We start from the raw sequence: 144,179 nt of genomic DNA on the forward strand, positions 1-144,179 counted from the left end.
CCACTTGGGTATTATAGATAAGCTCACCAGCTTAAATATAAACCCCTATGTCACTAGATGGATTGCAAACTGGCTGAAGGACTGTGGCTGACCAAGTTCGCAGATGACTGCAAACTGGGCACCATAATTGACTCTCCAGCCGACACAAGCATCCTCCAAAAGGGCCTCATAGAAACAGACAACTGGTGCCAGAGCCATGGCCTCAAGCTAAATGCCAAAAAGTGTATAGTCATGCCCTATGGCAAAAACAAAGTGCCCACAAATTACCACATAGGTGGTAATCCATTAAGTACAGAAGAAGTAATTAGGGACCTGGGGACCCAAGTTGATAGCAATCGCTCATTTGACAACCACGTGGCCAAAGTGGTTAGAAAAACATTTTATATAGCCCACCTAATCATGAAGGGATTCACATCTAGATCAGGGGAGGTCATTGTGCCTCTTTACTCATCCCTCATCAGGCCCATAATTGAGTATAATGCCCCTTTTGGGATGTACCTTACCAGACACCTGCAGCAACTGGAAAGACCCCAAAAGTACCTCACCAAGAGGATCAAAGGGCTCAAACAGATGCCATATGCTGCCCGGTTAAAGAAACTCCAGCTCTACTCAGTGGCATACCGCCTGTTCAGAGGCGATCTGTGCCTGACGTATAAAGCCATGTCCAACCCAGAATTAATGGACATGCTGCACCTCAGAAAATCCAAATCCCATCAAGCTACGCTCGAGAGACTTGAACCTCAGCACTGAAATAAATAGGACATGCTGGAGGGACAGATTCATAACCCAGAGGCTCCCTTCACTCTGGAATAAAATCCCAGTCCAGGTTAGGCAGAGTCCCTCATTGACTCTATTCAAGAGGAATCTTGATGAGTGGATGGAAGATCGTAGGTTTACCCCGGGTATCACTTCTGTGTCACTGTTAGACAGAGGCACAGCATACTAACCTCGAAAAAGGGCATAGCAAAATAAATTTAAAATGGGTGGTGAAAGCCAAACACATTCTGGCTAGGCTTATAAATGCCCTAGGGCAGATAGCCTAGTATGAACCTATGAACCTATGAACCTGTAGAGGTATAGGCCAAAGTCACAATGCAACCAGAGTAGGGTGTCTCTTCTTTGAGTGTGAGTCATTACCAGCATTTTCATAAGTCTTCAGCCCATACAGCCTTGGGCATTCCCACTGCATGGAAGGTATTGTTCACATTCTTTGCCTTGGTCTGAGGGTTGCGATTAGAGGTCATCATCCACAGTTACAAGGCATGTCTGGCATCTCCTGCAAAACACAACACTCACATTTATTATATATGGTCCTGTTCCCTACTTCAATGACAATTTTGTAAGTGCATTGTGTAATCCATCGATATGTCCACCTACCAACTAGATCACTTTGTGAGACGTCCCCCTGCAAAAACCACTGGTATCGTTTAGATATGTGCCATATGTGCGAATCATGGGAAAATCTAGCATAACATACAGACATATAATATGTAATGTCCTGGGCCCACCAGGCAGCTGATGGAGAAGAAGGCCTTCCTATTAATATAGCTCTGTCCCCATGGATGAGATGGGCCTTGATGACAATGTATGCTTGAAATCCTGTCTGCCAGATATTCAGTGAAATGAGCTATGCTATAAAAAGGCCACATTGTTGTGGTTCTCTCCTCTACAATCCTGAAGAACCAGGTTTCCTCTTCCACACTCTGCAACATGATGCCAAGCAACTGTGGTTAGATATGTACAGCTAATATATGCAATATGTGCCCCTCTTGTTTACTGAAAGGTCCTGAAAATCCTAAATAAAGCATGTGGCTTTCAATGGTCATTTTGGGTTTTTTTTTTTTGTGTATTTATCTGCAGTCATTTTGGTCTCCCACAGAGTTTGGCAGCATTTTGTATTGGTTATTGGTCTTTTACTCCATCCACTGTCCTTTCACATTTTTCCAAGTCACAAAAGTCCACAAAAAGACTGGAACAATGTGAGCATAATTAAAGCTCTTTGAAAATTCCTTATAGTCACAAAACAGACTATGCACAAACCAAAGAAGAACATATTGCAACACAGTTTTGCTAGGGCAATGTAACAATTATTAAGTTATGCACAACAACTTAAATCTCTACAGTTGATGAAAATTGGTACCATGTTCATAGGAAGGAGATCAGACTCTGGATAATGCTCTGAAGAATACTACAAGCTGCTGAAGAATCAGAATCCAGACAAGGGTTAGAATAACTCTATAGTTATAAACAGCTTGGTGTGGTCTCCCCAAACTAATTAGCAAAAATGTAACTGTGAGAAGCATATTATCCCAATCAGATGAAGTGAAAGGGAGGAAAAGTGCTTTTCAAAGCCTGCAAATATGGTGTTCCAGTCAAACAAAATGCAGTAACAGTAGCATTCTTCAAAGAGTCGAATTTTATTCTTCATAGCCATCAAACTAATGTTGAATGGCAGCAATCATTAGATAGTCAGCCCTCTAACAAAAGCAATGTATTAAGCAGAAACATAAAAAAAAACATAAGTTTGAGCACAAGCAGTAAATGCAGCTGCAAACAATGAACCAAAATGTGTTGGCAGGTGGCTATCCATCACTATTTTCATGATCAAACCATGGGTAACACTGCATTATTCACAAACAAATGTGATATCTTGTATAAACACATAATATCATAGAACAGATCAATAATGCTAACCTCCAGTCAATACCTTCCTTCTCTTGCCATGTTTTACAAAAGTACAAATCCTCAATTAGAGCTACTTTCAAACCAACAAATATAAATAAAATACATGCCACACAGAACCCAAAGCTAGGTAATTTATTAAAAGTACCCCTTCTTTCATTTATAGTAAGCATAAATCTTAAGATAAGATTTAAATCTTAACAAATAATAACAAAAAACAAAGCAATTCATTACTGTTTCTGTGATTTAATCTCTCCTTGCACACATAACTTCATTAGTAAACATAGGCAGTATTTCCTCTTTTGATTGTAAATGTTTCATTTTGACAGCTGAAAAACATCCTTCTAAGTTATCTTCAGGCTCATGCAGAACTGCTGTTCCCGAGGCCCTTTTTTCTAATTTTCTCCCTAGCTGTGACAATGGATCATAGGTAAAATATTAAGTTATTAGTCTGCAGACTATTAAAATGCTTAGCCAATAATCAGAGGTCAGAATCAAGCCATGTATCTTGTGCCTGTGAGGTATAAACCTTAACCATCATGCAAACCCCACCCCTCTTTGGAGGAAGACTTTGGTTGAGATTGTTTGCAGAATGGTGGCATACCTATCATTCCAAATTAGAATTTGCCATGATTAGTGGTCTGCTACCAATGTGAGGAAAACATAAAAAATAGAAGCACAGAGGCTGAGTTGGTAGCATTGCCTCACATCAAGGGGTTCTCCGGTTCAATTCATATCTGGGGTGCTTTCTGTGTGGATTCTGTTTGTCCTGCCTGTGTTTGTGTGGGTTTTCTCCATGTGCTCTGATTTCCTCCAACATTACAAAGACATACTATGGGAAGACTGGGTACACTAAACTGTGTGTGTGTGTGTGTGGAAGAATAACCATGACAGGTTTAGCCACCAGGTAGTGGGAACATTAGCTGTAGATGATTGTCAGTGTTGAGGTAACACCCTGACCCCATGTACAAAAAAGAAAAGGGATTCATGGATGGATGAATGGATGGATGGGTGGATGGATGGATAGATGAACTGATGGATCTTGTTTTGTTGCTGCCTTGTAATATCTCTCAAGGCTGATAAAAAGTCAAAGGTAATATGAAAAGTTTAAAACTGTGACAAAAAATCACAAGAAAAGGTAATGACTGGGATTCAGAAACGTTTTCCATATTGTGGTGAGCAATTGTGCCTAGTGAGTTACCACACTCAGGGCATACTCAGCAAGAACGATGGAGGCTCAGCAGGAGATATGCTCACAAAATCTGCAATGATTGTATAAGCAGATGTTAGTTAATGAGCAGTAAAACAATGAGGGGCTTTGTGGATGCAAATGAAATAAAACAAGATGGTGGAGCAATTCAGAAACATATAAAGAGAACAATGTGGTGATCAAACACCACTGATAATAACTGCAGCAAAATCCTTATGTACATGCAGTAGAATCACAGAAATATGCTAGGGGTTTGCACTGCATTAGTGACTGCGCATAACCAACAAGCTTTTATTACTACTACAAGTCACAGTGGTGCATTTTGTTGCCCTCATAGGCGTCAAACTGCTCTTAACATTTCATGTTATTCACAAGACTGACTTTGAGGACCAGTGATGTGTGCAAGGGAAAGAAAACAGGAGTTGGTTGACGTGTTGGCCTTATCTTCAGGCTGTATTCCCCCTCCACCCCCATGACTTCAAAGTTATTCTACCCTTTTTCTCTCTTTCCCTACCATAGTGGTTAAATTAGGCTGCATATAAACATAACTCCCTCTCCCCATATTGTTAGTTACACTCCTCCTTCCTTGCTAAAAGTCTATCTAGCAGAATATCTTCCTAGTCTAAATTCTCCTAATTTCTGCCTGCTTCCTTTGACTTTTGTATTTTTCTAATTTCTGCCTACTCCTTTTGACTGTAGGACTCACTCATACTTTACTTATCTATCCTCCTGTTCCCACTCAGCCACTGCATCACACCTGAAATCCCTCTAATTATAACTTCTGTTGAGCTCTTTTAATTATTCTATTGGTTACTTACCCCATAAGGCTCCACTGATTGTTTTTGCAGCAGTTCAGCATAGATTTGCTTTGCTCACTCTGTTTGCCCTTCTGGCTCACGCCACTCCCTTACCCTGCCCCCAATTCCCACCCATCCCAATTGCTTCCACATTCATTTATCATTAACTCTTCCCACTCCATCTTTCATCCAAGCAAGCACCATCTCTCCCCATACTCACAAACCCAACTTAAAGTGATTAACTCCATCAATATAATGTCTATCACAAATACATTTCCTTAACTTAATACTGCCCATTGCACTCCATGGCACCCTTACTTACCTTACACAATGCCCTTATACTTCTTACACCCTTCCACTATATTATACCTCTAACTACCAATATACTACATCATCCTCCTTCTCCTCTATTACCCGTGAACACTACCCATCAAACATAACCCTCTTATATAAACACAACGTACTATCCTACCCTCTTCTAACTTACCTAACCCTCCACTCCCTAACAAATACTCTACCTATCTCCTCCCAAACTCCCACTCCACATTAGACTTTATCACATTCATACTAGATCATATCTCCCTCTCTCTTTCTGGTAACATTCATCCCAATCCTGGGCCCACCAACCCCCCTTCCATCTCCTCTCCCCCTCCATCATCTCCTCACACCCCCAAGAGCATTTGCATTACCACAATTTAACGCCCAACGTCTCCGTAATAAAATCCTTAACCTACATACCTGGCTTACCCACAACCATAAAAAGAAAAAGCCAGCACCCAAGGTTCACATGTGCCTTCCAGCAAAAAACGTTATTCCTTGACCAGTGAGGTCAGACCAGCCAGCAGTAGCTGCCATCTTAGAAACTTGGCTGAAACCACACATAAGAGACAATGAAATCCTGCCCCCAAGTAAAATATGATTCATAATGACAGTCCCAACAAAAAAGGAGGTGGTGTAGTCATAATCTATGCTTCCACCTACTCAGTTACCCTATCCAATACTCCAACTCCAAAATTTGCCAACTCTGAATTAACCATCTCTCTCTTAAAATTGAACAAGCACAAGTCCATATGCATAGCTGCTCTTTGCATCACTCCAGGCAATAACATCCCAGTACTAGAAGACATTCTCTTCTGGTTCTCCTCTAACATTAAAAATGAAACCTTCATCCTAGGTGAAGTAAACATTAACTGGGCCACCATTAACTCTCAATTCCCTACCCAAACAATCAACCTCTTTAACTTCACCCAACTAATAAACTCCCCCACTAGGCCAAACAAAGATGGAACCTCCAGCTCTATCATTGAATGGATATTAGTCTCTCATTCAAATCTAATCTCAAATTCAGGAATCCTTTGTGACCATCTACCAGCCTTTGCTGACCAGCACCCCTCCCCCCTTCATAAACAACATCACTACATTCAGACCCAAAACCTGTCCAACTTCAACCCACAAACATTTTCAGACTACCTAAAACTAACTGACTGGACACCTTTAAGAACTCTGGCCCTTGACAACACCATCAACTACTTATTTATTTAGTTAACATTTGTTTACCGGGAAAGTCCCACTTGGAACAAATTCAATTTTCAGTGGTAGCCTGGAGAGAAACACTCCAAATGCAAGTCTTTGTAACATGGGAGAAAACCCACATGAATGCAGGGAGGACACGCAGATTCTGCACAGAAGGCACTCCAGCCAAGGATTGTACCAGAAAACCTTTTGCTATAAGGTGATAACACTACTGCTGCACCACTGTGCCATAATGTAATGAAACTTTTCTGTACCTACTCAATATCCTTGCTCCACTCAAGGCCAAAAGAGTTAAAGCTATAACCTTTCCCCTGGCTATTTAAGGAAACTAAACAGATCATGCGGGTCTTTATTATATTTTTGAAAGTTTCAAACATCAAAAACCACATGGTCGACACCATATCAGCGATGTTTGAAATTTCAAAAATATAATAAAAAAATAAAAATAAAAAAATTATACTTACCTAAATGCTGTAGGGCAAGCCCCTCTGCACCCCCCACACTCCCACTACCTAAACATTCCTACTGCGAGATCACACTGCATTGAAGTAAAGGGAAAATATTTCCTAAGGCAATATTTGTGTTACACGTGTGACATTTTGACCAATCGGGTTTCCTCAGTATGCGTTCGCTGTTTACAATTTTCTATCACGTGATAGGAACCCAATCATGCTCCTAAGAGACAAAAAGTGGAAACAATACCAAAGAAATAAGCAACCTAATACCCTACTAGAATTTAAACAACTCCATAAAAAAACTAATAACCAGAGACCACAAAACATATTACTCTAAGCTTCAATCTGAACATACTAACAACCCTAGAAAATTCTGGAATACTATCTCCTCCTTCCTTCACCCCAGCAGTAAAGACAACTCATGCCCAAACCCTAACTGCTCTGACCAAGAAACAGCCTCTCTATTTAACACCTTCTTTGTGGAATGTAAAGCCAAACTTCCTGCCAGCTTCCCCAGCTCTCCTCCAATATCCCCCCCTCCCCATACCTTCCCCTCTGATCTCAAAACACATACCCCTTCCTTCAGCCTCAAGCCTGTGCCCAGTCACATAATAAAGAAACTCCTCCTCTGACTGAAACCATGCTCCAATGCACCAGATAATTCACTGGCATCCTTCCTCAAGCTATCTGCCAACAGCATAGCCTTCCCTATCTCCAACATAATAAATAGGTCCATCCAAGAATCTTATGTCCCCTCAGTTTGCAAACAAGTATTCATCATCCCACTCCATAAAGGCAGTAAAAACACTGACACCACTATTTCCGTCCATTTGCTATACTTCCCCCACTCTCAAAGGTCCTGGAAAAATGTATTCACTCACAACTGACACCTTAGCTAACACAAAACAACCTACTAACCACCACATAACATGGATTCTGTTCTGGCCACAGTACCATCACTACACTCCTCTCCTTCCTTGAGTCCATTAACCATGCTTGTAACTCCGGCAAAATCATACCTACCTTGTTCCTAAACCTTTCGAAAGCCTTCGATGCCATCTCCCGCCCTATACTCCTATCCTCCCTCAATCTCTCCCACTCCATCATAGCTTGGTTCACCAGCTACCCCTCCAAAAGACAACAAGCTGTTAAATGGAAACATCACACCTCTTCCTTTCTATTCACCCCTACTGGTGTACCCCAAGGATCTGCCTTTGGCTCCTTACTTTTCAATATATTCATCAACAACTTTCACCACTCCATCTCCAATTCTATACTAATCCAGTATGCAGATGATTCAACATTCATCTGCTCAGCTGACACCCCTTCTGACCTTTGGCAGATAATCCAGTCAGCTTTCTCAAATACTGAAATTTGGATGCAAAACAACCACCTAGCCCTTAACGCCAATAAAACCAAATTAATGATTTTTCCCCATCTAAACAATCCCCCATTGATAAAAACTCCTTTGAGATCATAAGCCAGAATAACATCCCCATTGAAATTGTCCCTCACACCAAACTGCTTGGCATCATTATTGACGGACATCTAAAATTCGATATCCATATCCAAACTAACATCAAAAAGCCCCTCCAAAAATTAGGACTCCTATATAGGCATAACTGTTATCTCAATCACTCCACCAGAAAGACCTTGACTCCACATACCTTCTTCCCTCTCTAATGTATGGCACTCCTGTTCATAGGTTCATAGGTTCATACTAGGCTATCTGCCCGAGGGCATTTACAAGCCTAGCCCATAGTTTTGGCTACGCGCCACCCCCCTTTAGGGGGGGGAACTATACCATTATTTTGCTGTGCCTCTGTTGAGCAGTGACACTGAGATTGGTCATTTCTCTTTTTGAACAAGGCCGAGGTCTCTGCCCTCTCACATATACCGATTTTTTTATTATTCCACAGCAGAGTCTGGGTGATGAATCTATCCTCCAGCTGGTTCTCGGGGCTTTTCGGGAGGCTCGAGACCACTAGTGCACATCAGTGTGAAGTCGGCAGTAGAAGTTACTGACTGTCTTTTTTTTTCAGGTTTGGGGTTTCAGGTGGGTGACCTGGATGGATTACCAGGGAGATTGATGTAGAGTGATCAGGTATACTGAGGTATACTACATTTGTGAACATTGTTCTCCCATGTTCGTGATGATATGTTTTCTTCTTCTTATCTCTGTGGATGTAGGAATGTGACTAGTTGTTTTTTGGCATTGTGAGGAACTTTGGAAGCTTTTGGTGTTTGGTGTTTTGAATATAGTGTTCCCAGTCTATATTAGGGTAATTCTAGTCACTAATATGATGGTGTTTGGTGATACATTTATCCCCTCTAGTGTTTTCAGGAAGGCCATGTGAGGTTCCTGAGTTTGTGAGGGTGTTCTTGAATCTTCAGCTCAGCCTTCAAACTAATTTAGAAGCCTGCTACAATAAAATCTGCAAATTCGCCACCAACTCTAAGAACTCATCCCATCACTGCATCTCCCTCAACTCACTGCAAGGGCTTGAGCTTCCCAACTATCTAAACCTCCTTAAACTCACCACCGCCCATAAGCTCATATTTAACCCATCCTCCTGTCCCTCTCTCTCTCTACCTCCTTAACCACCTATATTCTTAACCACTCACATAGGTCAGAAAATCAGAACTTCCTCAAAATATACAAACCTTTATGGCCACCTAGATACTCTCTGCTATCCTGCTCCTTAGCTAAACTATGGAACTTTCTTCCTCCCTCCCTTAGAAATACTCATAACCAGTCTAACTTTAAATCCCTCCTCCATTCTTACCTATCTTCAAAGAGGGAATGCCCTTGCTCCTTCCCCATATAAGACCCTCCTATATCAAATCCCACCTTTTAATTCTGTGCCTCATCCCTGCACTCACATCATCTGTCATCATACTCCTCCTTAACCTCCAAATTTTGTTAATAGTCTATTTCCAACAATTTCTCATCCTCAGTTGTAATTCACTGTTAATGACCCTTAGACTGTTCTGTTGCTAGATCTTTACTACTATTATTGTGGAATGTAAAATTGCAATTGTAATTCACTGTTAATGACTCTTAGGCTATACAGTTGCTACATTTTCTTATTATTGTAGAATGTAGTTTTTTTTACCGTAGAATGCTGTATAAAGCTGTATGACTTTTCTTGCTTTAGATGTATGTGTATATACTAATATGTTTGTCATTGTTACTGGAGCTTTTGTCCTTGGGCCTCCACTGAAAATGAGCTCTTTTTAGGCCCAGTGGACTTCCCTGGTCATCAAACTGAAATAAGTAAATAAATAGTGAGAATCACAAATTACCTTTACCTATGCTAGCAACAGAGACCTACGGAAACTAACTCTGCAGCAACTAACTGATAAGGAAACTAACTCTGCAGAGTGTGTGTGTGTGTGTGTGTGTGTGTGTGTGTGTGTGTGTGTGTGTGTGTGTGTGTGTGTGTGTGCGTGCATGTGAAAATGCCCCCCATTTAATACACCTGGTGGCTAGAGGTACTCAGGCTCAAACCCTGTAGCTTGGGTACAGGGTAAAAAGAGCCTAAAGTCCCTAGCCACCACCACTTGTGAGCTTTGCCCAGGTTTTTTGTGCTAAGAGGTTGAGAGCTATGGTGAGAAGTGAGAAATGAATTCACTAAATGATAGCCATTAAGTTTCAGTCTTTCTATTTTTCAGGAAGCTGCTAATTTGGCATAGTGGTATGTTGCTTTGACTGTAGTACATAGGGTCCTGGGTTTAAGACTTATCAGTGAAATGCATGGTGATAATGCAACATTTTATTCTAGAAACTTAAAATTATACAAGTAATGTTTAAAATGTGTCCCTGGTTTTTGACCCCCCCCCCAAAAAATGAAATTGAAAATAAGTGCAAGAAGCTGTGAAAGGTGCCTGTGGCTTACACTACTGTCATTCTATTTATAGTGTGGGTGTGGAAGTAGACTTTTATGATGGAAATGTTCTGAATTGGACAGTTTTGTCATTATTGGTCCATCATTCTGTTTCATTCCCTACAGTACAGCCTACTGGAAAAATGTTCAAATAATAAATTTAAAATGTGCTCTGTCTAACAAGTGTGTTGTATTATACAAGGAATATAATTTAATAAAGTCAGGAAGGTGTCTCAAAGGAAAGAACACATGTATGTTTCTTGTTTTGTGTGCTGGGGCCAATGATTTGAAAACAGCCCAAAGGTAATCTTTATCCACCACTGGCCAGATGCATTTTCTTTGGATGTGGTGATTATGACAGACCAGGGATGCAACTCTGACCTATCACAAATCTGTCTCATTGTGGCTTGTGTGTTTGGGCTGATAAAGGCAATCTTTCACTGCTTGGAAGTGTCTGGTGGTGCATTGCAGTATGCCCCTGGCATATGTGCTGAATATTTTTTTGTGTGTGTAATGTTACACAAAGTAATGTTTAGGAAGTAGTTGTAGCAGCAAAATCAATTGCAGCATGAGCATCTCTCAGCATACCAGGAAGCAGAAGCTGAACCAGATGACGAGTCGTGAGGAACCGAGTAGCAGAGTATGAGCTTGTTAGATGGAGGCAGGGGCAGTATATCATGGCACTGAAGACGAGGCTCTGGCTGGGACACAGCTCTGGCCAATAGTTAAGCAGAAGCATATATGCTACAGTAAAAGTGATGTATACTAAAGCAATATCAGGCTGTGCTTACCCATGCATCGGTTAGTCACACTATGCATCAGACATAGGCAACACAGGTAACATATTATCATATACAGCTATGGGGGAGAGAGCAGATGTGTGCAATGTTTTCCACAGGAAATGTATGAATGCTGGAAAAGCTGAAGAATTATGACTGCAAAGTGAGTATGAAGTGCAGTTGGAGGAGATTACTGGAAACGTTTTGTGATGAGCAGTGTTATTGGTAGTCTGAGTGTATGAGGCACTGGTGACTGGGGTGTGTGTGTGTGTGTGTGTGTGTGTGTGTGTGTGTGTGTGTGTGTGTGTGTGTGTGTGTATGTGTGTGTGTGTGTGTGTGTACATGTGAATGTGAGTGTGTGTGTGTGTGTGTGTGTGTGTGTGTGTGTGTGTGTGTGTGTGTGTGTGTGTGTGTGTGTGTGTGTGTATGCTTGCATGCACGTATGCTATGACACAGCCTCAGAAGTAGTTGCAGTACTGTCATGCATAGAAAAGGGTCAAGCATCATGTGTGTGTCCCTGGCAATGGGAGCTGAATCTACCAGGAGCTTCCCCGGTTGTATCACAGCCCTAGTTAGAAGTAGACGTGCTGCATGATCATGAGGAATGTCCATTACCAGATGTGCCACTGCCGTAACTGCCACACTCTTGGGAATGCCTCTCCTACCCATAGGCATCTCCACACTGGATGTCATTGTGGATGCGCATGCACTTTGTGATCATGATCTTGGCTGACTTTGGCCATCTATTTTCTCAGTAGTCACCATCTATGCAGTCAGGGATGGATCAGCTACATGGACCATGCCTGTCACATTACATGTATGCCTGGAAAGAGCTGGCTTGTGCCAGTATTTGATCAATTTTGCCAAAAATGTCACACATACAGGTCATGCACTCCCAGAGATCATCTTATTTACCCTGCAGTACTTGTATCATCTTTATAAAGGTTAAAATGGCACCCGCCTATGCTTTCACTAAGACACTTCACATATTTTGGGTTAAACTCATTGACATGGGTAGTTTGGAGGAGGGCAGAAGCTTTGTATTCCACAGGTATGAGGCAACTATTTGGTCAAGCCCCCTGCCCTATGGAGCTTGTGGCAGATATCGATACCTAGGCCATAAGGTCTGATATAGTGCCCTGACTTTAAATGTATCTAATAACCTGTCCTCCCTATATGGTGTGTATATCTTTGGTGTCCTCAGGCACAGAGGCTATACCTATGGTCTGGGCAGGGAAAAAGCCCAGTATAAATCAAACTCATCAACTTTACCTTACTCCCAGTACAAATTTAAGACTACACTAGGTACCAGCAATACTGGACAGTGTACTTTACTTCATGTAGGCACTTATGAATGATGTGTCTCTGACATGCACTTCCATTTCTTTGGATTTCTGAAAAAGAAATCAGAGCACACAACTTTTAGTGAGGTGTGTAGTAATAAAGGGAGCAATAAAAAACAATCATGTTGTAATAGAGGTATAGTAATACCCACCTGAAGAATCTCCAACAGATACTCTTGGGGCATGTTACAGTTCAACTTCAGCGTCTAACATCACACTGTAGGACTGTGAGGAGTCAATTTCCCCTTTCAAAGAGGCTAGAAATATCTCCATCTCCATCAAAGATGGCTCAACCAATTCCCCCTCCCATTGCCTATCTTCCCATGCAAGGCAGACAGCCTGTTTTTCTGCTTCTTGGATAATGTTGTTGGACCTGCATCTGACCTGCTTGTAGGTGTTGTCCTGGCCTTTAGATATATTAAAGTAAACAACAAGATCCTGCCAAGTCCTTTCATGGTAGGACTGTTCAGCAGTCTCCTTCCTAAAGAGCCATTGTTAAAAGAGATGCATGGTGTGTAGCAACACCTCATTCTCTGCATCAGAGAACTTTCCCTTCCTAGTCTTCTCCTTACCAGGCATTGTGTTGTGTGGATACAAATGCACTGTATGAGTAACTCACTATGGACTGCTGTCCACCTAGTCTGTGTACACTATAGCAAATCTTGTATACACTCCATTGGAAGTGTTAATAGTAGACAAATGAGTATACTTTATCACATTCAGACTAAACAGGAACAAAACAACGTTACAAACTGTTTCCTTCAATATACAGCATTGTTTTGACATACTGATTAATTTAATTTATGGTTACCAAGTGAAGGTTTTGCAATTCACTTAGCAGTGTAGTGCTATATTCTAGTAACGTGCTCTAAATAGCCCTATACTGTGTATCACTGTGGTTTTCTATCACTACACCTCCTGCAAAACCTATTTTGATCTTACATTCTTAGACTTTGTTGCCTTCTCTCTACTCTTAAAATTGTCCATGTTCTCTTGCTTAAATTCACTGTGCCCCTTCATCTCTAGGAATAGCTAGCTACCTATCTGTTGACTTTATCGCCTCCATATAATATGTCAGCATGGTAGTGTTTTATTCTTTTTTTTTCTTTCAGAGCCTTTTGGACATTACATCACTCTCTGTTCCTTACGTAGTAGGAACTCTACCACAAAGCACAATAATGCAAATGTTTTCACTGCGATTTTTGCCATTTTGCAATGTAAGCAAATTTAACACGAAGAGCTTTGCTGTGCACTAACTTTAAATAGTCAAATACATACCTGCCCTGTTGCTGGAGAGTGGCTGTAACTTCCCCTCAAGGAGTAGTCCTTGCATTGTGTGGACCACTTACCAAATTGACCACTGTCCTTTCACTTGCCAATTAGATTACACTGTATATCCCAGTTACTTCCTTTCCTGAGCTTCTTAGTGTTTGCTTTCAGTAAATGAAAAAAAAACTTGTTATCCTCCATGCATCCTTTCTAATTGCTTAGCACCAGCTATACAACTGATTGCTTTCTGCACTAAATTGGTTTGAGAGGTACAACCTCCTTTCAGAACTCTCCCCAACAGTAGCTCTAAATCTGTTATTCTTCATTTCAGCTTTTACTTTTCCCAAATAAACTCTCCGTACTTCCTGTCTTAACTGCATACTCATCTTTTATCCTTTCATACCCCTCTATTTCTTCCATTTCAGGAACATATTTCTTCTACAGTTCCTCACACTAGCATCTTCAGCTTGCACACTTTACATCCTTCCAACATCTATTACTCTCACAGTTCCAGCAAAACTCTTATACGTGTCCCGCAAGCAAAATATTTTTGAACCTCATCTCCCAATCACATCCTGTCTGTATAATCACTCATATATCCTACTATTCAGGTACAATTATCCAAAGCCACAACCATTCTTTCACAAATTGGATATTAAATATAAAATCAAGCAAACATGCCTCTCCCCATACAATCATATCTCCATAACTTTAAAGGTAGGCAGACCCAACTCAGCATATTCAAGCACCAGACAGGATATCCCCATCCAATCCCTGGCCTTTATACTGTATATATCATACCAACATATGAAGTATGTATAACAAACTGCTTGAAGTTCATACAAGGATAACACAGCACAATCCAGACATCTCAGTTGTCAGAGAAACCTTGATCTGCCAGGAAGCAACAAATGAAGAAATTTCCACAACATGTTATAGCATTATCAGATTAGACAGAGCACCAACAAAAAGCTGGTGGTGTTGCTATTTTCTACAAAAGCACACCAGATATGTGCCTTCCCCCATTCCCTCCCAGATTTCTGTAACTAAGAAATCCTACTAACCATGCTAAAACTGTATACTCACAAGACAACCGCAATCATGAGTATATCCATACGCCCAAGTAATAATGCTAAAATAGTGCAAGATGTTTTCTGCTAGGCCTTCTCAAAATCCCTCATGAAACTATAACATTGGTTGATGTTAGCATAGCTTGACAAGCCATATAATCGGAAAATCCAGCCAATAATAAACATCTGTACAACTTCAACCAATTTATAAACACAACAGCAAGATATAAGATAGCCACAACTAAACAATCAACCCTCGACTGGATCCTAACATCCTTTCCAAATAAAATATCGTCCCATGGAACCCTGTCAGAGAGCCTAAGTGATCACTTACCAATCTGCACCTTAATGTGCCAACACAGCAGTGCTAGAACACATTGTTACAGCCTGGTAAGAACATTTACTACCTTTCCTGAAGACACTTTTATTATAACACTACATCTCCTTAATTGAGAGTCGGTAAAAACTCGGCCCATAGATGATGGTGCCTCTGAGTTTGATAAAATCTTACTAGGTGTTCCAAACACACAAGCTCTCTCAAAATAAAATTTGTCAAAGTCAACCCTGCCCCATACATATCCTTAGCTACTAAACAACTCATGAAACCAAGAGACAATGTATGGAAGGTCTGGAAAAAATAAAATAGCTCCTACTTTACTAGCGTATAGACAACTAAGAAACCTAACAAAACAACTTATCACCAAAGGTAGAAAAACCTACTACCCAACCAGTCAGAGCATACACACTAGTAACCCAAAACTGTTCTGGGCCTCATTCTGTAAACTGTTAAATCCAGGACAAGCTACACTGCCAATACCAAGCACACTGACACAATGATACTATAGCCAACCGAATCAATATCTACTTTATACTGACAAAACGCTCATTAACCATACATGTGAATATTTAACATCTTGAGGTCCCTACTCATTCCAATAATCTCCTTCAGCATTTCTTCTTCCAACTAGTTCCCATAGATACCGTCAAAAATGCCACAAATATAAAACCTACAGTAACTTGCCCCTGATAATCTTCATGGTGAACATCTTGCAATAGTAGTTGTGGTTACTGCATATCCAGATTATATTCTGGTAAATAAATCCATGTCTGAAAATAAAGTCCCATTGCTATGAAAAAAAAATCATTCATTATCCCATTGCACAAGGGTGGACTCAATACAGAACTTTTAAACAGCAGACCATTTGCCATTTTATCTCCTCTATCAAATATTTTAGAAAAATGCATTAATAAACAACTTACTATCTAATAGATAACCAACTTCTGTCTTCAACCCAACATGGCTTCCGTCCTCCACACAGCACAACCACCGTTTAGCTGAGTTTTGTTAATACCGTTAATACCCTTTAGAAATGCTGGAAGTCTCACCATCTTCCTAGGCTTATCAAAAGCTTTTGATACTGTCTCCCACCAAAAACTCTTATATAAACTCTCATCCTTAGACCTCACTGACTATTCACTGTAATGGCTCCATAGCTATGTCTCAAACAGAGCAAAAGCAGTAAAATGGAAACGTGATTTCTCCGCCTTCCTGCCAGTCACTATTGGTGTTCCACAAAGGATGCCCTATACTTTTCAACATGTTTATCAGTGACCTATACACTGCTACAAAAATGCTACCCTAGTTCAATACACTGATGACTGAACCCTAATCTGCTCTGCCAAATCTTTCTAAGCTCCAAGATCCTATACAACATTCCTTCTTATCAATTGAAACATGGCCAAATAATTCAAAACTACGTATAATCACCAATAAAATGAAATTACTGTTCTCCACCCCAAAATACATCTCTACCAAAGCACCATCCTCTATCATTTCTCCTAACAACATCATGACAGAACAAATAAACCAGATAAAATTATTGAGTGTCATCAAAGGCAACTAGTTGAAATTCAACAGCTATCACCAAACTAGGTACATTAGACAGAGTAAAAACCTAGTTCTCTCGCATGGCCAGAAAACATATAGATACTACTTTCTTACTGACATTTCTCTATGCTGCCCCAATCCTCAATAAACTTCAAGTCTTGCAACTGTACAAACTTGACCAATGTTATAATAAAATATCTATATTTGCAGTAAACTATAACAAAAGAACTCTCCACTGCCTATACCTCAGATAATTAAACTTTTAGAACTACTACATCACCTAGCTCTTTCTCATCTAACTACAATACACAGACTTCTATATGAATCAGAAAATTGCCTACCCCTTATCAGCATAATATAACACTACTCCCAGGCAGAGTTTTACGCCTGAGAGAAAACTTGATAACCATTTGAAATGTCAGGAGCCCCTATATCGAGTCTTGTAATGTGGAGAATGAATGGCCAAAAGATCGGACTTGTATATGTAAGCCTGAGTTGCCTTTTCTCAAAATATTCCCTTTTTCTGAGGTATGGAGATCTCTGAGTTGGTCTATATAAGTTCAAGGACATGGGAGGTCCAGGTGGGCTTGCCCCCTCTGTATAAAAAAAGTTTTAATGAGATGAGTGATTTTTGAGATTCACTCTTCTCCTGTGTTTTCATTTTTTTTTTTTTTAGGGGGGGTGGCTTTTCAGCACTCAGCATTTTGAGTGCCAACATTTCAATAGGCAACCGAAAAATCACTAATCACTATAACCAAATCATCTAATACTGCATGTGACTTTCCATATTCAAATAGAATAGCTAAATTATGGAACCACATGCTACTAGCACTGAAATCCATTCAGAATGGAAACTTATTTAAAACACAGCTAAAACTTCATTTATCATATCAATGGGTCTGGTCCTGTACATCTCCAGGATGAATGCCAATGTTATATTCAGCTTGCTATATCATCCATTCATGTCTCATCACAACCTGTCATCACCAATATCTGAATAGTTTTTCTCATATCTCCCAGCTATACACATTATTTTGTGATACGACACACCCTCCACCTCTAAACTCCTAATATAAACCTTATAAACGCTATGTACATATTTGTCTCTGAACCTGCTTTATACCTCACCTCTTAACTTCAATAATTCACATTTTCTGTCCTACTGTGGTCTTTCCCTCACTTCCATTTCTTTGAATTTCTAAGCACTAATCATGTGATCTATAATGTATCTGAAAACCCACTAATACACTTCAAATGCTAATTGTTCAACATTATTTGTGCAACTTATAAACAAACATATGACATCTAGGTCCAAGGAGTTCATTGTTCCATTGTATTCACCATTCAGCAGCCCTATCATTGAGTACAGTGCCCCCTTTGGTATGTACTTAACCAGGCGCACCCAACAACTGGAATGTCCACAGAGGTTTCTCATTAAGAGAATACAGGGCATAAGTAACATGTCCTATGCAGGCCACTTCAATGTCCTGTCACTGTTTTCCTTCTCCTACAGGCTGTTGAGGGGAAATCTATGGCTGTCATATAAGGCATTGATAGACCCACACTCCGATGGGCCTCCTTCATATCAACAAAGCAAACAGCACCAGAATTACCTGTTTTAAATACTTAAAACTTGTCTGTGATATAAATAGGACCTGCTTTGGAGACATGTATGTATCCTAGAAATTACCTGTTCTCTGTAGTAAACTTCTGATTCATGTGAAGCAGAGTTCCTCCCTACTCCATTTCAAGTGTAACTTGGATAATTATATGGGGAACAGGAAATTCATCCCTAGTTTGGCACCTGTGTCTCTAATGGACGCAGGCAACTTGTAAATGGTTCATCTCCAGGTCCTTGCTTGTAAATGTTTGATCTCCCAAGCTCCTGATTACACTTATCAAGGATACCAAAATTTGTCAGAGATTTGAGATACATGGCTAAGCTTAAAAAGGCCTTAGTGGTTAATAGCCTAACACACACCTATGAACCTATGAATCTACTAATGCATAAGTATCTTTTTTACTGTATTATTTGCCTCTATTTTCATACAAATGTAATCAAATTAAAAATGTATGTGTAATTGTTAACGTATATTATTTAACGTCTCTTTATGTATATCACTGATTTTTTTTAATGTTTGCAATATTTTGAGCTTTTCTTCCCTGGCATCCTCTGAAAAGGGTTTTTTGACTAAACTGAGTCAGACAAACCTAGTAAATAAAAGCAAAATAAATAAAATAAAATACAAAGCTAAGATATTCAGGTAAATTTTCTGGCAGTGGCTTCCCCTCACACCACAATACTTTCATATGTACAATCTGCAGGCCACCCTTCCATATAGGGACATCACAGGGTAATACCTGCTGCAGTTACCTTAAACACAGACACCCATATGCATGTTACCATTTAGGGTGCCACTATAATGGTATAATGTGAATATAGTACTACCATGTTACTGTTTTACTTTGTAATGTGTGTTGTAAAAATAATCTATGCACAGCCATACATGTGGCCATCCTATTACAGCACAGAACTGGCCTACTTCCTTTAAGATCGCCACTTCACAATTGCTATTGTGTGTGCCTTACATTAACCTCAATAGCTCTTATGTACACCCTTCCCTCTGCATCACTGGCTACATTTCCCTTATTATAACATTTAACAGGCACTGCATGTTTTCCCAAAACATGTTTTTTTCTTTTCAGAAATATTCATTTAAATTTAAAGACAAGTTCTACTCAGGAAAATGCTGCAAATATCTGCAGCATGTAGAAATTCAGCTTTCCACAATGTTGATTTTTCTGAGCAAGTAAAATTTATTTTGAATCTGCAGCTATATGGCTTTTTCCATAGTTCCAAAAAGGTCTCTGGAACGCCCGAGGTTGATATCATGCTGATTTGGTCCTATGAGCATGATTATGCAAATGACAGCTCAGTTTACGAATGACTCTGAATCACTCGTACATGTCATGCCATTAATCAGACTCTCATCTCACACTGACAGTTCCACATGGTGTTAGGTATATGCCCAAGCACTTATGAGGTGCATTGCAAATGCTTTGATATGAGAATATTGCAAAGAGGTTCTATACAATTTCCAGTTTCCTCCTGATAGGCATGTGGTTGCCAAAGAGCATTATATATACACTGTACTCTGGCTGCCATATTTCACACATCTAACCCTGTATTGTACAAGTTCAAAAATGGTATGGTCAGTTTTAAACCCTGTGGCCAGATGCACTATTGAGTTGCTCTACAATGAGGGACAATTCTCACAATGGGAAACAGATATGACCATGAGATGTCAGACATTATTCTCTCTTATGAGATCTGGTGAATGACAATACTTCCAGAAGGCACCAGTATCTCCATTAAATACAGTTCCACATACAATGTGTTCAAGTTACAGAAGTTGCACAACCCAAGTTACATATATTTGCATTTGTATAGCTCACTGTTTTTGTCACTGCTGTTTTATCTTGAAATTGTGTTTGAGGTTATATATTTTTATTGTTAGGCAGTAATGTATTTCATTGCATGTTTGTATTTCTGACCACAACACTCTTTGCTGCTATCATTTCTGTTTATTACTATTTATTGGTTTGGTTTCATTTGTTGTTTCACCAATAATTTTCTTTTTTTTTTCTACAGAAGTGTCAGCTGCACCACCTGAGATCCTACTGAAGAACACTATTTCCCAGCCACCAGCACCACCTGCCATATCATCTGTACAGGCTGCTAGGGCCCCTTCTCTTTGGTTATCTGTGGAAGAGGCTGATACAGCCTCTAGCTCAGCCCTTGGTAGGGCTTTACACAACTCAGGACCACTGTGGATACTGCTAGTAGTTTCACAAGGGGTGAGGACAATTTTATCTGCAGCAGCTATTTTTCAGAGGTGATAGGATAGCAGGTGGACCAATGTCTTGATGCCTGCATCAGCCTCCTGGAAGGATTCATTTTGCAGCTTGCAGAGTTGTCTCCCTGCCTACCAATGCCCTCACCATCAAAGTCAGGACAAAGTGGTGAGGCTAGCCAAGGTGGAGTATGATCCAATGACAGGTTTTGACATGTGCAAAGTATTACTGTTGGTTTTACCCATTCTATCCCCCATCCCAATGTTCCCCTTCCATTTGTATCTATCCTATAACTTGTTCAAAGAATAGATGGTACCACTGTACTGAACCTTTTAAGGCTGCTAGTTGCCTTTTGCATCTTGCTGCTTCCAAGTTTGCATTAACATGTTTAGCTGCACTAAGGTGAGTACACACAGCAAGTTCACAAATGTTCTCTTTGCATTCCTTGGCCGAAACTAAAAGGTAAGTAACCACACAACAGTCTCTACTCTTGCCACAAGTGTTTTTTTTTAATCAGCTGATGCATTCACATTGCAATTGCACAATATTAATCCTTAATGATCCACAGGCCACATCTCTTCTGTTAGATAAACAGCAGCCGAAATTGTGCAATTACACCTGCCATGTTTCCTAATCACAAATACTGCACTGATTTTAATTTTAGTGTTTCAAGACAGGTTTAAAGAAAAGTGTACCAAAAGGAAAGGTAATTACAGTAAAGGTATACAACAGCAGTATAGTAAAATAAAAGTATTGATACTGTTCAGTTTTAGATACCCACATATATTAGAGTAAAATATGAGAGTGATATTCCAGAAAATCCTGCATTTATTTAATTTCAGTGCTGCAGTTGTTTCTAAATGCAGACTGGCGAGACAATTCTGCCTTCAACATATCCTCATTTTCTCTCTGCTGGTTGACTATCAATAATGATTGTCTGTTTGCGTATAATTATCATATTGGGCAAATGTAAACATGAAAGACTAACTACAGCAGACAGGATATCATTATTCATATTATACAGTACTTGCTGCATAACAAAAATTCTTCACTTTGGTTTGATAACACCACTCCAGTAGTGCAATAAAAGGCCATTTTTTGCTTGGGCTAAAGGAAAGTCTCTCTGTTGATCAGTGGCAGTGAAAAACATTGAGCAGCCTGCCTGCCCCTGTGGGAGTGGTTACTGACTTAAAACTGTAGTTTCAACACATAACCCACAAAGTCAGTGTGCCAAGCAGCCACAGCCCTTAAGGGTGAATAACACACATGATACTCTTGTTATAGGTGACATTATTGTCAGACACACTGACGTCCCGCTCACCAGGCTGAATAAAGAGAAGGTCACGGTGAGCTGCCTGTCGGGTGCTAGGATCCGACACATAACGCAAGCACTCAGGTCACTCCAAAGCAAATACAAATATGACTCAGTCATTGTACATGCTGGTGTGAATGACCTGAGACGTACCTCCCTGGACTACATGAAAAGAGACATAGAGGAGCTCTCTGATCATGTAGCCCAGGCTGGTATGACCCTGACCTTGAGCAGCATCTTACCCTCACCTAGAATGATGCCACAGTACAAAGACAAAATGATCGATTTTAACAATTGGCTACAATTTTGGTGTCATTCAAAGGGGATCCAGTGTGTGTCAGCCTGGGATGACATGCTCGACAAGCCACGTTGCTTCGCTAGGGACGGCTTGCACCTGTCACCACTGGGCTTTTGGATATTGGCAAAGGCTCTTGCCACCCCCATAGTGCCTTTTTTAGGCAAGGCTCAAAAGTCAAACCCACCCCCATAGACAGCACAAGGAACAAGAAACTAAGGGTAATGCTGCTAAATGCCAGACGTCTTAACCTCAAGATGCACGCACTCGAAGCTCTCCTCAGTATGGAGAACATCGATATCTGTGCAGTGACAGAAACCTGGTTCAAGGCTCCAAAGAGCACCCCAGCACTACAAGGCTACACCTCGTCTCATGCTTTTCGGCCCCAATACCCGGAACAAACCACAAAAGGAGGGGGAGTTTCCATATTTATCAAGGATATCCACACCTCCAGGTTAATGGCATTGCACGAAGTATCGGAGACCATCCATGCGCAACTAACAGTGGGCAAGACTGCTTTTCAGTTTATAGCATCCTACAGATCACCCTCTCAAAGACAGGAATCCCATTTGGCTTTCCTGAAAACATTGGAGAACATGAAGATCTCTCCGAACACCATTATATTGGGTGACTTCAACTACCCAAACATTGACTGGGAGCACTACTCAAGCCCCAGCACCTTAGCCCAAAGATTCCTGGAAATTATAAACTCAAATGCTATGGAACAACTAGACACCACTCCCACAAGAGGGGACAACATACTAGACCTGATCATTACCAACATGGGGACTCTATGCTCCACACCAGAAGTATATCCCTCATTGGTAAGATCAGACCATAAATTAATTTCACTGGATGTCCACATCCCGACCCCACCCCCAGCCCAGAAAACCACAGTGAAAAACTTCTCAAAAGCGAACTTCTCACTTCTCAAAACTGAAGTGGAATCCTTCAAGGCCCCAGGGCCAGTGGAAACTACAGCCCAAACTGCAGAATCCTATATAAATGCATTCTATGGACATCTCCAGGAATGCATGGATCATGCTATCCCAAACAAAACCAAGACCCAATCATCCAAAGGCAGGCGTCCAGTCTGGTGGACCACTGCCATAAATAAACTGTACAACAGAAGGAGGAAGCTACTACATGATAGAGCAAAATCCCTAATAGGGAAGGCATCTCTGATCAGTAATAGCAAAAAATTACGATCCCTCATAAAATCCTCCAAGGCCAGCTTCGAGAGAAAAATTGCACAGGACACCAAAGACAATCATAAGGCTTTTTTCAGTTATGTTAGAAACCTGGGATGCAACTCCCAGACTTGTTCTGAGTTGATTCTAAATGACAAAAAATACACTGAACCCACAGACATCGCCAATATCCTGGCAGACAGGTTCAGTGCAAACTTCTCCACACCCCCCCCCAAAAGAGCAAGTATCTATCCCAGCAGAGGGCTGCCTCCCAAACATCTCTGATGCTCAGGTGAAGGCTGCCCTCTCCAAAGCAAAAAACACTGCTTCCATGGGACCAGATGGCATCCCAGGTTGCATCCTACATGAACTACAAGAGGAACTAATCCCTCAAATAAAACAGCTATACAATCTCAGCCTCACTACAGGATATGTGCCCACAGAATGGCATACAGCAACAGTGGTCCCACTCCACAAAGGTGGAGCCTCTACGGACCCTGGAAACTATTGCCCCATAAGCCTGACTAGCTTAGTCTGCAAGGCTATGGAGAGGATCATCATGGAGCTCATAAACAAAGACATTGGGGACCTACAGACACTAGATCCTACCCAGTTCGGCTTTGTCAAGGGCAGATCCTGCCTTTTGAACCTGGTTGACTTCTTTGAAACAGTCACCAAATCCATAGATGAAGGGAAGGTAGTCCACACAGCCTATCTGAACCTTGCAAAGGCATTTGACACAATACCCCACTCGGGCATCATAGATAAGCTATCCAGCTTAAATATAAACCCCTATGTCACAAGATGGGTCACAAACTGGCTCAAAGACAGAACCCACAGAGTGAGAGTTGCTGGAGCCATGTCAGACTCGAAACCGGTCACAAGCGGCATCCCACAGGGTTCTGTCCTGGGACCACTCTTGTTCGATATATACTTTTCCGAGGTACAGGCAAATGTGGGAGGACTATGGCTCACCAAGTTCGCAGATGACTGCAAACTGGGTGCCATAATCAACTCTCCAGCTGACACAAACATCCTTCAAAAAGGTCTCACAGAGACAGATAACTGGTGCCAGTGCCATGGTTTAAAGCTAAATGCCAAAAAATGTATAGTCATACCCTTTGGCAAAAATAATGTGCCCACAAATTACCACATAGGCGGAAACCCATTAAGTACAGAGAAAGTTATTAGGGACCTGGGGACCCAAGTTGATAGCAATCTCTCCTTTGAAAACCACATTGCCAAAGTGGTTAGAAAGAACTTCTACATAGCCCACCTCATCACGAAGGGTTTCACATCTAGATCAAAAGAGGTAATCGTGCCTTTATTCATCCCTCATCAGGCCCATCATAGAATACAATGCCCCTTTTGGGATGTACCTTACCCGACACCTGCAGCAATTAGAAAGACCCCAAAAGTATCTCACCAAGAGGATCAAGGGTCTCAAACAGATGCCATATGCTGCTCGGTTAAAAAAACTCCAGCTCTACTCAGTTGCATACCGCCTACTTTGAGGCGATCTATGCCTGACATACAAAGCTATGTCAAATCCAGAATTAATGGACATGCTCCACCTCAGTAAATCTAAATCCCTTAGAGCCACATGCTCGAGGGACTTGAACCTCAGCACAGAAATAAATAGAACTTGCTGGAGGGACAGGTTCATAACCCAGAGGCTCCCTTCACTCTGGAATAGAATTCCAGTTCATGTGAGGCAGAGCACCTCACTGAATCTCTTCAAGAAGAATCTCAATAGGTGGATGGGGGATCATAGGTTTGTCCCAGGGATTACTCCCGTGTCACTGTTAGACAGAGACACAGTAAACTAAACCTTAAATAGGGCACAGTATACTCAAATCAAGGGGTGGCGTAAGCCATACAGAATCGGGCTAGGCTTATAATTGCACCAGGGCAGATAGCCTAGTATGAACCTATGAACCTATGAACCTACATCTGAATGCGGTATTATATTTGACTTTACAGGCCACAGATGCATTACTGTAAAATCCACTTAAAACTGTTGTTTAAGTAATACAGAAAATGAGTAAAACAGTACAAGGTATTTATTGGGTCACCTGCTGAACCAAAGAACTCAATATCACTAAAAAGCAAATCAAAATGAGCATAACAGAACACTAAAGCTGTACTGTACAAGCATATGGGTTCCTATCAGAATGACGAAAAATCAAAATCTCGAATGCTCGATGAGCAAAAACGGAGGTAATTGAAATCGATATTGTGAGATCGCGGTATAGTGAAGATCAGAAAATTTGCCCTTTCCTCACTGTAGTGCAGTCTCGGAGTTGGAATATATTTTTAGGGGGTGTGTGGGGGGTGCAGCCCCCACACAATAGCAATTTCGATTACCTGTGTTTTCGCTCATCCGAGTGTTCGAGGATTTTGATTTTTTATCTATGTAATACAGACCCCAAGCATATACCAGCACTATAACACAGGTTATAACAACAAAACAGCACACTGGCATTTTTTTTTTCTTTAGTTACTGGATATGTCTATTCCACTGACAGTACAAGAACTATAGCAATATTTATAAATGTAGTTCTGAAATTGAAGCCACACTATAGTAATGTAGAACAAATTACTGGCTAAGCTCACTTCACTGATTGTAGTTATAGATTTATCCTGATTTAATTAATATTAATTGAATATCGGTGTTCATTTTTATATAATTTATATTGATTTAAAACAGAGTGGTATGTGAAAAACATGCCAGTTTAAGACAATTGGTAAACAAATGTCAAAGCTATCTTAAAATCATACAAAATAGCAGATCAATTTACACAGCTCCAAAGTTCACAGTTATGTTTGAAACATGAACACTGTCATTGTTTGCAGCAGCATAGCTATACAGTGTTAAGAATTTAGGTTAGAGTTCTAAATAAAACTAGATCACTGTGTACTATATATTAAAGCAACTGATTTTCTGAGGTTATAAGTGATTTGGGGTGCAAAATCATATTGCTAGTTTAATTTACTGCTATTGTTGCATAATTACTTTAGTTTCTCATTGCTTGCTCTTTTATATATAATCGCAATTTCCAAAGACAATTTATGGAACAGTAGAGCGAGGTAGTTGTTATCTTTTTAACAATGTTGCTAATGAAAGCTTTCAGACTTCTAAATGTTTCTAAAATGAGTGAATTCATAATTCATTGCATTCTTTTTTGTCACTACCTGTTTATTTTACAACATTCAGGAACTTTGTTCTTCTCCTCACAGTAATGAAGCAGGCAGAACTGGCATTGTCATAGACCTTTGCTTCAGACTTAGCAGAAATCACAATGAATATTTTGTGATGCATATGTGAATTATTTATTCTCATGTACGTTATTTGGTATTAATAGAGGTCAATATAGCTTATTAAAATATAAAATGCTTGAGACTGCCATTAAGTCTAGAAGAATGTTTTCTCTTGGCATCAGTGAGAAGAGAAATGAAGCCATGAAATAATAAAGAAGAAATTGGCTTTTTTAATCTGTCCCTTCCACCTGTGACCCTCCATTAAGTCATAATGGGAAACCTGTCTAATTTACAGAGGCTTCTTAGAAATGTGAATCCTGCCTAAGCCTGTAGATTTATGATGCTGATCAAACTGTTGTCTCTGCTTTTGTTCATTTTGTGTTCTTACTGAATTAAGGAATTTGACCACTCAAGATTAAAGAAAAATAGTTTTGGTTGCTGGAAGAATGCAAATAATATATCATAGTTTAATTCTACCTTTAATGAACTTTCTGCAGGCAAACTTGCAATAGGGCACAAAATTGGTGACATTGTAAGAAAGAGCTGAAGACCCAGATATAATTTATACTCTTATTTCAGCTGTAGCTCCTTTGTCATCCTGAGTCTGAATACTCCTAGTCTGACTAAGCATATGTATACAGTGTTTGTAAAGAACTTTCCTAAAATACTGCCAAACAGATTATTTATTTAAATCACATTTTTCTTTCTGTTAGGCTATTAAGAGTCCATAAGGACATACTTTACCTGGCTCCTTGTATTAAAAAGAAATATATAACTATGGTATGTAAACAACAAAGACCATCACTCTGACATACTTAATAACTGATCTCCACATACTGATGCAGTTTGTTCAGTGAGGGCACTTGGCTTCCCCAAAGAATTGTTAGCCTGAAATAGGTTGTTGAGGAGGAGGCCAACTAAGAAACATTGCAGGTGCAAATGTTAGGAATATAACTACGGTTACAATAATTACATAGGATCATAGGATCATAGGAGGTTACTAGGCTAACAGCCCCAGGGCCCTTACAAATATAGCTAAGTTCAACCTATATTCCTAAGAGTGTCTGGTTCAAGCAGACACTAAAATCAGAACTTATTGCCCCTGTGATACAGATGGAAACCCCAGGGTGAATTTTTGGTTACCCATCCAATCATCCAAATTACACTTAAATAGGGCATATGAGGGGCTATGTTTAACAAGAATAACAATCTGTCTCTCTAGCAAGTTCTGCTGATGTCACATACCAGGTTAAGGTGCTTTAAGTGAGTGACCCATGTTCCATTTGACTTCCGAATGTGCAGCATTTCCATTAAAGCTGGGTCAGAGATTGCTCTATATACAGGGCACAGGTCACCTCTGAGCAGTCTGTGCAGCACAGAGTAAAGTGACAATGATTTCAGTCTGTCCACATAAGACAGATCTTGAAGACCCTGAATTTTCTTTGTAAGGGACCTTTGTGGTCTCTCCAGTTGCTGCAGGTGTTTGGAAGGGAGCATTGTACTCTATTATTGGCCTGTTGAGGTAGGAGTATGGGGGGGTTATAACCTCTTGTTTTCTGGAGACAATGCCCTTACCTATGAGATGAGCAATATATAATGCCCTTCTTACCACTGTGGAGACATTGTGATCGAAGTTAAGGTTTCTGTCGACCTGTGTGCTCAGATCTCTTACCACTGACTGTGTGCTTAGGGTATTGCTATTGATGTAGCAGTTTGCAGGCACATCACCCTTGCTGAAGGGAATGATAATGGAGTTTTTTGCATTAAGTGTGGGAATGATAATGGAGTTTTTTGCATTAAGTGTAAGACCATAACTTTGGCAGCAGTCATTAGTCTGTGTAAGACCTTCTTGAAAGATGTTGGCATCGCTAGGGATTTCAGTGATCACTCCCAGTTTGCAGTCATTAGAAAACATTGTCAGCCACAGTCCTTTAGTTTTAGCCTGTACTTCAGAAAAGTAGATTCTGAACAGTAGAAGCCCTGAAACAATCCCTGTGGAACACCACTGGTTATGGGTGTGCTGGAGGAGGTGGAGTCCCCCTATTTTGACCGCATGAGTTCTAGCAGTGAGCCAGTTTGCAACCCACCTGACAATATATAGGTTATAGTTGGTTGAGTATATTAATGATGCCTGAGTGGGAGATTGTGTCAAAGGCCTTGTCTAAGTCTAGGTAGGCCGTATGCAAAGATTTGCCATCATCTAGGGCTTTGGTGACTGTCTTGTTGGAACCCACCAAGTTTAACAGGCATGATCTCCCCTTGACAAAGCCAAACTGAGAGGGGTCAAGCATTTGGAGATTTCCCATATCTCCATTAATTAGGTCCATGATGATTCATTCCATGGTCTTGCAGATAAGGCTGATTAGGCTAATGGGTCTATAGTTACTGGGGTCCGTGGATGCACCCCTTTGTGCAAAGGGATAATGGTAGCTGTTTTCCATTCCACTGGGATGAAACTAGTGCTTAGGCTGTGATTGAAAAGCATGCCCAATGATGATGTTAATTCCTGTTTTTACCTATGTGGAACACAGCCTGAAATATTGTCTGGTCCCATAGATGCTGTATTTTTGGCTGTGGAGAGGGCATTTAAGACCTGCCTCTCAGAGATACAAGGGGGGCACAGGTGTCTGGGATGCTTTGAGATATATGTGGTGGGGACAGGGGAGTGATGTTTTCACTGAACCTGTCAGCCAGCAGGTTTGTTATATCCACAGGTTCTGTATATGTAGTATCATTGACTATGAGTTCTGCGCAAGTCTGGGCCTTACCTTTGAGGTTACTCTTAGACAGCAATTTCTTTCTCCTATTCTATAGCCTATTAAAGGCAGTTGTCCACCAGGCAGGTTTGTTTTTCCTTGAAGATCTTGCTTTGGTTCTATCAGGTACAGCAGGGTCAATACAATTGTACAGGTAGAAGATAAAGAGCCTGGTCCAAGAACATGGCAGAATGTCTATATAATATGAACCAAAGAAAGAAAACGTGATGATAAAAAACAGCTTTAATAGTTAAAAATGATGAGCGCTTTCGAAATCCAAAGATCACTTCTTCAGATCATACATTTTATCACCTCTTCAAAGAATATATATGTAATACAACAATTAATATCAATTATCTTCAACCAATCAACAAGCTTCCTTAATTAGAACAAATTCAATCTTTAAAAACAAACATAACAAAAACTTAAAATATCTCATATCAGTGTAACCTATCCATTACTATAAAACTAATAAAAATAGCTTAGTTATTTCAGAATGGGAAAGTAACATATTTTAGGAGCATCCAGCTACAGTAAATATATATGTTTATAGCATCGATTTGTGGACAATTTGTTTGTCCTCTGGAGAGGGGACTATTTACAACTACATCAGTTTGTGACCTTCTTAATTACCAGTAGTACTTTTTTGAACTTTACTGTTAAATGCTCCCTTAAGAACTTAGAGTTTTTGGATGTGCTTCTAAATAGAGATGAAAATGAAATGATCTATACTAATATGTATAGGAAGGAATGCTATCGCAACTCCTGCCTGCATCGTACTAGCATGCACCCTCAGCATATTTTTCAAAATATTGTTAAAGGACAAGCATTGTGGATTTCTAGACTCCACAATAGAGAAGAGGACTTTGAAAAGGGTTTGAATTGGTAAGGTCTGATGTTCTAGAGAGAGGGCAAAGAGAGAAAGAGGTGGAGTTGGCCTGTCACTCAGCTAGAAGCTTTAGAAGGTGGCGTGGAAAATCATATTTTTTCCCCTCTCTCCAAGAAACATGTCATATTACAAAATATCTTACTGCATGACCTATACCACTGATAGTAAAGAACTTAAAAATATTATCAGTAATAATTGGCATATTTTAACAACAGATAGGGAGATAGCTAAATTGATAGGACCTAAACCCACTTTTATACATAAAAATAAAAAATCTTTGAAGTGCTGATTATGCTATCCTAGCAGCAGAATTATTAACGAGATGCCCTCTCGTGTGTTTGGAAATAATAAATGCAATGGATGTGCTTTTTGTAAGTTTATTAATGAATTTAATACATTTACCCACCCAGAAAGTGGCAGAGTTTATAGATTTAAAACTTATGCTGACTGCACTATGAAAATTTTCATTTATCTAGCACACTGTGAAACCTGTTATGTGTTTTATGTGGGTAAAACTAATAGGCGCTTGAGAGAGCACATTAGGGATCATTATTATTGTGCTCGAAAAGGACTCTAATATAGTGCCATTGGGAAGCATATTACTGCAAAAAGAGATAGTCAGGTTTAAGTTCATGGTCATAGAAGTGGTTGAAGAAAGTATACAGAAGGGTGATCTGATGAATGAGACAGAACGTAAAGCATTAAGGTGGATTTTTCCTTTAGCGTCACATAGAGGGCTGGGGTTAAATGAATATGTTTCTTTGAAACCAGCCATCAAAGCTAGAAAGTTTAATAGGTAATGTTTGTGCAATCTATATTTTAATGTATAAATTTATTTTTTCTTAGTTTTATAGTAATGGATAGGTTACACTGATATGAGATATTTTAAGCATATATGTTTGTTTTTAAAGATTGAATTCATTCTAATTAAGGAAGCTTGTTGATTGGTTGAAGATAATTGATATTAATTGATGTATTACATATATAGTCTTTGAATAGGTGATGAAATGTATGGACTGAAGTAGCGATCTTTGGATTATGAAAGTGCTCACCATTTTTAACTGCTATTACAGCTGTTTTTATTGTCACATTTTGTTCCTTTGCCTCATATTATATAGACATTCTGTGGTGTTCTTGGACTGGGCTGTTTATCTCATATTGTTTCATTTGTATGGCGCCCTTGTTTATTACCAGTGAATTTTTATTTTTAATTGTGTTCCTTTTCAGATTGCACTGGTGAACATGGCAAAAGGGAGTACAGCAGCAAGTGAGCTGGATTATCATCCTGAACAGCCATCTGAGATAACAATAAATGAACGATTGTCCAAATTTCTAAGGATAGAGGTTAATCCTTTGCTGTCCGATGAGAGGAGTCTTGAAAGTGGTGATCCTGATTATGGAGAGAATGAACATCAGTGTATATGGGAGAAACTAAGAATCTTAGAGAACGATATGTATCGACTGAAAAGACTCCAGTGCCAGAGGCTCGACATGGAAGCATGTTGTGCTTTGAAAATAGTGCCAAGGGTTCTTTGCATTCTCAATATTTCCACCTACAGAACCACCTACCCTGAACTGTTAGCGAAGTGGCATCTGATAAACCTCGAAATGAGCTTTGCGTACATGAAACTCCTCATTAACTTTTTTACACTTATGCAGGAGGACTTATTCAGTAAAATACAGCAACAACAAAGTGACCTTTATAAAGATATAAATTTTAACTTGCTGGAGCTGAATATAAGTGAACTGATAGATCAGATCTACCTGTTTGAATGTAGATTACTACAACAAAAGAGAAGAAAAATCCACAGGGATTTAAATGATTTTAATGATCGCAATGTTTTTATGTGGCCAAAGGAATAGTGGAAAGACTACTTCCGTTGGTCATAACACTCTAGTTAGTGAACCAATGAATGCTACCATGACAACTTACCATAATCAACCAATGGAAGAGGTAGCACCTCCTCCTCTGAGTAGTTAATTGTTATATGGTGCACCTAGAGGGAAAGCTTCATCCATTAAGAAAATATCTGCCCGAGAGGAGAGGGTGGTATCTCAACCAGTGGTGCATAAGAAAGTGATTTCCACGATCAATGAGCAGTTTTTTCTATCCTTCCTCTACCATATCAGATGCACAGAAAGGAATCCAAGGAAAGTACAGCTGAGCATGGCAGAATAACAAAAAGGAAACATTCATTTCAAGAGCAGAATATGCGCACTCTGAAAAAGATATGGAAGCCAACCAACGATGCTTAGTTTGAAACATATCCAGTTATGTACTGACTGAGAGTAAAATAAGCTTGATTAATAAAGGTTTGACTTTTATTCCTGCGCAGCAGGCTGATTTAGCTGATACTTTATTGAACTTAGATTGTTTGTCTGTAATTTAACACTAACAACTATGTCTAAGTTCACTAATAATGTGAGCTTCTTTAGGAAGCCTAGTATCCATATGCTACAGATCCCCCCAGTCTTGGAAGTCTTTGTTAAGGTATGTGAAGACCAGATCTACTAACTTATGAGTAATGCTAATAGGAGGAACTGTTTTAAGAATCTTTGTAGTGATGAAAAGAATGCATTGCTGTCTTTACAGAGTTATGATGACATTGTGATTAGACCGGCCGATAAGGAGAGATCATTGGTGGTTATGGATAGAGCTTTCTATTTTGATTCTATTAATGACATGCTAAAAGATACAACTACTTATAGACTTGTTAGTCTAGAACATATAGAAAAAATGAAAGAGAGCTGCCTAAGCTCTTTAAATTACAGTTTACAGGAAAATGTAATTCTGAACTATTTCAATTTTTTGCTGTTGAGCATCCTTTTATACCAAATTTACACGGTATGCCTAAAATACACAAAAACCCTAAGCATCCTCCATTTAGACCTATTGCAGCAGGAGGAGGATGGCTGACAGAACCAATATCTGTACATGTTGAAAAACAGTTAAGACTAGTTGTAGATAATTATAGAATAGTATTGCGTGACAGTAAACAGTTCCTTAATGACCTGTATAACCATCAAATAGAACAAAAGCCTTTAGGGTATGAATACCAATTAGATGTGACATCTCTGTTTACTGTGATCCCTAATTTAGAAGGAACAGAGTATGTACATAATTTTCTCAGTAGGAATAGTGGATTTACTAGCGAGAAAATTGATCTTATATGTTATTTACTAGAAATAATCTTAGAGTTTAATGTTTTTGTATTTGATGGTACATAGTATTTGAAAACTACTGGCGTAGCTATGAGCACATCTTGTGCAAATAGTTATACCAACTCAGTTATGGAAGAATGGGAAATTAAGCATATTTTAGGAGCATCCAGCTATAGTAAATATATATGTTTCTAACATCGATTTCTGGTGATTTGTTTGTCCTCTGGAGAGGGGACTATTTACAACTACATCAGTTTGTGACCTTCTTAAATAGCAGTAGTTCTTTTTTTAACTTTACTGTTAAATGTTCCTTTGAGAGCTTAGAGTTTTTGGATGTGCTTCTAAATAGAGATGAAAATGAAATGATCTATACTAATATGTATAAGAAGGAATGCTATCACAACTCCTACCTGCATCATACTAGCATGCACCCTCAGCATATTTTTCCAAATATTGTTAAAGGACAAGCATTGAGGATTTCAAGACTCCTCAACAAAGAAAAAGACTTTGAAAAGGGTTTGAATTTGGTAAGGTCTGATTTGCTAGAGAGAGGGTACAGAGAGAAAGAGGTGGAATTGGCCTTTTGCTCAGCTAGTTTTAGAAGGGGCATGGAAAATCATATTTTTCTCCACCTGCCACAATATTAAAAGAAACAACAAGATGTCATAATAACAAAATATCTTACTGCATGACCTATATCACTGATAGTAAAGAACCTAAAAATACTGTCAGTAATAACTGGCATATTTTAACAACAGATTGGGAAATGGCTAAATTGATAGGACCTAAACCCACTTTTATACATATAAATAAAAAATCTTTGAAATGTTGATTATGCTGTCCTAGAAGTAGAAGTATTAACGAGTTGCCATCTCATGGTTTTGGAACTAATAAATGTAATGGATGTGCTTTTTGTAAGTTTATTGATGAATCAAATATGCTTACCCACCCAGAAAGTGGCAGAGTTTATAGTGTTAAAACTTATGCTGACTGCAATATGAAAAATGTAATATATCTAGCACACTGTGAGACCTGTTGTGTGTTTTATGTGGGTAAAACTAATAGGCGATTGAGACAGCACATTAGGGAACATTATTATTGTGCTCGAAAAGGACTCTAATATAGTGCCATTGGGAAGCATATTACTGCAAAAGGAGATAGTCACTGGTTTAAGTTCATGGTCGTAGAAGAGGTTGAAGAAAGAATATGGGAGGGTGATCTGATCAAGTGAGACAGAATGTAAAGAGTTAAGGTCGATGTTTTCTTTAGTGACAACACAGAGGGCTGGGGTTAAATGAACATGTTTCTTTGAAACCAGCCCTCAAAGCTAGAAAGCTTAATAGGTAATGTTTGTGCAATCTATATTTTAATGTACATATTTCTTCTTTAGTTTTATAGTATTGGATAGGTTACACTGATATGAGATATTTTAAGCATTTGTTATGTTTGTTTTTAAAGACTAAATTCATTCTAATTAAGGAAGCTTGTTGATTAGTTGAAGATAATTGACATTACTTGATGTATTACATATATATTCTTTGAATAGGTGATGAAATGTATGGTCTGAAGAAGCTATCATTGGATTGTGAAGGCGCTCATGATTTTTAACTGCTATTAAAGCTGTTTTTTATCATCACGTGTTGTTTCTTTGCTTCATATTATATAGACATTCTGCCGTGTTCTTGGACTGGGCTCTTTATCTCGCATTGTTTCGTTTTCATGGTGCCCTTGTACAAGTTTATTACCAGTGACTTTTTATTTACAATTGCACAGGTGCTCATATAAAGCATTGTGCATAGCTCAGTATTTGAGAAAACTCTACTGAATAGCAAGAACAGATATATTCAGCAGCAGGAAAAAAATTAACTCTTCATAGAAAACATCACACTTTATAAGCAATAAATTTTCAAATGCAATCAGAATTGAATACATATTTGCACATAATATTAGGCAGTGGATAGACTCTCCATGGAACAAGATGCGATAGCTATAGGATGTTAATAAGGACACAAGTTAATATAAACAGACGACACGGAAAATTTGAAAGTGATTCACCACTGTACTGGATCAACTATTTGTATAATCCTCAGCTTTACTTAAGCGTGAGTTATCAAACAAATTGCACTTGTATCTGATTAAAGAATTGCTGGAGACCAGGAAGCCGAATAAGCTGGATACAGTTTATATAAGGTATTTTTACACTGTCAAGATGTGAATTCTTACAGACTGCGTGGCATAGAGCTAGGTGACACCTATTATATTAGGCCTTCTATGACAAGACAATCCTTGCTTTCTTACTCCTACACCCTGTTAAATCATTTAGCTCTTACCTGTATTTACCTAGACAGCTGGTTCCAGGCACTTATTTCTTTGCACGCCCAATATACAGGTGCTAATGATTCTGCATTCTACCATGTCTCCTCCATGAGTGTTGCAGTTTATAGGTGAGATCTACAGTGGCATGTCTTTGGTGGTTTATTCTCCATGTGTCATTCAGTAGCTGCATGGCATGTGTAAGTCTTTTATCTTTTTGTTATTCTACCTTTCTAGAATTCCCGTTTACAGTACTCTTAGTGATGATTTAAGTTATGCAAGATGTAGTGATTTGTCAAGAATACATTCATTATTCTAGAACCCCTGTTACAAACATAAAGACATATACCTTTTTTTTCCTAAAGATTACATAACATTTTATACATTACTTTTTCTTTTTTTTCCTATTAACATATGATAATCACACAAACACATGATGTAAGTTTAAGACATTAATTAAAAATAGTTGTTTCACTGTGCTCATATGACATCACATCAAATTGCTCATTCTTATCAATTAAAATAATTCAAAAACAAAATACTCCCAGGTAACCAACAAAAAAAAAAAAAAATAAATTAGTAAATTATGCCCAGGTAAAAATATAAAAAATACAAATCCTTATAGATTAGTGAATTTAATAAATAAGTGAATTCTCAGAAAAGACCAGCTTTCAAAAAAAAAGCGGCAGTTTTGGGTCAGAACCTAAAGAAGATAAAGGTTTTTAAGCTGCTGTATATGTTCTGTCTAAAAATACTACAATGATAATACCTTAGTCTTTGTGGGTAATTATTTATTAAAAAAAAATATCTTATGATGTCTTTTCTAAATCCTAAAAGCAACAGGTAATGGTGATGATTTCTATATACCTAAATCTAAAGGGTAATGGCAAATAAAAAAAAGATTCATTAAAGGATGTTTCAATATGCATGCAAAAAAATGTAGTAATATCACTTTTAGTTTTACATGTGCAGACTCTGGTCTTAAATGTGAGAAACATCCTTTGAATATTACAGATAAGGCACAAAAGGATGGAACCTTTCTTGATACTAAGTATGTCTAAGTTAGAAATTTTAACAGGTATTTAATAGATATAAAAATCTGGAAACATTATTTTAATAGATATTTAATAAATGACATAAATGTATGTTTTATAATATAATATGAAACAATAATTAATGCTAAAATGACAGTTTCAAAATGCTAAAGCAAAAAATGAAACTGCTTTAAACTAAATTAAGACTATATACTAGTTAACGAACATTGTTAATTCTTTACATTAATTATTTAATATAGTTATAGTGCTGCTTAGTAGATCTTATAGTTACTATTAATGGTTAAATAAATGGAAAAATAGCTTAAGTTTTTCTAAAACTTAAATTACTTAAATAAATAAATAATGGAAATCATTATCCTATTTTTATCCATTGGGTAACTGTCATATCCAAATTTTGTTTTTTGATTTTCTTAATTTTTTAAATGTTTTATTTGTTTTATTGTTGTTTTTTTGTTTTTTGTTTTTTAGGTTTCTTTAGGTGTACAGATCTTCAGATGACTTTTGAACTCAGCCTGACACAGCCTTGACACAGCTGGTGGTGGAAGATCACTCTTTCCTCAGTCATATATACAGTCAAGATTTAGTCATGTAAGGGTATGCATATCTAGTAGTATCACAGCATCACAGACATTGTACCTTCTTTGCATCATCTGATTGCACATGGCAACATGTAGGCACTGATAAAAGTGAGCCCTGGCCCACCAAATGGGAGACAACAACAGAAAGGGAATAGAAAAAATGAACAGAAATAATGAAACACTTAAGAAGAGGATGAGAAGGAATATGTGTGACATGTCATGATGAGTGCAGGAACAAATGACACAGGAGACAGGACATGGACAGGACTGCACAGAAAGGGTGGAAATAGCGGATGCTTGGACAGTGATCAGAACTGAGGTGGATAGTTTAGAAATAGAACTAGTGTTAAAATGTGGAAAGATGTGGAATCAAAATGTTCAATGACTAATCACTACACTGATACAACTGTTAACTGATGGTTTTGACTAATCAGTAACTGATAGGAAGCATGTCACAGAAATAACATCAGTGCTGCTACCTCTTCCTGGATTTATAGTCTTATAGATAGAGTAGATACCTGATAGTAGTATATTTATGCAGTTTAAACTGAAAACATTAAGATTAAGGAAGATCAGAAGAACAGAAGAAAGACAGTCAGATGTCCCATTCATCCTCAAATGTGATTGTGAAGAGATGGAGCGAGCAATGAAAAAATGTTGCTCGCTCATAGAGAGAGACTCCTCAAAGATATCTGTAATGTCATTATCAGATTTTTGTATCCCCTGATTTTGGAAGTTTCACTATATCTGTCTATCTACATATATACATATACACTTAGATCGAGTTTGATTCCATACATTACACGTGATAAAAAGCATTCAAAGACTGAAAAAGTTTATTTGACTGAATAAAGGGCTCAAAATGGAATTTGGTCCCTGCCCCACTAGCGCCCACCCTGAGTGAGAATATTAACGATAGAGAATATTAAAAGGGGTGTGACAGCTCATAATTGTATGTATTCTATAATTATATATAGGTATATCCAATGCATTGATATATATATATATATATATATATATATATATATATATATATATATATATATATATATTATATTAGTAAAAAACTATAATGTGTGGTGGGGGGGGGTACCACACCCTCCCTTTTATTTAATATTCCAGGGTTGCACTTCAGTGGGCAGGGGCAGGGGTTATATTCCATTTTCGCGAGCTTTCAAGTGAGCTTTCAGTGCAGTGAAATGCCTGGTATCATTTTCGACTAAGTGTAATTCGACCAAATGTATGGAATCCATAGATATATAGATATATAGATATAAATATTAACCACAGCATGAATGATTGTACCTCCGAGAGAATTCTCTAAGGTACTGCAACCTTTGACTTTTTCACCATATTTAGATTTTTATCTTGCTATTCCTAAGACATGGTTGATATCCTTGTAATTTCAACAGGAACCTAATAATGAAAGGTAGCAGGAAGACTTGCCTAAACAAACAAAGGTAGCAACTGGCATGATAATGCTGGAATCATCGGAGAAAGCAGAAGCTACAATAACCAAATATTTATGATGCAGAGAATGAGTTAGAAATCAAAAATAATGAAAAGAGAGGGGGGAAAAAGGCCAGAAACCAGACAGATAAGATCAGTAGGAAGAGGTGGAAAAGTATGATGTGTAACTCTGGTAGTAAGCACATAGAATTAAGGCAATGAATTATCGAGCTGCTTCCTGTATCCAGGGTTTGATTCTACTCAGGCTCTTTTGCCTACTGTGCAATTCACTTCAATAGACAGTGATCCCATCCCAGGTCCCACTTGAAAAGAGACAGTTCTTATCAGTCAGCCTACATGGTTAACCAATAGATAAAATAAAAATCTTAGTAGTTCAGTCAGTGTGGTAGGGGAGATGCAGACAATGATGCAATGCAGGAAGACAGACATGATAGTTTTGACAGAAACCTGAGTAAACCATAACATTATTGGCATATGGAGACCCTATTTTAAAGTTTTTATTTTTTTTAGGCAGGACAGAAACAGTTAATAGTCTACGTCAGCAGACCATAAATTATAATATATATGAGGAAACTCAGAGGAGAAAATAGAACAAAGAAAACTCAAAGGCTATGAAATATTACCATCCTATCATTCAGATGCATATTGACTACCACATGCAGGTAAAGGAAAATTAAAGGTCATAGGTGAAGAAAAGCATAGTCATTATTATGAGAGACTTTAAGCTCCCAGAAGCAGACTGCTATAGCCCTGCATCTGAACGAGATAGAAAGAATGAAGCAGTAGTTGTTTTGTCCAAGCAGGATTAATTCATTCATCTACTAAGGAAATGTGCAAGGAAGTGTGAAATACTAGACATTACGCTTAACATTATGAAGGCGTGCAAGTCCAGCCCTGGAGGCAAAAGTGCCCCTGGGTAAGAGTAATTGTGCAAAGCAGGATGACAAGAAACAAACAAAACCAAGGTGTATGACTACACAAGGGCAAATTATGCTAAGCTATGGGAACTTTTTAAAACCAACATAGGAGACGGGAAGCAAGTACTGAGAACAAAGACCCTACAGATAAGTATAAAAAAACGTAAATATAAAAAGGGCATACAAATAGCTCAAGAAATGTCAGTAAGAATAGGATACAGAGAGAAGAGAGGAGTCAATGCAGTCCAACCTGGTGATCGATGAGGCAGCCCATGCAGAGCATAGGGCATTGCATTCACAGGAACACTGGGCTGAATTCATTAAGGTACTGTGATGTGTACAGGTCCATATGCATGTTTTGGTATCCTTCCCTAATTCAGCAACCGTCCTACCACAAAGACATGCAACACCATAAGACTGGGCCTGCGACCATGCTGTATGGTAATGAGGCATTCCCGTGGAAGAAAAGTATGCTAATTAGGTATGCTCTTTCTGTGGAACTGCCTCCAGGAAGACATCTACATGGCCAAGAGATCCAAGAAATCACTCAGCTGTGTCTGTAAGCTACATTTGGTCATTCTACCCAATTTTTGAATATTTATTAGCAGTGGTGACAAGCACAGCCATCCCCATTAAGTCATGGCAGTGAACACAGCAAAAAGGCTGTGTTAAACCCCCTAACATGAATGTGGATTGGGGAACCACAAGACACCAAGGATTAAATTTTAATTGCCATAATAGCGCCAATGGTAGCACAGGATTGGGGGTGGGCAATGCACTTGAAACCAGGTATAACATCACAAGTGAAGTGCCATAGCAGCATCAACATCATAACAGGGAATAGAGAGTCATGGGTGACACCAGCACCTACTAGATACATGCCATAATGCCACTCCAACTATAAGAAGGTTGGGGACAAACACATGAGGTCAGATAGTGTAGGGACAGGTACAGGGACTGTGACGTGTGTTCATGTTTGAGTACTTGTGTGTGAGAAAGTGACTTGGTGGTGCTGATAAGCAATGATCTGCATGGCATATTCACAAATTTGAGTCAAGAAACATGCAAATTAGCCAATGATGAGGTCTTACCTCATCACTGCTAACATGTCTTTAATTGCAAATGATCACATTCTGCCAGAAGGACTTTAAAGAATTCCAGGGAATGATTTTTATATCTTAGAAAAATGAAATTACATTTTCATGAGATGAATTCCAAGAATTATACCCATGATTTTTAAGTACAATTTCTGGTCATTGCTGTGATCCTATTATCTGTTATTTATACAGGTGCAAAATGAAACAGATCTTTGGTACAGGGTGCTTAGTAAGCAAACTAACAGTATTTTAATTAGTGAGGATAAGATGAAATATGAGTTTGAATCCATGGGCTTTTGGGCCTAAAATGCCTAATTCCATGGAAATCCCATATTTTCCAACACTCAGATAATATGAATGAGGAATTCCAGAAACATGAAAATTAGTATCCCTGCTCAGAAGCTAAAAAAGAGAGGACAGAAGAACAAAATACATATGTTGTGTCAGTTAAGCTAAATTAGCTCCTTTGTTAATTGTGGTGTCAAATTTTCATTGCACCTTTGCAGTTCCTGAGTCTCAAATATACTTTTTAAATACACTTTTCCATTATTAGCAGACAATTAAAACAAAGAGAGTATGAAGGCTCTGTCCTGGCTCTCAGAGCTTACTTTGCTTTGCAATCTTAAATGAATGTGTGATCCTGTTGTCTTTTATATATACTAATAATTACTGAACATAGCTATAAGCTGACATAGCTTGGATACATACAGATTGGAATGCACCTGATTAATGCTATAGTATAGAACAAACCTGTTATTTGACTGGCCAGCCATATTGTGATGACTTTACTTTCCACAGTGGAGTAAGGTAGATATTGTTTTTTAACCTGAATTAAAAGGTGAATCTTGTGTACATGTATTTCAGACATAAGGAGTTAGTAGGCTGCACATACACTGGAAACTGCCTGCTTTTGTCCGTTCAGCTGTGCTTTGCTAATCCTGCTGCCATCTTGACCTGGGTGGGCAATATGTTTGAAATCATGCATAACACCAAGTGTACAGCTATTCGTTATACAGGTGCTGATTTACGGTTGCCACCCATCCCGTTGTCAGCGGGACACTCACGGGTTGAGCCTTCTCATCCCATTTCTCACATTCGCAGACAGCAGGACTTTAAAAGTCCTGTTTTCCACTTTTCATGCTCTTGAATTGCCGTTGCCGTGGAAAAGCCAAAAATACTTACAGTTTTTCCATGGCGATGCGGCTACGTCACCAACCCAGACCTGCAGTTACAGGGATTCCCTGTTAGGTCCAGGTGGTGTAATTCAAGCAGCAATTGGCTGCAGGGGTTGGAGGGGGCAGGGATTCACCTTGAAGAGCCCAATAAAGGTCGCAGCTGTAGAGCAGTTTTGTCTTAGTGCTCTACAGCTGCGAAGGAAATACTTAAGGTCTGAAATTTCCAATCCTAGAAGTGAAGCCAGACAGCCAGCAAAGAAGCAAGCCAGCCAGCCAGCAAAGAAGCCAGCCAGCAAGCAAAGAAGCCAACCAGCAAAGAAACCAGTCAGCCAGCCAGCAAAAAAGCCAACCAGCCAGCAAAGAAGCCAGCCAGCCAGCTAGCAAAGAAGCCAGCCAGCCAGCAAAGAAGCCAGCCTGCAAGGGACCCTGCTAGCCAGCCTGCAAGGGAGCCTGCTAGCTAGCCTGCAAGTGAGCCTGCTAGCCAGCCTGCAAGGGAGCCTGCTAGCCAGCAAGGGAGCCTGCTAGCCACCCAGCCCAGCCACTTGAGCAGACAGAGCCAGTCATCCAACTAGCCATTCCAGCAGGAAGGAAGCAAGCTAGCCCAGCAAAAACTGTGATAGTGGTAAGTACATAACATATTATTTTGTGGCTTTAGTTATTTAAAATGGGAATATTATGCTTTACTTAAGTTTTTAATATTTAGAGGTAGATGGGGATGTAGTATGCATTATTTAAATCTGTGCAGTGGTTATTTTGAGATTTTTGAGTAGTAGTTTAAAATGGGAATATATTGTGGTTTATTTAAGTTTTTAATGTTTAGAGGTAGATGGGGTGCAGTACGCAGTATTTTAATCTGTGCAGTGGTTATTTTGAGATTTCTGAGTAGTAGTTTTTAAAGGTATAAAACCTGTATGTATATGTAATTGTTATTGTTCTTGGGGATATGATTTGGAAGCATTACTTTTAAAAGGCTGAACTGTGTGTATAAAAGTTTTGTTTATTTCTGGTGGGGTGCAGTGAAATATAAATTTAGTGTGATGTATTTCTATTGTCGTAGCTTTTTCTGGGTATTTTCTGTTTGCAGATAAAAAATGTTTGAGCATAGTTTGCACTTTTTTGCATGGAAATGTGTGCAATTTAATGCTGTTTTCAGGAAGTTAGGATATACTGTTTGGGTAATTTTTCCTGTTAGTTCTTGCAAGTCAATGTGTATGTGGTACAAGTCTACCTTTTGAGGGTGAATGTTATAGCAATAACCCACAACTGGGTGTGGATAATGCTAAATTTACCCACGGTTGGCGTGGTTTGGTCCCGAGGGCGAAGCCCGAGGGACCAAACAAAGCCAACCGTGGGTAAATTTAGCATTACCCACACCCAGAAGTGGGTTATTGCTATTATACCATGACATTATTTAAGAAAAGAAACTATTACTTTTCTTAAATAATGGCATAGTATAATGCCTGTTTGCTGCCCTTCCGCAGATGTCTGGCATCCGCGGCAGTTCTGATGTAGTGCGCGCCTGCGCAGTGCATCAGAGTTGAGCAAAGCAACGGAGAAAGCAAGATCTCCGTTGCTTTTTTTTAGTGTTTCGCTATGTTAAATGAGTTTAACATGGCGAGACAGTTTTAAAATAAACAATGGAGATGTCCGTTGCTTATTTTAAAACTGTCTCGCTATGTTAAACTCATTTAACATAGTGAAACACTAAAAGCAACGGAGATCTTTCTCCGTTGCTTTAAACACTGCCTCGCTATGTTAAATGGGTTTAACATGGCGAGACAGCTTTAAAATAAGCAACGGAGACCTCCGTTGCTTATTTTAAAGCTGTCTCGCTATGTTAAACCCATTTAACATAGCGAGACAGTGTTTTAAAAAAACGAGTTATACTAATGGAAAAAAGTCCGGGCGACCGGACCTTTTTCCATTAGTATAACTCGATTTACAACGGGCATGCTGGCCAATCAGCGTGCACGTTTTGGGGGGGGTCATGGTATAATAACAGTTAATGTAGTGCATTTATTATTCTAGTAGGTACATATTGCCAACTTGCCAAAGCTGTTTCAAGATTGTTTTCATTTATACTTGTAAATGTGTGCATTTAATTTTTTATGCCTTTTTAATAAGGTTAAAATGTCCTGCTTTGCTTATAATATGAATATGGGTGTGCTGCTTTTACTTGGGCCTGTTTATTGCATCACTGTGCTGGGTAAATTACTGTTAATTGCTATGTTTTGAGGTAAAAGGAGTCCATGGAGTCTGCTGTACATTGTAGTTTATTTTACTTCTCTTGCAAGAAGTATTTTTAAAAGGTAAAATGTTTACGGACTTTTTTCCCTGTTATTTTTTTTTTTTTTTTTGTGGATGCATGCTCAAAAGTTAATGCAGTGTATTTGAGATTGTGCTAAACCATGTCATTGTTACAGGGTAGTTTGCTTTTATAAGTAGCAAAGTTTGTATTTTGTGTTTTAGTGATGTCTTCAATAAACTTACAATGGACTGTTTTCATTATAATCTGATTACGACCAGTGCTGTTGTTGGGCACGTTCATTAATAGATCATTGCACTGTGTAAATTAGTACCATAGATTTTTTTAACTGCTGTGGTCAAAAGTTAAATCAGGTCTATAGTATCCGCTGTGTGTTCTCATTCATTTTAGTGTTTTTTTGTTTCAGTAAAAATGTGCTTAACTTTTTTTCTTGAGGTGTGGTATGTGGAGGGGGGCATGTTTGGTGGTAAAAATAATGCATTTCATTTTCTATGAGCTGTGTTTATGTTAGTTTTCAAAGGCCAAAATGCCCTCTACATTACTTCATTTACTATTTGACCTTTTTCAAACTGTTTGTAATGTTAACTCTTTTTTGCTCCATTCCTCAGTTCTTTCGCATTTTCATTTTTCGAGCCAGTTCTTTTGAGTGCCAATGTTTTTCAAGCCAGTTTTTTCAAGTGCCAGTGTTTTTCAAGCCATTTTTTTTCAAGTGCCATTGTTTTTCAAGCCATTTTTTTCAAGTGCCACTGTTTTTCAAGCCAGTCTTTTCACATGCCAATATTTTTCAAGCCAGTTCCTTCAAGTGCCAATGTTTTTCAAGCCAGTTCTTTCAAGTGCCAATGTTTTTCAAGCCAGTTATTTCGCATGCCAATGTTTTTTGAGCCAGTTCTTTTGCGTGCCAATGTTTTTCGAGCCAGTTCTTTTGCATGCCAATGTTTTTTGAGCCAGTTCTTTTGCGTGCCACTGTTTTTTGAGCCAGTTCTTTCATGTGCCAATGTTTTTTGAGACAGTTCTTTCATGTGCCAATGTTTTTTGCACCAGTTCATTTGTGCTGTGCAGCAGTATGCTACTGCACCCTACAAACACAGTTTTGGTAAATATGTTGTATATCCGGTAAGTACAGATTCAAGCACGAAGAGAGCAGCAGCTTCATCACAGTCAGCCAGCAACAAGAGAATGTGCAAGTGGCAGGATGTTTGGAAAACAGAATTCGACTGGATTGAGAGATGCAGTGATGTCAAAGTGTTTTGCAGGTACTGCAAGAGAGAATTTCTAGTGACCCACGGTGGAAGAAACAATGTTGCACGACATGAGGCAACTGAACAACATAAGCCTGCTATTCTTCAAGCTAAATCCAGTCACCTGATCACAAAGTGGGCAGGGAACGCAAACCTTGAGGGACTAGAACTTAGGATCATTGCAGCAGAAGCCTCTGAGGTGTTCCATGCTGTTAAGCACAATATTTCGTATAACAGCATGGACTGTGCAGTAAAGTTGGCCAGCCAGTTGTACAGTGACTCAGACACTGCAAAGAAACTATCTTGTGGAAGAACAAAGACTGAAGCCATAGTCAAAAATATTTTGGGACCACACTCATTGGAATGCCTCCTGCATGACCTTCAAAAACCAGGCACTTCATTTGCACTTTCATCAGATACTTCCAACAAGGTGAACATAAAATTATTTCCACTTGTTGTGAGGTATTTTTCTAAAAAAAGAAGGGGTGGTGAATGGCCTTTTGGACTTCTATGAAGACCCTGATGAATCTGCACAGGCTATTTCACAGCAAATTTCCAACATTATGGAAAGGTACTCCTTGCCCTGGAACAGCATTTCAGCTTATGGAGCTGATAATGCCAGTGTGAACTATGGGAAGAAATCTGGTGTGTATACCAGATTAAAAGAAAAGTGCCCATCACTCCAGAAGGCTAACTGTGTTGCCCACATCATTCACAATGCAGCCAAAAAAGCTGCAGTACAACGACTGTATGACGTGGAAGTATTTGTAATGAAACTTTTCTGCCACTTCTCAGGTTCTGCTACAAGGACCAGAGACTTGAAAGACTTCTTTGAGTTTTGTGGCATGGAATTTGAGAGTCTGTTAAGATATGTGCCAACAAAATGGCTGTCACTACTTCCAGACATTGAAAGAGCAGTGAAAAATCTCCTAGTGCTCCAGTCCTATTTCTTCTCCCAGGGATAAGAGGAGACCCCCCCCCCCAGCAGATATGGCAGTACTTTTCAGCTAATGAGCATGGTGAGAATGCATTGCCTATGCTGCCCCAGTACTATTTGCACTTTCTCTGTGCTGTTTTTGTTGATTTTAATGAACATATAAGTACATTAAAAAAACAGCACTTACTGCCATGGAAACTTTTTGTGTAATGGCCTCTCTAAAGCAAAAACTGCAAGCAAGAGCTGAAGGTGCTTTCTTTGGAGGGACACTTAGGGCACTTATGATCACATTAGACAGCACTTCTGCTAACAAACTGAAAAGAGACTTCATTGTGTTCTTGGAGACAGCAGTGAAGTACCTGGAACAGTGGTTTGATTATAGGTTCATAGGTTCATACTATACTATCTGCCCTAGGGCATTCATAAGCCTAGCTGGAGTGTGTTTGGCTTTCGCCACCCATTTTAAATTAATTTTGCTATGCCCCTTTTCAAGGTTAGTATACTGTGCCTCTGTCTAACAGTGACACAGAAGTGATACCCGGGGTAAACCTATGATCTCCCATCCACTCATCAAGATTCCTCTTGAAGAGAGTCAATGAGGGACTCTGCCTAACCTGCACTGGGATTTTATTCCAGAGTGAAGGGAGCCTCTGGGTTATGAATCTGTCCCTCCAGCATGTCCTATTTATTTCAGTGCTGAGGTTCAAGTCTCTCGAGGGCGTAGATCTATGGGATTTGGATTTTCTGAGGTGCAGCATGTCCATTAATTCCGGGTTGGACATGGCTTTATACATCAGGCACAGATCGCCTCTGAGCAGGCAGTATGCCACTGAGTAGAGCTGGAGTTTCTTTAACCGGGCAGCATATGGCATCTGTTTGAGCCCTTTGATCCTCTTGGTGAGGTACTTTTGGGGTCTTTCCAGTCGCTGCAGATGTCTGGTAAGGTACATCCCAAAAGGGGCATAGTACTCAATTATGGGCCTGATGAGGGATGAGTAAAGAGGCACGATGACCTCCCCTGATCTAGATGTGAATCCCTTCATGATTAGGTGGGCTATATAAAATGTTTTTCTAACCACTTTGGCCACGTGATTGTCAAATGAGAGACTGATATCAACTTGGGTCCCCAGGTCCCTAATTACTTCTTCTGTACTTAATGGATTACCACCTATGTGATAATTTATGGGCACTTTGTTTTTGCCAAAGGGGATGACTATACACGTTTTGGCATTTAGCTTGAGGCCATGGCTCTGGCACCAGTTGTCTGTTTCTATGAGGCCCTTTTGGAGGATGCTTGTGTCAGCTGGAGAGTCTATTATGGCGCCCAGTTTGCAGTCATCTGCAAACTTGGTCAGCCACAGTCCTTCCATGTTGGTATTTACCTCCGAGAAATATATACCGAACAAGAAAGGTCCCAGGACTGAGCCTTGTGGGATGCCACTTGTAACTGGTTTGGAGTCTGACATGGCTCCAGAAATTCTAACCATGTGGGTTCTGTCCTTGAGCCAGTTTGCAACCCATCTAGTGACATAGGGGTTTATATTTAAGCTGGTGAGCTTATCTATAATGCCCGAGTGGGGTATTGTATCGAAGGCTTTTGCGAGGTTCAGTTAGGCTGTGTGGACCACCTTCCCCTCGTCAATGGCCTTGGTGACTGTTTCAAAGAAATTGAATAGGTTTAAGAGGCAGGATCTGCCCTTAACAAAGCCGAACTGGGTAGGATCCAGTGTCTGTAGGTCCCCAATATCTTTATTTATGAGGTCCATAATGATCCTTTCCATAGCCTTTGCAGACCAAGCTAGTCAGGCTTATGGGGCGATATTTTCCAGGATCTGATGAGGCACCACCTTTGTGGAGAGGGACCACTGTTGCTGTACACCACTCTTTGGGTACATATCCTGTAGTAAGGCTGAGATTGAACAGTAGTTTTATGTTTGGGTTTAGCTCTTCTTGGAGTTCATGTAGGACGCAGCCCGGGACACCATCTGGTCCCATTGATGCTGTGTTTTTTGCTTTGGAGAGGGCGGCTCTTACCTGAGCATCTGAGATGTCAGGGGGGGCAGCACTCTTCTGGGATAGATATTTACCCTTTTGGTGGGGAGGGGGGGAGAAGTTTGCGCTGAACCTGTCAGCTAGGATGTTGGCAATGTCTGTGGGTTCGATGTATTTTTTGTCATTTTGGACTAATTCTGAGCATATCTTGGAATTCCCACCCAGGTTCCTAACATAACTAAAGAAAGCCTTGTGATTATCCTTAGTGTCCTGTGCAACTTTTCTCTCGAAGTTGGCCTTAGATGATTTTATGAGTGCCCGTAGTTTTTTGCTAATACTGATCAGAGATGCCTTCCCTTTTTGGGATTTTGCTCTATCATGTAGTAGCTTCCTCCTTCTATTGTATAGTTTGTTTATGGCTGGGGTCCACCAGACAGGACGTCTGCCTTTGGAGGATTGGGTCTTGGTTTTATTTGGGATTGCATGATCCATGCATTCCTGAAGGTGTTCATAGAATGTGTTTATAAAGGATTCTGTGGTCTATACCGAAAGCAACTACTTGTTTACACTGTCTAAATTATCTTTAAATGAGCCCTTTGCTTTCAGTGACTTACTTAATGTGACTACTGCCCTGAGTCTGCAGGATGTAGATGAAGACTATCTTTTTAGGGACTACTTTGCAATTAGGCCCTTTCTTGAACAGTTATGTAACACAAGCTTGACCCCAGAAAAGAAGTGGCTGAAGCTTTTCAAAGAAGGGCCTGAACTGACTACACTATATCCAGTAATTGATAGGGTTTAATCTATACCGACCTCAAACGCATTTGCAGAAATAGTTTTTTCTTTGGTGAAAGGTAAACGGACAGATGTGCGAAACTGATGTAGTGTGGACTTGTTAAAAGCCGAACTAATGATTACTGTAAATTACCAGATGAAATGTTGTGACTTTTACTCAAATATTGTTTTAAATCAGGCCCTTCTTCAAGCCATAAAATCAAATTCAAAATACATTTAAAAAAAAAAGTGATTTAGTGTACTAGTGTGCAGTATAAAGTACTAGGGTGCAGTTTGTAATTTTGTGTTTTTCTTTGCTTTAGCTTTAATTTGCTAGTGTGCAGTATGTAGTACTAGGGTACAGTATGTAGTTTTGTGTTTTTTTCTTTGCTTAAGCTTTAATTGACAATAAAAAAGTCTTAATTTTATACTTGGCTTGTATGTGGTATGTAGATTTTTTTAAGTTTTCTTTCTGAATAGTCATGGTTGGTTTATGAGTTTTTTTACTTTTTAAATAAACAAGTGTCTGTTTAATGAGTAGTGTCTTTTTTATTCCTTTAAAGTTTATTTACTGTTACAACTGAGTAATGTGTTTTTTTTGCAAAAATAGTTCACTTAATTTAAATGGTTTGGGTTTTCAGTATGCTGTAATGCCACAATGTTGTATCCATAACTGTAATACTGCATCTCCTTTAACACCTCTGTTGATGTCGTGGTGGGGGTGTGGCCAGGGTCATATTGGTCACACCCCCTGTCCTATTGTCCACACCCCCATGTCCCACTTTGGCCTTGTTAAAAGGTGGCAACCCTATGCTGATTTCTGAACCTGAATACACTTCTAAAATTAGATTTTAGCATAAATGTAAAACAAAAAAAAAGAAGGAATTTGTAATGAGTACTCTGCTTTATCTCAAAGACCAATTCACAACAAATTTGTTGAGGCAAATCCATTAGTTTTTTCCCCCTGTTTATACTTCTGCACACATAGAAATTATCATAGGTACAGGATAAATCGCTTTTAATATGTGCTGTATCATACATACAATCTGTTGTTTGAGTGGTCTGCCTTGACAATGACTTATGAAAAAAAATAAGTATCACAGATGCTGGATTTTAAGGTGAATGCTGTCCTACCTTTATTTCTGACAAAGGACATTAATGAGATTGGGTCTGCACTACATGCTGCATTCTGTGTCCAGTTGTTCAGTTGTCTTTTACCTATGTGCATTTGCTGTTACGCTGACAGTGCAACAGTACTTTGTTAAAGCTTTTTTTTTTCAGCATTTTTTGCAGCAGCAGGAAATAGGTTGTCATGAAGGCATGCTCATAGTTCTTTCTGAGACTATTTATCAAGAAGACTTGACTTTAAACTGTAAACCTGGTCTCTTTTCAATAGCAATTGTGATAACCCTTCTTTGTGCCACTTGCACTGTTCCTGAAGCTCTGCCTCTAAATCTTGCTTTTTGTGAATGAATTGGAGCTGGGCACATACCTCTCCTACTCCACCTTCACAACAGGGGTTGGCTGTAATTTGTAGCATCCTTTATATTTCTCAAGTTAACTCCAAATTTCTCCCATCCAACCTCACAACTCTATTACCCAACTCTATTACTGCTTCTTTGTTTACAATTGTCCCAAATCACAACCACACATCACTCAGCTGCTAATCTTCTCAGTTTCCTTAATTTCTTAGGCACTTTACTTCCTTTTGACTTTCTGTCAGAAAGAATACCAGATAATGGCCTTCATGTCAGTGGCAGCAATCACTCAGGTAACTACTGTGATGTCTTACCCTTCTTAATGCCCTCAGTGTTCTTACTGTTTAACCATAGAACCTCTTTGATTATTATGGGTGACTCATACCCCATAACAATTATAAATATGTTATCCCTTCACACACCATAACAATACTAATACGTTTTTATCCATTTAAGTAATTTTCAATTAAATCAGATTTCATATCCATTCAGCTACCATTCTACTTCATCTTAGCTCCTCTCTGTCTATTACAATTTGCTGTTCCACATGAAATGCCTCAGTGGAAACCCCACCTGTATGTGGAAGAATGCATTTAAAAGTAAGAAACCAGACTGCCTGCAGTACCAGGGGAGATACTTGTGATCATGCACATGCACAGTGGTGAGTAGTGTGAGCCATCTCTTAAACTTCATGGGAAATGGTGCATTTTCAAACACAGAGCAATTCCAGTGTAAGGAAATACTTGATAGCAACTTCAATACAACAAAACTTCTTTAATAAAACACAAAGCTTTCAGACATGCATCCTTCCTCAGTGTGAACAAACAGAACTAAACCCTTCCTTCTCATTTTATAATGAAGCTTAATTGCATCACCTGGCACAGCCAGCAGTCAAAATTTTCTCTAAAACTTAAAACATTTTAAACGATGATTAAAAAATACAACTCCCCAAACAGTGAAGGTTTACCATTGTGCTGGTCCCTACTTTGTTGTAAATGGCACATTTTGTCATCTAGTCAAAAATATTGCATTCCCTGGTGGGATAGTTGTCCCCATCCCTGCTCCTCTTCTTGGACATGGTGAATGTAAACCTGGCTGTCATGTCAGCATTCATCTATAAAATTAGCAGATTGTGTGATGCTGGATGACCTCATGCTCTGCAGCTCTAGTATGAAAGAACTCGTACTACTGCAAAAACAGTTCAGTCATAATTTTTATTTTATTTTATTTTATTTTTCATTTTTATTGATCTTTTGTTGACCAGTTTAGTCCTACTAGGCTAATAGCCTCTTTTCAGGGGAGACCCAAGGTGGTATTTATACTACTAGGTAAAATCCGGCAAGGGCATTGGGGAACTTCCCCTATACATCATTGTTGTGAGTGGGAACCATTTTGTAGAAGCACTTTCTGTGTCCATTCTAGGTGTGACACCTGTGCACTGGCCCAGCAATCAAGGACCCTCAATCATCACCACTAACACCAGTGAGGGGCATACACTTTGGGAAGGATAACAAATACACACACAGTAAAGTACAATTTCCCTTAAGAGCACACAGAGATCACAGTCAGTCTGGGGCTGGATTCTCCCTTTCTCTCCAGATCCCCAGTAAGACTCCCCACTGACACAGCTATAGGGTCCAGATCTCAGCCTAGTGGACAAGCTAAAACTTCCAGCACCATCTCTGTCCAACCAGTGCTTCATGTACCTGCACAACTAGCTGACACACACACACACTTTGAGATATGAGTTATATACAAACACACAGACACTCCTGGGGACAGGCACAGGCTCTCCAGCTATGACCCCTTCTCTGCCAGGCAATAAGGTAGAAATTATTGCCACCAACCACTAATATCAGTTGCTAATAAGGCCCTTACTAAAGGGTTTCTAATTATTACTGTGCAATATTATTATCCAAATAGTAATGGTGTCCCAGGGCTAAAGCTATTGGAGTGGCTTGGACACTATCACTATATACATACAATGTACCCTAGAGCTTAAATTATCTCTACATAAAACAGCCACAGTTAAAAGGTTTAAAAATATTTAATAATAAATAATAAGAACACAAGACAATACTTCTTACTACACAGTGCTACTCAAGTGTTCAGACATCACTGTAAATGCTTAAAATAATACAGTAGAATAGTTCTGACATCAATACAGAAAAACAGCTAGACTAGACTTCCTATTATCTAGCTTTATATAAGAGCAAACACAGTTCTAAAATAGACTTACATATAGAGCAAGACAGTGCTGGTGATGTTGGATGTTCTGAAGGCAAATGCAAAATGCCCTGAGTCTCTCTGTCCTTAAATTGATAACACAGTACTACTGACTCATTTCAGATTACATCATTTTCCCTGGTTCCCAGGCTAACAGAAACTCAGAGTTTAGCAGCCCCTTTGATCTTTCACCTGGTCAGGAAGTTACAACAATAAAAGATATTATACATGCAAATTCTGGTGCTGCGGTAGCGTTGTCGCCTCACAGTACGACATTGTCCTGTTCGATTCTCAGCTAGAACGTCTTCTGTGTGGAGACATGTGTGAATGGGCATACCTTCGTTGAAGGTTGTGCATCAGGGCCGACAACTCGGCATGTAAAAATCTACTGCCAATCATTAGCGGACCAGAGTTCCCCTGTGGCGACCCCTAACCGGGAAAAGCCGAAAGACACAACATACATGCAAATTCTAGCAATTTACTGTGGTCTCAAAACAATGGCAAGAATTCCTTCATCCAGACATCTTGGATCTGAGTTTGATATCAAATAATTATACAATGCTTGACTTAGCTTTCCTCCACAAGAGTGCAAAGTGGTTGCATTTTTGAAGTTCAACATTTACCACCATTTTCTTCCATTTAAGAGAACAAGCCCGTAGGTTATATTAATATTTACAAATGACAGAATTATCTCCAAAATTCTATCTGGCTAGGCTGGCAGCCCTCACATATCTTCACACTAGGCACAGAGGCAGCTTGGAGAAACATTGAGGCAGATGGAGAGAGAAGGAGATGATGGAGAAGTGAAAGAAATGAAGGAGAAAGGAAATATCGAGACAGGAGAATGTGTGCAGGATTCTGAAGAAATGTTTCAAAGAAACATGTTTGATGTAGATGAACAAGCAAATGATCAATGTATAACTACAACCCTCCAGTCAGGAGGGATCTGGGATGATTTACTTAAAAGAATGGTAGTGTAGAGTGAGCCAGAAAATAAAGGAGAGGTTTCCTGGGGGATGGGGGTGGCATTATGGAGAAAATATAAAAGTGGATGCAGAGGCAATTCTGAAGAATAGTAGAGAGATGGAAAAAAAGACACATGTAGAGGAAACAAAAGAAGGCAAAAGTGGAGTAGCAGAAATTATGACAGAAGAAAATGAAAAATGGAAGTATGTGGTAAGGATTCAAAGTAAAGAAGACAAAGAAATGAACAGGTATGAAGTGTGGAAAGCTTAACAGCTCTTTTGGGTGTAAAAGCACATGAGGTAAGAACATTTATTCTTATTAACATTATATTTTAGGCTGTTTTTTCAATGGAAGATTTTCCTGAAGAATATGAAAAAAAGAAAAATTGCAAATCATCGAGTCTTTATATGATAAAAGTATTTAACAGGGAAACAGAAAAGATTTATGTACAATTTTGAACAGAAGTTGAAATGGACTTTGAAAGGACATTTGAATGCTTTATGTAAAGAGGAATGGACATTGCCAAAGCTTATGACAAAAGGGATTTATGGACTAGTCCCTGGGATTGTAATATTGTGTTAAAAATAGAAAGAGAAAAAATTATACATATACCAACAATTTCAGCAAAAGGCTCTAAAACTGAGCCGTTAGCCAAGTTTGTATACTTTATGCGTAAAAGTGCTGGAATCACAAACATACATTTTAAATGATTCTTGGCATTTGTTGGAGACCCTGAAATAACTGGATTTTAAAGAGGACATTATTTTTATAACTGTGGCTGTAGCTGATTTGTATTTTGTCACCCCCCCCCCCCATGATATTGTACTAGAGTGTTTTTATTCTTTCCTTTCTGAATTTTCATCTTTATCTGTTCAGGAAGTGTGAGTGATTATGGCATTGCTTAGTTTAACCCTTCATAACTTTATATATTTTGAGGGTGAGTATTATCACCAGATTTCTGGGGTTGCTATGGGTGCAACATGTGGCCCCATATGTGTTAATATTGTGTTGGCTATGGGGGAAAGACACCTATTTTCACTCCCCAATTTTTGTTGTTGACATACAGCTACTACTTTTTTCTTGATGATGTATTAATTTTAAGGAAGGGTAGTGTGAATGAATGGGAACATTTTTGAACAATGGCAGAGTTTGATCTCTTTTTTAAAGTTCACTTATTCTACCAGTAGAGATAATATTAGGCAATCTTTCAGAATTTTTTTTAAAATGAGAAGTGTTGGTCGTAGTTAAAATGGTGTCTGAGAGATGGAATTCCATTTTTGGCAATGTAGTTTGAGTAGAGAGAGTCACCAGCTTTATTGGGGGATTTAATGACATATAAGAGAGATTTGGAGGAGCATTGGAGGTTATTAATGTTATTATTGTAGGGTTGAAGCATGAGACAAAGGACAGGAATTTTAACAGGTTGGTATATGAGTTGATGTGCAAAAGAGAGTTGAGTGTATTTTAGTTGGTGGGGTAATTCAAGCCAGTGCAGTTGCTCTAAGGCAGAGCAGTGATGTGTTCAGTGTGGAGAGTTAGTGGTAAATCTAGAAATTTTATTGTAACAGGTCTCCAGTTTAGTTAGACTTGTCTTACTTAGGTTTGTAAAGATGGGGGATGCATATAGGAGTAAAGAGAGAAGATGTATTCTGCCTATGTCTTGTCTTCTGGTATTTGTAAGGAAAGGCTTAATTCTGTATAGAGAACCTAGTCTAATATGAGTTTCTTTGATGGTCTGTGCAAAGTGAAAATCAAATGTTACGTTATTATCAATAATGACACCTAATATTTTTGTGTGGGATACAGCTGATATTAAGGTATTGTTGGATGAGTGAATTTTGAAAGTGGTACAGGGATCATGTGATTTAGTGGGAAGAGACAGCATCAGTTTGGTTTTAGAAGGATTCAGTATAAGATGAGATTTGGATACCGTGATTCAACAGATAGGAAGGATTACTGAGTAGAGCAGACAAGTTGTTTGAGGGAAGAAGCAGCACATATTAGACTTGAATCATCTGCATATTGGACTATAGATGCTAAGGGGGTTGAAGACTGAAGTTGATTAGTAAATATACTGAAAAGGAGGGGACCAAGGATAGAACCTTGTGGAACACCAAGGATGACAAGTAACAGTGAAGAGAGTTCATGTTGCCATTTGACAGCATGCTGACATCTGGATAGGTAACTATGAAACCAGGCTAGAGCAGAGGAGCTGAGATTTAGAAATGCTAGTTTGTCAAGGAGATTTTGGTGAGGAACAGTGTCGAAAGCTTTAGAGAGATCTAAGAAGACAGTGGAAACAAATTGTCTGTTACTTCTACGGTGATTAATGGTACTGGTAAAGCTTAGAAGAGCAGCTATGGTGCTATGGTGAAGGCAGAACTCATGTTGTGTGTTAGATAAGAGATCGTTGGATAAAAGATAGTTTAATAGTTGCGCATGGACACACTTTTCTAGAATTTTAGAGAGGGGGTAGGATGGAAATGGGTCAGTAGTTAGAAAACTCAGTGGAGGTACCTCCTTTGTGTAAAGGAAGAATGTGAGATATTTTCCAGCTTATGAATATATGCTGTTCTGAGATAGAACAGTTAATCAAGAAAGTTACGGGGTATCCAATAGCTGGGACAGCTATTTGTAAGAATTCAGCAGGTAGATTGTCAGCAGGAAGGATAGTTTTACAGTAGAAGTTTGTACATGTTTAAAGGAAAAGGAGTCATTAGAATTGTTAACTAAAGTAGGCATGGATGGTGGAGAATTATTAAATGAGTTGGTAAGTGAAAGTATGGAATTAGTGAAGAAAGAATTAAATTGTGAAGCAATGCTGTCAGTAGTAGAGGATGTGGTGAGGATAGGGGAGGATGTATTACCAGGTTGAAGGAGTTTTTTATAGAGGACCATAATTTCTTGGGATTATTGTAGTTTTGTTGTGTGGTAGTAAAGTCGGCTTTTTTATCGAGCTTGATTTAGATTTATTGCATAGCTGTTTGTAACTAAAGAGAGTAGCTTGGTCATTGGTGGTAACCCAAAGAAACCAGGCTTTGTCCTTTAGTTTTAATAATTATTTAGTATCTTTGGACAGCCAGTGTGTGTAGTGAGATTTTATTCTAGTAGTTCTGCAGGGAACTAGTGTATTTAGAGCTTCAAGGAAGGAGTTATTAAAATAGTCTACTGCAGAGTAAAGAGGAGGAGTTTTAAGTGGGGACCGGTGATTAAGAAGTGCTAGTAAGGTTTGAGAGTTAAAATTCTTTTTATTGCAGACTAAGTGGAAGCAGGATTGTCTGGCCAGATTTAAATGGTGTCTGATTAAATAGGTGGGAATATATTCACTAATGCCATCAGGGAGACAGCCAGATTGGAAGGCAAGTGAGGGTTTGTTGGAGAGTATTCAAATGAGAATTGATACTCTTTCTGTGGCTTTGTCAATTCTAGTAGGAGACTGATGACCTGAGATAAACCATCTAAATTAATGAAATTAGTAGGGGTAACAGAGTTGTAAGGGGTAGCAGAGTTATAAAATAGCCAATCAGTGTTGACTTCACCATAATAATAGTTTCTTGGGGGAAGGATAATGAAGCCCAGCAAAAGATGTCTTTGATTGTGTTGTGATTATTGCCTGGGGGAATGTATATGGCAACAATTATGATATATTTATTTGAGTCAACTCTGAGTTTAGAGCATAGAATTTCAGAAGTGGTGGCAGGGGGATTGATTGGATTTATAAATTCCAGATTTAAGTCCATCACGCTTATTCTTTCAGTCACATCTGTGTATATTATAGCCTGGCAGGATTATTTCATTACTATGAATTTCAGGTTTAAGCCAGGTCTCAGTTAATACAGTGATGTCAGGACTATATGGGGATATGGTGGCATGAAAATCATGGACTTTATTGACTAAACTACTTAGGTTCATGTTGAGAAGCAGAAGATTGGAGACTTTGGGGTGGGTAGAGATGTACTTAGAGAGGAGTGGTGGTGGAGTGGTGGAAGATGAAGAGTGATTAGGGTCTGAGTTTGGGTGGATGTCTCCAATAAGTTTTAGATGACTGAGGATGCTAATATGGATGATAGTGAATTTAGAGAAAAGATTGTAAAATCTGAGAGAAATGTGGGATGTAGTGTTTAATTGAAGGGTTTTGAATGGGAAGTAACCTAATGAGTAGTGTTGTAGAGATCAGGGGTGATTATGATGTTATAGTGTTTTGTTTGTGGGAGAAAAGGTTAGGTTGTGGAGTGGAAAGATTGCTAATTATGCAGATGGAATTGGAGAGATGTTAGATAGTAAATGAATATGAAGATGGTGAAGCGAAGTGCATGGAGAGATATAAGTTGTGGATATGAAATGTTGCTTATGGTAGCCCTTATGCTGAGTAAACTGCAGGAGGTGTTAGTTAAGGGTAGCTTAAAGTTGGAGAAGAGTAAAGTGGGGAGAAGTATAGTGAAGAAGTATAGTAGGGAATAAAGTAGAGGTAAGAGGAGAGAAAGGGAGGAGGTACAATTTTATTGTATTTATTTATTTATTTTAAATTTGTTGACTGGGATAGTCCAACTGGATACATGTCCATTTTCAGCAGAGGCCCGGGGAGAAAATCTCGAAAGGAAGCAATACAGAGATAGAAACTTATATCGAACACACTAAAGTACATTAAATAGCAGTCAAACTGTCACACGGAGTATAGGTTAGCTGTAATAGCATGCTTTACATCTGCAAAGCTAGTTTACAACATAGTAGAATTAAACTGACAATTAATTGCAAAAACAATTGTTAACACAATTGTTAATTAGGAGTCATTGGAGGGAGTAAGGAGATGAATGAAGTAGATGAGCTGACAGAGAAAGTGTTAGAGAGAAGACTAAACAGTGTGAAAGGAGTGTATAGTTTAAAAAAGGAGAAAATTAGTGGAGAAGATATTGTATTATGGTAATTATAGGGGTATGTTATTTGAGAGGAGTGAAAGTTAGTGATAATTATAGGTGGAAGACTATGTGGAGATGCATATTTAGGACTCAGGTTAATGTAGATAGTCAGGAAGAAGAAGAAGGAGTAGGCATAGGTGTATAGAGCAGAATATATTATCAGGGAAGGGAAAGTGGGAGGGTTGTGAAATGTAATTGGTTGCTGGATTGAAGGGGTATGACTTGGTTAAGATAAAGGTATTGGGAGCAGGTGGGAATTGAGGGCAGGGTAGAGGAGTGAAGAGAGCCTGAGTGCAGTGAGGGCAAATGGAGCGGGACAAACCGAAGACTGGCAGAAAGCTTAAACTGCAACAAAAGCAATCACATAAGCCATAAGTAAGTGCTATAGCTAATATGTCTCAGAAAAACTTAGTGAAAAAAGTGAAAGGAATGGAAGCTGCAACAAGAAATTATAATAGGTAGATAGCATGGTAGAAATCTAGCAGGTATACTAGTTCAGAGGAGTGCTAATTTCATTGAACAGAAAATATGTTGTTCTTCTTTCAGCTTTTCCAGGTTAAGGGTCGCCACAGTGGAACTCTGGTCCACTAATGATTGGCAGCAGATTTTTTATGGGTACCGAGGTGCCAGCTCAACGTCCAACCTTCAGCGAAGGCACACCCATTCTACACATGTCTTTCGAATGCCACTCGACCACGGGGAGGACATGCAGACTCCACACAGAAGGTGCTCCAACCGAGAATCGAATGGGAGAACCTCTTGCTGTGAGGCAACAACGCTACCACTGCACCACTGCGGCTTTTTGAACAGAAAATATATTTGTTGGAAAAGAAGGTATAGCATACATTGTTTGTGGACTTTTGCAGGGTAAAATAAGTTGAGATGGGAAGGCATTTCAGTGATCCAAACTTGATAGAAGGGAAACCATGCTGTTCCTTATGCTAGGTATGCCGCCATTGTGTTTTCATGTTTATTTCAGTTTCTCTGTATTAAGTTGCTTAAAATTAAATTAAAATTGGGAACTGCAGTTCTGTAATTCAGTCTTAGCATATTGTGGCATCTCATTCTAGGCATTCTGTACAAGCTGTGCAAATGATCTGTCAGACTACATGGATTGCCATTTAAAATAAATAATCAGGGGAATTGTGTAGATTGAATAAGGAAACACAGATGAATTGTAGGAATGAACAGAGGGAAACAGGACAAGTGAAACATTGTAATGTAAAGCAGATAAGGGCATGCGAATGGAAGACAGTTGTAGTAGGAAAACTAAGCACATAACAACATGGAACAGTATAGACTGCGCAGAGAAAATGTATATTATGTGACTGTCACACAAGGTGACATAACTACGGAGAAGATATCTTTGTGAGATAAGCATCCTGACATGAGCAATGGAAAGGACATCTATCAGGGATGTTATATACAGTTGGGGTTGGGTACTTATTGTGAAGCTGTGCAAACTGATTTGCCTGAATATGAGTGTAATGTCAGCAGAGGTCTCCAACAAAGTGGGACACAGTTACAGACTCATGGACAACAGTAAAAGAAGCACACATGATCACGGACAATATCAGAATTATACCACCATTAATCCCATGTCTCTGACATAACATAAGTGATTCTGAGTGATCATAGATGGTTCTGCATGAACACACTTGTACAACTATTATGACATGTAAGCAATCTGAGGGTAATCAAGCACACCATTCTGACACTGTAACATCTGCTAGAGGTGTTAGGAGGGACACTGTTATACCTGTATGTGACATTATGATTACTACATTCTAGTTGACTGGTGTGCATGGCATTTATATGGCACAATCTACACTGCCATGAATGTAACCCATGCCATCAATGTTGTCAAACAACTATGTATGTACTGTGTGTATCACCAAAACAGATATCACACATGCATTTGGTGTAATGCCTTGATGGGTGCTCCGCACCATCAGATAGTAATGTTTATGCAACAAAAAGAATGCCTAGGTATAGGCAATAAGATGAGTGACAGCTCACTGTGACAAAGGTGTTACACTTCAGATACACATCACTTCAAAATTTGTAGGGAGGTACATGAAGAAGGGTGCATTGTACTCAGTTATTGGTGTGGTGAAGGCTGTGAACTATGGAGGTATTTTGGCCTTTGATGTGGATGTCTTGCACATACTCAGTAGCTGAGTTACATACAAGGCAGTACTCACTACTGTGACCACATGCTGGTGGATGTTCCACATACCATCTACCCCAGAACACAGGTCACATACCAATTGATCATCTTATAGGGTATTATGTCTACATTATCCTTGGTTTGTGCATTTGTTTTCATAATAACAAATCCCCTCATGTTTTTGTTTCATCTCATGTGTTGTTATGGCTGTGGCAGCAATCTTTGGCCGTAGGATCATAGCAGACTACTAGGCTTTTGAACCGGAGGTCATTTTAAGCCTAGTCATTTCAATCCAATGTAATACTGTAGAGATACTAGTCAATACACAACATTGCATTTAGTGATGACTGCCCATGTCCAGGAGGGTTGTGGGCACTATCTCTGGTAAGAATTTATGATGCCCCATCCACTCATCCACCTCTTGAACAGTGTCATAGAGGTGTTCGGTTTTACATGTATTGGTAGCCTGTTCCAAAGATGTGGCTGTTGCTGGGAGACAAATCTGTCCCTTCAACATGTCCTATTTAAGTTGCAGGCCATGTTTAAATCCTTGGAACAGGTAACCCTAGACCTATTTGACTTATGGATATGCAGTAAGTTCATTAGGTTTAGATATTGGGTTGCTCTGTAGGCCAGGGATAAGTCTCCACTACAAACTCTATACAATACAGAGTATAGTGACAGGGATTTTAGTTGGTCCATGTAAGGCACATGCTGGAGGCCCTTGATTTTCTCTGTTAGAATCCACTGAGGTCTTGGTAATTGCTGTAGGTGCTTAGTACGGTACAAAACAGGTAGGTCATTATACTCAATTATGAGTCAGGTAAGTGCCAAGTATAGGGATGTATAACTTTTTTTGCCTTTAGTAATCAAGTGAGCTAGGTGAAAAGCTTTCCTTACAATGATGGGCATGTGGTGGTCAAAGTTAAGGTCATGGTCAACCTGTGATCCCAGGTCCCTTACCACTTCATGGGTACTTAGGGTATTTTTATTGATTTAATAGTGTGAAAGGACATTGTGCTGAAGGGAATGATGATGCATTTCTTTGCATTCAGGTTGAGAATGTGACTAATACACCAGTTGCTGGTCTGTGTGAGACCATCCAGAAGTATACTGACATCATTTGGGGATTCAAGGATTGTACCTAGTTTGCAGTTGTTTGCAAACTTTGTCAGCCACAACCCTTTAGTTTATACCTAAACTTCTGAGAAGTATATACCAAACAATAGGGAGCCCAGCACTGCCCCCTGTGGCACCCTGCTGGTAACAGGTCTGCTGGTTGATGTGGAGTCACCCACTTTGATAGTCTGTATCTGGTTTGTGAACAAGTTGGCATCCCATTTTACAACAACGGGATTTACATTCATTTTTCTAAGTTTACTGTTAAAGCCTGAATGTGGGATTGTGTCGAAAGTCGTGTGTGTGTTGATACTGTCTGTATTATACTAATATCACAGTTGGAGTCAGTGATTGCTCACAATCTGTAGTCCTCCAGACAGCTGTTTGGACACAGGATGAGTATGTCATTCTTAACATCTGTGACTTAAATAATGGACAGGAAAGTACATAGCAGACAGCCCTGATGTAGGGACCTGATAATTGGACTAGAGATATATGTGACTTCGTACATTTCAACATATTTAGATGCCACATATGTGATCCACTGGTCTACCCAGTTGGTGATATAGGTGTTTATGGCCACATCTGACAGTGTTGAGTGAATACCTCAGTGAGGATTTGTGTCAAATGCCTTGGCCCGGTCAAGTTCTACAGGATGATAATGTTCTCATCATGCATGCCCTCAATGATCTCTGTCAGGGCAACTAAAATACATAAAAGACATGGATTTAGGATTAACAACTTACACATATCTGTTACACACAGCTGGAATATTGCTAGTGCCCACATAGAAAAGATCCATGATTTCTTACCAAGAAAATAGAAGCCCTAGAAACCATGCCATGATGTATGTGGATAGACTAAAAGTGCTGTCACTGTAATCTGTACCATATAGGATAATGTGACTTGTGCCTGGCCTACATGCTATTTTCTGACCCTACTGTTGTGGGAATACTGCACATCTGTAAATCAGCTATAGCTGATGACATCAGCAGTGTCTGGTGAAGAGAAAATGTTAATAGCAGTGTCCTATATGGTGGTGTAAAATGCTCTCTCTAATGTCAAACAAATTCACAAACACACACACCCACACCCCAGTTGATTGCAGTGAGAACAGAACCCCTACCTATGTAAGGAAGACTGAATAGACAACTCTGTATTTAAGGCAAGTACCACAGCTCAAGTCTGACTTGTAGAGTGTCAAACAACAGTTTATAACTGATGACATCATCAGTGTCTGGTTAGGAGAAGATGGTAATAGCAGTGTTCCACCTGCTGTTGTACAATGCTGTCTCTAATGTCAAGTAGGTGCACAAACACAGAAGCACACACCAGTTGATTGCAGTGATATCAGAACTCCTATCTAAGTATACAGACTAGAAAACTCAGTACTTTACGCAAGCACCATGACACAAGTCTGACTTTTACAAGGTTGCAGGTCAATTTATAGTGGATGGCATCAGCGGTGAATATTAGAGTGCATATGTTGGGAAGCCAGCATGAAATGGATGTGTAGGCATGTGCAAGTGTCAAAATATGCATGAGATTGGAATGGTAACTTCAGGATACACATTTATGCTCTTCTGGCAGGATAAACACACACACACACACACACACACACACACACACACACACACACACACACACACACACCCCAGTTGACTGCAGTGAACAGAACACCTACCTAAGTACACAGGCTGTAGAACACAGTACTTTAAGCAAGTGCCACTGCACAAATCTGACTTTTACAGGGCTAGAGGACAATTTATAGCAGATGGCATCAGCAGTGGATATTGGAATGAAAATGTTGGGAGGCCAGCATGAAATGGATGTGTAGGCATGTTCATCTGTCAAGATATTTCATATTCTGCATGTTACCAGATTGATGAGTGTGCCATGTGTATTATGTGGTGGTTGTGTTCCAATGTGCAAGTATACTTTAAAAGACAACTTTAAAAACTACATGCAAGCAGGTGTCTACATTATTACAAATATTTGAAAATCTAACATGTATTGTCTTTCTAAAGATGTGCATTGTATATCACATAACATTTCTTATCGATTTATGTAATGTAGTTGATATATTTGTGAACAAATACTGAGAGACCAGGGTTGCAGTGCATGGAGGAGGTAACACATGGCTGAATTGTAAATATGTGACATATTCGTAGATAGGAACTTCATTTTTTTATGTTTCCTTTTGTAGTTTCATGGCAGGAAGACTAAATGGACAATAAACAAGTAATACATGTTATTAGTTAATTGGTTTGCAAAGTGTTTGCACATGAGAGATACACATTTCTACTGCCTTCCCTGTTTGTGCATACGTAAGCATGACACAAATGTGAGGCTCATTGCTAAAATTATAAGAGTTAATACTGAGTGCATGAAACACAACTGCTGCTTAGCTGACTCTGTGGCAGCAGGTGTAAATGCATTGACACATTCTTGTTTTCAGCCCAGATGATAGCGGGTTCAAATCCAGGTGTATGTAATACTTTTATATGAGTATTGATAATGCAATAAAATTTTACTTTATTCCACCTTCACAGTGTCAGTGTATTTTGATGTAGCACAGTGTCTTTAAGTGGCTTTGCACAGAGGTAACCACACCACAGTAGTGTCACTCACCATTGTTTGGTTCTGGTGCATGATGCTAAACTCCATGCAAACATAGACGACAAAAAGTGAATGGCTCCATTGTTTGTTTTGGTACTTATGTGTATTGTTTGCAATTCTATTCTTGACAAGATTATAGGTGTTAAAATGGGGTATATAGGAAACTGGTGAAATAGGAGGCAAGGAGGGAGAAGAATAGAGGGGAATGTGCAGTAGGGGGTAGGAAAGAAACACAACTATCTATTTCTTCAATAGTATAAAATGATAATATGTATAGAATGTTAGATGAATTTGGACTGTCACCTCCACAAAAAGGGGTGACAGCAATGCAATCATTTGTATAGCCAATTGGACCTAATCAAGTGTGTCAAAAAGACACGTGTGAAATGGAGAGCTATGTATGAGACCATATTATTTTGGTGGGATAGGTGACCTTTACTTTACTTCAGTAAGAGAGGAATGCTGGGTAAAGGACATTGATATTTCTGGGTCAAGTAAGTTGGGTAGGGAAGGAAGCAAATACAAACAAACAGGACAAAGAAGACAAGACTCAGGGATGGTGAGGGATGGACATAAAAGGTTGGGAGACATTATGATTGGGGTGATGGAGGGGACAATGCAAGCTCATGCACATCAAACATAGGGACAGTGAGAATCTTGTCCTCACCCACATTACTCTGCTGCTGCTAGAGTGCTTGACATCTTCTCCTCCTATGGACCATGAGGTAGAGTGGCCTGTCCATCTGGTGTAGGAGTACACCAATGGTGCAGTACACAACTCTGCTCACTATTCCTGGCATCTCTTGGAGGGTCCTGAAATCTCCACTTCCACCAGTACTCCTGGAGGATACCATATCACCAGCTGCATGAGTAGTGCTACCTGAGGGCACAGTTAATGCAGGTGTAGCAGTGGCAGTACTGTCAAGTTGGGTCCCAGATGTCCTGGGCATCAGTGCTGGAGTTGGTGGAGTAGGGCAGGCTGACCCACTGGGCTTGTCCAAACTCGCTATGCTGTGAAGCATTTAGTGATTTGTTACAGATGGATTACACAGAGACATTTTGATGGCACATAGGAAAAAAAGAGAAAATGGTTCATAGGTTCATAGGTTCATAGGTTGATACTAGGCTATCTGCCCTAGGGCATTTATAAGCCTAGCCAGAGTGTGTTTGGCTTTCGCCACCCTTTTAGATTAGTTGACTATGCCTCTGTATAGTAGGTCACAGAAGATAGCCCTTTTGAGGTTAGTTTACTGTGCCTCTGTCTAGTAGGGACACAGAAGAGATCCCAGGGGTAAACCTACGATCTCCCATCCACTCATCAAGATTTCTCTTGAAGAGGGTCATTGAGGGACTCCGCCTAACATAGATTGGGATTTTGTTCCAGAGTGAGGGGAGCCTCTGGGATATGAATCTGTCCCTCCAGCATGTCCTATTTGTTTCTGTGCTGATGTTTAAGTCCCTGGAGTGTGTAGCTCTAAGGGATTTGGATTTCCTGAGGTGGAACATGTCCATTAATTCTGGGTTGGACATGGCTTTATACGTCAGGCACAGATCGCCTCTGAGTAGGCAGTAAGCAACTGAGTAGAGCTGGAGTTTCTTTAGCCTAACTGCGTAGGGCATCTGTTTGAGTCCCTTGATCCTCTTGGTGAGGTACTTTTGGGGTCTTTCCAGTTGCTGCAGGTGTCGAGTAAGGTACATCCCAAATGGGGCATTGTATTCAGTTATGGGCCTGATGAGTGATGAGTAGTGGGGCACAATGACCTCTCTTGATCTAGATGTGAACCCTTTTGTGATAAGGTGGGCTATATAGAAGGTCTTTCTAACCACTTTGGTAACATGATTGTCAAAGGAGAGATTGCTATCTACTTGGGTCCCCAAATCCCTAATTACTTCTTCCATACTTAATGGATTACCACCTATGTGGTAATTTGTGGGCACGTTGTTTTTCTCAAAGGGGATGACTATGCACTTTTTTGCATTTAGCTTTAGGCCATGGCTCTGGCACCAGTTATCTGTCTCTGTGAGACCCTTTTGGAGGATGCTTGTGTCAGTCGGCGAGTCGATTATGGCACCCAGTTTTCAGTCATCTGCGAACTTGGTGAGCCATAGTCCTCCCATGTTAGCCTGTACCTCAGAGAAATATATACTGAACAAGAGAGGTCTCAGGACTGAGCCTTGTGGGATGCCACTTGTAACTGGTTTAGAGTCTGACATGGCACCTACAATTCTGACCATGTGGGTTCTATCCCTGAGCCAGTTTGCAACCATCTTGTGACATAGGGGTTGATGTTTAAGCTGGTGAGCTTATTTATGATGCCCGAGTAGGGTATTGTGTCAAAGGCTTTTGCGAGGTCCAGGTAGGCTGTGTGGACTACCTTCCCTTCATCTATGGCCTTGGTGACTGTTTCAAAGAAGTCGACCAGGTTCAAGAGGCAAGATCTGCCCTTAACAAAGCTGAATTGGGTAGGATCCAGTGTTTGGAGGTTCCCAATGTCTTTGTTTATGAGTTTCATGATGATACGCTCCATAGCTTTGCAGACCAGGCTAGTCAGGCTTATAGGGTGTTAATTTCCCGGGTCCGTTGTGGCACCACCTTTGTGGAGTGGGACCACTATTGCTGTACGCCATTCCTTGGGTACATATCCTGTAGTAAGGCTGAGATTGAACAGTGACTTTATATGAGGGTTCAGTTCTTCTTGGAGTTCGTGTAAGACGCAGCCCGGGTTGGGGTGAGAGAAAAAAAGATAAAATTATAACATCATATTTATCTGAAGTATTATATTTAAACATATGTTCTAACAACTACAAACTATAATTATGGATTGCTCAAAGTAATCATTGCAATGCACATATATTTTACATATGCTTGGTCCAATTATGCAGATTACAGTTAACAGCAGGGCCTTATGCCACTAGTATAGAGTTTAATTTATGTAATATTATTAAATAAATGTGATATTGTATAGTTGTTACTCATAGTACTTGAGCTACCTATGACTACAGTTTACACTTAACTCCTAAAACTGGCTTGTGCTACAGACATAAATATGCATACTTGCTTTTACAGTAAGGATATGCATGCTCATTTTGTTACTACTGTATAGAAAACAAAAAAATCTATCTTTAACTTTTAAAGCAACAATAATACTTCTCTTGTGCTTCATACATACCACTTGCTCTCCTCAGTCTCTCCAAACAATCAGCATGAGCCTGCTAGTTCACCTCAATTTCAGGATTAGCTATGAAAAGAAAAGAAAACAACAGAAGAGCATTATGCATATCGTGCATACATATGTTTAGCTTTTTATGTATTATACATTCTCTTTATTAGCATATTTACACAACTGTGAGATGTCAGTAGTCTGAAACTCATACAACCCCTGGTTGAGTGTATTCCACTTGTGCCTTTTTAGATAATTTAAATGGTGCCCACACTGTTCTTGGCCAGATTATTCCAAGCCTCAGACTTGTACTGGGAGCCAGAATAGTCCCCAGTGTAGAAGCTTTGGCTGTGGTGCCTTACCAGGAGTCCAATAAATATTCTGCAATTCTTGAACACCCCACCTCTGTGCCCTAAATTGGGCACATTCCCCTCTAACATCAGATATGTCTAATCCCTAAAGTAGAGCAATGGCAAATTATGATTTCCTGCCAATTCCCAATATCATGTTTACTGGTAGTGTGAAAACCTGAAAAATTATGTTAAGTAGACAGCAACAGTGCCAAGCATGGAGAAAAGTAATTTTTGAAATTGGAAGGTTAATCTGACATTTGATGTTAGTTTGAGGGATGTTTGCTGCTGTAACTGTTAGATGATTTCACATTGCAGATATGCAGTGGGGGCATAAATGTCATGACTTGACACATTTTTGGTTTGGTTTTATACACTGATAAAATTGATTTTTACAGTGTGAGATTCAAACCTATGCATAAGGGTCAAAACATTTTCTTCCACAGCAGTGATTTTCCATCTTTGCCACAGGAAAAGTGCTTCACAGACATAGTCATGAATCATTTATAAATACAGATGACAGTCTGGGGCATTAAACATGTATGTGTGTAACCTGACAAGGTGCTTCTATATAGATTAATTTGCATACATATCTTATTTAAGTGTGAAGGCCATCCAAGTCCAGATTGCAGAATTATACTCATATAAACATAGTAGACAGTATACTCTCAGTCATACATCTGAACCTTCAAAGCACAGTAAGGGTGTCTTATTCCTCATACATATAATTCATATCAGCTCCACAATTTATAATTATGTATAAAGTGTTATAAGTGATACTTAATATAATGTGAAATGGAACAATAGTAAAAATGTCTTGAGTTTCCTGTATTAGAACCCAAGATCATGTGCATGGCAGCTGTACACTTACACCTGTTGCCACAGGAATATTTAAATAATACTTGTATACTTTCCTGTTCAGTGCTATAAACTGGACCATCACAGAAAGTAAAAATATGTTGCACTTCCTGTAATAAATTCCAGGACCATCTGTATTACAGTCATACACTTACATCTGCTGCTACAGAAATGGTTATATAACAGTTGTATAATTCCCTATTCATTATTCCGTTCTGTGTGCCAACTGCCACCTGCTGCTTAGCGTGCTTGTGCAGTGCCCAACAACATTAAAAGAATGTATCCATTTTAAATTGTTGACTGTCTGTGGCCTGTCGGCAGGTGTTCGATAGCTGAAGGTGTTGGAGAAGCTTGATAACCACTGCAGAACTACTTAGCGTCATTGCACAACGGAAAGCAAAAAGTGTAGCAATGTATCCTTTTTGACCTTTACACTATCTATGCCCTGTCAGCAGGTGTCCTGCCTGCTTCATGTGTGGGCCACTTGTCTGCATTTGCACACTACAAAGCATCGTGCATATGGGATAAGCATGGCTAAACCTGACATCCCTTGTGTTTCTCCTTTTCCCTTGTTTGCACTAAACCATTCACTGTGCAAACACTGGCATTAAAAAAAGAAGAAAAACAAAAAAGGGAAAATTAGGTGAAATGAAAATAAATCTATTACATAAACAGCACTACAAAATGTATGTTGGTACACGTGAAATATTTGTATAGGTCTGGATTTGAACTCTCACTCCAATGGACCTTCAAAACACAATAAGGGTGTATTATCCCTCTTTGCTACAGAAACAGCATTGCAGCAGAGAACTAAAATCATTGTGCACACAACCAACTGCAACATCATCCAAAGTACTAACAAAACATATGACAGTTGTTTGTACATGTATTATAGAAGAAGTAGCGTACTCAGTGATCATGCAGCCATTTCTATTGTTTGCATAAAATGCAGCTTCTGTCTTATCTCTCTGTGTTTGTTGCCCATCCTTGTCTCATCTAACCAGAAATCTGACACATGCAGTCTGTAAGATATTCTGTACCATTGTCCTTAAAATTCATGATGATATTAAATGGCAATAATATAGAGCTGTCAATAAACGAAGCGGAGGATGGATGTTACTGAACAGAAACTGTGAAATGTGTGCTGCTTACTTACATTTAAAACCTTGATATGATTACTTCCATATTTTGTAAGTCTAACATGGTTGACACACCCACTGGAGGTAGAGGAGTCTGAATTGCTGTTAGATTTTCCTTCTCCCTACTAGTAAGCATTCACAGTTACAATCCATTAGCAACAAACACTGAGGGAGTGGGTGCACTATGTTTGCATCTGCAACATGGAGCCAAGTATTTGGGATGCAGCAATTCTAATGAGTTCACACCTCATTTGCTTCCTCACCATGCTCACAGGTTTGAATCTACACCATAAAAAGGGAACTGTGTAGCTAGGGAATCTGAAGGTGAAGAGATTTGTTTATGTGGATAACACAGAAGAAGATATTACTTTGGGATTTATTTGCACAGATGACTACTAATCTTGATAATGTAAACTTGCATTTTTCAGCTATGTACTGCATATGTAGATGTATCTAGACACCAGAACCATGACTTCAGCAGCCCAAACACACGCTCTATGATATTTCTGGTTTGAGCATGTACCTCATTATAGTGTTCTTCAGCCAGTGTGTGTGCATTTCTGATGGGAGTCATCAGCCACGGTTCCAGTGCATAACTTGCATCCCTCGATAAATGACCTTGTGGGATATCACCCCTAGTGAACTTCTGATACAGTTGGGAGGTGTGCCAGATATGTGAGTCATGATAACTTCTTGGGTTGCCATCATGCACATTCAAGATGACTCCCTTAGCATTACATATGATGTGGCAGTTAATAGATTGGAAGACCTTTTTATTTATATAGAGCCTTCCCTGTTCCACAGGTGGTGCCTTAATTTCTATATGTGTACACCCTATGACATCCAGTACTTCAGGGTAATGTGCTACAGAGTAGACCTCCTGCATATTTTTGGCCTTGTCCTCAGGCATAATGGGAAAATATGTATGGTCACTGGCATGTTGGAGCATAGCATTCAGGAACTGATGGAGGATCCTGGATGCTGAAGCCTATGACACCCCCAGCATGCCCCCTGCTGTCATGTAGCAAAAATTTTAAGTACTACACATACCTCTGTCTCCACTGGTATGGGTTCCCCTCAGTTTTCCCTTGGTCTGAGTGAAGGATGACAGAGGTTGCAGAGTTCCTGGAGCGTGCCTGTATCTACCCTGTAGTGTGGTACAGTTTCCACCTCATGCAGATTGTGATATGTTAGCTGGGGTGTAAAAACTCTTCTCCATTTTGGCCATGGTCTGTTAGCAGCAGCAGCATAGACTTCAGCCTTTTGCACATACACATGAATTAATGTAACAGCAGCCCCTAACATCCTTTCTGTATAGACTCCTTTCTGTGGCTGTATTCCAATAGGTTTTGGAATTCACAGGGAAAACCAGCACCAAGTCTACATGTTGCTTTATAGCTTGTTGTAGAGCTCTTCCATCTTTGGTTGATTAGCATACAGTTCAGCTGCTTATACTGTAATTAGCATGGAATGGTGTTTACAATGCTTGTGTGGCTCTACATACCATGTAAAGCAACTTACTGAATACAAAACAGTGCACTACCATATGTGCATCATGTCTCTACATGCACAAAATGAGGACCATGCAGGGTTTATTGAATCTGCCTAATATATTATGTATGGGATTATTTGGTAACTCTTCTGGCAAATAAAGCTCACACAATTCAATGTTTTATACACATGGAGTCACAGACATTTTATGACTTAACATTTAAAACGGACAGTCTGATGATGAAATTTCTGTAACTGTGTAACAAAAAGGACATCTATCTTTGGAACAGTTATTTAGTTTCTGGAAGTAACATAACATTAGAAAAAGGATACCTTGTAATTTAGAATTGATGAACTAGAACAAGAGAAGAAAAGGCTGTTAAAAATGCATGTGGGCATTGTGTGAAATTGTTAACACTGGTAAACTTAGAGATGAAAAAAAACCTGTGGAGTGAAAGTTGGAGGTTTGAAGCTGCTTTGAAATGTTAAAAAATAATAAAACACTTGCTAAGTGTTATTTTTGTGGCTGGTCATAGAGGGACACTAAGATATGCTGAAAAGCCTAAATCATGTTTGTTTTCTGAGAACTTTTCTCATTTAATTAATGATTGTGACAATAAACAATGTAACCAACATGGGAAGAAAGGACACAGAGCAGGACTGTTTGTGCCAGATAACAGGTTGTGTAAAAAGGGACATTTTTGGATGGGCTGTCATGAGCAAACAGTAAATAATGAAAATAAGAGGAAAGGAAAAAATATACAAAGAACAAGAGGCTGAAGGAGAGGATGAACTAGAAGAAGAAGAAAATAAAGAAGAAATTATATGTAGGGGGGAAATTTATTATTATTATTTATTATTTTACATTTGTTGGCCGGGCTAGTCTAGCTGGATACATGTCCTTTTTCAGTAGAGGCCCGGGGAGATAAGCTCCAAGACATGGTCTAAATAAAATAGTACAAGTTCAAACAACTCAGAAAAAAAATATCAATATACTAATAAAAATAGCAACTTTAAAAAGGAAATAAAACTCATCAACAATGGTATTAAGTAATTAACAGTACAGAGTTTGTAACAGAATATATTACTGAGGAAACAAATCATAAAACAGTGAAATTTCAAGTATGGAGACATATCAAGTTAGGTCATAGTTAAACAAAGGAAGTTAGGTGAGAAGTAATGTAGCAAAGGAGTTACTTAAGAAGAGAAAGTAAAAAGAGGGTATAAAAAAAAGAAAAGGGGTAGATAAGAAAAGTATGATAAGATGGGGAAAAAAAAGTAGCAGAGGCTAGTAAGCACTGGATAGGTTAGATAACTTAGTAGAAGTAGATGACTAGTCTGGTTTTGAGCAGGGACATAGCCAGTGAGTTTTGAGGAGAAGTTTAAGTCTATTTTTAAAGAGAGATAATGAGGTGAGTGAGGAGAGGTCACAAGGGAGAATATTCCAGGATTTACCTACAGAATTAGAGAAAAGGGAATCCCCAGCTCTGTTGTTAGATTTAGTGGTGTGGACTAGTAGTTTTTGAGATGAGCGTAAGGACTTCAGATTTGTGTAGGGGGTGATTAGGGTAGATAAACTTGGAGTATTAGAAGGTTTATAAAGGATGTTGTGGGCAAGGGTGAGTTGGTGAAATTTAATCAGGTGTTGTAGTTCTAACCATCCTAGCTGTTTTAGGTTAATGCAATGATGGGTTCTAAATGAGTTGCCTGTAGCAAATCGTGCTATGTTATTATAACCCATTTCCAATTTGTTGAGGTTATTCTTGGAGAGATTAGTAAAAATGGGAGAGGCATAAAGGAGTGTAGAGATCAAGTGTGTGTGGGCAACTGTAATTTTAGCAGTGGGGGAAAGGAAGGGTTTTATCCTGTAGAGGGTACCGATTTTTTTATTAACAGGCTTTATGGTATTATTGATATGGATGTCAAAGTTGAGATTATTGTCAATGGTGACACCGAGTAGTTTGGTGGTAGAGTCAGGAGATATAATAGTATCATTGGTAGATGTTACTGAGAATTGGAGAGGGAAGGACTTATGAGTAGGCGGGAAGAGGAGAAGTTTGTTTTTTTTTAGGGTTTAAGAGGAGGCAATGCTGAGAGAACCATTTTTCAACTATGTTGAATACTTTTTGGGTGAGAGCATGAAGGTCATGGGATGATGTAGCTGAACATAATAGGGTTGAGTCATCAGCATATTGTATGCAGGTAGCTTGTGGGATAGCTAGATGAAGGTCATTAATAAATATAGAGAAAAGAAGAGGTCCAAGTATGGATCCCTGAGGGACTCCTAAGGTAACAGGTAGAAGGGTGGATAAAGTGTTTTGCCAAAGTACTGCTTGTTGTCGGTTGTCAAGGTAGGAATGGAACCATTTTATGGAAAGTGGGTCTAATGAGAGAGATTTCAGGATGTTTAAGAGAATTTGGTGGTTTACCATGTCGAATGCTTTGGACAAGTCGATGAATAGAGCAGAAGAAAGGTTGTTCAGGTTTCGGTGCCTGTTAATATAGTCAGTGAAAGACAAGAGGGCAGTGGTAGTGCTGTGTGAGGGTCTGAAACCATGTTGACAGTTGGAAAGTAAGTTATTTCCAGTTAGATGGTGGAGTAGTTGCTTATGGATACACTTCTCCATAATTTTAGCTAGGGGAGAAAGTAGGGCAATGGAGTGATAGTTTGATATTTCTGTGGAATGCCCTCCTTTATGTAGGGGGATTATGTGGGAGACTTTCCATATAGTGGGGATGTAACCTTCAGTAATCGATCTATTTATCAATATAGAAATAGGATAGGCTATGGCCTTGGATGATATCTGTAGATATTCAGAAGACAGTAGGTCTGCAGAAGGAGAGCATGGTTTCAGTTTATTCAAAAGGGTTTGAATAAATGAGGTTGTAACAGGTTTGAAATGAAAGGGGGGTGGTGGGGTTGAGGAGTATGAGGGTATTGTGAAGGTATTAGGTGTTAGTTGCCTGGCTAGTAATTGGGTAGTATCTGTAAAAAAGGTATTGAAGGTATTAGCTGTTTGGATTGGATTATTCAAGACTGTATTTTGAGGGTTTGGTGTAGTAGATTTACCTGGGTGAAGTAATTGCTTGATGCTGGCCCAGAATTTCTGTGGGTTGTTGTGATTAGATTGTTGATGTTGTAAGTAGTAGTTTTGCTTATCAGAGAGTATGGCCTTTTTAGTGTCATTTCTTAGCTATATAAATGTTAGTTGGTCAGTGGTGTTTTTTGTCATTCTCCATTTGGCCCAGTATTTATTTCTGATGTGAATTTTGTGTTTGGTTTTGCTGGAAAGCCATGGGGCAGGCTTGGCCTTAATTCTTATAGATCTGGTTGGAGCATGGTGATTAAGAATGGCAAGGAAGGTAGAGTTAAAGAAATTAATGGCTTCATCTAAAGGAAGATGTTTTAAGGGAGCCCAGTTGCAAGCTGTAAGTTCAATTTTGAATAGATCAGGGTTAAATTTCTTTTTGGATCTAATATGTCTGGTAGAGGTTGGGTTAGGGGTGTTGGTTTTATGTCTAATGATATAGGTGAGTGAGTGGTCACTAATGTCATCAGGGAGGGTTCCAGAGTCATAGTACTGAGTATGATTGTTAGTTAGAATCCAATCTAGTGTGTTAGCTTTCTTGTTAGATTTATTTATTCTGGTGGGGGAGGTAATGGTCTGGGAGAAACCATATAGGTTTATGTGAGTGGTAGGGAGGCTACTAAAATAAGTATTCCAGTCTAAATTCATATCGCCTAGGATAACGGTTTCTTGAGGTAGGTGTTGGGATAGCCAGCAGAGGATATTTTCCAAGGTGGCTATGTTATTTCCAGGGGGCAGATACATACAGATGATATAGATTGATTTAGCATTGTTAAGTTCAAGTTTAGTAATGAGAATTTCTGTTTTGGAGTCCAGTGGTATGTTACAGTTATAAGTGGTTAGTTGAAAACCTGATTTAAATAGAATAGCCACACCACCACCTTTCTTAGCTATTCTGTCAAGCCTTAGGATATTATATCCAGGTGGGATAATTTCATTATCTTTGATGGCAGGTTTTAGCCATGTTTCAGTTAGGCAAATAATGTCAAAGGTGTACACTTTTAGGAGAGCATGGAGTTGAGTAAATTTGTTGTTAATGCTACGTATGTTGAGATGAGCCAGTAGGAGTGAGTTAGAAGGTCTTGCAAGGGGAGAATTGATAGACTGATTAAGGTAATGAAGAGTGATAGGGGTTGCAGTTGGACCTGGGTTAGGATGAATATCACCATCCTTTACTGTGAGAAGTTGTAGTAGATGGCTTGGGATAGGGGGTTTGTTGTAGAGAAATAACAGTCTTTTGAAATATTTTGTATTATATTTAATGTGTAGTGTTCTATGATACTTTGATAGTAGGTAGCTAGGTGAGTATGTTATGTTTGCATGGTTATATAGGTGTGGTATGGACTGGGAGTTGGTTTGTTGTTTGGGGTGGTCTGGTTGTGGATATAATAGGTGCTCATATGAAGATAGAAAATATGTAAAGGTTAGTAATGATAGCAGTAAAAGAATGAAGCAGAATCGAATTTGCAAAGGGATAGTTGAATAGGCCATTTGGAAAGATTAGTTATATGTTGTGACTAGGTAGGGAGGGAGGTGAAAAGGCTGGGAGTGTGCAGTGGTAGGAGGGTGTGGTGATTAAAGAGGGGAGTGGTTTGAGATGGGAAATGAAAGAGCAATTAGCTGATGGGAAATGTGAATTGGGTAGTGGGAAAGGAAGAGGTGTGGTTAGAAAGTATAAGAGTAGGACCCCTGGGGGTGGGTGGGAATTGGGGGTAGGGAGGGGAGCAGAGTGAGCCCGCAGGGCGAACGGAGCGGGTAGAGACAAGAGAGGACAGAATGTTGAGGAAAACAATCAGTAAAAGAGCGTATGCTATAAGATAGGGTAGTAAAAGAGGTAAGTAAAGAGAAATAGGGTAGAAGTGGGATAAGTATGGGGGGGTTAGTCAGTAAAATATATTTATAGCAGGATGAAGTGGAGTGTACTAGAGTAGTCACAGAGAAGAAGTGGAGAATATTTAACCATGAAGCTTGGGCCAGAAGATAAAAAAGGGATAAATAGTTGAGGTAGCAGGCAAGCTGAGAGGGGAGAAAAAAAGCTTGGAGAGGGTGCCACCTAGTGGTAAAACTCTAAAATTACAGTGGAAATTCTGAGAGGACAGACCAGGGATAAAGATTAATGGGCAAGAAGTAAGGTACAGCGTGTGTACAGAGGAAAGCTACACAGTCTACACTGGAAATGTTACTGGCTATCCTGGCTTAAAGCGACCTATTAGTCACCTTCAATTAGTTGTAGAAATACTAGACTGGACTAGCAGGTTTAGGATACCAACATACTTTGCTTCCTTTCTTATACTTTGGGGAGCAGGATGGTAGTTGCTATGCTGTAACACCAGCTTGGAGTGGGTCCTTAGCCTTCAGGTCAGAGGAGTCAGATTCCCAAGGACAGGATATGGAGTTCAGTGAGCGGGTGCTTGATAGAAAAATATGAAAGAAGAAGAACAGGTACAGTGGATAAGAATTTGACTTAGTACAGAACTTATAAACATTTGCTCAGCTAGTAAAGTAACATATAACAACAGCAGAGATATATGTTGCAAGATAAAATAATTTAACTGTATCTTTCTAGCAAGTCTGTGATATTGGCAAAGGCAAACCTTATCTAACAGTAGTCAAACCAAGTGAGCAGGATAATACATTATAAGTAGCAGCAGTGTCATTCAACAACAGTAACAACCTTAAATTATTTAGTGAAATGAATACATAAGCTAATGATTACTTATGTAACCACAAAAAACAGAGTAAGAAAAATAACACGCTTCCACATCATTCAAAGCACATATAAAAACATTAAATGTATTTGCAGGGAAAGGCTGGATTTAAATAGCACTAGCATAAAACACTATGAGGTGCAATTTGCTAGCATCACAGTGTGGGAGGTATAAACCACTACTAGAATGTAACGGAGGTAAATGCTAGGCAGCGTTCTGTAGAGGATGCGATTGTGTGTGTAACCGCTCACATTCAGGAGCGTTTAGGTTAAATTAAGTGATTAAATAACGAGTCCAAACATTCAGCATAAACAAATCAAACAACTTTCAGCCATCCAGGGGTTTGTGGAGTAGGTAGTATAAATTAGCCACTCGCTTCAGGAGCATCTAGTTAGAATCATTTATCAAATTAAAAAAACAATATTTAATACTGCAAAACAAACAGCACTCAACCATCCAGTTTTATGTGGAGGAGGCGATTATATGTGTTAGCGCTCACTTCAGGAGCATTTAGTTTGCAATTATTAATTAACCAAATTGATCTACCTTTAACCTAAATCACTCAAAATAGCGATCAACCATCCAGCGTTATATGAAGGAGGCGATTGTAAGTGTAAACTGCTCTGCTTCAGGAGCGTTATTATAGGTTAATTTGTAAAATAAACCGATCCAACATTTAACATAGTCTTTTAAGCAGCAATCAACCAGGACGAGGAATAGTATAATACTCAATCAGCTATAAAAGCACTTTAATCCTGCAGATATAATAATTGTGGGTGCAAAACTGGTTTACTACTCACTTTCCAAACAAATTGACTGTGGACCAGAACCTTAAATCATTGCTAAAAAACCCAGTTGTTACTTAAAAACCCACACGACCAACGATGGAGAGGATCTACCCCGCGTAATTCACACAGAATAGTGTTCTCCACGTGGGAGTGGTACAAGCATTCAGTTAAAAGTGCGTCAGCAACAGACACAAAAACAGTATACGCTAGAAACAAAGCATAAATAACAAACAATACAATCTAGCAGGTACAGAGGCTGTATAAATGAACAGATAAGTAACATAGATTGAACAGATAAGTAACAAAGATTGCAGACCTGTTATCTGGCACAAACAGTCCTGCTCTGTGTCCTTTCTTCCCATGTTGGTTACATTGTTTCTTGTCACAATCATTAATTAAATGAGAAAAGTTCTCAGATGAGGAAAGAGTTTGCATCTAGAAAGTTAGTTTAGGAGAAGGGGTTGCACTAATATTTTTTTTTTAATTGTCTTGTGATATTTTTTTAAGCAAATGTCTCAATGTTCCAAAATATTGAATTGTGGAGCTCCTAACCCCAGGATGATGTCCTTCTGGGGAAGGTTGAATTTTAGTGTTCAGAGTGGCAACGGCAGCATAGCAGATGCTGTACGCCCTCATGACTCCAGTGTTTTGGGACTCAGCCACATTTTTATTGCACATTGTAATTACAAGTAATAGTAACATTTATAATATTTGCATTTAATGCTCTGTGTCATTTAGCTACAGTAGACTATGCTAATAGGGGTTGTACATTCTGGATAATGACCATTATCTAAACTTTTCAGAAAGCATGGATGAAACTACTACTCCAGCAGCATTTTCCAGCCATGACCCATACTGAAAGGCAAGAAGGCAAAGGTGCAAATGTTCAGGATCACAGTACAAAAAATAAGGGTATGCATATTCAAACAAATGATGTGTGAGATAGCACTGATTATATTTACAAGCAGCAACAAGTATTACCTCAAATATGTCTGCATAGATGGGACCTGGCAGCATTACATGTCCTATCAGGGTCACCAGAAGCACTATTCAGTCCTAGCCACTAAACAGACTCCATGCCAGGTGAATGGAGAAATGTGTCTGTTAGCCCTCTGCACAAGGGTGGACCATCCATGGACTCAGGAAAATAATGAGTCATAAATTAGACTAGTCTAATATATAAGACCATGGGAAGAATAATTATGTACATGATAAATAATGGTATATGAAAACTTCATGCAATGAGTCATGCCTATTCAACCTCGTGAACATCTTTGAGAAGGTCGTCACAACAATGGACAAGGGCAAAATGGTGCATACTGCCTACTTTGACTTGGCTAAAGCATTCAACACAATAACTTAGACAGGCATTGCAGGCAAGCTCAAGACATTATGTATAAACCCCTGTGTCACCCATTGGATAGCCAGCTGGCTCACAGATAGGGCACAAGAAGTCAGGATAAGTGAGTCTACCTGCACAAAAAGGCCAGTCACTAGCAGAATCTCCCATTTGGTGCTGGGGTCAATGTATTCTTACATCTACTTCCCTGAAGTCAAGGTCAATGACAAAGGCATCTGGCTGATCTGGTTTACAGATGACTGCAAACTAGGTGCAGTCATTGAATATACACATGACAAAATTACCCTCCTGGAAGGCCTCACACAGAATAATAACTGTTGCCATAGTCATTGTCTGAAGCTCAATGCCAAGAAGTTCATAATTGCATCTTTCAGTTATACGGCCTTCCCTACAAATTATAACATTGATAACACACCTCTATGAATTAACCCTGTGGTCAGGGATTTAGGAATGCATGTAGAAAGTTACTTGCCCTTTGATCATCATGTACCTACTGTAGTAAGGAAATCATTCCATGTTGCAAATGTATAAGCAAGGCTAGGGCATCTAGGTCCAAATATGTTATTGTGCTGTTGAACTTGTCCCTCATTAAACCAATCATTGAGTACAATGCCCCATTTGGTATGCATCTGACCAGGCATATGCAGTAACTAGCATGTCTACAAAGGTTCCTTACAAGAAAGAATGCATGGTGTAGACAGTATGTCCTGTGTGGACAGCCTTATCCTTGTACTCTGTCTCCTACAGACTGCTGAGAGGCAATTTATCCCTGGCCTTCAAAGCATCCTCTGATTCAGCACTTGTGGACCTCTTGCACATCTGCAAAATAAATAGTTTTATAAATACCTAATCTAGGAGTCTAAATGTCATCAGCAACATAAATAAGACAAGTTATGTCAAATGCTACTACATTTCAATTTGTTGTACTTAACTTGATGCTACTTTCAGTACACCAGGTATGTGCATATTCCAGTCCTTATCCATAGCTGTTTAGTATCAGTGGATGAGTCGATAGCAATGTCCAGCTTGCAGTCATCAGAATACTTGGTCATTCACATTTCTAGGATGTTGAACTAGATGCCTGCACAATAAATGCCATTCAGGATAGGGCATAGTATTGATTTTTGTAGTACCCCAATAGTTACAATTTTATGTTCTGAGAGACTGCTGGTGACTTTCACAACCTAGGATCTATCAGATACCCAATTTGCAATCCAATACATAACAAAGGGGTTTACATTAACTTTGTTTAATATTTTTAACAATACCGGCATGGGTGATAGTGTTAAGAGCCTTGGACAGACAAATATAAGTAGTGTGGACTAAGTGATCGCTTTCTACAGCTTCTGTAGCCTTTTCAAAGAAACCTTCAAGAAACTGGATCTTCCCTTTACAAAACCAAATAATCTAAATCAGTTAAGTTGCCTGTATCTGCATAAACAAGTTCTGCTAATATACATTTCATGGCTTTGAATATAAGGCTGCTGAGGCTGATATGCCTATAATTGCCTGGATCTGTAGAAGCTTGAACGTTGTGTAAAGAAGTCAGAGGGGCTGCTTTTCAGGCATGAAGCAAAATCCTTCTGGATAGGCTGAGGCAGAATAGTTTATGTAGAGTCTCAAAGAGTGTGAGTGCTTACTTGGCACTGATGAGAATGCAGTTTGGAATGTTTTGTCTGGTGCCATGGTTGTCTGGTCCCATGGCAGTATTACTTTTAGACTATTTTTAACACTTTTATTAAATGATTATTCAGGACATAGGCACACATACATTTTGAATGGAATTTTAAGACTTATTCTAAGGTAATATCAGAGGAAACAAAATGTTCAGGGATACTGTGGACAATGTGGGTATATCAGAGGAAACAAAATTTTCAGGGATACTGTGGACAGCTATGTGGGTAGGTGGGGTAAGCTTAGAACTAAATTTGTCTGCTAGTATAATGGCTATATCCTTGGGCTTGGAATACATGAACAAACATTGCTGGACATTTCTCCTTACTTTCCTAACAAAACTGAAGAAGGGTCTGTAGTTGTTATTTTATTATTTTGTTTTTTTTTTGTATATTTTGCTACCTTAAGCTCATACTCTGTTTTATATTTTCTAATAGTACACCAAGTTCCTTATCAGCATCTTACTGGGGTTACACCATAATGATTATTCCTGAATTTACTTATGTTTAGGGCAAATGGGTATTGACTACTTCAGGCAGTTTTTTAGGTGTGGTAAAAGTCAGAGGTACATGGTGCAGCCCTCTCATTTGGGTCAATTTGCATGGGGATTGCAGAGAATTTTGCAAAGGCCTTCCAGAATCTGAAGTAGGTTTGCCCTGATGAGGTCCCTAATGATATATGCACTACTTGTAAAACTGTTTATTTGCTTTATTCAATGTAATATATATCAACAGAAACACCAAAAAAAGTACAATGGAACCATAATAATGACCAGAAATTTCACTGAATAATCTTAAATTTATTTTGCAGAAATTAAAATGATCAAAATAGAATTTCATTTTTAACAACTATAAATGAGTGTCCTTGGATATAAAATACCAATGTTCCCTCTTTCCATCTGACTACAGGGATGCAACGAAATTAAATGAGCTGAGATATTATGAGTCAGCTAGACAGTAGATTAACTTTTATGTTTGAATTTTAATTTCTTTTTCTGTTAATACAACCTAAATTCTTGAATTGGCAGCTTGGCATCAGTTTTTAAGATGCATCCTTAAACCAAGTACAACCTGTGGATTGTGTTTATTCCATTTTATAAAATCTCCAAGTAACAACTGCATCTTGATTTGGCAATTAATCAGAAGCATTTTATTAAGTATTTTATCAAACATTTCAGAGCTCCCATATTTAGTGTATACCACATACACTGTTGATTGCAGTAAAATCTTAATTGAAATATACCACTAAAAGTGTGGCTGATTAATGTACAATATATTAGCAATTTTCTCTGCTTCAAAACCAGTTGATGTACACATTCTGTGCATCATTTAATTAAAAGAAAGGAAGGCATTCTATCTAAAAACATTAAATCTACTCAGTCAACATATTTGTAACTGATCAATTACTACAGGTTTGTGAGGGCTTATTGTTTAAGCATATTGATAGAAAATTCCATCCAGTACATTGCCCAAAATACAAAATATAAAAAAATGTCATTTTGCTAACTCTCCATGCCATATATCATATATGTTGTACGTTTGGCTTCTCTAATTCATCCTCAGTATCCAGTAGTGTCCAAAGAGTTAAAAGGCAGATCTCTCAAAAGTTTTTACCTAGCCCAGAAACCTTATCAACCACCCCTAAAAATGACATACCATTATTTGCCCTAGACAACAGACTGCAATATAACAAAATAAACTAAGTAATTATGTCAGTTTCCCTGATATGAGACAGCACTGCTGTACTGTTATTAAACTAAGTCATTATGGTGCATAGATGTTCACAGTATGTTTTGTTGTAATATCAATCCCCCAAACACATATAAGCATACCCACACATACAATTAGGAGCACAAATGAGGGATAAAGCCCTAACTATAGCCCAGAGGGTTGAATTAGTGACTTAGGTGCTTGCAGGGAGGAAAGGGCATACATATCCCAAAGGTTGGATGGACATTCTCCACATACAATCTCTGGTGGAGGCTAAAGATATTTAGGAGGCATGGTCCTAGGAGGAGAAGGTACTGAACATTAGCTGAGCTGTTACTGAGATGAGAAACATGCCAGCATGTACCCACTGCATGCCAGCCACTCAGATGTGCATGTGACTGCATAGAGGAAAGAGGGTAGGTCATAACAAAAGATATTCCATGGCAGCATAATTGCATGCAGTCCAAAGATGACCTAAGCTCCTCATTGGCCCCATCCCTGATGGAGTGAGTTAGAGGGAGTTTGGGATGGGTAGGCAGAAGCAACAAAGGACATGGGAGTCAGGATACACTGATGATTGATCTTGTGGTAGGGAAAAAAGAAACTTCATTCAATGAGAGTGGAATTGTCAGAGAAAGAATTACTCAAGGAGGTCTGCCTAATAACTTACTTTGATATAGGTTATAAGGAACCGCCTACTTGAAGTTCTCTAAAATAACTTTCATGTATTATATTCCCTTATTGATCTACTAGTAGCATGGCCTGAAACTGTCATAGATTCATAGGTACTAAGTTATTGATCTGTGAAGATCTTAAAAAGCCTAGCCTTACATTCTGTTGGTAAGTTTTAGTCCTTATATTTTGTATACAAATAACCCAGAGATGAGCAAAATAAGTATACGTTGGAGCATTTACATATTGCCCCTATCCTGGAAGAATATGATTGCTAAAGTGGGGGGAATTTGTAGTTGCCACTAGTCCAAATTATGCTTGAATAGAGTAAGAGAAGTATTTTGTGAAGTGGAAGATAGTTCCATAAAAAAGGAATTCTCTGCAATAGGTACTTGTCCCTCTACCATGTTCTATTTATGATGCTGAAGAGACTGACATCCCTTCAGTGGGTGCATATGTCACCATTGAACTTGTGAATGTGGAATTGTCTGACAGGATAGGTTCTGTTGAAGCTCTATATATGAGGAAGAGGTCACGTCTTAGTAGCTTGTATGATACTAAGAAGAGAGACACAAGGAATTGAGACAGCCTACATAGCTTTTACTATTTAGACCCTTGATTTCCTTTGTGAGGAAATGGTGTGGTTATTCCATTTGTCATAACTGTCCGGACAAGTACATACTGAGAGGGAAGCCTAATGAGTGCCAAGTATAGTAGAATCATTAGATCCCTGGACCTGGACATTACACCTGTGCATTGAAAAAGGACTTTTGTACAATACTGGTGCATGGTGAGCTGTGTTCACTGTCAACATATGTTCCCAAATCCCTGACTACAGGATCAAATTTTAGACATGTGCTGTCAATGAGATAGTTTCAAAGAAAATCATGCCTGCCAAAGGACATGGTTATACATTTCATGGCATCTAGTTTTAGTTTGTGTTTTTTGACAGAAGCTAATTTTTTGGGGACAGGCCTTCTTGGGAAATCAAGTCTCCTCTGGGGAGGTTATGATGGCACCAAGTTTGTAGTTATCTGTAAACTTGGTAAGCCACAAACCCTTAACATTAGCTTTGACCTCTGAGAAGTAAAGCCAAAGAGGAGTGGCCCACGGACTGAACCCTTGGATACACCACTAGTGTCAGGTCTTTTAGAAGGCTAGAGCTGTCCACCTTTATTGCTGGATTCTATTTGAGAGCCAATTTGCTATCCAGTGAATTACAGAGGGATATATATTTTGCTTAGAGAATTTATATACAACATCCGAGTGTGGGAATCGAACATCAGACCCAAAGAGTGTACCACACAAACAAACCCAAATGTTCTAATTTTCTAATTTTTTACTTCAAAAAATAGTTTTTTGAAAGTAAACTTTTGCCAGATTAAATTGGATTTACTTTCTGAAGAAAGGATGGCATTTTTAACAGTCATCTCAGTTCAAACCATCGTATCCCATCAGCCAGTCACATAAAACATAACTTATACCATTTTTATGTATAATATAGCTAATGAAAAGCCCTTTACATAAGGAACAAAACAATTATTGTATGCTCTTACAATGAAAATAATAGTTCATACTTCCAGTATAAGAAGAATGTCACTGGAAATAATCAGAAATGTAAAGGCTATTTTCTCTCATGAATGAGAAGAATCTATATCAAAACTCTCAAGTGTAGGACTGAAACAATTATACCTTGATTATGGTTGCATCAAATTGTTTTACTTTCATTTCCATTTGGGTGATTGCCAGTTCTAGACATTTACTAACATAGTCTATGCATTGAGAGGAGGAATTCCTTGCTTCCTTTTCCCTTTAAAACAGAATAAAGAAAACACACTTGTCAACTTGCCACTGAAAAATCTTAAACGTTTTCAGAAAAAAGCACATATCTGTCCTTAAAATAGACTCGAAAAGGTACTGAATGTCCCTTAGTGAGACCATTTTGCAAGCTATTTTTTCCATAACAGGCAACTTGGATATATCAGCTAGACTTGAAGCACTCCTGCCATATGTTACCATAAAGTCAGGAATGTGCTCTCTTTCCAAAGTTTCATTTCCTGGTCACTATAAAATATTTGATCTATCCACAAACATCACTCTCAACCTCGATGTATTCATAGATTTCTGTTCTTTATTTTTAACACTATTCTAAACTATCAGTATCTGGCATCCATAGTTGTGGTATTGTCATACTCCACAAAAGTTTAAGTGCCACCATATGTCAGCTGCTTTTGTGCCTTTCAGAGATGCTTTAGAAGTGTTTAGAATGTGACTGCAGAGGCAAAATCTGTGAATGTCATTTCCTTGGGACAAGTAATATGAAATGCCATTTGTGCAAAGCTGTCTTAATACTGATTTCTGTGAGTAAAGTCATTTTGTTGAACATGATGGAGTCTTTTTCTCCTTGCAACATGTTATTTAATATAATAAACTCCAAGGTGTAAATGTCTTTTCTACGTTCAACTTGGGTGCTTTTTCACAACTAGCTATTGCATTGCTGTCAGGCAAGCATCCATCTCCCATTTTAGAATCACTTCTTACACAACACAGATTGAAAGCCACTTTATGGATGCTTCTAGGTTAAGACAGGGTTGTGTTTCTGGTACATTGGGGGTGTCCTATTCACCCTGTCAGTCACCAATCTATCATAGCAAAACCAAGAAACAAGATTAAAACACAGGTTTATAACAAAACCAGAAGAATTAAGCATCTTTACTCCCTCAAGCGAACTCAAGAAAACTTTCTTTCTGCAGGCCAACTATGATTGTTTGATGACATTATTTACACTGATATGCATGTTCATTAGAGCACACACATCTGTTGCTACACTGTCAATAAATAGCTGTTCAAGGAATGTACTGTTCAATGAGTAAACATAGACCCCTGCATTCCATGACAAAAAAGTAATGGTAACCTGCTGAAGTAAAAACTTGGTGCAATAAATTCTCTGTCCCCAGGATTTAATAAAATCTGTCTAGGCACTGTGTATGGCCTACATGGACTTTATTTGTGTACACAGCCATAGTTCCTCCCTGGCAGGATGCCATACATATTAATTAAGGCATGTTGCTGAGGGAAATCAGAGGTATACGGATATTAACATTCCCATGGGTGAGGACTTGAGTTGCACTGCTACAGTGTGGATGATCCTGGGACTGCAACTCCACAACATCTTCCCTGTCCAAAGTGTTCACCCCTCTTATGTCACACACCAACCCTATCTGCTGTCTTGTCTGTCTTGTCTGTCTACAAACGCTTCCTCACTTTCCTAACTTACCTCCCCCACATGTACCTATGTCTCTTCCCCAACATTCTACTCTCACCTTAAAAAATAAAAATGGGCACCTGTCCTACAAAAAATATTGCCCCATACATAGCTCTCCATTTCACATACATGTCCAATGGACATATTTAATTTGGTCCAATTGGCTTGACAATGCAGTTAGGTTGTCATCACCCCTCTCTGGGGGTGACAGTCCAAATTCAGCTAAAAATGTTTTCACAATGCACAGTTGTTGCTGATGAAGAAATGGATAGCTATGATTCTTTCCTGCACCTGTCCTGCACATCCCTACCTGACTTTCATTATGTTTTTCCCCCTGCTTGCACCCCATTTCACCACTGCCCCATCTCTCCATTTTTCTTTACTTTAAAGATTTTTTGAGCGCTGCATCACTTAATTATGCTAAATAGTGCTACATTGATATATATTTTTGTAAAAATATTAATCACATTCTAAATGTACACCTGCACCCTATTTTGAACCTAGGACCATCGCATCTGCATACCAGTGGCTTAACCTCCCAAACCAAACAGCTGTTAACTAACACAAGTATTTAAATGAAAACATAGTAATGGTCACATTTTCATCATTATGTGTTTTTAAGCAATGTTGCTCATTGTGCCACACCGTGCAAACCAGCTAACAGAAATTTAGAAAAATATTACTGTAATTAGTACTCTACTAAGGAAATGCATTACTCTAAAACCTTACACACAAGAATGAATGTAAGTAAGGTATGTAATAGCAGGTAACCATGCAAGTATATGTACAACATGTAACAATACACTTGTTAAAACATTAATGTAAAAATAGAATTTTAACTAGAATTCTAATAGAAAAATATAGCATTCTAAAGCCATACAATCTGGACAACTCCATTAATAAAACTGGGACAAAAGGCCCAAAATAGGGACAATTTTTCAGTAGTGCTCTTACAAACTTAATAGGATGACAGACTAACAGATATTGATTTAGCATAAATCTTCTGAATACAAGGAACTCTGAAACTCAAATGTCTGTCATTATTTTCTGGCTTCAGACTTTAATGTTTAATACTAGTTTGCCAGAAAACTAGAATGTAATGAAAAACAGGCATAAAATATGAGGGCAAAATCTGGGCATTCTGTAAAAATCTGTACATATCAGAGGTATGCATGTTAGTGCAGTGTGTAACAGCAGATAACTGTGGAATGATATCTACAACATGTAAAAATACAATTGCTATCTCAGTGACGCTGTAGCTCAGTCTATAAAATGCATCATGAATAATACTTTTGGTGCAAATGGTTCTGGGTTCAACTACAGCTGCCTCTACCAATGAAAATACATGTATGTGGACATCAACATTATATATTGTCATGTGTATGTCTGTCTTATCACCTGTATATATCCACTCAGAGCAACACAGCTGGAATGTCTGCATCTAAGTAATAGTACACAAAGGCTTACTGTTAGGACCACTTTTAACTACTCCTAGTACAACACTAGAAAGTGCAAAGAATGTGAGGTCATTCATTAGCCTGAATTTCCACATGAGTTTGAAGTGTGTACTGAAATTGTGGCCCAGTAATATGACAGTGCAGCTCACATGACTTGGCACCTGTCCAACTGCGCAACATAATGGTTAATCCGCCCCTTATCTTTCTCTAGGACACACCAGCCATTTTGCCTTTGATTGTGATACTGCTACTGTTGGCTAACATACGTACATTAAACACATGCTTTAATTTGCAGTGGAATGGGTACCCTCAATCTGGCTCTGCCTCTACAACAAGGCTGACACAGCTCCCACACTTACTCTTACAGCTTGCTGTCCTCCAAAGTGTTCACACTGTTTGCCTATGCCTATTGCCTACAGCATCAGCTCCAGTTTAAGCCAGTAGCACACACATCTGTATGCAAAATGTAGCTGCTATAGACATACTCTCTGCGATGATGTATCTTTACCCCAGTAATTTCCAGCACAACATATGAGAAAGGGGCTCTAATCTACATGGAAGCCTTATATCCTGTTCAGTGGTTGCATGCCATTGGCTGATTATACTGCAAATCAGCTGTGTTGGCTGCAATTAGCATTTCAGAAGCACAGATTGGTTAAGAGCCAACCATATGGTAATGACAACCATGTTAAAAAGGCAAATACCTAGTTATGGAACTATTCTGTATGAGAGTTTATTCATACAGTAAACACGTTTGCACAACCTTTATATATCTGCATGTATCAACAGAGGAGTATTGTACTCCATCAGGTACGTAACCCTTTTTTTTCAACATGATGCATATGTGTGAATATACTTAGGAGGAATGGGGATTACAACATAAGCCTTTCTGAGAACTGTAATGATTACATGTCATTGATCTCCAGATTTCTTACACCTACAGAGGAAGTACAGTACAACAAGGGTGGAATGTTGTTTGGCAATGTAGCACACTGGTCTCCTGGGAATGTCCCTTTATAGTGGCTGTAATAGCACACTGCTATTTGTTTGGCACTGTTGTTTTGACACATTATTGGGGGGGGGGTTACCCAAAGGGCCACACTACAAGGGACTCCTGTGTTGGGTGTATGATCATACAGCAGTATTTGTCATGGCAGAAACAGGAATAGGTGACTATTGTTGGTATCTTAGTTACATCCACACCCTTAGTATGTTTGCACACTGTGGAATATGAGATGTGTGCTCAAGCAGTGGATACTGCCAGCCATTCTGTTATTGCAGTATCTCTACATAGTGTACTCCCACATATGTGATCCTGACATGTATTCCCATTTTGTTGTCTTTCAGGAAAAAATGTATGCAGGATGCAGGGGCCCTTTTATGGATGCCAAGAATTATATAATCCTGGAAGGCCTCCGTCAACACCATGAACTCCCTACTGTCTGGTGGGGGGGGGCAAAACAGGGAATAGCGGGCAGCATTATGGGCTGACTTGGTACATGATGTTAATGCCGTTGGTCACCACAGCAGGACATATAAGCAGGTTTGACACAGTGTGACTGACATGATAAATGCGGCATGCAGAAGAGCAGCAGATGTGGCCAGGGATCATGGTGTCACCAGTGGTGGGCCTGCAATGGAACAAACACTCTCAGCCACTGCGGAATTCCTGGTGAACCTAGGAATACATGACAGCTCCCAGGCATCCATCACATTATATATCGTGGATGTGGGTACAACAGTTTCCACTCCAGAGGAGCGTCCAGGTAGGCTTAGTTTCATCAGCACTGGAATACTGTAGCATTCAATCTGTCAGGGTGTACACAGTTTTATGTCAGTGTTTTTGGAAGGGGATGAGTTTAACTGTAGTTTGAATCTTATGCTCAGATTTTGAACAACATAACAATTAACATAGTAGCTACTGTAAATGTGAGCTATATGGACATATTGCCCTGTTATTGCGCAACATGCGCTGGTGTTTATATTACCTCTTCCTCAACTTTTCACAGGTCCATCAGGAATCAGACAAGACCATGGTCCTGTCCCTGGTAAGCAGAACACTGTTTTGTTACAGATGTAGATTTATTGCAATGTATTCCCTAAAGTGTCATCCCAGGCCTACTGGTTGGATTGATGTACTGTCGGCATGATTGCCAACTGCATAGATATTTTCTGACTGTACACACTTTAGAGTCATACCTATGCCTTGTAGATGTGACCACACTGATAGATGTGACAGTTCTGTCAGGACATTACAGATTGCCATATGTGTCAACTGTACAAACTGTTGACAAATGTCAGCAGTGTACCTTCTTGTTGCAGATGTAATTATTGTTTAAAAAGCTTTTATTTACAATTAACTACAGACGTTTGTTGGAAAATAGTGTCCTCATGTCCTACTAGATGAGGTTGGGAGGTTAAACAAGTCTGTAATAGTGATAACAGTGCATACAACTTGATATATATATTACAACTTAGTACTGCAGAGTGTAATAGTGCAGGTATTAATGTACTGCTTTTCCCTCTTTTTTATCATAGCTGACCAGGGGGGCTTATCTCTATCCCCTTCACAACCTGATGTCAGTGTCTCTTCTGACTCTGATGATGATGGTGGCCAAAGTGAGACACAGGTGGGGGTTGCAGAGGCTGAATCTGTCCCACAGATTTAAATCCCTTTTCTGCCCTCATTGTCACTGTACACAGTCAGTATGCCTACACATACCGAGTCCCTGAAGGCCACAGATATTGGGCAGTCAGAGAGTGGGGACATTGAACAGGAAAGTGTGGCACCTATGGCTGCAGTGAGTGTCAATATTGCCATGGCCAAAGACCTGGTGAGGTTCCACACAGGCGGATTGATAGGGATTCTCGTAGGAGGCCTGCTGTTCTTCTACCACCTTTTGCAGGTGTCTCATCATGGGTCACTCAGTGTATGTTTCGGGCTGTCATGGAGGCACAGGCATGTTCCAAAAGGAACTCCAGATGAATGCTTAGGGTTATGGATGCATCACAGTCTGACATTTGTGACTGCCTCCACCGCATTGCTGATACACTCGACCAGTTCACTGATGTAGTGGAAAGACATTGGTCTGAGACAGCTCGCACACTATTTGTCTTGGAATGCACATTGTCTGTGATGGAATGTCTGGTTGGAGTTGAGTGTTGGACTCATGGATATAGGTCAGCAAATATATCTTCTGAGATTCCACGTGGCCTAGCACAATCATGCTCCAATAGTGGCAGTACATGCAGCGCTCCAGAAAGTAGTGTGTTGTCCACACCAAGATGTGGCAGACCATGGGTTCGTGGTCCTGGGAATTCCCATGGAGGACAGGGTCTCAGCAGACAGCAGTCACCATCAGGTGATAGCATGGCGTCTGACCTTGGCAATGGAGGTGCCAATGCGATTCCTGGCAGAGACAGTTCCTGTGTTTGGGGGCAGAAACAGTGAACTCTCAGCTCTACAATGCACGGCTCAAAGATGTCCAACATACACACATGTCAGGCTACAACTGTGCTTGACTGTGCCCACCTACAGACACACATGGCTCATTTCCATGACCCATTTTGCTGCTTCCCTTCCTGACTCACATACATGCTGTCAACCAATTGGGTCAGCCTAGGCCTCCTGCACCCCCACACAACACCCTATGCAAGTGATGATACCTGTGCCACATCTCTGTCAGCCTCATCATTGATACAGGGAAATGGAGCTATGTGTCTGATGCACAGGGTGACTATGTAAATTACTATGTATTTGTGTAATCCATTGTTGCCTTTGACATTCCACTTTAACTGCTCACTGACAGATACAGTATGCTGACATATGTAATGAGTAAACGTTATCATGTTGTGTACCTTACGCTGTATGATGTCATAGGTTCATAGCTGTTTACTAGGCTAATAGCCCTGAAGCCTTTACTAGCCTAGCCCATAGAAGTCCCCTGGCATCGTGCTGCCTGACGTTAGTCCCCAGTGCCTCTGTCAAGTAGAGTCACTGGAGTGATACCTGGGGTGAACTTTCTATTACCTATCCACTCATCAAGATTTCTCTTGAAGAGGGACAGTGAGGTGCTCTGCTTGACATGTATGGGAAGTCTATTCCAGAGCATGGGCAGTCTCTGGGAGAGGAACCTGTCCCTCCAGCATGTTCTGTTGATTGTGGTAATGAGGTTGAGGTCTCTGGAGCGTGTGGTGTGGAGGGATTGGGATTTCTTTAGATGTAGCATTTCTAACAGAGCTGGGTCAGACATGGCTTTGTAAATCAAGCAGAGATTGCCTCTAAGTAGGCGATATGAGACAGAGAATAGATGGAGTCTTTTGAGTCTGTCCGTGTAGGACATATGTTTAATGCCTAGGATCCCTTTGTGATGTACTTCTGTGGCATCTCCAGCTGTTAACAGGTGTCTAGTGAGGTACTTGCCAAATGTGGTATTATACTCGATGACTGGTCTAATGAGGGAAGAGTAAAGAGAGGCAATGACCTCTTTTTCCTGGATGCAAAACTCTTGGTAATGAGATGTGCCACATAGAAGGACTTTCTGACCACAGTGGCAATGTGGTGGTCAAAGGAGAGGTTGCTGTCAACCTGCGCTCCCCAGATCTCTTATAAGGCCTTCAGTGTTCAGTGGGCTCCCATCAATGTGGTAATTAGTGGCAACTGAGTTTTTACCAAAGGGGATGACAACGCATGTTTTGGCATTAAGCTTAAGGCCATGGTTTCAATACCAGTCATTGGTTTCAGTGAGGCCTTTCTGTAAGATGTCTGCATCACTTGGGGAGTTAATAATGGCTCCCAGCTTGCAGTCTTCTGCAAACTTGGTCAACCAGAGTCCCTTTGTGTTGCCCTGGACTTATGAGAAGTAGATGCTGAACATGGGAGGACCCAAGACCGATCCCTGTGGGACTCCACTCGTGACTGGTCGGCAGTCTGGCTTGAAGTCCGCTACTTTCTTACTGTGTTTTCTATCTGTATAATGGCTGTATACTAACACAATGAAAAGTGTCTGATGGACCTGTTTATGTTATAGTTTCAGGATTCTGTGTGAGAAACCTATGGATACACAGCTACAATAAACCCATAAACATTACAGCACAGGATGGAATGTAAGCGCAGAAGAAATATGTCTTCATAGGTTCATAGGTTCATAGGTAGGTACTAGGCTATCAGCCCTGGGGCCTATATAAGCCCAGCCAAAAAGATACCCTGGCTTTTGCCACCCAAGAAAATTATTTTCCTGTGCCACTGTCGAGCAGAGCCACAGAAGTGAACCCCGGGGTAAATTTCCTATTTCCCATCCAATCATCAAGATTTTTCTTGAAGAGTGCTAATGAGAAGCTTTGTTTGATATAGATAGGTAGTTTATTCCAGAGTATGGGAAGTCTCTGGGACAGGAATCTATCCCTCCGGAATGTTCTGTTTATTGTGATGACAAGGTTTAGGTCCCTAGAGCGTGTAGCTCGGAGGGATTGTACAGCACTATAGGTGCATGGTTCCATAGCTTCATATGTGTATAACAGGCTAACAAGGGCAATGGCTTCATTCAGCCTACTCATGTATCCATAATCTATGTCAAGGTCTGATACCCTTGATAAGTGTCAGCATGGTTTTGGGAGGTAAAACAGCTACAAGATGTAGCAATGGGGATGAACCATCTACAATTTTCCTGTGTCCATTACACACATTTTTCCTACACCAGTTATGATTGTCTTGTTCTTCATCCAATTGGGTAACTTGCACATGATGTGCATTACAGCAGAAGTGTGCTGCATGTGCATGGGAAGCCTGTTACATATAGGGTGTAGTGTGTGGGTTACATACCTGTCTCTCCAGCATGTAGTATTTATACCACATGGAAGGTGTAGGTGTGTAGAACAGCTGATACGTGTGTTAGTCCTGTCTTGGATATGCAGGAGGTACATAGTGGGATCTCACACCTCCCTGTATGGCAGCCATACACCTCCCCTCTAAAGCATGTAGGAGACAGACTGCACATTCACGGTCTTGACACAGTCTGCATAGGACATGTTATCTAAACTATGTATTGGTTTACCATGGAACCTCTGTGAGTCTTACAGTTGTCAGATATGCCTGTGTAGTGGCCTAGCAATGGTGCCATTGCACTAAATGATAGATGTGAGGAGTACTAAAAACAGTATAACAATAGCAGTCTGGGATTTACTAGCCATTTCTTTCTCTACAAGTTGCACAAAACTGAATTAATACCCACATCTTAATTGACCAGTGACAGTCAAATGCTAGATCACTCTCTGTGTCCATAAGTCCCTGAGTAATGGCACAACTGTGTGCAGTGTGCAGACAATACTATATTTTCCAGGGGGTAGATGACTTGCAAAAGATTAATATTATGCATTCTTTGCCATTTACTATGTGTCAGTGGCTCTGACAACAACTGAATGTGTGTCTCAGCCCATCCTGGATAACTGGTGGTTCTGTGTGAGATTCAGTGCCATCTCCTAATTTGCAAGCATCTACAAATATAGTCAGAGGTCACTGCCAGTGGTCATGACTGCATAGAAGGGAATGGCGAGCAGGGTACTCCATGAATGATTTCCGAGGGAAGCCTACTGGTGACTGGACTCATTGTAACATTGTACTACCCAATGCTATCTTCCCAGATAATGACTATCAGACACTTGGCTATCTACCAGCTGGCATTCTACTTTGTAAATAACCTATGCAGTTTTTCAGCAATGCCTGATGGCCTAATATTGTCAAATACCTTGTCAGGCCATGGTAGGTGGAGTGAGTCATATTCCCCTCATCCATTGCATAGTTTAACCATTAATGAGGTCCACCCATTAGGGTAGGCATGATCTGCCCTTGATCAAAACAAACTGTGTTTGGTACAGTGCCTGTAGGTGTATGACATTGCTATTGATCATTCCCATGATAACGCATGCCATGGCTTTAAATATCAGATGACTGTGAGATCTAGGGACAGTGTGTGGCACTGCATGCTAGTTGTTCTCAGAGCAACTAACTATTGCAGGTACTTACATCATGTTCTCCAAGAAAATTGTCATCCAAGGTATCTGTACAGAACACAGACAAACAATGGAGGGAAAGGTAATACGTACACCTTGCGAAGGTAAGGTGGGAAGTTTTACACAGGTATTCTGAAGCTGGACACTACTTAAGCAATGTGTACTGAAAGGACACAATTGCCTTGTGAAGAATGTGGAAAGCAGGGGGGTTACCTGAATTGCTGGTGCCTGGCTACTACTAATGTTGCTCTCACCACAACCACTCTCTCCTGGGATACCATACTCCAATATTTTTTCTCTCAGCAAAAACAAAATGTTACTATGAAGCTCATGATGAGAAACAGGATACAGCCTGGTAGTTCATCCACATAGTTATCCCATGTTATGCAAGACTCTGTAGGCTTCACATGCCCTTTTCAAGGTAGATGTCTTGATTAGCAACCTGAGCAATCAGTTGACTTTTGCATGTATTATGCCTTCTGCTCTAGGGTTGGTGGTATTTTACTAGGGTACTGACCAGATGGTGATTGGGAGCACATCTGCAGCATCACAATATAATGTGCAATGTCCGGTGATCTAGATGTCTAAGGTTGCTCAAACAAACACCACAGTGGTGGTGATCCATGTTATGTGACAATTTCACTGCAATACATGCATCCTGCCTTTTAACAATTTAATGGCAGACATCTGAATGACATGGCTCTGAGGCCTACTGCAGAGGAGTAGCCACCTTTGGCCAAATTGTGTCAACTTGCCACATGTCCTATGTATGTCATACCATACAGTTATGTACCCAGAACACATGTCTGTGTTCCCACATCATGTCACACAACATCCAGTTTGCTGTCTGGTTGCTTGACAGGCATTGTAGACTTGCAAGACCAAAGTCATGTCTGCAAAGTTGAACAAGTCCTCTGTGCATGCACAGACATCCACATCTTCACTGCAAGGAGTGCCTACAAACACTGTGTTTCAGGCTGCCAACCCCAAGGGTGTAGCAGCATAATTCTGACTTTGCTGGACTTGCACAGTGTCACATTTGTAGGTATGGTATTGTGATCAAGCCTAATAACAGGATTATGGTTAATTCAAGGGCCACATGCCTGGCAAAGCATTGTAATCACACAACCATGTTATGGCACACTATCAGGTGCTGTATTACCTTAAGGGACCTACACAAAGGTGACAACATGTTACATTTCACCATCTGTCATGACACTGCCTCATGATGGCCCACTGTGATGTACACACAAGCATGATTATATTGCATATGGCATTATCAATGACTGCTAATAACATGTGAAAATCCCCCTGTACTCCCATGTCACACAAACACACTGTGTGAGACATGTGACTGTATTGCAAACCTTGATTCCATGGTGTCTCACACACCAGTTGCTACATATGGCAGTGAGCATTTTATAACATGCACAGCTCACCTCCTGCTCCACCCACACCCACAGCACATGCACCTGCAGGTATTGAACTCCTTACCAGACACTTCAGAAAACCATATTCAAGCTCAGTACATATAATCCTACCTCTGGAGACCACAGTACACATAATAGCTCATGCACCACTGTCTCACTGGTCAAACACCTGAGGTAAATCACAGAATCAGACCTATTATTCATAGATGATTACATCATGAGACACATTGATGTCTGTGTTACCAGGCTACATATGGAAAACATCACAATTAGCTGTGTGTAGGGTTGACACAATATGCCATATCACACATTGATGCAAGTCAATGAATATCAGGTAATATACTGATGACATCCTAGTTCCTGCAAGTGTGTATAACTCGGGAAATATGTCACTGGACTGTATGCAGACACATGACTCACCTTAGACACTCTGTGTCTCTCTCAGGTATGCCCATAGCTTTCAGCTGCATTTGACCCTCACCGAGGATGATGGCTCAATGCACACAGAAAATGATGGACTTCAATAATTGCCTTAGCATGTGGTGTCATTGTAAAGGAATCCAACACATGTCTGTGTGAGATGACTTGCTCAACACACCTCAATGCTCTGCCAGAGATGGTCTTTATCTGTCACCCATGGGATGTTGAGTACTGGCCAAGGCTGCTGATACCCCCACAAAGCAGCTTATAGGCACTGTCTTGAGGGAAAACTTTCCAATGAGAATGCCATCTTTATACAACATCACAGTTATCCTGCTACATGCTAGGAATGGCAACAATAAACCCCACTCTGTGGAAAGCATCCATACCTTGGAATATGTAGACATTTATGCAGCCACAGACAACTGGGTCAAGGCTGTGGACAACATCACAGCCATACCAGTCAGCATGTCCTTCCACATGTGCAGACCTCTAATTGACAGTGTGCAAGGTAATGCAGGTGGTGTATATGTATTTATTAAGGATACATAACCATGCAAATTGGTGAATTGTGTGATTTCCCAGAGACACTGCAGGTGATATTCATGGTTGGGAAGGCACCTAACCAAGCCAATGCCAGCTACAGGAGCAGCTCCATGAATCCAGACGCCCATAGTGCTTATTGAAATGAACTTGTGTTTGTCAAGATACAGCAGTACATCATGGTTTGGGGTTACATTCAGAAACCACCAACTGTGTTGGTTAGTTGTGCTTAAACTCACTTGCCCAAAGGTTAGTCCATGTCCTTCACTACAATGCCCTGGACCAGTGGTGTGACATCCCAACAAGGGCAACCAATGTACTGCATCAGGTGTTTACCAATATGGGTGACCAATGCAGTTCCTCCACTGTGAGGTCCTCCCTGGTGAGATCTGACCACAAACCTGTCTCATTAAAACTAAGTTGCACACCTACACCCTCCACAGAAAATACAGTAATAAAAGTAAACAAAGCTATTTATTACCTCCTATGGAATGGTTTACATAGCTTGACTGCACCTCCTTCCACAGATGGGACAGGCAAGTATGCAGAGCTCTACACCAATGCTTTATGAAAGCACTAGTAGAACTGTATAGATTCAGATGTACCTGATGGGGGAAACAAGCTCCTCATGGCACAGCAAACCTGCCTCATAGACAACTGCTATTAGCAGGCTGGACAATAAGAGGTTGACATCTCTGTGTGACAGTTGGAGTGAGAGTGCCCCCCATAAAATGGAGGCACACCCTCCTCGGCTAAAACAAGCACATAGTGTTGCTGTGGCATTATGCAGAAACAGTATGTAACAAAATTAGCCTCCTCCACAAAGGACAACCACAACACACAGTGTAGCTACAAGTGTAACCTCAGAGGAAAGGCCCAGATCATTGCTGAACTAGTACTTAATGATAACACATATAATGAGTCTGTACTCATAGCTAACCTGCTGTCCCACAGGTTATGAGTCAACTTTTCTCACCTGTCCCTACCACATGTGCCACATGACATCTCTACAACCTGTCTCATACCATCTATAGCTACAGAGCAGGTTGTACCTGGCCTCTCTATGGAGGAAACACAGCATCTATTAAACATGCTAACATACCAGGCTGAGTCCTACATGGGATACAACAAGGATCAATAAACACTATTGGAAACTACTTGCAGACATAATGTAACCACTGGCTGCATCTCAGCTGACTGGACAATGGCAAGTGTTATCCCCATTCACAGAGGTGGTGCATCCACCAACCACCACAACTATAGACCTATTTGCCTGAGTAGCCATATCTGTCAGCCCATGGGGAAGATCATCATGGAGCTGATCAGCAAAGATATATGTAATATAATCTACAAACAGTTGGCTGTACACAGTTTGGAATTCTGAAAGGAAGATCATGGCTGTTAAACCTGGTGGACATGTCTGAGGCAGTCACCAAGGATGTGGTTGGGGGAACATCAGGGCATACAACCTCCTGGACTTAGCCAAGCCATGTGACTCTATCCCCCACTCAGGCATCATTGACAAAATCACCTGATTAGGCATCAACAGTAATATCATTATAGAGGGTCACTAAGTGGCTCACTGATGAAAGACATATTCAAAATAGGGGAATCCACCTCCAATAGCTAATCGTTAACCAGCAATTTTCAACAGGTCTCAGTCCTGAGTCCTCTACTGCTTGGAATCCATTTAACCATGGTACAAGCAAAACCTGAATGTCTGTTGTTGACAACATTGACTAATGCCTGCAAACTGTGAGTGGTCATAGAATCTGTGAGTTATGTCAATATCGTCCAAGAGGGTATTGCTGAACAAATGCCTGTTGACATACTAATGGCCATAAACTCCATGCAAATATCTAGGTAGTATCATTTCCATCGGTAACACCTATGTTCCTGGTAAGTAGCACATCAGTAGTAACACCTGATGTGCATACTCAAGGGTGATAGACCTGAGCACATGGGCCTGGCAACACAGGTTTACACCTAATGTACCTTACATCACCATGTCTCCCCAGTGGTAAGAAGGGAATCATGTGTCATGCCTGAGGGCACTGTCACCCGAAATTAACATAGTTATAACCTCCATGTACTCTTCCCTCAGCATGCCAATATTTGTGTGCAATGGCCATTTTGTAATACACCTTTCTAAGCACTACTGGCAATTGCACATAACACAATGGCCTCTGACAAGGGAACTTCATGTCTTCAATATCTGTCCAATGGAGATTGTCACTTGTCTTGTTTACAATTGAAGACAAAAAGGCTGGGTAGTTTGTTTATTCATTACACAGAAACACATCAGGGTGGATAGCAGCAGTATAGAATACAAACAAACTGAATAAGTGACAGACTACACAGACATACATGCTTACATCTCAACAGCTTACTACAAAATGGCAGTCAGGCTCATATGTGCTCAGTATTTATACACATGTGCAAGCCCCTAGAAAGCTTCTTAAAGGTATACATACATATTGATCTACATCCTCCCCCTTTAATGAATTGCCCACAATATAATAACATTTGAAAAGAAACATGCACTTGTACAGTCAATAAGAAATAAAGGCAACATTCATGTCCAAGTTGCCGTGTGTCTGGGACATGGTCTAGAAATGCGACCTGATCTAGTGATATAGCAATCAGAACTGGATTTAGCAACAGGGACAGTCATTGGTGAGCAAACAGTTTCTGGAGTTTCAGGATTCTTCTCAGGAACAGGGATATTCACTGGAATGTCCTCTGGAACTGGAATGCTGGATAACTCACTCTGAGATATAGAGTCTCTCTCTCAGGTATGATACTGCAATACAGGCTCAGAAACTGGGACCAAATGTTTCTGATTCCACCTAAATTCTGCTCCTTGTGATACCACAATGTACAATCTCGTTTCTGGACATACACTTTTCATGCCACCAATCCGATCAAAACTTTTGGACATCTGCATCCTCACTATCTCCCCTTCTTGTAATTGATTGAGCAGTTTGCTGGTCTTATCATAATAGGACTTCTGGTATAAGTGCTTCTTTAACAGATGGGCTTTCACTGATTTGTTGTTCTTGACACATGGAACCAATAATAAACTACTAATTGGTAGTGTGGTTCTGGTTTTCTCTTGACAGAAGTCTCTGTGCAGGTGAACCAAGATGTTTATCATGCGGAACATTTCTGAGATTCAAGAAAACATCACTATTGTCTCGTTTTGACTTCTCTAGTAATTGTTTCACACTTTGAACTGCACTTTCTGCCAAACCATTTGACTGCGGGTACTCAGGGCTACTCGCAACATGAGTAAAGTCCCACTCTTCAGCACACCTTTTGAACTGCTGGCTTGTAAACTGTGTACCATTGCCAGAAATAACATATGGGCTACTGTGGACTGCAAAATGACACTTCATCTTAGTAATGACAGTACTAGACTAGATTGGAAAGTAGGTCAATCTCAAATCAATTGGAATAAGAGTCTACTAACACCAAGTAATGTTGACCATTCCATTCAAAAATGTCTGTAGCTACTGTCAGCCAAGATAGTTCAGGAAACTGGTTTAGCTGAAGTGGTTCTTTCTGCTGATGTGGCTTAGTACTATTACATACAGAACAAGATGAAAGTACCCTATCATTACCCTGTGACATAGAAGGCCAAAATACTAGTCCTCTCACCCTTCTTTTAGTAGAATCAGTTTCTGGGTGGCTGATAGAAAATAGTAATTTTTTTTGCTGCAAAGATTTTGGAACAATCACTTTTGGACTTTTCATGATGATACCATTATCAAAAAAATCTCATCTCTGTAAGTAAAATAAGGTTTCAAGCCTATTGCTAAACAAGATTGCTTTGATGGCCATCTTTGACTGATAAAGTTGTTGAGCTTCTGAAGAACTGTATCTGAGACTGTATGACTTCTAAGCTCATCAAGATGTGTGGAAGAAAAAATTCTCACTTCCATGACGTCAAAATCAAGTTTCTCATTTTCTTGCTGTTCGATGGTATTTCTGGGTGATATGGACAATGTATCAGCAGGATAAAGAAGTTTGCCTTTTGTGTATATAGGATTGAAATTGAAATTATACGTCTGTAATTTCAAAATCATGCATTGCAATCTGGCTGGAGCTGAATACATAGGCTTTCTTAAAATAGTGACTAGAGGTTGGTGATCTGTTTCAATCTGAATAGGTTTACCATAAATATAATTATGGAACTTTGAACATGCAAACACAATTGCCAAGAGTTCTTTCTCTAGCTGCTTATACTGCATATCAGTTTGGGTTAGAATTCTGGCTGGATAGGCTACTGGTCCACCCTCTTGAAAAATGACTGCACCAAGATCAAATTTCAAAGCATCACAAGAAAGAATAACTGGTTTGTGAACTTCATAGTAGTTGAGAGTTGGTTGACTGGCAATTCTTTGTTTCAGGACATCAAATGTTCTCTGGTGTTGCTCTGACCATGACCAAGATACATCTTTGCATGTCAGCTCTCTAAGTGGTGCTAAAAGTTGTCTTAAGTCTGGAATGAACTTGCCTAGGTAGTTAACCATGCCAAGAAAATGTTGTAGGGCTTGAATATTGTTTGGAGCTGGCATCTCAAGAATACCAGTTTGCTTGGAAGGATATGGTTGTAAGCTTGAACTGGTAAATAAATGACCAAGTAACTTCTCATAGCCTGAATTTGCACTTCTAAGGATTCAGCTTATGATTTACTTCATATGCTCTTTCCAGAACTTTCTTGAGGTTTCTGTCATGCTCGGCTTCACCATTACCTCCTACTAGAATAGCATCTACTATAATAGCACATGGATAACCAGAAAAAAAATGTATTCCATTGCACAGTGGAAGACTTCACTGATAGAATTTATCCCAAATGACATTCTCAAAAATCTGTACCTGCCAAAAGGAGTACTGAAAGTGGTTAGCAATGAAGATTTTTGGTCTAGCAAAATTTGCCAAAATGAACTCTTTGCATCTAAGACAGAAAAAACAGTGACATTTGGCATGAGAGCAGTGACTTCTTCAATTGTATGCATTGGATGATGAGGTCTTTTCAGTGCTTTGTTTACATCTCTTGGATCAATACATATTCTGATATCATTTGAGCTTTTTTATGAGCCACAACCATAGAAGATACCCATTCAGTAGTTTATCAACTGGACAAATTACACCTTGGCACACCATTTTATTTAGCTCAGCTTTGACTCTGTTCTGCATAAGTGCTTGAACTTTCAGGGCTGGCCTGACAACTGGACTGACCTCTAGGTCTAACTTCATGGAGTACACAACTGATAGTTTGCTTAGTGTCTCTTCAAAACTATCAGCATAGGTAGAAAAAATAGACTGGGTGAAATTAGAATAGTGGTCTTTCAAGCTAACATTGTGCACTTCCTTATTAAATGAAAGTAATCAAACTTTCAAATTGTCTCTGAGGCCTAATAATGACTGTACGTGCCTTTTGACCACATAAAATTGCAAGTCATAGCTGTTCCCAGCAAAGTAACATGAAAAGACTACTGAACCTTCAGTTTGAATTTCTTCACCACCATAAGTAACAAGCTTTGCACACTTTGGCAAATTAAGCTTTTCACCAGTAGATACACTAGTAAATGTTTCTGCTGGCATAACATTGCACTTTGAACCTGTGTCAGCTTTGAGCTCTATGAATTTCCCATTTATCTAAACAGTACAATACACTTCAATCTTTGCCCGTAAATCTACTGCATCGATTGTTTCATTAAGCACTGACACACCGTCAACATAAAAAGTAGGCTCACAGCTTTCTAATTGATCAACTTGGCTCTTTGAATGTTCTCTTTTAATAAAAGAATGCCCCTTGTTTGATTTACAAAACCTTTTGAAATTATTCCACTTATTGCATTTGTGGCATTGCTGACTAAAAGCTAAGCACTTTTCTTTTTCGGGTTCATGATTTGCACCACAGGTATGACAGTTGACTTTGAAAATGGGTAGCGGCACATTCTTTAAGTTTGCTAACTCACTCTTGTGCTTCACTGAGACTGTGCACATTCTGGAATTTTCTAGAAATGTACTGGGTTTACCAGTGACTGTTGCAGGGCTTACAGTTGCTGCCATGTACTTGGGTCTGTTTCTTTTAACCATGGGCTGCATACTATCAACATGAGCACTAAAAGATACTGGAAGCATGCATTTCTCATTTGTAAGCATATCTGTGCTTTTCTGTAAGCTCATATATCTTACAAACCCCAATGCCCTTATTCAAAGTTAAATCACTGATGACAGAAAGCAAAATCTTTCTCACAACATCATCTTTAATGCCACACACAAGTCTGTCTTTTATCAACTCATCCATTACATCAACAAATCTGCACATTTTAGCTTTGTTTATCAAGTCAGTTATATATGCTGCAAAAGTTTCACCAGGCTTTTGATTTCTTGTGTAAAATAAGTGCCTTTCCATTGTAATATTTGTTTGGGGATTGCACATTTCTCTAAATTTACATTTTAAGCATTCTAGTTCTTCCCTTGACTCAGCCAGTATCACTATGTGATGGTTTTCCACCTCCCCTGCAAATACAGCAGGATCTGAACCAAGTAATTTAAACAAAATAAATGCCTTTGTACATGCATTTTTATCAGAAAATGCAGCTTGTATGAAAATATTGTACCCTTGCTCAAGCACTCTTCAGTTCTCTGTAATATTATTATCAAATACAAGAGGACCTGGTTTCAAAATCCATCAGCCATGCCAACAAAGTATAGCCAAACAGACACAACCAGTACTTGTAATAACATTCAAATGCACAATAAACTCTTCAAAATACTGTACTTTGCGAAAAATGCTTTGAAATTGCTGTATTTTGCCAAATAACTGTACTGCAATACTGCACAAACTTGCAAACTCTCTGTATACTCTGGATATCTTGAATAACTTTAACTAATACTAAAAAGTTGCTCATAGTGAAAAAATGTGATTGTTTTCCTTACTTTATACATTTTATGCGATTCAGACTTTATTTCAAACATTTTACGTAGTTATTCAAATATTTTCTAACAATATGTCATGGATTCGGACATTTCATTTACTTGGAAATTTATTTAGAGTGTTCTAAGTGCTTTGTTGTATATTTTGTGAATTAGAAATCATTTAAGTAAGCATTGATAATGTAAATTTGTTTCTGACCTTTTATTGTGAGTTATATGTGCAGTAGGGATGATCCATTCCTCTATATTCCTTCACCATTAACTGAGTGCCTTTGGTCCTGATTCTGGATTTCTGGATCCCATTCTGACACAGTGTCACTTGTCTTGGTTTACAATTGAAGATGAACAGGTGGGGTAGTTTGTTTATATGCTTTATTACACAGAAACGTATCAGGATGGATAGAAGCAGTATAAAATATAAATTAATTGATTAACTGACACTCTACACAGACATAGATGCTTACATCTCAACAGCTTACTACAAAATGGCAGTCAAGCTCACATGTGCTTAGTATTTATACATAAGTGCAAGCTCCTAGAAAGCTTCTTAAAGATATACATACCTATTGATCTACAGCGATCATCTGAAATCACTGTCATTGTAGCCTGTGGCATGCAGAAAACTCAGAGGTGATCTCTGACTTGCATATGGGGCAATGTCGACCCTGCTTGAGTGGAAATGCTGAATATCTGTAGGTGGCATGGTACATGGATTACTCACCGTCAGGACATTAACCTGGTATGTGACCTGAGTAATATATCCTTGTTGGAGAGATCTGTCTAGCAGACATTTTCAAACCTTTGAAACAGACTCCTACTTAATGGCAAGCAGAGTACCTCATTGCACCTTGTCAGATGCCATCTGTATGATTGGCTGGGTGACTGTCATTTCACCACAGGACTTCTGCCTGTGTCCCTCATGGGCAAGGGTAATATTTGTTGATAGTTAAATAAGGGTAAAAACCTGGCTAGAATTGTAAGGCCTCTAGAGCCAGTAGGGCTACTAAAGTTCAAAGATCTTATAATTCCATAAGCTGATGTAAAATGCTCTAACAGCCACACACACACACACACACACACACACACACACACACACACACACACACACACACACACAAACCTGGCTACCTTGAGGATAGCAACACTTCCAATTAATGTTTGCAGGACACTGCACAGTATACACATAGTCCAAGTTGGCTGCAAGTAGATTAGAACACCTACCTAATAGTACACTACACATCACTTTATGTAATGCATGTGCCACACCTCAAGTCTACTATTGCTATCTCTTTAGGACATCTTATGCTTGATGATATCAGCAGGCCTTGTTGTGGCCAGGCATTCGGAGTCCAACTCACCTGCTACAACCAAAATACTGCAAAACCCTACGTCTTTCTAAGTTAGTAAGGTGATCATATTTATGTTGTATAGAGATGCACACACTGAGTGACCTGGAGTGAGACTAGAACCCCTACCTATTTAGTCTTATGCACATATAGATTACAGTCCTTATCATATGCACCATGGCTTAAGTCTGACATTATAATAGCAGCTGGTAGTCTTAAGGTAGATGACATCAGCAGGCCATGTAGAAGAGGGAAGTTTGGAAGCTGGCATCGCCTTACAGGGCAAAAAGTGCAGAACCATTGGAGTTTGGTAGTCAATGAAGGATTCACAGTTGTTTTGCAGGGAGATGCACATACATACCCACAGACACACACACACATGCACACACACACACACACACACACACACACACACACACACACACACACACACACACACACACACACACACACAAAAACACTGGCCTGGAGTGAGATTAGCACCCCTTCCTATCTAGTCTTATACACTATAGATCACAATAATTATTGCATGCCCCACAGCTGACGTCTGTCTATTATGTGACTGCAGGCAAAATACTTGTCCACTTCATACGCTAGGCTTGTGTTGAACAGCATCTGGGGCCTGTAGGGTGATATTGCTTCATACTGTTATCTGGATCTAGTACCCTAGCAGTTGGATAACTATTTATCCTAGCTATGTGGCTATGGTTATCAGTTTGGCCATATGTGACTGTTTGCATTTGGATGGGTAAGTCTGTGGGCAGGAACAATGTGCCCTGTCCATGTGTATGTAGACAACATTATACATTATACCACCCCTGTTTACCTGTTGCTGTATGTGTGGTGACATCCAGCAGGCACAGGGGTTTGTAGGTAAGTGCATTATGTACTGTTGAGTCCTTACTCTGGATCCTTTAAGCAACATTATAGATGTGTCATAGTGCTGCTTTACTCACCATTATCAGTGTATGTAGGACAATAGAGACATCTGCGCGTGCTCACACACACACACACACACACACACACACACACATATATATATATATATATATATAAACAGGGATGTATATACACATGTAGCTGTGTGTGTGTGTGTGTGTGTGTGTGTGTGTGTGTGTGTGTGTGTGTGTGTGTGTGTGTGTGTGTGTGTGTATGATATATATCTGGGTTATGTAGATATATGGGGAGAAATATATATAGGTATATATCTATAGATATATTATCTATGGACTAGAGAGACAGTGACAGACATATATGTATACATATATGCATGTATGCATGCATAAACATATCTATATACAACAGGTCATTCTGAGCAAGGAACAGCAGAATTGCGCTCTGTTTAACTAAGTGTATGAGCATGGCCAGTGGGACTCCCACTACTTATAAACTGACTCCAGCCCACACCTACCTGTACTCCAGTCTGGGATTTTATGTGGTACAGAGAATGACATCTGTTCTTCTTTCTGCAGTACTACACTTCACTCAAATTGTACATGGCATTCTTCAGCTGTCTGATATAATTAACACTGTTGGAAACTCCTGGGTTCTGGCTGGTGTGATTATCAAATAATCTGGAAATATATCGCTGATTGATAAGTATATTTCTTGGCATTTTAACCTTTCAGAGTTCTGTATTGTCTTAATTTTGCCTGACTGAATTATTGTTTACCTGACTAAACTATTTTATATATTTCCTGGCATTGTTTTATGTTTCTCATCTGTCCTGAAACTCTTACCCCCTATTTCTGAGGTGGAGTTTATAAAACTGATCTAACAGCTTTTGTGTTATCTGTTTGCTTCAAGGCTTGCTGATTTAAAAATATTTTCTGTTTGTAAAATCTTCTCATCTGTCCTGAAACTGTTCCCCCCTCCCTCCCACCCTATTCTTGTAGAGCTGTTATAGTTGGTGGTTTTGCAGTTGCCCGCCCTACTGTAAATTTGATCTGGGACACCCCTCCCAGTCTGGTGTTCACTCTACTTAATACAGAGAGAACATTTGAGAAGGCCAGCCCACTTAGGTTCTTAACCTCTGCTCCACCCTCCTCTATCCTTGCACTTTGCTAAACAAAAAAAATCACACTTTATTTTGCTTTTCCTTCTTCTTAAAAGTACTCAATTATATTTAATATGTTGCAATTATTACTGCTTGGTAGTAGCCTGATTAAATTGTAACTGTTATTCTAAGCCTTTTGGTTTAAGCACTTGGGCTTCAGACTAGTTGTTTTACATTGAGAAGATTTGTGGTCTGCACTGTTGTGGCAGGACAGGTAGCTTACATCCTTCTAAACTGGGAATTGCTGATTGAAGGCTCAGTGTTTGTTATTCTAAAAGTGTATTAGTTCTGGTTTAAGCACTTGGGCTTCAGGCCAGTTATTTTACATTAAGAAGGTTTGTGGTCTGCACTCTTGTGGGAGGAGTGGCTATATTCTGCCCTTCTGAGGTGGGAATTTCTGGATAAAGGATTATTGTGCCTGCTTATCTGAACTGTTTCTTTCTAAAAATTGGTGTGTCTTGTTTGCTGTAGCATAGACTAGATTCAGGCATGCTGAATCCAAGTTTGTTTGTATAACTTGATCACTAATCCAGGCCATCTTTTTTGGAGAAGGTTCCTATGCACCCTAGTGGCAGGAGTGTGCAGTTAGAACTTGTCTGATTGAAGACTGCTGAAACAGGGCTCAGTTTTGAGCTTTTTTTACTGGTTAATTGGGTAATTAGTTTAAATCAGTTTGTTCAATTTCTATTGTTATATAAAAAATTGCACTTTATTCATCTGCTTTTACTGTATTTGTGTTTCTCCCTACGTTATTGCATTTATTCTGCTGCATTTATTACTGCTTGTTAGTAGCCTGATTAAATTGTAACTGTTATTCTAAAACTTTGGTTGAGGCACTTGGGCTTCAGACCAGTTGTTTTACATTAAGAATGTTTGTGGTCTGCACTGTTGTGGCAGGACAGGTAGCTTACATCCTTCTAAGTTGGGAGGTGCTGATTGAAGGCTTAGTGTCTGTATTCTAAAAGTGTATCAGTTCTGATTTAAGTGCTTGGGCTTCGGGCCAGTTATTTTACATTAAGAAGGTGTGGTCTGCACTCTTGTAGGAGGAGATGGTAGATTCTGCCCTTCTGAGCTGAGAGTTTCTGGTTAAAGGCTTGTTGTGCCTGCTTATTTGAACTGTTTCTGAAATTGGTATGCCTTGTTTGTTGTAGCATAGGCTAAATTCAGACCTGCTGAATCTAGCTTTGTTTGTATAACTTGAGCACTAATCCAGCCCATCTTTTTTATGAGAAGGTTCCTCTGCACCCTAGTGGCAGGAGTGTGCAGTTAGAACTTGTCTGATCAAAGACTGCTGGAACAGAGCTCAGTTTTTAGCTTTTTATTGGTTAATTTATTTAAATCAGTTTGCTCATTTGCTACTGTTATATAAAAAAAATACACTTTATACATTGCCACCTAGCTAGGGTTAAACTATTCCTGGTGCCATAAAATCTGCTCTTCAAATTTCTTCTTAGAACTAGATAGTTTTTAGTTTTAGCACTCAAATCTGTTTCTTTGAGCTGAGCACTTGTTCAAAACTTGTTGTAAGCACTAAATAAGCTACAAATTACTACAGCACTCAACTTTCCTCACTTGTCTAGAGGAAAACAGTTGTTAGTACTTAATAAATAAGCACCTATCCAGGCATGTCTAATGGTCAGCTCCCAGTGTTTTATCCTGTCTACCTGATGAATCTGGGCATCTTGGGGCAATGCCGCAATTGTCTCATGTACACAGACAACCTTCTCCTCCTACCACCCAACACTACAACCTGTGAGAGATGCACTTATATAGCCAAACTGGAAGCAAAGCTCTTTTCAACTAAGACTGGACTAGACAGTCAAGAGGAGAAGTAAATACTTGCACCACACCACACTCATTATACAGTCCCTCAAAACCTACACCACCAAAACACACACATAGTAACACAAAACACATACCTACATTTGCGGAGGCTCTCAATAAAGATCTGCTCAAGCAACAGAGATCTTCAAAGCATAAACGCATGCAACCTCCACCCCCCCAACACAACCCAAATGACACATAGCCCACAAAGTCAGTGTGCCACTCAACCACAGCCCATAAGGCATAACAACATACCCAACACTCTAGTCATAGGTGACTCTATAGTCAGGTACACTGATGTCCCACTCACCAGGCTAAACAAGGAGAAAGTTACTGTCAGCAGCCTGTCGGGTGCCAGGATCTGCCACATAATGCACACGCTCAGGTCACTCCACACCAAGTACAAATAAGACAGTCATTGTCCATATTGGTGTGAATGACCTGAAACATACCTCCCTGGACTACATGAAAAGAGACATGGAGGAGCTCTCCGATCTAGTAGCCCAGGCACATATGACCCTAGCCCTGAGTAGCATCCTGCCATCACCCAGAATGATACCACAGTACAAGGACAAAATGTTTGACTTCAACAATTAGCTAAGCTTCTGGTGTCATTCTAAGGGGATCCAGTATCTGTCTGCCTGGGATGACATGATTGACAGACCACAATACTTTGATAGAGATGGCCTGCACCTGTCGCCCTTGGGATTCCAGATATTGGCTAAGGCTCTTGGCACCCCTATAGTGCCTTTTTAAGGCAAGGTTCAAATGACAAATTCACCACCGTAGCAGGTACAAGTAAGCAAAATCTGAGGGTAATGCTACTCAATGCTAGAAGTCTAAACCTCAAAATACATACAGTCGAGGCACTACTTAAAATGGAGGACATCGACAACTGTGCAGTGACAGAGACCTAGTTCAAGGCTCCAGAGAGCACCCCTGCATTACCAGGCTATAATTCATACCACACCTTTCGGCCACCTAATCTGGACCGAAACACTAAAGGTGGAGGCGTATCCATAGTCATTAAGGATGTCCACATCTCCAGGCTAGCTGCTCAGCATAATGCATCAGAGATTATCCAAGTGCAACTTACTCTGGGCAAGACCACAATCCAAATTGTAACTTTCTACAGATCCCCCACCATGCCCCAGGATTCCCACTCCTCATTTCTTGATACACTGGAAAATAGTGGGGTACAACCCAACACCTTAATAATGGGTGATTTCAACTACCCCACCATTAACTGGGAAAACTACTCATGTACCAACTCTTTTGCTCAACATTTTCTGGAATTCATAAATTCCAACACCTTGGATCAAATTACCCACATCCCCAACAGGGGCAACAATATCCTAGACCTGGTCATTACCAACATGGGTGACCAGTGTTCCACACCAGAGGTCAATTCCTCACTGGTCAGATCTCACCACAAGCTAATCAGCCTAGACATCCACATCCTGCCCCACCCCCCATTAGCGAAACCACCGTAAAAATTTTCTCCAAAGCCAACTTCGCGCTTCTTAAGACAGAAGTGACAAACTTCATGACACCCATAGAGGTACGACTGCTGAATCCTATACAAATGCACTTTATAAGCACTTACACGAGTGCATGGATCATGCTATCCCTAACAGAACCAAGATGCTATCCTCCAAAAAAAGGAAGCCAATCCGATGGTCCCCTGCCATAAACAAACTCTACAACAGAAGAAAGAAACTCATTGCAAAAAAGAGTAAAATCCTATGACTGGAAGAACACCCTGGTCGGCCTCAGTTAGAAGCTGAGATCAGTCATTAAATCCTCCAAATCTAGTTATGAAAACAAAATCACCACTGCTTCTAAAGACAACCACAAAGCATTCTATAGCTATGTCAAGAATCCTAATAGCAACACTCAGATCTGCTCTGAGTTACAGCACAATGGCACTAAATATACAGAACTAACTGATATTGCCAATATCCTGGCAGATAGGTTCAGTGCTAACTTTACCCCCTCCTCACCCACTAAAAGGCCCATCTCTATACCGGAAGAATGCAAAGTTCCTGTAATCACAGCTGCATAGGTAAAAACCACACTCTCCTAAGCCAAGAACACAGCATCCATGGGACCTGACAACATCCCAGGCTGCGTTCTACATGAACTAAAGAATGAACTAGCATCCCACCTAAGCACCATGTTCAATCATAGCCTCACCTCAGGCTTTGTGCCCACTGAATGGTGCACAGCAACAGTTATCCCACTCCACAAAGGGGGAGCTACCAGAGACCCTGGGAACTATTGCCTGGTGTCAAAGCCATAGCCTGAAGCTTAATGCCAAAAAGTGCATTGTCATCCCCTTTGGTAAAAACTCTGTACCTGTGACTTGCCACATAGATGGTAGTCTACTTAACACCGAAAGTGTGATAAGAGACCTTGGGACACAGGTGGACAGTAGTCTCTCCTTTGATAATCACATCGACACAGCACACCTCATCACAAAAGGTTTTTCATCCAGGAAAAAAGAGATCATTTTTCCCTTCTACTTGTATCTCATTAGACCTGTTATAGAGTACACTGCTCCTTTTGGTATGTACCTCACAAGACATCTACAACAACTGGAATGGCTGCAGAAATATCTCACAAAAAGGATTACTGGCCTCAAACCATCTCAAAAAAACTCCAGCTTTACTCCGTCGCATATCACCTACTCAGAGGTGATCTCTGCCTAACATACAAAGCTATGTCAAACCCAGAGCTGCTGGACATGCTCCACTTTAAGAAATCCCAATCCCTCTGAGCTACATGCTTTAGGGACCTATACCTTGTCACCACAATAAACAAAACATGCTGGAAGGATAGATTCCTGTCCCAGCAACTTCCCATACTCTGGAACAAACTACTTATCTATATCAAACAAAGCTCCTCATTAGCACTCTTTAAGAAAAATCTTGGATGATTGGATGGGAAATAGAAAAGGGTACCTTTTTGGCAAGGCTTGTATAGGCCCTAGGGCTTGTATCCTACTATCTACTTATGAACCTATGAATCTATATGTAACAAACTTGCTCAGATGATATCAGATGATGCAGCATTTTTGGTGGAGATTGAAAAACCTTTAGATATATTTATCCACAGAGGTTATCCACCAGACCTCTTGGTATCCATTAAAGATGAAGTATGTGACTAAAGGAGTAAGGGTCTGTACTATCCCCCTGTTACCAGTCTTTACTTTTTCTTTAAATACATACCACATTGTTGATGTGGTTAATCAATTTTGGCCTATTGTTATTTCCATCAATGATGGTAATATACTATTTGGTTCCAAACCTAAGATAGTATTTGGGAAAGACAAATGTTTTAAAAGTTTACTGGAAAGGAATTCAAGTAAACTTAGTACCAGTAGACCAAAAGGTATGTACAAATGCAACCATTGTAACTACTCTGAACATATACTCTGTTGTGAGTCTTCTTTCATCAAAGACAAGAAATTTGAGGTGAAAAAATATTTTAATTGTTCATCTAGGGGAGTGGTTTATGGTGCACTTTGCCAACAGTGTAAAGCATTTTACACTGGCAAGACTGGTCGAGCTTTAAAAGAGAGAATATATGAACATCTCAATGAAATCAAGAAAGGGAAGACAATTAATGCACTGTACAGACATATTTCTGCCTATCCTGGTCAACTTTTTAAATTTGTGGTGATTGATTTCTTGGAACCAGATCCAAGGGGCTTTTACACTGACGAACATCTTCTCAAGAAAGAGCTCATATGGATTCTTGTTTATGACACCCTTACCTCCCCTAGTTTGAATGAATGTTGTTCTATTAGACCTATATTAAAGGTAAAAAGTAATGAGGGCTGATTATGCCATGTTACTCATACATTTGTCGCTGTAATACCGTTTTTTTTACCATTTCTATTCTCAACATTATTTTTATTTTTATTGTTACACTCGCTCATTTTTCATGCAATTTTAATTGATATTAATAACAATTCTTGTTGAAGTTTTATAAACAATGTGTTTACTAGACTAAAGTTGAGTCATATGAATGTTTGATCCCATGTTGATCACATGATGTATTAGGATTTTTTAAGGTTGGAGATAACCATGTCAGGCAGTTCATAGGTTCATAGGTTCATAGGTAGGTACTAGGCTATTGTCCCTAGGGCCTATATAAGCCTAGCCAAAGGTACCTTGGCTTTCGCCACCCAAGAAAATTATTTTCCTGTGCCACTTTTGAGCAGAGCCACAGAAGCGATCCCCGGGGTGAATTTCCTATCTCCCATCCAATCATCAAGATTTTTCTTGAAGAGTGCTAATGAGGAGCTTTGTTTGATATAGATAGGTAGTTTGTTCCAGAGTATGGGAAGTCTCTGGGGCAGGAATCTATCCCTCCAGTATGTTCTATTTATTGTGGTGACGAGGTTTAGTTCCCTAGAGCATGTAGTTCATAGGGATTGGGATTTCTTTAAGTGGAGCATGTCTAAAAGCTCTGGGTTTGACATAGCTTTGTGTGTTAAGCAGAGATTGCCTCTGAGTAGGTGATATGCAACGGAGTAAAGCTGCAGTTTTTTGAGACGGTCTGCATAGGGCATCTCTTTGAGTCCAGTAATCCTCTTTGTGAGGTATTTCTGTGGCCTTTCCAGTTGTTGTAGATGTCTTGTGAGGTACATATCAAAAGGGGCATTGTACTCTATAATGGGTCTAATGAGTGATGAGTAGAGGGGAACAATGACCTCTTTTTTCCTGGATGAGAAACCTTTTGTGATGAGGTGTGCACATAGAAGGATTTCCTGACTACTGTGGCGATGTGATTATCAAAGGAGAGACTACTGTCCACCTGTGTCCCAAGGTCTCTTATCACACTTTTGATGTTAAGTAGACTACCACCTATGTGGTAGTTCATGGGTACTGAGTTTTTACCAAAGGGAATGACAATGCACTTTTTGGCATTGAGCTTGAGGCCATGGCTTTGACACCAGACATCTGTCTCAGCAAGGCCCTTTTGTAGGATGTCCACATCTTTTGGAGTTTTGATTATGGCTCCTAGTTTGCAGTCATCTGCGAACTTCATTAGCCAAAGACCTTCTGTGTTGGCCTGTACTTCAGAGAAGTAGATACCAAACAGGAGAGGACCCAGGACTGAACCCTGTGGTACTCCACTTGTCACTGGTCTGAAGCTGGATTTGGAGTCTGCTACTTTCACAGTGTGGGTTCTGTCAGTGAGCCAGTTGGCAACCCATCTTGTGACATAGGGATTTATACCTAGTTTAGTGAGTTTATCTATAATTCCAGAGTGGGGGATGGTGTCAAAAGCCTTGGCGAGATCTAGATAGGCTGTGTGAACCACCTTACCCTCATCTACGGCTTTGGTGACTGCTTCAAAGAAGTCAATCAGGTTTAGGAGACATGATCTGCCTTTTACAAACCCGAACTGGGTGGGGTCCTGAGTTTGGAGATTACCAATGTCTTTGTTTATAAGTTCCATGATGATACGCTCCATAGCCTTGCAGACCAGGCTCGTTAGGCTAATGGGGCAGTAGTTTCTGGGGTCTGTGGTGGCTCCCCCTTTGTGGAGTGGGATAACTGTCTCGCTGTGCACCATTCAGTGGGCACATAGCCTGAGGTGAGGCTATGATTGAACATGGTACTTAGGTGGGGTGCCAATTAGTTCTGTAGTTCATGTAGAACACAGCCTGGGATGTCATCAGGTCCCATGGATGCTGTGTTCTTGGCTTTGGATAGTGTGTTTTTTACCTGTGCAGCCGTGATTACAGGAACTTTGCATTCTTCTGGTATAGAGATGGTCCCTTTAGGGGATGACAGAGGGGTAAAGTTAGCAATGAACCTATCTGCCAGGATGTTGGCAATATCCGTTGGTTTTGTATATTTAGTGCCATTGTGCTGTAACTCAGAGCAGATCTGAGTGTTGCCATTGAGATTCTTGACATAGCTATAGAATGCTTTATGGATGTCTTTAGAGTCAGTGGTGATTTTGTTTTCATAACTAGCTTTGGAGGATTTTATGAGGGATCTCAGCTTCTTAGTGAAGTTGACCAGGGAGTTTCTACAATCATGGGATTTTACTCTTGCAACAATTTCTTTATTCTGTTGTAGAGTTTGTTTATGGCAGGGGACTACCAGATTGACTTCCTTTTTTTGGAGGATAGCATCTTGGTTCTGTTAGGGATTGCATGATCCATGCACTCATGTAAGTGCTTATAAAGTGCATTTGTGTAGGATTCAGCAGTCATACCTCTATTGTCCATCAGCATGGGTGTCGTGAAGTTTGCCACTTCTGTCTTAAGAAGCGTAAAGCTGGATTTGGAGAAATTGTTTACTGTGGTTTCCCTAATGGGGGGTGGGGGAGGGATGTGGATGTCTAGGGTGATTAGCTTATGGTCGGATCTGACCAACGAGGAATTGACCTCTGGTGTGGAGCACCGGTTGCCCATGTTGGTAATAACCAGGTCTAGGATATTGCTGCCCCTGGTGGGGGTGTGGATAAGTTGATCCATGGCATTGGAATTTATGAATTCCAGAAAATGTTGAGCACAAGAGTTGGTACATGAGTAGTTTTCCCAGTTAATGGTAGGGTAGTTGAAATCGCCCATTATTAGGGTGTTAGGTTGTAACCTAATATTTTCCAGTGTATTAATAAATGAGGAGTGGGAATCCTGGGACATGGTGGGGGATCTGTAGCAAGCTACAATTTGGATTGCAGTCTTGCCCAGAGTTAGCTGCACTTGGATAATCTCAGATGCATTATGCTGAGCAACTAGCCTGGAGGATATCCTTCATGAATATGGACATGCCTCCGCCTTTAGTGTTTCGGTCCAGGTTAGGTGGCCGAAAGGTGTGGTATGAATTATAGCCTGGTAATGCAGGGGTACTCTCTGGAGCCTTGAACCAGGTCTCTGTCACTGTTAGGGTGGTGAATTTGTCATTTGAACCTTGCCTAAAAAGGCACTATAGGGGTGGCTAGAGCCTTAGCCAGTATCCAGAATCCCAGGGGCAACAGGTGCAGGCCATCTCTGGCAAAGCATCGTGGCTTGTTGATCATGTCATCCCAGGCAGACAGATACTGGATCCCCTTAGAATGACACCAGAAGCTTAGCCAATTGTTGAAGTCAATCATTTTGTCCTTGTACTGTGGTATCATTCTGGGTGATGGCAGGATGCTACTCAGGGCTAGGGTCATACCTGCCTGGGCTAAAAGATCGGACAGCTCCTCCATGTCCCTTTTCATGTAGTCCAAGGAGGTATGTCTCAGGTCATTCACACCAACATGGACAATGACAGAGTCATATTTGTACTTGTTGTGGAGTGACCTGAGTGCATGCGTTATGTAGCGGATCCTGGCACCTGACAGGCAGCTGACAGTAACTTTCTCCTTGTTTAGCCTGGTGAGTGGAACATCAGTGTGCCTGACTATAGAGTCACCTATGACTAGAGTGTTGAGTACGTTGTTATGCCTCATGGGCTGTGGTTGAGTGGCACACTGAGTTTGTGGGCTATGTGTCATTTGGGTTGTGTTGGGGGGGTGGAGGTTGCTTGTGTTTCTGCTTTGGAGGTCCCTGTTGCTTGGGCAGGTTTTTACTGAGAGCCTCCGTGAATGTAGGTGTGTGTTTTGTGTTTCTATGTGTGTGTTTTGGTGGTGTAGGTTTTGAGGGACTATGTGCTGAGTGTGGTTTGGTGCAAGTGTTTACCTTCTCCTCTTGACTGTCTAGTCCAGTCTTGGGCGAAGAGATCTTTGCTTCCAGTTTGGCTATATAAGTGCATCTCTCACAGATTGTAGTGTTGGGTGATAGGAGGAGAGGGTTGTCTGTGTACATGAGGCAATTACTGCATTGCCCCAAGATGCCCAGATTCATCAGGTAGACAGGAGAAAACACGGGGGGGGGGTGACTCTTAGACATGACTGGATAGGTGCTTATTTGTTAACTACTATAAATGGTTTTCCTCTAGACAGTGAGGAAAGTTGAGTGCTGTAGTAATTTGTAGCTTATTTAGTGCTTTCAATAAGTTCTGAACAAGTGCTGAAACAAAAAACTGGCTAGTTCTAATAAACAATTTTTTTTTTTTTTTAGTGGAAAGAGAGAAAGGAGTAGCAGAAACTAAGCTGACTGGCCTTCTCAAATGTTCTCCCTGTACTGGGTAGAATGAGGTAATGACACTAGACTGGGAGGAGGGTCCCAGATCAAATTTACACTAGGGGCGAGCAACTGCAAAGCCACCAACTATAAAAACACTATACCAACAGGGAGGGAGGGTTGGAATCAAACTGCAGAAATGTTTCTCACAGCTGAAAAGCAGCAGTGAGCCTTTAAATGAAAGTTTTAAACAGCTAAAGAAGCCTCTAGAAAAAAGAGTTTAACTGCAACAAGTTATCAGAAACAAACAACCCAACAGATGCTTAATAAAAGTGGACAATTTCCAGTTAGTACCTCACACACAGTGAAACTAGCTAGAAAAATACACAGTACACAAAGTGCTATAAATAACAAAGAAATAAAGAACAAAATAAGCAAAAAAACAGGATACTTAATGTTTTATATTATAGTTCTGAGTTTGCTCAGTGTCTTTACTTTGATTAGCTCAGTGTGAAATGGCAGAAACACTCACAACTTAACTTCTTAGGTAACAGAAAGTTGAAACCTGAGACAGTTTTTAAGAAAGAAATCTCAAAAGAACCAATGAGGTGCTTAGTCTAAGCTGTAGTCCAGATGACCTCAGTCAGCCAATGACCTCAAACAATTCTCTCTCACTGAAATGCCTGATGGCTTTGGCTAAACCAAGATGTCCCTGAATATGTGCTCAGACACACAGTTCTGAAGAAGTCTTTGCTAAAAACAAAAGCGCTTGACTGCATTTGGTCATTTTTTGCTGTCAATAAATTGGATTTGTGGTTTGGACTTTGGTTTGTGTGGTTCCTGGGCCTCTACCTTCACTACTTGTGCGTGTGCCTCATTATGACATTCTTCCATGGGTGTGTATGCTTTTCTGTTGGGTGTCATCATCCACAGTTCCAGGAAGTAGCCAGCATCCCCCAGTAAATGGCTATGTGGGATGTCCCTCCTAGCAAACATTTGGTACAGCGGTGATGGGCACCAGATATGGGAGTTGTGATTACTGCTAGGGCTGCCAGCACACACATTCAGGATAATCCCCAGCAGTTGATGAAGTAGTACCCCTTGCATTTAACATAGACTCTACCCTGAACCAGATGGTGCCTTGATGTGTACATGAGTGCAGTCTATGGCAACAAGTACTTCAGGGTAGTGTGCTACATGGTAGAACTATTGCATATTGCTGGCCTCACCTCCGAGAAGAGTTGAAAAAATATATGCTCACTGGCATGTGGTAGCAGGGCATCCAGGAACTGGTGGACTACCCTGGATGCTGATGCCTGTGAGACCCACATCCTATCCACAGTTGGCCTTTGGAAAGTACCTGTAGCTAGTATCCTAAAGGCTACACATACCTTTGTTTCCACTGGGATGGGTTCCCCTCTGTTGGCTCTGGGTCTGAGTGGAGGGTGACAGAGCTCAGTGAGTTCTAGTAGTATGTCCCTGTCCTCCCTGCAGTGCTCTACATTCTCCAGCTCATGTAGCTCCTGGAAGGTCACCCTGGGCCCAAACAAACACTCTTCGCCTTTTCTGCCTAGGCCTATTGTCAACAGCACCAGCAGCACTGACTTCAGCATCTAGCACATACAGATGTAGCAGACCTGCAGCAGCCCCTAGCATTATCTCAGTTAAAATTCACAAATCTGCACTCCAGTGGTCCAGAGTATTGGGGGAACATCTGAATGTAGGGTTTATGCATACTTTATACAGCACTGCTGTATGTCCAGAACTATGATGCATTCAAACTCCCTAGAATATAATTAACATCATTTAATGGCCCTGTTTCAGTGCACAAGGTGGTGCACAGTAGAAACACATGCACCTGATCTTAAAAGAGCCTAGAAGTGACAGGACACACTACGCTGATGTCAGCCAAATTCTGTGTAAACATCAACGTGGTCTAAGAGCCTACACAAAGGGGATATACAGGCATAATTACTCTTTTTTGCTGTTCAGTAAATCCATCTCATTTGCTTACATGTCCATGCTTACAGCCTGGAAACTACATGCTTCATAGCCCTATGGTCTTAGCAAAAGCAGCAATGCACCATTGTATGGACCAGACACAAGGACCTATAATCCCTTTCAGTCAAATATTATAAAATCCTTTTTTACCTATATATTTTTTATTTTTCTATTAAGCATATTTGCACACTCCAGCATGTAGTGCAAACATGCCGAGATTATTAAAAAAACAAATTATTAATTTAACTTATTCCTTTCCTCTTTCTGATATTCTCAATAATAGTTTTGCTCATATGTGTATGTAGTATAACATTTTCAGAGGATCTATGTCAACATTTCTGGAGTTTTACATCCCCTTTTGTCTGTCTAGACTCCTCTATGTGGAATTTTTCTGCATACACTATGGACACAGACACGGAGTCTGAACAGAGCCCTTTCTGCTTGTTGGGTCACTCAGCCTGCCTCATTGGCATGACATTCACCTGATTATGAGGAGATTTGCAGGCCATGGAATTTTCCATGTTCACGGGTGCATGCATACCACTCAGCAGTGCTTACTGAATCTAACAATGTTCACAGCCATCGATGCCTACACACAAAAAAAAAAAAAGTGTAGGCTTTATTGAATTCCTACCTGCCTACCTGTATCTATGTGCTTTACCTTTAAAAGTTTTCACTGCTAAATGCCATGGCATACACTCTACAAGGGCCTACCTATCCAAATCATAAATATGGAAACAGAATCCAACAAATCATTGGCAGTACTTAGAATTTCTTCTTACTTTAAGAATCTATAACCAGAGTGTCTGAAACATTATTCCAGTGACACTCTTGTTTGTATTCTTTTGTCATGTCTTAAAACACCTGCATAATATGTCATCTGTTGCAAAATATTTGATAAATTAACTTTAAATAGGGGGTCAGGTGGCTATTTTAGTTCTTCACTCTAAGACTGTATAATAAAAAGTCAAGAATTTCCAAATGCTCAATAGGTTATATTGCCAGAGACAGGTAGAAAAGGCAGCTACAAATGACAATACACTAATGCAGCTGTCATTTCTTAAAGACTCCATAAATTTTGTAACCATAGTGGGAGGGAAAGACTGTAAGACTGCAAACATCTTGCTCTGTGGATTGTACATGTGTCAAAAATCTTACAATGTCATTGTGAAAATAGAAAAAGATCAACAGGGTCAAATCACAAAAGAAAATATTGCAGGATTTCATTCAGTCATGTCAACTTAACAATACATGTAGTGAGGAAGATGGAATAGTACAGCAATTCCACAAAAGAAAAGGAAAGAAACAACAAGTCTTTTTTTTTTTTTGGCTGTGATTGTGTATGAATTATTTTGCGAACAGGAAAAATAAAATTAAAAAGAAATGTATGTCTAGGGTATAGCTGCCCCTTAAAAAGTTTAATACTTAAATGCATACAATGCACCAGAAGTTGTATGAATAAGTCAAAAGATTTCTAATGTTTACTCCCATGAGAAAATAAGTATGTCGTGATGCAAATGCAGGTGACATAGCAGAGTCAGTATAGCCCATTATGGATGCACTTTTCACAAACAGTCAAGTAAAACAGAGATAACTGGAAGACTGGTGGGTAAGGACTGTTAGAAGTAATGTGAGAACTCAGATTTTACATAGTGACTCAGGCAGTGCTGAATGCCTGTTACATTCTTCTGGACAAAAGTTCTGGATTCAGAAGCAATACTGTCATTTATTAGCAAAATATATAGGCAAGCATTTAGCAATGTTTGTGAAAGGCAGAAGGAAATAGGAAACTGGTCAACTAAGATATGAAGTTATCTGCTAGGCAGATAAATGGTTGATTAGCTTGCAGAGCTGAACCTTTATATGCTGTAAAATATTAATTTTAGAAACATATCAGTGCTGCAATGTGTCACTGTAGTTTTCCATGGTAGTTAAAGTCTATAGTGTAACTGAAGGAGAAGGTGCTTTAAGTGTAGCATATTACATTTAAGAATATTCTGTCCAGCTAAGTAATGTCTGTAGCACAATGACTTAGTATGTACTTTTTAATCAGCATGCATTTTTAATTTAAACAAATTATTGTCCATCATCTTGTTCTGGGTATCTTTTCTTTTTAACAGAAGTGAGATGTTTAGGGAAAATAGTGTGTGTGTGTGTGTGTGTGTGTGTGTGTGTGTGTGTGTGTGTGTGTGTGTGTGTGTGTGTGTGTGTGTGTGTGTGCGTGTGTGTGTGTGTCTGTGCATATTGCCTGCTTAAAGGAATTAATTGCAGTAAGCTGTAGCCAAATCTGAGCATAGAAGGACATTTTGTACATCTCTAGGGGCAAGATGAAAGAATTAAAGAATAAAGCACATTTGCATACTAATGAAAGATAATCCCTTGAAAAATCAATTTAAATGTGTGCAGAAACCAGAAAAAAATTGCAAAACTTTATTTAATAATCACATGTGCCACATCATGGCTACTATTGACACTTGAAAAATAAATATTGTTTAGATTTTGAGGACTAATGGGGAGATCTAGAGATAAGATTAACAATATGATGACGTCCACTTATTTAGGTAAAAAAAACTCTATGAAGAAATACATGGATATTTAAGGCTACATTAGAGTGAACGACCTTGCACAATATGACTACAGGTTGTGACTGATTGTATAGCATAGTGCGATAAAGCAAATAACTGTATATCAGTTCTATTTGGCAGACACCTGGGTTTTATTCATGCTATGCCTACAGGTGTATTATGCCATACTGAGGAAGGCATATGGGAAGAGCTCCTGACATAGGAAGACTTGTCTAATATATTGCATTAGCTAGTGTGAAAACTGGTGTATTAATAAAGTATCAAAGAGTACTGTGTCAAGACACACTTCATTATGCACAAGCACTCTGTGTAATTAGTTGGCAACCCTGCATGCTGTCAGCTTTCTGTAGCAACAAAACTAAATGGATGCTAAGCAGTTACTAAACCGCTAAGATCCACCAGTATAAAATAAAGATAGTAACTACGGTGCGTCGATGCCATTGGCTCAGTGTTGTGGTGCATAATGTCACATGAACTGTAATACAATGGATCAGCAGTTCAGATCCTTGAGTGGTCCTTTACAATACATATTGTTTTTTACACATCTCCCATACTGCAGACCCATTTGATAAGTTGATCATGGTATACATTTCCTTAATATTTGTACCTTTAATGATGTGCCATTAATCATCCTCAGAATAATATTTTTTTTTCTGGCTTACATCAACCTATGATAATCAGCTTCTTAGATACCCTCACATCTCATTTGCTCCCCTTGAATATACATGCACAACTTACACAAAATATAGAACTAAGCATCAGTGCCAGCAAAATCATAGTAATTCAGAAAACAAACTGAAGTTCAAAGTTCAATGAAATGAGAAAATTCAAAAAACAAATGACTGTGATTACTGTGCTCTGTTGTGCAGTGACTATATACTGAGTCAATCTTTCATTATGTTTCCATATATCATAGATGCTGGTGTACACAGCATGTTTACATTCATAATCTAAACCACACATGCATAAGTTTACAAATAAGTATACTCCCAGAAAGTGACAAACATATGCAGAGTGTGTCACACATTCCTATAACAGAAAGAAATAAGATAATATAATTTAAATAACTCATTCTTTACAAAGCACCTCCCCATTGCATGTTTTGCACATATTTCAACTAAAAAACAAGTAATCTCCGTTATATCTCAGAAGTCTCAAACAACCCACTAAACAAGTACAGTGGGTCCAAAAACAAAACAGTGCAAGAAAATTATCTGTGTGAAAGATTTTCAATCCATATATATCTAGTTAATCATTGTACATTAATCAGATCAGATAATGGTAGTAGAACTTAAACTCATCCTAAGTCAAAAAATAATAAAAAAATATATAACTTAAAATATTATACAGAATTACTAAGTATTCAAAAGTAATCCAACCAGGGTAGACAGTCTGTAATCCAAGCCAGGGTAGACAGTCTGTTTTCAGTCAAAAATCATTTATGTACAGAGACAAGTGATCCAAGTAAAACAGAATAATAGTTTCCTCACAAGGTTTCTAACTATATGTGTGTGTGTGTGTATATATATATATATATATATATATATATATATATATATATGTATATATATATATATATATATATATATATATATATATATATATGCTTTTTATCAGGCAAGGGAGTGGTTTATTGTGCTGTAAAACACCGTGTATTGGTATTCATACTAAATTTACATCCCTTCCTCCATCAGTGTGACATTTGAGCTGGTCCTGCCCTACTTAGTAGCTGTCATAATAATATAACCCTTATGTACTTTAAGTAAAATTAATAATGCTGTGGTACCTCTTATTAAATCAGATTATTAAGTCTGTGATTTTATACAAACAATATGCTACTTGGCTGGAAATATATAATCTTTAGACCATTTGGCAATCTAAAATATATATATAAATATATACATATACATTTTACATGCAAAAATCCATTGTACAAATCATATTCTATGTCCATAACATATTGTTAACAAAGATCACTTTCATCCTTCTAGACTTCTTCAGGTCTGTGTACAAGAACCCTAAAAACTATCTACAAAAATATTATTGTATAATTAGTTAGTATTATTATTACACATCATTTTGAATAAAGTGGAAAAAAGAACAAGAAAAAGAAAAAAATGTATGATGATGGAAACAAACTATACATTTAAATTAAAATTGATTTAGCATGGTATTTAAAACCAACTGGAAGAATAAAATAAAATAAAATTAGTCATGTAAACAATGTGGCAATTTTCTGTTCCAGTATACTTTTAAGTGAACAGCAGTAGTTTAGTCCAGGCTTTCTAAAAGAGTTCAGTTTTAATTACCACATGAGTCTATATTTCTCCAGTATATTCAGAATGGCTCCTTCCAGATCACCCATGTCTATGCGATCCAGTATTTGGACCTTAAAACCTGTGTGTCTTTTATAAAGAGCAAGGTGTTTGGCTAGTGCATTATTTTTACATCCAGAGTGGATTTCTGCCAGATGACATGAAATCCTACACTTAGGTTTATTTACAGTCATGCCAACATAAAATGCATTGCATTCATTGCACTGTGCCCTGTCAAGTACTTTTGTTGCATTACAGTCACCCCCTGCACTGGCCTTAATGATTTTCTTTAAATAAGAGCAATAAAAACTATCACCTTGCTGTATAAATATACAAAATGTGCAATTAGCTTCTCATCTTTTAATGTTTCTCTCATGTAGTCTGGGTTTAAAGTTAACAAAACTTCTAATGTTCCAGGCCTGCCTATAAACAAAGGATGGGGCTTCATCTAAGATGTTAATCAGAAAACAGTTTCATGTGACAATGGCCCAGTTTTCTTTAATAGCATTTTTGATACTGTGATAATCATCCTGGAACCAATTACAGAACTGAAAAGGACTGAAGCACCTTCACTCAAGCTCCCCAGTAGGAGAATGTTAAAAAAATTCCACAGAGAATAACAAATGCAAAAATAGCTGCATCCTGACATACACTTTGGATTATCACAGTATTAAAAATGTTATTAAAGAAAACTGAGCCATTGTCACAGGAAACCCTTTTCTGATTAACATCTTAAGTGAAGTACCATCCTTTGTTTATAGGCAGGCCTGGAACATTAGAAGTTTTGTTAAATTTAAACCTAGACTATTTGAGAGAAACACTAAAAGATGAGAAGCTAATTGTACATTTTGTATATTTATACAGCAAGGTGATAGTTTTTATTGCCCTTATTTAAAGAAAATCATTAAGACTAGTGCAGAGGGTGACTGTAATACTACAAAAGTAATTTAAAGAGCACAGTGCAATGAATGTGATGCATTTTAAGTGGGCAAGACTGTAAATAAACTTAAGTGTAGGATTTTATGTGTCATCTGGCAGAAATCTGCTCTGGATGTAAAAATGCATTAGGCAAACACCTTGCTCTTCATAAAAGACACACAGGTTTTAAGTTCCAATACTGAATCACAGCAACATGGGTGATCTGGAAGGAGACATCCTGAATATGGTGGAGAAACATGAAGTCATGTGGCAATTAAAGCTAAACTCTTTTAGGAAGCCTGGACTAAACTTTTCCTGTTCACTTAAAAGTATACTGGAACTTAAAAAAATGCTATATTGTTTGCATGACAAATTTTATTTTATTTTTTATTTTATTCTTCTAGTTGGTTTTAAATACTATGTTAAATCATTTTTAATTGAAGTGTATATTTTGTTTCTATCATCATACATTTTTTCTTTCTTATTCTTTTTTCCACTTTATTTGAAATGATGTGTAATAACAATACTAGTTAATTATACAATAATATTTTTGTAGATAGTTTTTAAGAGTTCTTGTGCTCAGACCTGAATAGGTCTAGAAGAATGAAAGCAATCTTTGTTAACAATAGGTTATAGGAAGAGAATATGATTTGTACAATTGATTTTTTGCATGTAAAATGTATATGTATATATTTCTATACAATTTTAGATTGCTAAATGGTCTAATGTTTATATATTTCCAGCCATGTAGTATATTGTCTTGGATAAAATCACAGACTTAATAATCTGGTTAAATAACAGGTACTGTATCATTATTAATTAAAGTACATAAGGACTATATTATATGACAGCTACTAAGTAGGGCAGGACCATCTCAAATGTCACTCAGATGGGGGAAAGGATGTGAATTTAACATGTATGCCAACACACTGTGTTTTACACCACAATAAACCACTCCCTTGCCTGATAAAAAGTATATATATATATATATATATATATATATATATATATATATATATATATATATATATATATAGTTAGAAAGCTTGTAAGGAAACTATTATTCTGTTTTACTTGGATCTCTTGTCTGTGTACATAATAAAGGATTTTTGATTAGAAACAGACTGTCTACCCTGCTTGGATTACATTTGAATACTTAGTAATTCTGTATAAAATTTCAAATTATATATTTTTTATTATTTCTTGACTTAAGATAAGTTTAAATTCACTACTTCTACTACCATTATTGACCTAATTAATATACAGTGATTAACTGGATATATATGGATTGAAAATCTTCCACACAAAGAAGTTTCTTACACTTTTCCTTGTACATATTTCCAAACTTAACAGAAGTGTGGTTAACCCTGGTAGGAAATTAATTGGCTTTTGAATTAGATAGGCTATATAGCTCTTAACATATAAAAATGATAATTATTTTCAGATTACTGATTCCTAAAGCTTAATGCTAGGTTGACGATGCTATGGTTGTGCATTGTAATTGCATGATGCTAAAACTGAAATTGCAAGTAACAGTACATAGTAATTGTGTAACTGCATATAAAAACAACACTGGTAGATGCATATCAAAAGCATGTTAGATGCACTTAGAGAGGAATAAGTCACAAAACTAGTTCATGAGTAGTTTTATCTCTTGATCACATGTATAATGTACCTGAGACATCTGACTGATTGTAAATCTACACTAGATGTGCTCGCTATTAAATTAATCAATAAAAAACTGTAGGGTATCAGGATTTTGAGTTAAAATAATTTTACTTCATGTAAAAGTTTTTGAGTAGCGGGTAGATTTTCTTCACTTAAAAAAAAGAAAGAAAACATTTTGCTGTTTTACTGTTTCAACAAAACAGTCAAAATGTTCCCACCTTGCCCATTTGGTGATGTCAAAGGTTGCACCAAAACATTTTGACCAAGATGAATTTATCTAGATTTATTTAGTGTAAAACACAATAAAAATAATGTCAGCAAGAAGATACAATAGCAGTACAATATTCAGAATGTTTATACAATTTTACTGCAACCAGTAAGTTTGAAACATTCTACATCATTTTCTTGCATTAGCATAAATTATGCAAATTTTGCATCATATAATTAATGAGATCCTCAAATGACTGGTTTGTTTCTGAAGCTGTTACTTTATGCAAATTTTCTCCTGACAAGAAGAGACTTATTTTTGTTAAAAAAGGAAAAGTTGTATGCAGTCCTCATTTTCATTTCCTCAATGCATTTTGTAAGACAGTTGTCCCACACAATAGAAGTAAATTATGTATGGCTAAGGACAACTATGTGTCATTATTCCTAGCTGCCCATCCAATGAGTTATATCTAGGCACCATTACTCTTTATGTGATTACTGTTATGTGCTCCATGTTTATTGCATCATTAGCATTTCAATGTACTTATGGTTCAGCTTTGCATCACTATTGCTGATTAAGTGGCTTGTAATCATTTTACACAATACTGCACCTAGAAGACTTCTTGTTTATTCTGTTGGCATTTTATTAGATCAGAGCTTGGGTGATGGTATATGCTGTGGTTTTCTTTTGAGTCACAGCAATTGGATAAAAGAGAAAAGATGACAATAAAAATGAGTTTCATTTTCTTTTACACCTTTTGTCTTTTTTATTGGGGTGGAGTGGAGCTAGATCCCCTCCCAAAATAATTATTATACACAGTATGGTGATCTATTTGTAGTTATGCTTTGGGATAAGTGACTAAACTGATTTGTTAGATGTTGTAGTTACTGTTTTTTTTTTTTTTTTTTTTTTTTGCATCTCAGCTAGCAAGATGTGATTAATCTTTGAAAATCCATTTAGCTTATTTTGTTTAATCAGACCCTAATGTCATTTATTCCATATATAACTCTCAAATGAATCAGGGACAAATTCAGAAATAAGCAAGGACAATCAGGGACACTTTTAAAATATTAGTCCTTCTAACTTGAGATGTCGACAGAATAAGAGAATGAGAATTAACATATATTTTCTGAAATAAAAAAGGTATATCTTGGGGATTCAATAAACACAGTGTAGGCTTAGTGTGAAGCCTACATGAAGTTTACATGTTTGCATGTTGAGCAACAGTGCTAATTGCATAGGCATGCCGCACACCATTTTTAAACAAACACAAATATGGTTTCATGTCTAGAAACAGTATCACCAGCCAGGAAACATGTAAAGCAACACTGACAGCAGCAGACATGCAAACATGTTTACCTATGGGCAAACTTGGTCTGTGCATCTGCACAAAATGATGTAATGATTACCAGCATTATTAAGAAAGCAATGTATACAGTTCCAACACATTACATGACAGTGTACTCAGTGCAGAGTATTTTGGAAACCTGTTTCGTGCATACTGAGCAAAAGTTGTGTAAATGCTCAGTAAGGGTACATAGACTGTATTATAAATAAATAGCCAGGGGAAATGTGTGTATTGAATAAGAACACACAGAAGAATTGTAGGAATGAACACTGGGAAAAAGAGCAGGAAAACATGGTAATGTACAGTAGGTGAGGGCATGTCAATGAAGACAGTTGTAACATGAACACTAATCACATATCCACATGATATAGTATGGACTGCATAGTGAATATATACATAGAATGCACCATCACCCAGGATGTTGCCACAATATAAACAAGAAATGATCAACATCAACAATTGGCTTAGCTTCTGGTGTCAATCCAGGGGGGTCCAGTATCAATCAGTGTGGAATGAGATAATTGACAGGCCACACTGCTTTGCCAGAGATGGTCTGCATCTGTGTCATCTAGGCTGTTGGATACTGGCAAAGGCATTTTGACTCCCCATAGTGCTTTTTTCAGGCAATGTCAAAGGAACAGAAGTTTAGACATAAAAAAAAGTCCACTGGAGGCAAACTCAAGGTTCTGCTGCTCACCAGGAGTCTAAATATGAAGCTGCACTGGAGGAAATTGCCAACCTGCTAGCTGACATATTTGGTCCAACCTTCAGCCCCCACCCCGGACAAACATGCCATACCCCAAAGCATACCTAACAACAGTCCTCTGCCAAGTATCTGTAGAACTTAGGTCATATCTGTGCTCTCCATGGATAAAAACACAGCCTCACTGGTACCAGATAACATCCAGGGTTGCTTACTAAGCAATCTAAAATGGACCCATCAGACCCACTTAGCACCCTCTTTAACCACAGCTGAGAACTGCCTTTGCTCTGACAGAGTAGAAGACTGCAACAGTAATCTGCTTGCACAAAGGTGGGCCATTAACCAATCCTGGGAACTGTAGACTCATAAGTCTAACCAGTCTCATCTGCAACACCGTGAAAAGAATCATCATGAGCATTATCAATAAGGACATAGGTGACCTTCAATCTCTAGACCCAAATCAATTTGGCTTTGATAGGGGTAGATAATGATTATTAAACCTAGTAGACTTCTTCAAGAAAGCCACCAAATACTTGGATGAAGGTAAGACAGTGCATACCTCCTATGTTGGTCTGGCCAGGGGCTTTGACCCAATCCTCCCCTTAGGTATCATTGAGAAGCTCTCCAAGCTGGGGATTAACCCTTATGTTAGTAGATGGTTAGCTAGTTGGCTCACAAACAGAACATATACTGTCAACGTTGGTGACTCAGCCTCTACTAGTAGAGTCATTACCAGTGGCGTACCACAAGGATCTGTGCTGGGGCCTTTACTGTTTGGAATTTATTTTTTGGAAGCTCAGGCTACAGTAGATAGCCTTTGACTTAAATTTGCTGAGGCTTTCTAATTGGATGCAATCGATGAGTTCACCAATGATGTTAACATATTACAGTAGGAGCTAACACAGAGAAATGATTGGTGCCAAAGCCACAGTCTATAACTAAATGCAAAAAAGTGCCATTATTATTGCCTTTGGCAAAGTGAAACTCCCCACTAATTACAGAATTGACAACACCTTCCTAAGCTCCAACCTAGTGGTGCGAGACCTGGAAACACAAGTGAATATCAATCCATGTCTGAGGATGTTATAACACCATTGTACTCAACCCTCTGCAGAACATTAACAGAGTACAATGCTCCCTATTGCATATATCTCACCAGACACCTGCAGGAGCTGGAGAGACCACAGGTGTTTCTTAACAAAAAAGTATAGGGCCTCCAAAGCATGCCATGACATATAGACTGAAAGCCCTGTCACTGTACTCTGTATCATACTGGCTTCTGAGAGGTGACTGGTGCCTGGCCTAAAGGGCAGTCTCTGACCCTGCCCTACTGTAAATGCTGTACATCTGCAAATCTAATGGCATAAGAGTCAGTCATTCTAGGGATTTTAACCTAGCCTGTTAATAGACATTAACAGAACATGCTTGAGAGACAGATATCTCTCCCAGAGACTGCCACTCATCTGGAACAACTTCCAAATGATGTGAAGAAGAGCTCCTCACTGAACCAAGTACTACCTAGACAAATGGATGCAAGACTGCAAATTTACCCCGGGGGTGGCACCCATGTCCCTCCTGGATAGGGGTAGTTGGTGTTGACCATAGACTAGCTCTGCAAATTATATCCACCTAGTAAGGACAACTGGGGTACTTGGGATGAACATGGCTAGGTGTGTAAGTGCTCTAGGACTGCCCTAGTATTCTCCTATTAACCTATGAATCTATGTCAGCAGTTCTCAGGGGGCATATTACTACAGCTGTTATAGAAGGAGCATGTAATGTAATGGCAGCAATGGCCATCAATACATTAGCTCACATTACAGATTGTAATACCCTCTTGTAGCCATATTGTATATCCACACCTCAATATAGCATGTGTCAATGACAAAGACATTGACATATCAAGTGATCAAAGGGCCATAGGACACTATTAGGCCGATGGCTAACATCACATGAAATCCTAGCCATTATTATAAAATGAAAGTAAAAATGTCTATATGTATATTATGAAAGATAGTAAGACTATTGTGCATATGTATATATTTGTGGGATTGCATTACATTTTGCCACTGTCCATATGGGGCATGCACCACACCATGACAGATGTAGCAATCACACATGCAGTGGTCTGTGGATGACTTGTATAGGCTCATATAAGGGCTCTGCTTCATGATGTATGTATACATATTTGACATGAGGACATTCTGCATTCCTCTGCTGATAGGATGTCATGTGGCCAGAGGACAATGTCAATGGAGGATATGTTGGGCTATGTCAATGGTACACCAAGTGGAAGTGAAATGAAGAGCTATTCCAAAGATCCCACAATAACCATAATGTACCAACTACCAAACACACAGCCATACATTGGACCTGATATGAACATTGCACATTTGTAGGTTTAGAATATGAATGCTATGCAATGTCACAATAACAATACAATATATGTCTAACTGTAACACTGTCACATTGCAGTTTATGGTGTATGATAGCATCATTGTATGCTGAGGAGAATATGTTGCGAGCACTCTAGGGCATGGATGTGGACTCACATCCCTGTGTAATATTGTTTCATAAGTGATGGTCATATGTATAGACACGCAAGTACCTTGCTGTCAGATTAGAACACTTACATGTGTAGTTAAAGTAGACATTGCAAACATAGCAGTTAATGTTACCACCATAGAACAGGTTTGTCTTGAATACTGTCAGAGTTCTTGTTACACAGGATGACATAATCATTGTATACTAAAACAAGATGTTTGGATTGTTGGACATAGTTGTGGATTCACATATCATTCTAAAACTAACTATTTACAGAGCACAGTACTTAACACAATTACCAGAGCATAATTCTAGGTTTTATAGTGTTGGAGAATACTTTATAACTGATGACATCAGCAGAGTCTGGTGAGATGAAGATGGTAATAGCTGTATCTCACATGCTGGTGTAAAATGTTTTCTCTGTTCTCAAGCAAGGGCACAAACAAACACACACCAGCTAACCACAGTGAAAACAGAACCCCTACTTATCTAAGTACACTGACTAGAGACCTCTGCATTTAATGCAAATGCCACAGCACAAGTCTGAATTGGAGAGTGTCTGATAACACTTTATAAGTGATAACATCAAGAGTGTCTGGTGGAAAGAAGATGGTAATAGCAGTATCCCACATGCTGGTGTAAAATGCTCCCTCTAAGTCAAGCAATTACACAAACACACACACACACATGTGCACGAGCGTGCATACACAAACACACACACACACACACACACACACACACACCCACACACACCCACACACACACACACACACACACACCACTTGATTGCAGTGAAAATGGAACCCTTAAGTACACCAACTACAGACCGCCGTATTTAATGCAAGCACCACAGTACAAGTCTAACTTGGAAAGTGTCAGACAACATTTTATTAGTGATATCAGCAGTGTCTGCTGAGAGAAAGATGTTAATAGCTGTATCCCACATGTTGGTGTAAAATGCTCTCACTAATGTCAAGCAAGTGCACAAACACACACACACACACACACACACACACACACACACACACACACACACACACACACAACACTTGACTGCAGTGAATACATAACCCCTACCTATCTCAGTACACCAAATAGAAACCTCTGTATTTAATGCATACACCACAGTACAAGTCTGACTTTTACAAGGCTGCAGGACAATTTATAGTGGATGATATGATCATTGGATGTTTGAGAGAAGATCTTAGGAGGTCTGATTGAAATGGATAGCTAACCATGTATGACAGTCAAGATATTAAAGATCTGCATATCACCAGATTGACAAATATGCAAAGTGTAGCATTTGCTGTTGTGTTTCCAATGTGCAAGTATACCTTAAATAGACAGCTTTGCAAACTATATGCAAACATCTATTCAGATTACTACAAGTACTGGAAAATATGAATGTGTATTGTCAGTATAAAGATGTATATGGTATATAATAAAGCATTTTATTTATTTCTGTAGTGTAGTTGATATATCTGTGAACAAGTACTGAGAGACCAAGTTGCAAGTGCAAGGGTGCAGGTAACAGATGCCTGCAGTGTAAATATATATTCTTTCCTTTAAAAGTGGCTTCCCTTTGTGTTTTTACATGAACTTTCTTAAGATGAAGACTAAATGGACAGTAAACATAAGTAATGCATGCTAGTGTGCACTTTCTATAGTGCACTGCCAAACAGCTGGTTTGAGTGATTGATGGCCAAGTGTTTGCACATATGACATACACATTTCTACTGCTTTCCTTGTTTGTGCATAGTTAAGCAGCAAGAAAACGCAACCCTCGGCACTAAAATTATGAGAGTTCTGAGTACTGAGTGTAGGAAACACACCTGCTGCTTAGTAGACTCTGTGGCAGCAGGTGTAAATGCACTGACACATTTGTTTAGGAGCCCAGATGATATAGGGTTCGAATCCAGGTGTATATAATAGTTTTAAATAAGCATTTATAAGGCAATGACAAAATGATTTATTCTACATTCATTGTCTGCTACCTTAGAGCAGCATATTTAAGTGGCATAGCACAGATCTACTGAAAAGGCAACCAACGACACAAGCCACCATCCAGCAAATATAAAACAAAAATTTATTGTTAAGCAACACACTTTTCTCTGCTTTTCATCCTGTGTAAATCACAAAACTTCTTCAGACAAATTGTTTTCAGGTGGCAATGCTTATAAAACCTGTCCCTCCCTGAAAACTGAGTTCACTCAGTGGGATCAGTTTCAAATGATGCAATCCTTTATTTTTAAACCAATGACCTCATCCCTCATTGAAGTTTACTGACCAGCAAAAACGGAAGTTTGTCCCCCTCTTGATTTCTTTATTTTTCTCAGTGATCTTTGACTAAACTTAGGTCATTGGTTTAAAAATGATTGCATCATTTGAAACCGATCCCACTGAGTGAACTCAGTTTTCAGAGAGGGACAGGTTTTATAAGCATTGCCACCTGAAAACAATTTGTCTGAAGAAGTTTTGTGATTCACACAGGATGAAAAGCAGAGAAAAGTGTGTTGCTTAACAATACATTTTCGTTTATATTTGCTGGACAGTGGCTTGTGTCGTTGGTTGCCTTTTCGGTTGTTCCAGTTGTTTTTGTCTTACTGCCTTGGATTGCACAGATCTAACTGCACCATTGAAGAGTCGTTCACCATCACTTGACATTGGTGTGTGATGCCAAACTCTGTGCAAACACAGAGGCCACAAAGTAACTGGCTCCATTGCTTTTTTTTAATTATATGTGTTGTGTGTGATCCTATTTTTTAAAGATGTTAAATGGGAGTAGATAGGAAAGTGTTGAAATAGGAGGCAAGCAGTGGAAAGAACAAAGGGAAAGCAATATAAGAATGTACAGGAGGGAAGTAGGAAAGATCCATAGCTATCCACTTCTTCAACAGGGTAAGATGAAAATACATACAGAATATTAGCTGAATTTGAACTGTGACCTCAACAAAGAGGGCTGACAACAACACAATCATACTGCATATCCAATTGGACCAAATCAAGTGTTCAAAAAGTCATGTGTGCAAAGTGGAGAGCTATGCATGGGACAAATTGTTTTTGGTGGGACAGGTGCCCGTTGTTTGTTTACTTCAGTAGAGAGGAACGTTGAGTAAGGGACACAAGTATTTCTGGTCAGGTAAGTAGGGTAGGTGAGGAAGCAGATGCAAACAGAACATACAAGGCAAGACCAGAATGGTGAAGGACATGACAGGTTTTGAATACCATGACTGGGGCTAGGGAGGGGACAGCAGATGCCCATGCTTGCCAAACATGGGGACAGTGAAAATCCAGTCCTCACCCAATAGGACTGTCATTGTCTTCCCCTTACTCCACTGATTGTTGGAGTGCTTGATGTCATAGCCTATGAACCATAAGGGAGAGCAGCCTCTCCATCTGTTGTAGGCTTGCACCAATGGTGCTGTCCATGATCTATGCACCAACCATGGCATCTCCTGGTGAGTGACAAAATCCCCACCTCCACCAATACTGCCAGAGGGTATCCCAGCACCAGCTGCAGGGTGGTGCTGCCTGACAGCACAGGTGATGCAGGGGTAGAAGAGGCAGTGCTGTGAAGTTGGGTCCTAGATGTGTTGGGCATCAGTGCTGGAGCCAGTGGAGTGTGGGCAGATTGACCCACTGGGGTTGGCCTACCTCTCTGTGCTGTAAAGCAGTTTGTGATTTGTCAGAGATGGATGACATGGAAATGTTTTGATGACTAATACAAAGAGAAAAAAGAGATAAGGGCTGAGATAAGAGAAAAAAAAAGAGATACAATTAGTACCATTATGTGTGACATGCAATGCATTATCACAATAATAAAGTATTTTACCCAACTTTTACATCTAAGGGGTGTATATCAAAAGTTCAAAAGCAGAAAGGTTTAAACACCAAAACCTCGAACTTGAAAGTTCAAAGACTGAAAATATCAAAGCCGCAGAACATCAAATTCTTTCTCAGGGAAGGAATTTGGTGGGCCGTTTCTATGGCTTCACTATTTCCTCCACTGTGGTGCAATCTCAGAGTTGATATATTTAAGTAGGGGAGTGTGGGGGCACAGCTCCCCCCACATTGTGGGGTGTTGGGGCAAAGCCCCCTACATTAGAAATAATTGGTAGTGTTCGTGTGTTTCACGTTTTGTACTGGAACAGCGATTTTTTTCCCAGGGAAAAAAAACACTGTCCTCAGTCTTCGAGGTTTTCAGTTTTCGTGGTTTTGGGTTCGATGTTATAACAGTCAAAGTTCTGACACTTCAAAGTTGTGATATAGACCCACATTTAAGTATACCTCTTAACAACTATGAATTATAATTAAGAATTGCTCAAGGTGATCCTTGCAATGCGCATATATTGCACATATGCTTGGTCCAATTATACACATTAAGTTAACAGAAGGGCATTTATGCCACTTGTGTAGAAATTAATGTATATAATTATTTTTAAGCCTAGTAACCTCCTATGATCTTATCCTATGATCTTATGATCTTAAAGGATTTTACTGTTTTATATTTGTTATTCGTGGTATTTGAACCCACAACATCTGACTTCAGTCTTAGACTTCACTGCTATGGTTGGTCTGTGCTACAGGCTCAAGGATATATGCTTTCTTTTACAGTTAGGATATGCATGCTTACTTTGCTACATCTGTGTAGAAAATAAATAAATTTAAAAGCTGCAATAATGCTTCTATCATGCTGCACACATGCCCCCTTGCTTCCCTCACTCTCTCTATATGCTCAGCATGGGCCTCACTATTTGCTGTAATCTCTGCATTAGCTGCGGAATAAAGAGAAGAGAAAAAGAGAAGAGCATTATGTTTACCAGTTTTGTCTATATGCAGCTTTCTATCTACCATAAATTCTCTTTAGCAGTTTATTTACACAACTGTGGGATGTTACCAGTCCTGAACTCATCTAGCCACTAGTTAAGTGTATCCCTCTTTGCACTTTTTCAGGTCTTTAAAGTGATACATACACTGTTGTCCAGTGCGTGGAATGCCAGTCATACTGGTCACAGCCTTGGTCAGACTATTCCAAGCCTCAAACTTCAACTGCAAGCTGTTATAGTCCTCCTGCAAAAGTCTTCAGCTGTGGCACTTTACAAGGAGTCCAATAATGATTCTGGACTCCTCAACACCCCACTTCTGTGCCCTAAATTGGACACCTTCCCTTCTACCACCAGATGAGTCTAAGCAGGGAGAACAGCAAATAGCTGAGAGTGATGTCCTGCCAATGCATGTTATCACATTTACTGGTAGTGTGCAAATCCCAGCAATGATGCCAACCATGTTTGAGTGATGTCAAATGGAGAGCAACAGTGTCAAACAGAGAGTGAAGCAGTTTTGGAAAACTGAAGGTTAATCTGACAGTTGGCACTAGTCTGAGGGTTGTTTGCTGCTGTAACTGATAGGTGATTTACTGTACTGGGGGCATAAACTTTATGACCTGACACATTTTTATGTGGCTTTACACACTGATGAAATAAATTTTTACAATGTGGGATTCATATCAAACCTATACATAAGGGACAAAACATTTTCCTAAACCTATACATAAGGGACAAAACATTTTTTTCCACAGTGGTGGTTTTTCATCCTTGCCACAGAAGAAGTGTTTCTCAGCCATATTCATTGTTTACATATAAATACACACGACAGACTGAAGAGTTACTGAAGGGTTAACCGTGTATGTGTGTGACCTGACAAGGTCTTGGTTTATACATCCCTGTGTGCATAACTATTATTGAAGTCTGAAGACCATCCGAGGCCAGAGAACACAATTATGATTAGAGAAACATATTAGTCAATATACCCTTACTCACACAAATAATTTATATTAGTCTGTTAGTATTTTGTGTACAACCTTTAATAAAATCAGAAGTGTGTAATAATTTTTTTATGTGAATTTTAATATAAAGTAAAATGGAACAACAGTAAAAACATTTGCAGTTTGCTGTATTATACCCCAGGACTATCTGCATTGTAGTCATACACTTATAGCTGCTGCCACAGGAAGAGTTAAATAATAGCTTATATTTTCCTACTCCTTATTAACGTCTGTGTGTTAACTGCCATGCAATGCTGCTTACCATGTTTGTGTTGTGCCCAACAGAGTTGATAGAATGTATCCATTTTGAAATGTTCTACTATCTGCTTCCTCTCTGCAAGTGTTCCAGACCTGCAGGTGTTGGGAAAGGTTGCTAACTGCAGCAAAATGTTGTTTAGTGGGTTTGTATGCTGGAAAGCAAAAAAAAAATGCAACAATGTATCATTTTTGAATTTAAGAATGTTTTCATCCAGTCTGCAGGTCTTCTGTCTGCTTCTTGAGTGAACTATTAGTCCAGGTTTGTGCACTGGTAAGCATCAAGTAAATAAGACAAGCAAAGCTAAACTTGTTTTAGATTTGTGAGCAGTGTTTATTCGGTTTCATCCTTAAAAGACAAAGGTGGGACTTGAATGATGATGGATGGAAAACTGGAAATTCATCCCTGGTATGGCACCTATGTCTCTAATGGACATGGGTAACATGTAAATGTTTCATCTCCCAGGCCAATGTTTACACTTATCAAGGGTATCAAAACTTGTCAGAGATTTGGGATGCATGGCTAGGCGTAAAAAGGCCCTTGTGGTCATTAGCCTATTAAACACCTATGAACCTATAAAATAGTATAAGCTGTATGGCTCAAAGTATTTAGCAGATGTGCTACACACACAGGTAATTCACAGGTGTAGCTGATGTACTGGTTATCAAAGAAGTACATTTCATAATATTAATTGTGTTTATCTGTTTCCTCTGTTTGTGCTAAGCTGTGCATTGTGCAAACACTGGCATTTAAAAAAGAAGAAATCGATAAAATAAACAATACTATAAAATATGTGTTAGTACACATGACAGATATTTGCACAAGTCTCTATTTGAACTCTCACACCAATGAATCTTAAAAACACAGTAAAGGTGCCTTATCCCTCTTTGTCACTGAAACAGCTTTACAGCAGAGAATGAAAATCATTGTGCATACAAGCAAGTTCAAAATCATCCACAATATTAACAAGACATATGACACTTGTGCACTTCTGAGTTGTTTGAATGTGTATTAATTTAAGATGCAGTGCAATGAGTGGTCACACAACCATTTATGACTACTGTTTACAGCAATGCAGCTGTCTTATCTTTGTATGGTGTTTATTCTTCTCTTATCTGAGCAGTAATCTGAGACATGCAGGCTGTAAGGCATTTTGTATCATTCTCCTTAAAATGTGTGAGAATATTAAATGGCAATAATATACAGTTTTCAACAAATGCAGAGGAGACTGGATGTTACTGAAAAGAAACTGTGAAATGTATGCTGCTTACTTCCATTTAAAACCTTAATACAGTTACTTCTATACTTTATACGTCTATATTAGCTGATATACCCATTGGAGGTAAGGGAGTATTAACTGCCGTAGTGTTTTCTTTCTCCCTAGCAGTAATCATTCACAGTTGCAATACATTAGCAACAAACATTGAGGGAGTGCCTGCACTATATTTGCATCTGCTACTTGGAGCCATGATTTTGGGATTCAGCAATTATAATGAGTTCATACCTCATTTGCATCTTCATCATGCTCACGGGCCTAAATGTGCACTATAAAAAGTTAACCATATAGCTAGGGAACCTGAAGGTGAGACTTGTTTATGTTGATAACACAGAAAAAGATTTCATTTCTATTATTTAGATTTATCTGCACATAAGACTACTGATCTTGATAAGGTATGATTTTTTCATTTATATACTTGATATGCTCACATGTCACTACAGAAAATACTTATACTGTATATGTCTATATATATAATACATATATATATATATATATAAATATATATATATATATATATATATATACATATATATATATATATATATATATATATATCCATATATATATATATATATATATAGAGAGAGAGAGAGAGAGATTTGCAAATGCTACTCTTATCTGTATGCACTTCTTAGACGTTTACTGATGACATAGGCATTTTTATCAGGAAATTTTACTTTCTGAGATACACAGCCTTATTTAACTTGTATCACAAGTGTTAGTGCTAATGTTACAACTGTTTCTCTTCTATTGCTATTTCAGTGAAATGAAAATGTCCTATATTGTCAATGACATGGGGGTGTTAGCCTACTAGGATGGCCCATAGACACCTCTAGGGAAGTACTGGTCACAGTAGAGGTGACTGGCAATTGCATAAAAATTGAGTGTTATATGGTAAATGTGTGCACATATTTTTGGGACAGTTTGTGTAGAAAATAAATACATTTAAAAGCTGCAATAATGCTTCTATCATGCTGCACACATGCCCCCTTGCTTCCCTCACTCTCTCTATATGCTCAGCATGGGCCTCACTATTTGCTGTAATCTCTGCATTAGCTGCGGAATAAAGAGAAGAGAAAAAGAGAAGAGAATTATGTTTACCAGTTTTGTCTATATGCAGCTTTCTATCTACCATAAATTCTCTTTAGCAGTTTATTTACACAACTGTGGGATGTTACCAGTCCTGAACTCATCTAGCCACTAGTTAAGTGTATCCCTCTTTGCACTTTTTCAGGTCTTTAAAGTGATACATACACTGTTGTCCAGTGCGTGGAATGCCAGTCATACTGGTCACAGCCTTGGTCAGACTATTCCAAGCCTCAAACTTCAACTGCAAGCTGGTATAGTCCCCCTGCAAAAGCCTTCAGCTGTGGCACTTTACAAGGAGACCAATGCATATTCTGGACTCCTCAACACCCCACTTCTGTGCCCTAAATTGGACACCTTCCCTTCTACCACCAGATGAGTCTAAGCAGGGAGAACAGCAAATAGCTGAGAGTGATGTCCTGCCAATGCATGTTATCACATTTACTGGTAGTGTGCAAATCCCAGCAATGATGCCAACCATGTTTGAGTGATGTCAAATGGAGAGCAACAGTGTCAAACAGAGAGTGAAGCAGTTTTGGAAAACTGAAGGTTAATCTGACAGTTGGCACTAGTCTGAGGGTTGTTTGCTGCTGTAACTGATAGGTGATTTACTGTACTGGGGGCATAAACTTTATGACCTGACACATTTTTATGTGGCTTTACACACTGATGAAATAATTTTTTACAATGTGGGATTCATATCAAACCTATACATAAGGGACAAAACATTTTCCTAAACCTATACATAAGGGACAAAACATTTTTTCCACAGTGGTGGTTTTTCATCCTTGCCACAGAAGAAGTGTTTCTCAGCCATATTCATTGTTTACATATAAATACACATGACAGACTGAAGGGTTACTGAAGGGTTAACCGTGTATGTGTGTGACCTGACAAGGTCTTGGGTTATACATCCCTGTGTGCATAACTATTATTGAAGTCTGAAGACCATCCGAGGCCAGAGAACACAATTATGATTAGAGAAACATATTAGTCAATATACCCTTACTCACACAAATCATTTATATTAGTCTGTTAGTATTTTGTGTACAAACTTTAATAAAATCAGAAGTGTGTAATAATTTTTTTTATGTGAATTTTAATATAAAGTAAAATGGAACAACAGTAAAAACATTTGCAGTTTGCTGTATTATACCCCAGGACTATCTGCATTGTAGTCATACACTTATAGCTGCTGCCGCAGGAAGAGTTAAATAATAGCTTATATTTTCCTACTCCTTATTAACGTCTGTGTGTTAACTGCCATGCAATGCTGCTTACCATGTTTGTGTTGTGCCCAACAGAGTTGATAGAATGTATCCATTTTGAAATGTTCTACTATCTGCTTCCTCTCTGCAAGTGTTCCAGACCTGCAGGTGTTGGGGAAGGTTGCTAACTGCAGCAAAATGTTGTTTAGTGGGTTTGTATGCTGGAAAGCAAAAAAAAAATGCAACAATGTATCATTTTTGAATTTGATGATGGTGGCCAAACACAGGCACATTTGGGGGTGCACAGGTTGATTCTGATGCTGGGGTTGACATTCAGTCATCTCTTGCAATTCCATTGGAAACAGCCAGTAGGCCAACACAAACCCATTCCAGTGAGCCCTCAGATATTGGACAGGTGGAGAGTGAGATGCTTGATCAGTGTAGTGTGGTTACTGCAGCTTCAGCACCTGTTCACTCTGACCATAGCTAAAGTGTGGGCAAAGTGTCATGCAGGAGGGTTGTTAGGGTTGCTTTGAGGAAGCCTACTGTCCATCCTCAAACTGATCCAGGTGTATCTTTCTGTGCCATTTTATGTATGTTTAGGATCGTCATGGAGATGCAGGCACTTTCCAATAGGGCCTCCAAGGAAATGCTCAGGGTTGTACATGTGGCACAGGCTGACATGCATGATTGTCTCCACCATGTTGCTGATTCATTGGATCAGATGAGTGACACATTGAAATGGGCAGTGTCTGTGATGGAATGTATGGTGGGAAGGGGATGGCATCCATGTGGGTGGAGGTCAGCCACATAACCAGATGTTAGCCAACATACCATACCTGATCACTCTCCGGTGGTGACATTTTTTCCACTGCTCCATCAGTGGTTGAGGTGTCTGAACTCAGATGTGGCCATGGGTTCATGGTCCTGGGTGCATTCATGAGGAGAGCTCGTCCAGCAGACACCAGATATGTTCAGGTAGCAGCAGTGCACCTGAACATGGGAGTGGACATGCCAATGCAACTCCTGGCAGAGCCAGTTCTTGGAGTTGGGGACAATGAAGATGAACTGTCACTTCTACCGTGCACAGCTCATACCTGTCCAACATACCAGGATGAAGAGCTAGCACAGTGCTTGGCTGTGTTCTTGCAGGCACTCATACACCAATTTCACCTAAAGTGCCCATAGAGAGATATACACAAACATAACAGTTAAATGGGTCAGTTGTGAGAATTAAAGGTCATTCTGTTTCAGTGGCCATTTGATACTTTATCCAAATGTCTGCCTGTATCTCTTACGTACTCACACACACTCACTACCTTTTGTGTCAGCCTAAGCTTCCTACCTTCACCACCACACACACACATACCCAAAACACCCTGTACAAATGATGATAACTGTGCCATATCCTTGTTTTCTATCTTTTGGATTCAGGGATACATAAGTCTTTTGTCTGATGCTCAGGGCGCATAGCTGACTTAGTGCTTAGTATATATGTTTTTGTGATGCTGTTTTGCGAATTATACTGCTTTCTTACAAATTTTGTATTGTGTACATGCCTGCCAAACTGTTAGACCAGCAACAATGGAACAAGCCATAAATACAAGTTTGACCATGGCCTAACAATGGGGAGAGTTTTTAAACATTGTTGTCTTACAAACTTAGACAGTTGATGGAATAACAGGTTTTGCATTACTACTTTTATGTTTGTTCTGAGGGATATGAACTCTGAAACTGAAAAGTTGTGTCATTATTTTCTAACTTCACTCTTTAATGATTTTACATTACAAACATATGAGGCCGAATATGAATACAAAAGTGCAAACTGCTGCCCAAAGGTCCAAACCCAGAAAACAGAATATAATCAAATGAAAACAACAAGGTAGGACCACCAGGGTTCTAAAATCCAGTTTTATTCCAC

This window comes from Protopterus annectens, chromosome 7.part0, assembly GCF_019279795.1.
Source record: "Protopterus annectens isolate FY-2018-M chromosome 7.part0, PAN1.0, whole genome shotgun sequence".
NCBI lineage: Eukaryota > Metazoa > Chordata > Ceratodontiformes > Protopteridae > Protopterus > Protopterus annectens.